Source organism: Aotus nancymaae, unplaced genomic scaffold (assembly GCF_030222135.1).
Source record: "Aotus nancymaae isolate 86718 unplaced genomic scaffold, 86718_ANA_hifiasm-v0.15.2.pri h1tg000038l, whole genome shotgun sequence".
NCBI lineage: Eukaryota > Metazoa > Chordata > Mammalia > Primates > Aotidae > Aotus > Aotus nancymaae.
In genome coordinates, this window is record NW_026988452.1 from 4,878,378 (window position 1) to 5,011,080 (window position 132,703).

General features: G+C 45.0%; 2 protein-coding genes, 1 long non-coding RNA gene and 1 other non-coding gene across 6 annotated transcripts; all 4 read right to left on the reverse strand.

Moving 5' to 3' along the window:
* Positions 1-590: 590 nt before the first annotated feature.
* LOC135268170 (uncharacterized) lies at positions 591-13,090 on the reverse strand. Of its 2 annotated transcripts, XR_010336452.1 has the most exons (5): positions 12,997-13,090; positions 5,285-5,355; positions 3,980-4,148; positions 2,681-2,948; positions 591-840 (listed from the first exon to the last, which is right to left on the reverse strand). It is a non-coding gene; the product is annotated as an uncharacterized LOC135268170 (long non-coding RNA). The 2 variants fall into 2 exon arrangements; XR_010336451.1 differs by having other exon boundaries at positions 3,980-5,355.
* A 2,462-nt stretch (positions 13,091-15,552) lies between these two features.
* On the reverse strand, positions 15,553-46,938 carry EXOG (exo/endonuclease G). Of its 2 annotated transcripts, XM_012455652.3 has the most exons (6): positions 46,748-46,938; positions 45,524-45,673; positions 42,326-42,465; positions 40,200-40,276; positions 37,250-37,364; positions 15,553-20,183 (listed from the first exon to the last, which is right to left on the reverse strand). In XM_012455652.3, the coding sequence occupies exons 1-6, from the start codon at positions 46,908-46,910 to the stop codon at positions 19,722-19,724; spliced, it is 1,107 nt and encodes a 368-aa protein (XP_012311075.2). In that variant the 5' UTR covers positions 46,911-46,938; the 3' UTR covers positions 15,553-19,721. The 2 variants fall into 2 exon arrangements, with proteins under 2 accessions (XP_012311075.2, XP_012311076.2); XM_012455653.2 differs by lacking the exon at positions 45,524-45,673.
* Positions 46,939-50,107: 3,169 nt separating this feature from the next.
* Positions 50,108-88,637, reverse strand: ACVR2B (activin A receptor type 2B). Its single transcript, XM_064360129.1, has 11 exons — positions 88,586-88,637; positions 65,646-65,853; positions 65,168-65,277; positions 64,847-64,998; positions 64,621-64,764; positions 63,897-64,040; positions 63,361-63,509; positions 61,731-61,845; positions 60,842-60,980; positions 60,618-60,748; positions 50,108-60,039 (listed from the first exon to the last, which is right to left on the reverse strand). The coding sequence occupies exons 1-11, from the start codon at positions 88,635-88,637 to the stop codon at positions 59,902-59,904; spliced, it is 1,482 nt and encodes a 493-aa protein (XP_064216199.1). The 3' UTR covers positions 50,108-59,901.
* A 35,229-nt stretch (positions 88,638-123,866) lies between these two features.
* On the reverse strand, positions 123,867-123,943 carry LOC135268191 (small nucleolar RNA SNORD45). The gene has a single exon (XR_010336472.1). It is a non-coding gene; the product is annotated as a small nucleolar RNA SNORD45 (small nucleolar RNA).
* Positions 123,944-132,703: the final 8,760 nt, after the last annotated feature.

The window sequence follows — 132,703 nt, forward strand, 5'->3', positions numbered from 1 at the left end:
TTTTTTACATCCTTGATGTGACTAGGGGTCCAAGTGGGTGGCGCCATTTATTCCCCTGGTAAACCAACTTCATGTGAGAGGCATGTGGTTTGGTGGCCTGAAACCTCCGATATTGGTTCTTTGGTCAAAACGGGGGCAGGGATAGTCCATTCACCACTGTGTTAATCATCTTTCCCCAGCCAGACAAGAGCTTTTCAAACAGCAGACTACGTCCAATTTTTTTTTTTTAAAGAATATCAGAATTTAAAATAGCGGTGTATCCCATGTGGTAAGGGTGAGTGTTTTGCAAAACTGTCGTTTCAGCTCTATATAAAACTTGGGTGAGTGCCCATGTGCATATCCTGGTGAGTGATAGAAAACAAACTTCTTACTAGAAACCTCAGTGAAAAGGACTTAAGAGCAGCACAAGAACAGAGTCCACATCTGCTTTACTCAGCACTGCATCCCGGGACTAACTTAGCGGCTGGCACATGGTGGTAACTCTGATTATTGCGCGTGTGAGGCTGCGCCCCCACCATGAGGCCGTGAAGGGGGTCAGGTCTCTCTCACAAGCTCCAGGGGTCCTGACTACCGCCTTGGTCTGGGCCAGCGGGCAGCTTCCCGCTTTGTTCTTGAAACCAAGGCTTGGAGCCCAGACTTCCGGTCCCTTGGGTGGGGTCTCCCTGGCTGCCTGAGGTGGGCCCTCACTTGGCCTGGGACATGGGCGGGCTCACCTGGCAGGAGGAGTGAGTGAGGCCGGGACATGGCTGAGGCTGAGAGAGGAGGCCTGTGCTTGCTACAAGGCTGCAGCTGTCACTGGGTCACTCTGGGGTGAGGCTGGGGTCCAGGCAGCGGGTGGCTCTGTGAATGATGGATGTCGGCTCCTGTGTCAGCAGGAAAGCATGCAGCCCAGAGATCTCAGCCCTTGGCAGGGAGAGAGATGCTCCTGGACAGACGTCAGCTCTCACCCTGGGGGCCACGGCAGCGTTGGCAGCTTCCCTATCCCCCATGCCAGCAGCTCCTCCGCCATCAGCCCTGATGGCCACGAGACTCAGAGCCCAGGAGGTTGGGAGGGTCAGGGAGACAGAGGCCCAGGCACTCCTAAAGGCAGAAACAGCAATGGGGACAGCGACTGAGAGTGAGGCAGGGGTGTTGTGGCAACGATGCCAACCAGTGATGGGCTCAGAGAAGCCGCAGGGACTAGTGTCTCCTGACCCTGGCTGCTTCTGAGAGTCTGCGTGTACTGGCACGGTGCCTCTGCACGCCACCATTGCTCTGAGCACACTGTCACTGTGCATGCCACCTGTGGGTCTAAGGCCTGTGCAAGGCCAGGCTAGAGCTGTTTGTTCATAACACAGTCTCCAGCCCCTGCCCCAGCACCTGGCACAGATGAGGAGCTGGGAATGTTTGCAGAAGAAACAAACCGATCAATCAGCCGATTCACTCCCTGCTGAGTTCCCCCGGACCTGCTCCTCCGTTTGAACGCTTCTTGTTCCCTCAAGTCTCCTGCCCCTTTTCTCACCAGCAGTCCCACCTTCCACTCTTTGTTTTTCTGGAAACAGGTCAGATACGGGACCATTTGAAATTCTCACCAAATGGAGAAACAAGTGTGGATTCACCATGCACTCGCGTACATGCAAGGCACAGAGGCTGTAGTCAGAGTCTGCGGCAGGGACGAGGCGAAGGGGCACAGGGAGATGCCTGAAACCCCAGGAAGGAAGGGCAGGCTTCCTGTCCCAAACCCTCTCAGGCCAGGGCCCCCAGAACATTCCCAGGGATAGAGGCAGGCAGACAGGCTGGAGAAGAGTCAAGGAGAGGGGATGGGCGAGGAACTTAGTTCAGAAATGATGCTGAAAGGCTGGCAGCTGCCAAGCTCCATCTGAGGGCATCCCAGGGGGACCCCAGGGTCCCTTCGGGAAGCACCACCTCATGTGGGTATCCCAAGCCAGCCTGAGTGGCAGGGGTCAGGGCCAGGCCAGCCTGAGCCCAGCACGTGTAATGACCATCCTGACAAGCATTTCCTCCCATGCCAACTCACGGAGCTGGCATCCCCGAGCAGCTGCCAGGCACCTGCTGTCGGAGAGAAAAGCCCCATCATCTCAGCCTTTGTGGACAGGCAGGCCGGCTCGGATTCCAGAAAGGCGTGCAAGGTCAGAGTGGAGCCCCCTTCCCCGGATGTGGGCTGACCAGCTGGCAGTATGTCCTGTCCTTCTGCCTGCCCGACTCCGTGCCGGCCTCAGTGTGAGGCAGAGCATCACGGAGTGAGTGCTGGGATCCTAGGTGCGAGCTCGCCTCCAGTATGTGTCCTGGGAACCATCTCTCCTTGGGGCCCATGTCTGCCACTCATCCTCCCAGGCATCACCCCCTCCCTGGCAGGACCAGGCCGCTTCTGTACGGAAGACTGTAGGAGTTGTGGCAAGGAAGGCAGAGGGCAGGGAGGGCTTGCCCAAGAGAAGCCGGTTTAAGAGGCTAATTGGGGCTCCTGTATCCTGCATCAATCTATCACATTTATAGCCTTCACTCCAGACAGGAGACAGGAAATGACAAAAGCCAATAAAGCCAATAAATAAAGGGTAATGGAATCATCAGTGTGTGCAGCCGATTCCCCGAGCGGCAGGGCCGGGAGCAGGGCTCAGCCCCTCCCTCTGGGCTCTGTCTCAGCTTCACCCACAGGCCCCGGGAGACAGTTAAAACCACTTACCAGCCCCCACAGGGGTGCCCAGCTGGATTTCCAGCTGCTCAGGCCAAAACGCTTGACGTCATCCTTGCCTCCTCGCTTTTTCTCACACCCCACATCCGATCCGGCCGGAAATCCTGTTGGCTCTGCCTTGGAAACATATCCCAAGTTCAACCACTTCTCAACCTCTCCGCTGTCACTGCGCTGGTCTGAGCCGCCATCATCTCTCTCTTGGATTCTTGCAGCGGCCCCCTCCCTGGCCCTCGTCCCCCACACAGCAGCCAGTGGGGTCCTGTTAAAATTGAGTCAGATCATGGTCACTGAGAGCCATCCAGTGGCCCCATCTCACCCAGAGGAAAAGCCTTTACCCAGCCCTGGTCCATCCCTCACCCCCTGCCCGTGCAGCCCCTCTATGGCCCGGCCTCTTGCTCCACTTCAGCCACACCAGCTCCTTACTGGTTCCTGAGCGGGCCGAGTATTCCTGGCCTGGCACCGGAGCACTGGTGTTCCCTCCTGCCTGGAATGCTCTTCCCCCAGGGATCAGCCTTAGCTCCCCTCCTTCTTCTTCCAAGTCTTAGAGGTCACTTTTGCAATAAGGCCATCCATGACCATCCTATTTTCTTCCCTTTCCCAGCCCACTGTTTTTATTTTTTAATCAGTTTTAGGAAAGTATAATTTATATACAATAAAAGGCACCCTTCTGAAATGCAGTTTGATGAGTTTTGGCAGATGTGTAAGCAGCACAGCCACCATCATCATTAAGATATGGAACAATTCCATCACATCAAGAAGTTGTCTCACCTCCTTCCTGGTCAATCCCCTGTTTCTGGCAATCACTGATTGATTTTCTGTTCCTATAGATTTGCCTTTTCTGGAGAGTTCATGTAAGTGGAGTAATTTTTGTATGCAGCCTTGTGTGCCTGGCTGCTTGCACTTAGCATAATGCCTGAGAGATCCATCCATGTCATTGTCCTTATCAATTTGTTCCTTTTCATTGTTGAATAGTATTCCAGTATATGGACGTACCACAGTTTGTTTTCTATTCAATAGTTGATGGGCATTTGAGTTGTTTACCATTTTTTGCTATTGTGAATAAGGCTGCCATGAACATACGTATATAGGTGTCTGTGTGGGCTTATATGTTTTGGGTTTTTTGGGGTTTTTTTGGTTGTTTTTTTTTTTGAGATGGAGTCTCACTCTGTCACTCAGACTAGAGCGCATTGGCATGACCTCAGCTCACTGCCACCTCATCCTCCCAGGCTCAAGCAATCCTCCCACCTCAGCCTCCCAAGTAGCTGGGACTACAGACATGCACCAACATACCCAGCTACATTTTTTGTATATCTGGTAGAGACAGGGTTTTACCACATTGCACAGGCTGGTCTCAAACTCCGGAGCTCAAGTGATCTGCCCGCCTCAGCCTCCCAGGCATGCTGGGATTACAGGTGTGAGCCACCACACCTGGCTATGTTTTTATCTCTTGAGTAAATACCTAAGAATTGAATTTTAGAGTTATATGAGTAGTGTACGTTTAACTTTACATGAAATTGTCAAATGTTTTCCAAAGCATTTGTTGGCTTTGCATTCAGCAGTGAGAGTACCGCTGTATGTCCACGCCAGCATTTCGTATTGCCGGCCTTATTTTGCCTTTAACTTCAGCCATTTGAGTGGGTGTAACTTGTAATTTTAATTTGCATTTCCCTGATGACTAATGATGTTGAGCATGTCTTTTTTTTTCTTCAAGGGACAGGGTCTTACTCTGTCACCCAGGCTACAGTGCAGTGGCACAATCATAGCTCATTGGAATTTGAACTCCCAGACTCAAGCGATCCTCCCACCTCAGGCTCTTGAGTAACTGGGACTACAGGCATGAGCTATTTTTTTTTTCTTTAATTTTGTAGACATGGGGTCTCCCTATGTTGCCCAGGCTGGTCTCAAACTCCTGGGCTCAAACAGTCCTCCTGCCTTGGCCTCCCAAAGTCTAGGATTACAGACATGCGCCACCATGCCCATAACGTGAGCATCTTTCCATGTGCTTATCGGCTATTCCTCTACCTTCTTTGGTGAAATGTCTGCCACTGTTTTAAAGAGCTCCCAACAATGCTTCTATGCTTACATCGTCACTGGAAGGAGCAAGCCTCCCTGTGTGTGATAAACTTCCACTGCTCTGACACAGGCTTTCTGTGTGATCTGGGGAAACTGACCTCACTGCTCCAATCTCTGTTCCCTTGTCTATAAAATGGGGAAATAACAACAGCAGCTTCCCAGGGTAGTGCGAGGACTGAGGAAATTAAGATTTGTAAAGAATTTACGATGATCCCCGAAATATAGCAAGTACTTAATAAATGTCTAGTATGATGACGGTGGCGATGATTACTAACCCCTATGTGACTCATTCATGTCAATCCCATTTCCCTCTTCAAGCCCAATGTTTTAATCTTTAAATGGCTGCAGGAGAGGCCGGGGGCTGGACAATCTCTAAGTCCTGTCCACAGTAGCATCCCTGAGGTCTAGAATCGCTCTGTTTATGGACACACACTTACAGTCCTTTCCCCTCCCAGGGCATGCCCAGCAGCCAGCCACCTACGGGACTCTAGAGTTATACACACAAGTCAACAGGAAGCTCACCTCCAACTCCTAACCCCCAGAAATGGCCTAGGCCCAGCTCCTCAATCATCCAGCAGAAGGACCATGAGACACTGAAAGGATAAGGGAGATGGAGAAGTCAGAGGCAGAGCTGGGAAGGGCAGGTGACACCAGGCAAGACCAAGAGACGGCGGAAAGCTGGGGAGAGCAGTGTGGCCATGCAGGGCTGCATGTCCTGCTCCCACAGTGGCTCCACATGCTCTCCCACTACAGCCTCTACCTGCCGCTAGGCAGCTCCACAGGTCTGCAGGCCCAGGCCTCCAGCAGCCCTGCCTTCACCCCTCCCTGACTCGGGGGGAAAGCTGGGCCCCCGAGGGAAGCATCTCAAGTCCCTGAGCCCCTCCCTTGCAGCCCGTGGGGTGGGGAGGAGGACAGAAATGTTGGGAAATCAGTGCACACAGATCTGGGGCTGGTGCCAGGGTGCCACAGGGAACGAGGAGGAGGTGATGAGAGAAGGTATGGCAGCTCAGCAGGGCCCAGGCCGCAGGCAGGGCAGGAGGAGCGGTGGGGGTGAGACTGGGGCAGCGGAGGGGCTGGGAGGCAGGGAGAGCAAGGGGTTCTAGAGGCCAGAGATTTCTGAAAGACCAGATCAGGGAAGAGAGGAGGTCCCGAGCGGCCAGGGTGCAAGAGGGGTGAGGACAATGAGAGCAAGGAGCAGGGGTGGGGTTGGAGGAGACAAACCCCTGGTCCTCCCAGCCTCCCAGCCCTTCACTTCCACTAAGCATGCTCTTCACACTCATTGTCACCTCCTTGACTGTGGGCAGCTCTACCCAGCCTTCCCAGCCACCAGCCCTCGCCAGGACCCACTTGGCACCCTGACCACCCAATGCCCTCCTCCCATCCAGGCCAGCCACCACCTCAGTGCTGCCGCCACCACAGAGCCCCCCAAAGCCAATTTCTCTGCTCCCGCACCCTGGCTGGAACCCACCCACCCCCAAGCATAGATTCACTATAAAGCCACACATCTCCCCCTGCCAGCCCTACCTGCCACCCTCTCTCGTGGACATGCTAACATTTGAAGGATGGATGAATACTGAGCAGTGGGGCCAACTGGAGGCTCCAGAACCTGAGGGTTCCCTTCCTCACTCACTCACTCCCACCAAGTGAAATCAGCCTACATAAGGGACCTGCTGGGGAAACCGAGGCATCTGTCCACTCTTCGTTTAGCAACAACATATGAGCATCTTAGAGATAATGGAGTTACAATAATGAGCAAAACCAGACAGGGTCCCTGTCCTCACGTAGCTCACAGTCAAGTTAGGAAAACAGATATTAGCCTCCAAATCCACAAACAAGGCTGTTTATAGTCACAAAACTACATGGTGGGGTGGGGAGTACAAAGAGCAACGAGGGAGAATCTCCGGGGAGCGGGGGCGGCAAAGCCTCTGTTGAAGATGTGGCATTTGAGTCCACCCATGGTAGGCATTTCCAGGCAGAGGGAAGAGCAGATGCAGAGGCCCTGAGGTGGAAGGGACGTGGCCCACTCCAGAAGGGAAAGAAAAGGCCCACATGGCTGGACCCAGAGAGTGAGAGGAAATCCAGCCCGGTGAGGTCCAGGAAAGGAGTGAGGACGTGACTCCGAGGCACCGTGGAGCTGCTGGAGGGGTCGCTGTTCCACACACTTTGTATTATCTGGGGATGGGGGTGTGGATGCTAATCAGGTTTGTACTTTAGAAGAATCCCTTTCTGCTCTGATGAAGAGAAACTGATCAGGTGACCTATAGAGAGAGATGAGGGTGACTTGGACCAGGATGGGGACAGTAGATAATTAGAAACTTGGGAGCCATTCTAGACGCAGAATCAGTAGGCAGAGCACTCAGAAATGGGAGAGGAGGTGTCTCTGGTCTCTGGCCAGGACAGCTGTGAACACGCCACAGGAGGCTTCCTCAGATCACTTCCTGGGCAGCCCTCAGGCCTCCTACGTCTGCCTCACGAGCCGTTGGCAAACAGAATGGACGACCACTTGGGGACCTGTTCTGCCTAAGAATGAATTCCAGGTCCCATCCACCCAGGTCCTGCCTCTTACAGCCACCACAGGGAGCCAAGCTGTAAAAAGAGCAAGTTCCCAACACCTGTTCAGGCAGCGCCCGTTCGTCGCTGGCGATGGTGACACTGGCTTCTCCGGCATCTGTGGATGCAGCTGTTTGAACTGTCCCTTGGGCACAGAGCACAAAGGTGGCCTCAATCCACTTTTAATTTTTTCTTGTTAACCCATCAAGAATTTACATGGCATGTCCAGCCCTCCCTTAAGGGATTTTCACCTTCCAAATTGTTCACACACAAAAAAAAAGCAAAATAGGGATTGGGGGTCTGACCAGCTCTACCACGTCACTATGGAGGACACACGTAGCATCCTCACAGGACAGTATCACTACTCAAAGTCAACTGGATCCCGGGGGCCCCCCACTGTGACTCATATCTAGGTGGCATTCCTGTCAATAACCACAGTCCCCGGCCAGGAACACAGGCACAATGTCAGCACAGCCGAGTCTCCAGAGCTCCCAGCAGTTAGCCTCACGCCATGCCAAGGACAGCCTTACCCCAGGAAACACAGGTGGGTCCTTGTTGTAAGCCCCAGTCACCTCCCTAGACTCACGCATTCCTCATATCAATCTCATTTCAGAAGCCCCATGGCCCGAGGCCTTTTTTGTGTCCTCACTCCATCCCAACAAATGCCCTTCAATTCACATCCCAGGAGCGGCAGTTGGACAGTGTTTTCTTCCCTTGCAGAGGTTCTGGGCTCCCTGTGTCAACTGATGCACTTCCTTCAGGAACCAGCTTTGCATACCAGAGATCTCAGGGAGCGGAGGCTTTGGATCTACTCTCAAAACAATAAACTAACTCCAAGTAAGGGACAAGGCCATCACCCTACATTTGCATAACTAAGAAAGCTACTTAAGTGGCTTTCACTGAACTCGTTATTTCATTTTAAACTGTCCCTGTGACTTGTGGACACAGAGAGTGGACTTCACCAGGCATTTAAATCCTCCTCGCTGGTCCCCAGAGCCTTGAAGAGGCTTATCTGAGAACAGACCTCCCACAGTACCCTATCCCAGCCTCCACACAGGCTCTGCTCTGAGTGCTTCTCAGGCAGGGAAAAGGAACACGTCCAGGTGGAAATCTTCCAAATGTGTCTTCCCCAATCACCTTGTCACCAGATTGTTCTCAGCAAAAACTTTTTCATAAATTATCTTTGCCTTTGGCTGTTCACACACAAAGGTCACATAGTTGTCTGCCTCTGGTATCACATGTGTCACTGTAGAGATGGTTTCAGAGGTTCCCACAGCTGGAATCTCCAGAGGAATTTTGATGAAGAAAAGGGAAATGAGGTCATGATGAAGAGGGAAAGGGAGGAAAGAGAAGGTGGGAAAGGCCTGGAGAGCTAGAAGGGGAGAGGGGAGTCTCTCCCTAGGTCATCCGGCTCCTTTCCCCTTTCCATCCCTAAGCCACACTTCCTTCAGTGGTGGCCTCACCATCGCACCCAAGTGAACGGATAATAAAAAGGGCCAACTGGAAGCAATAACACAGCAGCATCCATGAGCACACACGGCACCCAAATCTTGGTTTCTAAATATCATTCTCTGTTAAAAGGAAACAGGGCTCCTGGGTGAAATGGCTGATTCTGGGCTAGAGCCAGGAAAACATCAGAAAACCTGGAACATGTTATTGTGCCAGAAAGCAAAAAAGTGCTCAAAGACTGATGAAGATAAATGTCAAAAGACACAGGAGCCAGTATGAATGGGCCAACTACTAAGTTTAGAAGTAATGATGGTGTAAAAAATTATTAGTGGGCAAAAACTAGTGGGTAGAAGTTTGATGAGGAATATAGTCTCAAAGTATCTCCCCACAATTACTTATTAATCAGAAAGAGAAAATGGCAATTCTACAGGAGGGGGAACTTAACAGACACCACTTAAGCTAAGTGGTCAAAAATTATATCTCTAACAAATGGAAAAGCTGACAAAGTGGGCCTCCTGAGGTAAGACTGGGAGAAAGACGCAGCATCACCTTCAGAATAATCACGCCCAAAGCGTGTCACCTGAAAGTAACAGTGAGGACACATCCAACAGAATCTCAGCAACATTACTCTTCAAATAACTGGCCTGCACTCTTCAAAATGGTCAAATTTAAGAAGCAGAAAGAAAGGCTGAGGAACTCTCCCAGATTAAAGGAGGTGAAAGAGACATGAAAACTGAATACGATGAGTGACCCGAGAACAGGAAAAAGAAATAGAAAGAAAGAAGATATGATGAGAGAACTGATGAAATGTACTTATGGTCTGTGGATTCCATAACAGTATTAGATCAATGTTAGATTTTCTGATTTTGATAACTGTACTGTAGTTTTGTAAGAGAATATCCTTGTCCTTACCAGTACACACAAGTAGCTAGGGCTAAAAAAGCATGATGTCTTCAGCTTATTCTCATGTGATTCTGAAAAACTTGTGTGCATGTGCATATGTGTATATATGCTATGTATATTTATGTAATATACAGTACATCATAAACATATATATGAGAAAAGAGAGATGATAAAATAAATGTGTAAAATATAAACAACAATTGCTGAATCTGCATAAAGGGTGTATGGGAATTTCTTGCAACTTTTCTGTATCCAAGTTTGGAATTAAATTTACAAAAATATTACTAATGGCCAACGATTACATTGTACCCAATACGGTTTAAAACACGTTACATATTTTAGCTTATTTGGTACTTACAACAGTTCTACAAAGCATATAGTATGATCTATCATTCACGTCATTGTTTTCATTTTACAGATGGGGAAACCAAGGCACGGGGCAGTTGTACTACTTGCTAGGGCTCCCAGACCTGGTTAACATGGCAGAGCTGATTTGGCCCCAGGTCCATCAACCTGGCTCAAGAATGTGCTCTCAGCATGCTCTGATGCCTCCTAAGCCAGGTAGAGGCTGAGAATGGAACCCATAGACAGGAATCACACAGAGGAGGACAAGCACACCCTCGCCCACAGACCACACACAGTGGGGCTGGCTGGAGCAGCGTGGTTGCAGCCTGCTCATCAAAATAGTCTACAGATCTGAACACAGAAGAGAGCCTTTTACATCAGAGTTCAGGGCCATAGAGCCTGGGGGCCTGATGTGCAGGGGGCAGACACCCAGACCAAGACCCTCCACCCTGAAGGGTTTCCTGTAGCCTCTGGCTTTGTCCTTTTGTTTTCTCATTCCCCTTCCCTAGAGCTCCAAGTTTCTGTCTCTTTCTCCAAGACTTTTCTCCTCCCTCCACTCCATCCCAGTGAACCCAGAAATAAGGAGTTTCTGGCAGGGCCTTCTGGTGAACAGTGGCCTTAGAGGAAAGAGGTGGGCCCAGACAAAGAAGTGGCCCAAAAGCCAGGGAGTTGGAGGGGGAAGACTGGAAGCTGACGGTCACAGGGATAGAGGAGATGGGGTGAGGAGAGGAGACGAGAGGACCAGCCATTGAAGTTTGCCCAGTGATAAGAAGCACTGTGTGCGCCAGGCCCCAGCATCAGCAGTCACCGCAGGAACAGGCCTGGTGGGGGCGGGAGGTGGTCATCCTCCTTGGCACTTTGCCAGAAAGGACTGAGGGAGGTCTCTCTCCTACCATCTCTGAGAAGACTGAGGTCACGTGGAACAGAAACAAATCTCCAGCCAGGGGCTGTCAGGGAGGGTGCCTCTTGCTAGGGCCTGTCTAGTCTGACAGGGCAATGGGGGCTGGGAGGAAGAGATGCTGACGTCTGAATTCAGAAGTGGAGTGGACCCCCACCATCACCCTCCCTGCCGAAGGGCCTGTCACAAGGCGGCCGTGGCTCACACCCGCTTATCAGCGCCGGGGTGTGGAGAGGGTGTCGCAGACGGGAGATAGGGCTGGGACAGGGCTGTCCACACCGGCCCTGCTCTGCCTCCCTCATTCACACCTCCTCAGAGGCCCTCGGTCCACTTTGCCCCTGTGGCCTCCAGCCCGCCCCACTGTGCCTTCTCTACAAACCACCCCAGCAGGCTGCCTTGCTCCAAGGATTGTTGTGCCCTGGACAATTAAGAGACCGAAGTGGGGGGACCCTGGACACCTGTCTAGCCCCAACTCCTCACTTTACAGATAGAGAAACTGGGGAGTGAGGAGCTGCCAGTTACCTAAAATGCTACGGCAAGGACACCGAGGAGCCGGAACTGGAAGGCAGGCTCTCACCCCAGACGAGAACACAAAAGAGTCTGAACCTTAGCTGGGGGACCCCTGAGAGCAGGGTCCCAAGGGCCATAGTGAAGACAGGCCAAGGGGGCACATTATCCTGAGGAGGGCCGGTCTCTTCACACTTGAGCCTCATGCAGGGAAGGGGAGCACAGTCACATCGGAGCATCCCGGGCTCCACCTGCCTCGGGTAGGACACCCCAGGGCAGGGCTCTTTCATCTCTGCCCCCAGATTAGCTCTTCCCCACCTGTGTCTGAATGGTGATGGGTGGCAAGGGGTCAAAGACTCTCTCTGAAGTGGTGGGCAGGGTAGGGGCACAGAGCACATCAATCAAGACGCTAGTGGGGGAAGCCAGGGGCTTTCAGGGTGCGGGGACGGAACCCGAACACCGTCCTTTCTGGTGGTCTAAGAAGGAGCCGGATGGGCCATTTGCACCGAGGCCTCAAAGGTGCTAGGAAGTCTCAGCAAACTTAAGGCCACTGCCTGCCACTGTCCCCACCCCTTCAGCCTTGGAGGACATTTGGGTAGATCTTTCTCTCCGGGCATCACCAGAGCTAGGACATTTCATCCTGTGCCTGTGGAGTAACTGGGGCTGGAGGAGGGAGAGAATGGAAATAATTCTGAGATCCTGTTGAGGGGTTGGTAAGGGGTGGAGCTTCATACCTGCACACAGCTGGAAGACTTAATTTTAGCTCTGCTTCTCCCAGGGTCAAACACACACACTCTGACAGCCACCTCCACGCTTCCATCTTCCCACCAGGGTGACTGCCTCAGACCAGAGACCAGAATGCAGAGCCTAACACAGGGTGCCCGGGAAAAGCATGCCTGAACTCTCAGGGCACTTTGAAGACACAGGCTTGCCCACAGCCTCCGAGCAGCTCCCAGGTCTCCACTTCTGTGTCCCTGCGCCCCCCACCCCGAGTGATTGAGCACACGAGGACTCAAGCAGGATACGCTCAACCTTTCTGACTTGTTGCATAACTGCGAAACATTTCTTGAACACTTACTATTTGCAAAACCCTGCAGGGGCCTCAGAAAAGAGTCAACTCCATTATGTGCCTGCCTCTAAAGAGTTAGCAGGGCACTGTAGGGCTAAAATGAGTAAATGCATGAATGACCGAATTATAAGGCAAATTAAAATAACTGCAACAATCTTGAGGGGGGAGTTGAGGGTAAACATTAGATTGGAAGCTGGAAAATTTTGGTAAATTCCTAGAGTTTGTTTGTTTGTGAAATGAGATGAATCGCACCGATTCAAATGGTGGCGTGCATAAGCTCTGATTGGAAAGTGCTTTGCAAACTGCAAAGCACTGATAGGCTCAAAGGGCTGGTAGTAACACATCAGTCTGAGGATTTGGGAAGAGACTGAACCATTTCCACCTGGTCCAGAGGTCAACACCATACTGAGGTCTGGCTCTGTCCTTCACTCTCTCAGATCAGGATGACCTTCATCAGTCACCAATAATCACTCTCAAGAATCCACAGTAACTGGCTACCATTTAAGAGCTTACCAAACTGAATATATTATCTTATTCAATCCTCAACCAATCCTGCAGGTCCTTCTCAATCTGATTCAGAAGGATGAAGTCAGTTGTCCTCAATCGCCCTGCACTGGTAAATAGAAAGATGATTAAGTGGGACCCCAAGTCCCCAGAGCAGCCTCCCCACCCACTGCTGGTGTCCAAAGCATTGACCCAGCCATGCCAATGTGGACCCAGAGATGCGGCAGGCACTCTCTCTCTCCCAGAGTGACTCACAGGCAAATTGGAGACCCACTTCCGCATAGGGCAATCAGTTCCGTGTTTTTCTTTCTAAAGAAACAGAAATGGGCTGAGCAACTTGGCTCAAGCCCATAATCCCAGCGCTGAGGTAGGCCAAAGTGAGAGGATTGCTTGAGGCCAGGAGTTGAAGACCAGCCTGGGCGACAGAGCAAGAACTCATCTTCAGAAAAAAACAAAATTAGTTAGGCAGGCATGCTGGTACATGCCTGTAGTCCTAGCTACTCAGAAGGCTGAGGCAGGAGGATCATTTGAGCTCAGGAGTTCAAGGTTAGAGTGAACTGTGATCACACCACTGCACTCCAGCTTGGGTGACAAAGTGATACCCTGTCTCTATAAAGAAAGAAAGAAACAGAAATGAAGTTAATAGAAAATATCAGAGCACATGATCACATGAAACTTGCTGGGCATAGGAAGCGGGTTGCCATGTAAAATGAGTTTTTTACCAAAGGGATCTTCCGTGGCTCTGTCTTGTTCAATGTTTTTAACAAACACATTGAAGGCTTGTTTATCCAATCTGCCATCTCAAAGCTGGGATGCATAGCCAACATGTCAGATGGCCAAATCAGGATCATCAAGGATGTGAACTCACTTGAAGATGGGTAGAAACTGTAACAAGATGAAATCTTAACAGTTGGGCATACATAAAATCTCACATTTGTGCTCCAAAAATTGGCTATGTAAGTGCATAATGGGAAAGTGATTTGACAGCAGATCGATCATGTGAAAAAGACCGGAGGCAGTTAGTTGGACCGAGTTTCACAGGAACCAATGGTATACGGTGTGAAAAGTGGAGTGTCCCTGAGAAAAGCGGCCAATCTCCTGGACTCAGTTCAGGACTGCTATCACTGCGTCCTGAAAGCCTTGCTCAGATGCGGCTGCCACATCATGAAGGCATATAAAATCATGATGGTGAAAGGTCTGAAATTCATGAGCACCTGAACGCGAAATGCGATGCCACATGTCCTTATAAGTTGAATATCTCAAAAGGACTATCAGGTGAAAGGAGGTGCCAGCCAGTTTTGTGTGGCCTGGAATGACAGTTTGGGCCTGTCATTGATGGGTAGGAATTACAAGGGAAGGTTTCAACTTCATCTCACGAAGATCTACTATAAAGAAAATTGCATCGTAGGGCCCCAAAGGGATAGGAGAACATACTCCCTTAGAGATACTTGGAAGCTTGAAGACCACTTATCTGACAAAGGACTCCTGTCCAGTGGCTGTATGTACTGGGAGAGGGTGGAGGTACAGTAGAGGCCAGTCTGGCTCCAAACCCTGGTTGATCAGCAGAATCACTAGTGTTGATTGTCTAGAAAATACACATTCCAGGCTGGGTACAGTGGATCATGCCTAATCCCAGCACTTTGGGAGGCCGAGGTGGGCAAATAACTTGAGGCCAGTTCAAGACCAACCTAGCCAACATGGTGAAACCCCATCTCTACTAAAACTATAAAAGTTATCCAGGTGTGGTGGCACACGCCTGTAGTCTCAGCTACTCGGGAGGCTGAGACGAGAGAATTGCTTGAGCCCAGGTGGCACAGGTGGCAGTGAGCCGAGATCACGTCACTGCACTCCAGCCTGGGTGACAGAGCAAGACTCTCAAAAAAAAAAGAAAAGAAAATACTGATTCTAGCCTCACATCAAATCTACAGAATCAAAACCTCAAGAATAGTTGGGAGAATTTATTTTTTGAGGCAGATTATTCTAGATTGAGACTAGTTAGAACAATACGAACCTTGATTGAAACCTGTATTTAGGAGGAAAAAACCGTTTAAATGACATTTTGGAACGCCCAGGCAGATTTTAATAGGAACTGTTTATTAGATGATATTGAATTCTGGTAATTTTCTTAAATGTGATATTTTAGAACTATTGGGGAATGTCCTTATTCGTAGATGATACAAGCTGAAGTATTAAAAAGGTGAAGCGTGTCATGCCTATAATTTACTTTTTTTTAAAAAAACAGCAAATTGGCCGGGCGCGGTGGCTCAAGCCTGTAATCCCAGCACTTTGGGAGGCCGAGGCGGGTGGATCACGAGGTCGAGAGATCGAGACCATCCTGGTCAACATTGTGAAACCCCGTCTCTATTAATACAAAAAAAAAAAAATTAGCTGGGCACGGTGGCGCGTGCCTGTAATCCCAGCTACTCAGGAGGCTGAGGCAGGAGAATTGCCTGAACCCAGGAGGCGGAGGTTGCGGTGAGCCGAGATCGCGCCATTGCACTCCAGCCTGGGTAACAAGAGCGAGACTCTGTCTCAAAAAAAAAAAAAAAAAAAAAAAAAAAAAAAAAAAAAAACAGCAAATTAATTTTAATAATTTTGAAAAAAGAGAAAGCACGAGACAAAATTTGGGGTGGGGGGAATCATTGCACTCTTCTTTCTTTTGTGGGCTTGAAATTTCTCAAAATAAAGTTGGTGGGGACTACGCTCCTAGGCTATTCTAATGTAAGCCAAACATGAGACTCACTGGACAAGATAACCTCTGCTATTCCATCCAGCCCGACAGCCGGGTGCCTGATGTCTGAAGCTGTCTGCGTTCTTTGTGGCTTACAGAGCTGGAAGTTCGATACTGGGGTGGTACCACAGCTGAGGCTAAGCCTTGCAGTGACACAAGGCCACAGTGACCCCCAGAGGGACTTGGCACACTCAGGGGCAGTCCACCTCTTGGCCACAAGTGGCGTGTTGAGGAACAGGAAAGAGAAGCCCATCAGCACCCCCACTGTCATGAACTGCATGGGGCCCATGTCAACGCAGTCCATCTTCCTCGGCCCTCATGACCTGAGGTTTGCGCCTTTCTAGTCTAGTGGGGCTAGACTAGAAAAAGGAACACTGGATCCCTGATAGACAATCGCTAAGAATGACGACACCCAGGACAGCATGCCAGATGGAGGCTAGCCATGGAGACCGGCAGGAGCAGGAGTTTCACGCCTGATGTGAGCCCAGCCCTGACCAAATCCACCAGAATGAACTAGAGTGAGGATACAGGAGGCACATGGAGCTGTGCCAGGAGGCGGAAGGACAGATGGGTGAGGGGCATGAAGGAGTGAGCTGGGAACAAACAGCAGAGCCTCAGGACAGGTTAGGTTCAGGGATGGGCTGCTAATGGGAAGTTCGTGATTCCTGGAGTTGATGTCAATGACACTTATGTACTCACAAGGATGAGGCCAGAGGATACAGGTAGGTGACATGGCAAACTTCAGTCATCCCAAGGATAGAGCCCAGCCTATAGCTCTAATCAAAGGTTTGAAGGAAAGACAAAAGTTTTCCGTTGCTTGAAGGTCAAGGTACGAGGGACAGAAATATTCACAGGTATTTAATTAGGGGGCTGGCACCCGTTCTCCTAACCTTTGCAATTTTTTGTATTGCCACACACAACAATAGTGGTAAAACAGCCTCAATTCAGAGACCACAGTTTGGAATGTCACAATAAAGGTATCACTGAGGGAGAAGAGAAACTTGGGATGTGTGTTTCCAGCAGAAGAGCCTACCCAGACTGGCACTTCCAACACAGCAGCCTTTCCCTCAGCCCAGGGACTGAGGGTAAAGAGAACACAAGGCAGAAACTCAGGCTCAGCCTGTGCTGATTCTGAGTCCAGGAGGATCAACAGCCACACTGCAGGGGCTGAGGTGATATGACAGGAGGAGAATTCTGACCTCTAACCAATCATTTACATTTCAAGTTTGTTTGGGGAACTCTTTTTTTCTTTTTTGGACAGAGTCTTGGTCTGTTGCCCAGGCTGGAGTGCAGTGGCGCAATCTCGGCTCACTGCAACCTCTGCCTCCCAGGTTCAAGCAATTCTCCTGCCTAAGCCTCCCGAGTAGCTGAGACTACAGACATACACCACCACACCCGGGTTTTTTTTTATTTTAGTAGAGATGGGGTGTCACCATGTTGGCCAGGATGGTCTCGATCTCCTAACCTTGTGATCCACCCACCTCGGCCTCCCAAAGTGCTGGGATTACAGGTGTGAGCCACCAAACTCAGCCGGGGGAACTCTTAATGAAAGTGTTGAGACAATTCAAGCACCACTGTTACACACTAACAAATTTTTTCAAAGTCTCCCTGATTTGCAAATCATTTAAATAAATTTTAAAAAGTGAGGACTGGCAGACTGCAACTTTGTATTACAAGCTCTTACCTCCATTTATCACAATGACTGGGTAGCATCTTTCAAAAGAAATAAAAACCTAAGAAACTTCATTAATCTAAAAATAGAGATTCTACCACCTAGGTGAAGAGACAGGAGCAAGAAGAGCAGGAGCAGCAACTCCAAGGCTGCCCGCAATGCAGGTCAGCACAGAGCACAGCCACAGGGGGCGCTGGGAGCCGCCTCTAGAGATGGGCAGCAGGACTGAGCCCACAGAGCTTCCCCCTCACACTCCTGGAGAAACAACCAGACCCCACCATCACCTCTCCATTGAGAAGAGAAATAACAGATTGGTCACAGTGACATTTTGGATCTACATTCCTGGGGAGAGGAGAACTGGCACAACTTAAACAGGAACAGTATGATAAAACAGAATGGCACTAATCAGGCTACTGTGTTCTGACCCCTCAACTTTTCTTTTTCACCCAAACAAAAGAGCAGAACAAAGCCAATCATTATCATCTTATCTTTATCTTAAAGGCTTGGCATTTCTCTTAGAACACACACACCACAAAAATCTTTCTTGTAATACCACTTGGAAAAGACAGCAGTGGGATGACAGATTCAGACAAGTTCTTATGCCCCAAGACTTCTGACTGACAATACTCAGGATGGTCCATGAAAGGACTCCATTTAAACCCAAATAAAGAGATCTGGCTCAGAAAAACAGCCACGATTTCCCCCAGGCATGCAAAATGCCTTTGGACCTTTGGCCCAAAGTACCACCTGCCCTATGCTAGGTAGACAAGCAGGCGCAGAGGCAAGCAAATCATAAGCTGGTGACTTTGTGGGCAGACCTTTTTCTTTTTTTTTTTGAGACAGGGTCTCCCTCTATCACCCAGGCTGGAGTGCAGTGGCACAATCATGGCCCATCGCAGCCTCGACCTGCTGGGCTCAAGTGATCCTCCCATCTCAACTTCCCAAGTAGCTGGGATTACAGGTGTGCACCACCACGCCCAGCTAATTTTTGTATTTTTTGTAGAGACAGGGTTTCGTTATGTTGCCCAGGCTGGTCTCAAACTCCTGAGCTCAAGCGATCCAACCACCTCAATTTCCCAAAGTGCTAAGTATACGCCTGAGCCACAGTGCCTGGCTGTAGACCCTTCTTAGAGCCTACAGCTCACCTGGAAAGCAGGAACACATCAATTTGGCAGTATCCGGTCACTGAAAGAAGTGTATCTCTGGAGGCAAGTACAGGCTCTAATAAATCGCATAAAGTGTTGCCCTCTAATTCCCAAGCACCCACTCTAACTATGCCTTTCCAAAGAGCTAAGGAGGGTTCAATTCAAAGGGCAGTAAAGTCCACTTGGCTTGCATAGCAGACAAGAAACCAGACTCTTCTTACCAAGCACGCCTCAGGCCCACAAATACCCACGGAAATAGATATATATTTCTGCGTCAAAAGCCACCATCCATGTCAGGAAAGATGTGAATCTGCCGCAGCTGTCTTTCTTCTCTTAGATCTGTCTGCCTCACACTTTGTGGATGACTACTTTGGAAAAGTGAAACCTGGGTAAGACATAAGCTCTCCAAGCCTCAATTTCCTCACAGGTAAAATGGGGATAGTGGTATTTATCTCAGAGGGTCACTGTGAGACAACACACGTAAAGCACTGAGCCTAACAGAAACATTTAGTGAGCGGATGAGTGCTTCTACAGAGAAGTAGAGAAACAGCAGGTTCACGAGGAGAAAGAAGAAACATATACAGTGCATGTGGACAGGAACTACGTAGAAGATTTCTAAAAGCCGCCTGCAAGACCAATTCAGGTCCTGGGGGGGAATGTGCAACACCGAGTTCCAAGAAGGCTGAGCAGATACATCAGACAACACATGGTTTGGAAGCAAGAAACCAAACAGTGCCTTCCCAATACTCTACACCCAGAGGGACACAGACGCGTGTCAAACTGACACAAGATCACCCCTCCATCTGCAGGTGTCACAGCTCCCTCAATAATTAGTTCCTGAGTCAAACATTGCAGATCTTTCGTCTTTTGGGGGAATTTTTAGTCGTAAATTTAGGATTCCATCATTTGTTTAAAGCAAAGCCACTCGCAGCTGAGGGTTATGATGTGTGCCTGTAGTCCCAGCTGCTCAGAGGCAGAGGTAGGAGGATTGTTTAAGCCCAGAAGTTCGAGGCTGTAGTGAGCTATGATTGCACCACTGGAATCCAGCCTGGAAGACATAGCAAGATCCCATGTCTGAAAGAAAAAAATTTTTAAAAAGCAAAAAGCAAAGCCACTAAAATATGTTAGCCTAAAGAGGGCACGCCTGCTCCATTACAGACGGTATCACGCATCTTGAGAGTAAAAACTAGGATGGCTTTCTTGTCTGGGTTCCTGACTGCTCCCTAGCTTTGAGTTCTTCTAGCTTCTTCTCATAGCGACTCATGAAGTAATCATCTGGTTCAATCCCTGCATTCTTCAAGTTTTCCAAGATCTTTTCCAGTCTGAGCACTGATCGGGCTCCCTCAATCTTTCTTGTGCTCAAGTACAAGGTGAACTCCTGGAAATCCAGGAGCTTACAGGTGTCCACAGAGCAGATATTCCGGATGTCACTAGTTCTATCCAAATAAGGAAAAAACACCAGTCCTGACAACTTCTCTAGGTCCTGGAGGCTCACTTGGAACTCAGTTAACTGGGGTTGGAAGCCGATGGCTTCATTGGGTACCACAAAGGCCCCTAGTGCCAGTGGTTCGGTAGAGACTGGGCTTCTGCGGGCCAGGATCACCTTATAAAGGTGTGAGGGGACTGCCACGTTGTCTGCACCAATCACCTAAAAACAAAGAAGCCATGTTAGTCATGCCAATTTGTGCTAGCAGTTCACAAATTTTTTCCAAAAAAACTTATTTAATGCATTGCTGAAATGTACTTATAAACCATCCCACTCTGGTCTAATGAATCTAAATTCCACTGCCAAAGACAATAAACTGACACAGAAATTCACAGAGAAGACGAGTAGCTAACAGGTCAATTCTGATCACATTCTTTAAAATAACACAACCCCAGGCCAGGCATGGTGGCTCACGCCTATAATCCCAGCACTGTGGGAGGCCAAGGTGGTTGGACCACTTGAGGTCAGGACTTCAAGACCAGCCTGGCCAACATGGTGAAACCCCATCTCTACTAAAAAAAAAATACAAAAATTAGCTGGGCATGGTGGTGGGTGCCTGTAATCCCAGCTACTTGGGAAGCTGAGGCAGAGAATCGCTTAAACCCAGGAGGCAGAGGTTGCAGAGAGCCAAGATTGCACCACCGCACTCCAGCCTGGCCAATGGAGCAAGACTCCATCTCAAAAAATAAAAATAAAACAATGTCACGCCAAAGATCAGGGGTCACAGTCTCTGCTCTGTTTGTAGGACAAAGGACAAAGGAATGCCATGAGTGAGTACTGGTTTTTTAATGGACAAGAAAAGCTGCCATTTTCTCTTCATCTCATAATCAGAACTTCTGGTGCTCTACACATTCAAAGGTCACAGCTGCTAGCTTGGTACTCCCAGCTCTAGAGATAAAAACACGGCCTTAGCTGATGAAATTCATCAGGGAAGTAAACGGCCTTTAGAGAAGCAGCCAGGTGCCGCACCAACATTACCATCTCCAGGATCACTTCAATTAGGGCTAATTTCTAAAATTAAATTACATAAGTGTAAATGCTGTTTGCTCAAAGTTTTGCATTCTTGGGCTTGTAACCAAAGAACTTCTAAACATGTTGTCCAGTCAAACACTTTGGAAAGGTATCCCCACAATGAAGAAGCCAGAGCCAGGGTGAGGCCTAGAAAACGTAACTGAGCTGTGTGGGTTGGGTGAAATTAATGAAATAACATTATTACAAAATCTTTTCAAATTTCCTCCCAATTGGCTTAAAAGCCTTATCTGTTTTCTGAAAAAGAAAAATCTCAACATCTATTTACTTAATGGTCCCCAATAAAATGACATAATCCAACTAAAATATGCTCATGCCCCTCCCGGGCCCTTCCCGGGTAAGAGTTAGTTTTCTTTCCTGATCACGCAGGTCTGCCTGCAGCAAGATTCCTTGCTGGGAGCCCAAATCAGGCAGAGACAAGATAGCTACAAAGGAGGTTTCTTTTCTGCTGTTTTCCAAGCTCCTACCTACATGGCACACAGCCTGGGAACGCCATGGCCATCTGCTGTCTGTCACACAGGAAGGTCCCACTGCCAAGACCAACTGCAGAGCAGCAGGGAAGACCTATGCACAGGAATGAGCTCCATAACCAAGTGTCTTTGAAGTTACCGAAAGCGGTTGGTCAAAGTGTGCTGTAGAGTTAGGTCTATGAAACTACAAACTACAGACACGAAATCCCAGTCCTTGTCCCAAAAATTCATTTATGCAGCTGGAAAGATAAACATACTCTTCAAAGCAGAAAATATTCTGAGAAACCTATGAAGTCTACAATTAACCCACAAATCACCAAAAGATGTTAATTCAACAATGCAACTCAGAGGTCCTGTGCCTGGCACTGCTGGAAATACAGAAAAGAACATGCTTTAAAGTATATGCAGCTCAAGAAGCTTACCACCTACAGTGGGAACCTACAGCTTTCACTACAGGTAGAATGCGGTTAGGTGCAATACAAAGCACAAATAACAGCACTACGGGGATTGGGGGGAAGCTGGGGGCCAGAACTGAGGGCACAGATGCAGCTGAGCCATAGTTTGCAAAGGGAGAAGGTGAAAGGGGCTTCAAGTATTCTAGGCACTAGCTACGGATCTAACAGTTAAACAAAGTCTTGGTGCCACCTCGTGGATATTCCCTATCACTGCAGCACAGCTCATCTCAGATTCTAACCGTAAGAAGCCTTCAAGAAGACTGAGTTGATTTTCTCTCCTCACGGAATACTCCTTGTCTACAAACAAATGGCAATTTTCAAAAATAATTAGCATGCCCATTGCTGCGAACTAGAGCTTCTAATCAGGCTCATTAAATTCCAGCCAAAAGTAAAGACGTTTGACATTTTAAGTTCTGCAGCTTTACTTTATGGAAATGTATCATTTCTACAGGTGTTTAAAAACTCTTACAATTGCTAGGGGACCTCGATTCTACTTTTGAGAAACCTCACGGACGCAGAAATTCCTATTAGGAACCACAGGTATGATCCTTCTACCCATGACCACCTCACAATATTTCAAAGGGGTAAAATACTATCCCTAGAACTAAGGAGAAAAATAAAAACTTAGCTCTTTTCTTTTCTGATTCGGTCCGCTTTATTCTTAGGAAGCAAACATCTTTAATATGTCTAATACAGACACAGGTCCTAGTTGGATATTCAGAAAAAAACCACTGTTTCTTCCTTGAATTTAAGATGCTTAAAAAAAAAAGCAATCTTAAAATATTTTAGAGCTGTTCTCTTTAAAGACAACTCAATCTACATAATAATTTTTTTCTACTTTTGGAAAAATTGGGAGACTTCCAGAAATGTTTCTAAAAACTAGTAGAGGTTCGGCAGACTGGAAGTCCAGAGAGCTGGTCAGACCTGGCTTTGCCACTAAGCTGCAAGTCACATCCACCCATTTCCTGTTTCTTCATTTATAAAATACATAATGGCCATCTCCATGGGTGGACTGCGATTTTCTGTTTTATAAATGCCTCTCTCATGGAATTATTATGAAGATACAATGACATGTTAGTTAAAAAAATTTTCAAAATCTACAAGACCTATGTAAAAAGCTATTTTTGTAATGAACATCATTCAAAAGATACAACTGCGTTTGGTACAAAAGACGGTTTTACAGGGGAATAGTGGGGAAACGTATAATGAAGCAAGATTAGACTAGTTACAAGTCAACAATTAGGTTTCAGGGGAGAAAGCAACTTGGGCACAAATGATGTCCGAAACAGGACTCAAAGGCTTCATGTAAACCAAGTCTAGTTAATCAGAGAGTCAGCAAACAACCCTTTTCATGTAAGATTTAGGTATGAAAATATAATGCAAAGGAAATCCTTGCTGCTGTTGAATTACCAAGACTCCCTGAACTCTACTCAAGACTGTAGCAAAAACTGGAAGTCAACTGGGAGTTAACCAGAAAATATAATGCATAAGCTGGCACTCATTCGCAGCGTGAAGCTAATTTTCTTATACGCTGGCCTGAGCTTGTTCCCTTCCATCCAAGAGACAGAAATGACAATTTGCCACCACCACCCGTGCCACCCAGCCCCAGAAGAGACCCACAACAAACAATACCACATTAAGCCTGCCATCTGTAAGGTCCTACATACAGTCACTGTGCCTCCAATAAACTATTAAGTAGCATCAAGAGGAAAAAATATGTACCTGCTAGAATCAGACAGATATATTTGGTTACATTCCCCTGGTAAGACAAAAAAAGAAACTCCAAAAATAAAACTAGAGGGACAGACCAAGAGACCAAGCCCTTAAAAAGTCATGCCAATCAAGTGAAAGAAAGGAACCATGGGAGTCTGATAAACAGCAAATCCAAACCGGAGGGGGACAAGGAACTAGAAAAGTGAGGGAGTCACAAGGTGTGGTAAAGTCAACAAGAACGTGGCGCCCCCTGTGTTTTCTGTAAATCCTCAGGAGATGCTTGCGTGGCAGCAGAAACCCTGGAAGACAGCACGTCTCACGCTGGGGTACCTGCTCCGGGCTAAAGGGTAGGAGCCTGCTACGACACGGCAGAACAAGCACCCTCTTTCTAGGCTGTCAGTGGTGCTTGAAGATTTCGGGTAAGCGTAGGGAGACAAGCAGTAAAATAATTTAACTTTCATTAAAACAAATAGACATGGAAATGAACAAAAGCGTTCCCTAAATATAAAGCAAGAGACTTAAAAATATATATATTACTCCTGTATCTCTTCAGGTGATGTCTCAAGACTCCTGAGGGGACTTTAATTTCCTCCCCTCAGGGTTAGTACAGTGGAAGTTTGCAAAGTGCTGCTATACAACAACACAGATTGTTAAATATTTCTAACATTACCACCACCACCAAGTTCTAAAATCCGAAGCTCACTTTCTTGTCAGGCCATTTATAATGTCCACGCCAGAATCTTCAGGTATGTCTCACTTGTCTGGAATCAATCTCTTCTTGAAACAGGAACATCAGAGAAAGCACGTGGATGACCTCAGCTATAATAAAGGGGGTGATTCTGATTAGAGCTGTCAGATGACTCACTTCTGATAAAATCACTGCTACGAATCTTCCCTCAGGCTCACATTCACTCAAGTTCTATGATGATGTGATCCTTTCCTACATATTCTAACAGACATTTCCGCCTGGCTATAAGGAATCCTCCTCTTGGCCCATTTTCTGTTATTTTTGCATGCCAGCAAATATCACTTGTAACTGCTCTCTATCCACACCATCTTTTATGATCTGCTACCCTTAAGCTTTTGTATATGAACAGCACAGCAATTCGTTCACTATAAACTTGAGAGCTTCAAAGAACAGCACTATGAATAACTGGCAATTGTCACAGATTCATGTTTGGATGTCCTCTTTGACAATTACAAGCTATACGCCTCAGACTCGATCCTTAAAGCCTTGATTTCCTCATCTATTCAAGAGAATAACCACTATTTTTTTGTAAGAACTGTAGTGAAGACTGAAGGAGACGCATACATAAAGCTACTTACATACAGCTGGGTATACCTGGCCCTCAATAAATGCCAGTCCATTTGCTTTACTTCCTCCAAAGTAAAAGCACATATAGGCTTCATTGCCTGGATAGAAAACTAAATAAACCCTTTTATTGGGTACAACCTCCTAAAATAAGGTTCAGAGTATAGTTGTAAGCAAGCAGTATATGTTAAATGGCTAGATCTGAAAAAACAAAACACTTTCCAAGCATTCTGAATTGCCATACATAACTGCAAGACATTCCCTTGGAAGCAGGAATTCACGATTCAAATTATTCATTGCTTGACAGAAACAGACCAGTCTCTAACATTGGGCAAGGCTGTGTCCCCATTCCCATAATCATTAAAGGACATCATTCTATCCACATCATTTGTTATATAATAAATTGCCTATTTTTTCTTTCTTTTTTTTTTTTCTGAGACGGAATCTTGCTCTGTTGTCAGGCTGGAGTGCAGTGGTGTGATCTCGGCTCACTGAAACCTCCGCCTCCTGAGTTCAAGCAATTCTCCTGCCTCCGCCTTCTGAGTAGCTAGGAATACAGGCATGCACCACTATGCCTGGCTAATTTTTCTATTTTTAGTAGAGACAGGGTTTCACCATGTTCGCTAGGATGGTCTTGATCTCTTGACTTCGTGATCCGCCCTCCTCGGCCTCCCAACGTGTGGGATTGCAGGCATGAGCCACCACGCCCAGCCAACTGCCTACTTTTCGAAGGCCCTGCCTGCTAGAAAATTATCTTGAAATTCTTGCCTGAACTTTTTACCTGGTCATTTGAAGTTTCTGCCACCAGGCCCCAGCCTTTCCTTTTATTTTTGTCTCCTTTCCTAACTCAGCTGTTTTCTCAGCATGTATCCTATCTCTTCTCATCTCTTCACCTTACCTAGGTAGATCTCACATGTCTGTATTTCTTAACCAAATTCTTTCAAGTTTATAGATATATGTGTGTGTGCACACATATAAAAATTTGGCCCAACTAAATTCTTAAACTGGCAAGAATTTCAAGTTAATTTTTCCAATTTATTTTACTAACAAACTATATTTTGCTTTCATCTAATAGATACACCAAAGGTTTTTAGGTTTAAAATTCTACCTGAAATAAAGTTTGATTTGAAATATAATGCCAAATCTAATAAAAACAGTATTATTACGAAGATATTTGTTAGTAAAAAGCATAAATATATAAAAGTAGATGTCAGTTTGATATGCTTCTGAGAAAACTGAAAAACCATGCTTCTCCAGAAATATGGATTCCTGGAGTCAATATTCAACTTTACGTACACATACATAACACACAAACACAGTGACCGCTTTCCTCCAGTGTCTGTCAATCTTTGTTTTGAAATACAAAAACATGGGTTGTGTGCGGTGACTCACTTCTGTAATCCCAGCATTTTGGGAGACCGAGGCAGATGGATCACAAGGTCAGGAGATCGAGATCATCCTGGCCAACATGGTGAAACCCCATCTCTACTAAAATACAAAAACTTAGCCAGGCGTGGTGGCATGTGTCAGCAGTCCCAGCTATTTGGGAGGCTGAGGCAGGGGAATCACTTGAACCCAGGAGGCAGAGGTTGCAGGGAACTGAGATCACACCACTCACTCTAGCCTGGCGACAGAGCGAGACTCCACCTAAAAAAAAAAAAAAAAAAAAAAGAAAGAAGGAAATACAAGAACACAGAAAGCAGAGAAGAAAGGCCTTCTCAACAGTGAGCCACTAAAGGCAATAGAATTCATGTACTATGAGCTGTGCAGCTCTCTCCATCCACTATAAAAGGCTAAAAGTAAATGTGGTTAACACACCTGACAAACCAAACAGCAGAGCGAGCACTCAAAAATCAATCTGAATTGCTGTACAGGTCTTGGTTTCTAAACATCAGTCCCCACTAAAAGGATCCAGTGCTCCTTGGAGAAATGGCCGATGGCCAAGATGAGCCTGGAACATAGCCTTACGCCAGAAAGTAGGAAATGCTAAAAAATGATGAGACTGCACCAAAAGGACACAGGAGACATCTGAAGGAGCTCCCCACTGGCTAAATCTGGGGCAATGTGAGCATCCAAATGAACAATCACAATAAACGTCAAAACTCATTGAATAAGAATAAATCTATGAGTTTACACTGATAACAAGGAAAAGCTCTAACAGTAGAATGTCAACTAATAAATGAAGGAGCAAGAATTAGAAAGTCATCCTTTAGCAACTATCATAGTAATAACTAATTCAGGCAAGAAATATCACTGGATGATAAAACTACTGAGTGAAAGTTTGAAGAGGAAAAAGATGCTTAAGTATTTCCACAGATTACTTACAAATTCCAAAAGGAGAAATGGTAAAGAAACCTGGTAGACGCCACCTTAACCAAGTAAAGTTAAAATCATCAGTAATCAGACAAACTGACATTATGCACCCCTTGATGTCAGGCACTGAGGACACAAGATCACTGCGGCTACATTCTGTCAAAACATAACTAATCATGAGCAAACAACAGACAAACCCAAAGGAGGGACATACTGTGAAACAACCAGCCCATACTCTTCAAAAACACCCAAGTCATTAAAGACAAAAGGCTGAGTCAGAAGCTACTTCAGATTAAAGGAGACTATCAAGACATGATAACTAAATGCAATGCTCAATCCTGGTTGGATACCAAATCAGAAAAAAATATAAAGGATATGATTGGGGTAAGTGGTAAAATATGAATATGGACTAAATATTAGATAATATTTCTACATGTTGCTTCATGAATTTGATAATTATTCTGTGGTTACATGACAGAACACTTAGGAGGAAAGTGACAAGATATCTGCAACTAACTCAAATGGGTCAGAAAATAAAACCAGTGTATGCGTAATGTGGGGGAGTACAAATGTGGCAAAATGTTAACAATCAGTAAACCTAGGTGAAAAATACAGAGAAGTTCTTTTTATTGTTCTTATAACCTTTCTAGAAATTTGAAATTATTTCCAAATAAAACATTAAGAAATATTAACCTGCTAAAAGCAAAAGACAAAAAAAAAAATTAACCTGCTTTGCAAAAACTAATAAATAGAGATTAAAGCAGGGTTTCCAGTTAAAAAAAGCAAACTGAACACGTTTTTGGTCCACTCCTCTGCAAATGAAAAGGAAAATATATATATATATATATATGGATTTTATCTTATATATAAAATATATATCTATTTATGGATATATATAAAATAGTTTCACTGATAAACTAATATATCTTTTAGTATTTTATTTAAATATCTACATAATATATATTTATGGATCTCCATATATATGTGTATATATATATATGGAATGGCAGTAAAAAGGTGTAAAACAGAACACATTCAAAGCAGTGCTGAAAAACGACAGACTAGTGCATTAGTGGACTAAGAATTGCCATGAACCTCTGGAAGATGAAAGATGGATGTGATGACATTGTTAAGATAAAACAAAGAGGAAAAAGCCAAAGCTGATATTAATATTTTTGCCACTCCTTCAGTAATGCTCCAGCAAATAAAGGGTCTCAAAATCAAAGTGTGTGACTGAAAAAAATTCATCTGCAGAATTACTGTGCAACTCACAAAAGTACCAGGCCTTTGTTCTGCCTTCAGATGAGGCTAGAAAAATACTCTCTAAAAGAATGGTTCTCACTTTCTGCAGCCCATGTCTTTCCTAGAGCTAGACACGAACTTACCCAACAACCAAGGGCCTGTGGGTCTGGAGAAATGGCTCTGCGCCACTGCCACCATCCTGGGCAAACCCAAGGATGTGAGCATGGGCGGTGGAGCACTGGATGAAGGAAGCACGTGAACACAACGGGGGCAGCGGGTCTGTCCATGGTGCTGAGCAGGTCCACTGAGCCCTGTGTGCGGCTGTGCATCTCCTCCACAGGCGTAATGGACACCACTGAGGAGAACCACGGCCACGACACCCACTTCTTCAAGTTCCTCACTGAGGAGGTGGCCCTGGGCCAAGACCAAACAATTTTCCACTTTTCTCCCCTGGAGCTCTGGCAGATTGGCAAGAAAGCGATGGTCATGACTTTTTTATGACTGGTATGGAGGGATCCAGGGTATCTGTGAGCTGGCTGCTCCTTCCAGAGAGTCCTCCTGGCAGAGGGCCTGGTGATACCAGCTTTGGGTAATCCCTCATGAGACATTCCTGTGACCTCATAATCCTCTTCTCCATCTTCACGTCAAATAAAGACAGCATCCTCATCAAAATAAAAGAATGATTGTGTACATAAAACTACCCTAGAGAGCTTGTCATACATAAAGATTCCTGAGCCCATCTTCAGAGTTTTAGGACATTTTCAGACAAGCAAGGACTCAGAAAGTTTACTATCCACTGACTCTTCCAGAAAAAAATTGAGGATATACTCCAACAATGCAAAAAAATTTATCTATAAAAAAGGGGAGCCAGCAGCAGTGGCTCATGCCTGTAATCCCAGCACTTTGAGAGGCTGAGGCAGGTGGATCACTTGAAGTCAGGAGTTTGAGACCAGCCTGGTCAACATGGTGAAACTCCATCTCTACTGAAAATACAAAAAATTAGCCAGACGTGGTGGCATGTGCCTGTAACCCCAGCTACTCGGGAGGCTGAGGCAGGAGAATCGCTTGAACCTGGGAGTTGGAGGTTGTAGTGGACCGACATCACACCACTGCACTCCAGCCTGGGTGACAGAGTGACTCCATCTCAAAAAAAAAAAAAATGATGGGGGAGATGAAAAAGAGGGATTTAAGATAATATTAAGGGGGAAGAGGAATTTAAGGACCCAAGTTAGGAGTATAATGAAAAGAAACAAAAGGACAGATGTATAGATGATTTAAAATTTTAAAAAGCTTACTGGGATTGCAAATGGTCATTTCTCAAAGGCTTTCTTCATTTGGCTTCTGGAACATCACTCCACACTAGTTTTTCTCCTACCTTAAAGGCTGCTCCTCTGACTATTTGTTGGATCTTCCTCTTCCTGACCTCTAAATGACTGAGTGCTCCAGGGTTCAGAACTCGATTGTTCTCTCCTGTCTATACTCACTTACACAATCTCATTACAGCTTTTGGCATCGTCGGTGTGCTGACCACTTTCAAGCACATCCTAAATCCGAATACTTCTCGACATTTCCACCACCACCCCACCCTACTGACATTATTATTTCTCATGTAGACAATTCCATCAGTCTCTTAACTGGCCTTCCAGTTTCCACACTTTCTTCTATTCTTCACCAGAAGCTGGTGTGTACTTTAAAAATGCAAACCAGACTATGCTACCATCCTGATCAAAACACTAACGCATCCCATCTCACTTAATACAATCCACACTTCGTGCCATTGCCTCCCTCTACAATCTACCTTCTCCTCCTCCTGCTTACGCTGCTCTAGTCACACTGAGCAGAACACTGTTCCTTGAATGTGAAAACCTCAGTTTCACCTGTGTCTCTGCACTTGCTCTAGCGGAAAAACTCTTCATATGGCTTACTCCCTCACTTCACTTAGGTTTCTGCTCTATCCCCTTGTCTTTATTTCCCATCCCAATAGGATCCTTTACCGTGCTTTATTTTTCTATGTGGCATTTTATTTACTGTGTATCTCCTCCACCATAACGCATGCTCCATGAGGGTACTCTTTTCTGCCTTGTTCACTGCTATATCAGAAGCACCCAGAATAGCAACAGGGACCTAGTAGAAGCTTAGTTAAGTCTCTGTTGAATAAAAGGAAGGAAAGAAGAAAGGGAATAAAGGAGAAAGGAATGGAGGGAGGAGACAAGTAATCCAAATTAGAACAGAAAGTCAGAGGGTTCCAAGAATATATCTTCAAGAAAAAACTAATTTACCTTTTTAAAAAAAAATCATATGATGATATGGTTAAACGACCTAAACTGTCTGAATTAGAAAGTGAAAACAGATTCCATTTTAAAAAATAGCGATTATAATACACTGCCACCCTTATCTTCTGCTTCTCAGCTTTCCTGTTGTTTGTGGTAACACTTCTCTCTCAAGTGGCACTGATTCAATGATACAGAATTATCTCTACTTCTTTACAGGTGCAAACATATTACTTACACACTTATGATACTACGAATGCTGGTTAAGTATTTTCCAGTAGATCTTGGATTACAAACTCAAATACCAACAAGGACTAGACAGGAAATGTAAATGAGTACAACGGGCCAGGTAAAGACTATGGTGAACTGAAGATGTGTGTTCAATCTAAGGAGAAGGCTGATACTCCTGTCTAGTAAACTGGTTGCCTATGGGAGAATATGCCAATTGTTATGGAGTCATCTGATTTAAGAGAAGCTAAAATCTGAATTTATGTAAAATCTCCCAATGATTAAACACTATCAACTAATTAAAAAATAACATACAGTCAGCTGTGGTGGTTCACACCTTTAATTCCAGCCCTTTGAGGGGTGGAGGTGGGAGGACTGCTTGAGGCCAGGAGTTCAAGGCCAGCTGGGGCAACATAGTGAGACCCCCATCTCTACAAAAAAAAAAACTTAAAAATTAGCTGGGCGTGGTGTTGCACACCTGTAGTCGTAGCTGCTTGGTAGGCTGAGGTGGAAGGATCTCTTAAGTCCAGGAGATAAAGGTTACAGTGAGCTATGATCACGTCACCACACTCCAGCCTAGGAGACAGAGCAAGACCCTAGCTCTATGAAAAAATGTAAAAAAAAAAAAAAATGTTATGTGAGCCCAATAAAACACCTCTATGGGCTGGACTTGCTGTAAGAGGCCTCGGTTTATAACCTCTGCTATAGGCAAAGCTCAGACTACATTATAGACAGCAAACATAAATGCAAATGCTACAAACCTTGACAAGTATAAATAACAGATCAAGAATAAAGGTTTGAGTATGTTATGTAAAGCATATGTTGCAAAGTTTACCAACAGAAGAACTAAAACTAAGTATATTACTAGCAGAGAATGGTGCAGTACAAGAAGTAAACAATACATTTCATAATTTTATAGATAAATTAACTGTTAATAAGTGACAAGTCACAATTTAAAAATACATTTTAGCACTCATTCTGAGATAGAGAAATAAGCACCAGAACAAATAAAAACTGGATAGTGGGATAAGGAGTATAAGTAAGACTTTACCTTTGCATCCTACTTTTACTGTTTGAATTTCATTACAATGTCATATACTTCCACAATCACATTTTAAGATTTAACATTTTTATCATTATGCACTTATAACTGCATAATTTAAAATTTTTTTAAGTTTAAATTCAAGGCTAACTAAAAGAAAGTTTGGCAATTATGACTTTAATGCCAGGAGGGAAAAAAAAGCATCAAGACTAAATCATGCTTAATATAAGTATCTAATTTCACAACTCCTAACATAACATGAACTCATGAACTCAAAAGCATTATCTCTGCTTAGAAGACTACAAAAATTGTGCTTTAAAATTAATAAAGAGGCCCCTGACCTTTGAGCTTCTGTAGACAAGAAAGGAGAAAAAAAAATCTTAGAAATCATAGGTTTATGAGTACATGCAGCAAAGAATACAAAAAACACTGGTCTTCATTCTTAGGTTAGCCTCCCAAGGAATAATAGTAGCTAACATTTACTGAACATTTCCTATGTGCTAATTACCAAGTAGCAACGATCCTAGCAATTCAATGAGGTAAACGCTGCTACTATCTAAACATCACAGATAAAACTGAACTTTAAAGAAGTTAGGTCATTTTCCCAGGACCACATGCAAGCAAGTATCAAAGCAAAGATACAAGGTTGGATCTGACACGAAATACGTTCTTTTAACAACTATAACCACCCTGCCTTTCCTACTATTGCAAGGTAATGGGATAAACTCCAAGTTAAACACCAGAAATTTCTCCTGTGGTCAGCTACCGGTAGGTCTGAACTTCCTTACCCCGTCCCATGCTTTGATAAGAGGAGACACGTCAAATTAACATCCTTTATAATTTGGTCCAAATTTCACTTTATCTTGCACATATTGTTTGAAAAATTCCTTGACACAGAACTGTGAACATTCCCTAATCTCAGTATAAGTAAAGTTTCCTTTTCTGTCCTTTTAATGTTATTCCTTTTTTATAGTTCTAAGAATTAGGTAAGTAACAACATATTCTTTCTCTGTCATGATTTCTGGACGCCAGACAGACTGGTAGCCAACACAGTTGGAGGCAGAGGAACTCATTAGAGGCCTCTGCAATACTGCAGGTGTTCAGAGCTTCAGCATGTCTAAGTAAAAGTTATTTAAAAAGTCGTTGGTTCAAAGTAACTAAGAGTGAGAGATGACTGCCAGGATGTGAAATACAGAAGAGGAAGAAAGTAATCAAGAATACAGTTTGGGGCATGCCATTTATAATTCTGTATACCTTCCTCCCACATGATAGGTATTTGAAGATTTGCTGAATTGATGATCTACTGAATTAAAGATTTGCTAGTGTGAGCATGGATAGGTTCTATAAATTAAGAGACATGGAAAACTAATGATATGAGCTTAGAAGCCCAGAATCTGAAAGAAAATACCTAAGACTAGCAAGTCTTTAAAACAAAAATAAAAAACAAGACTATTACTCAAAGTGTACTCTTCAGGAAGCTGATCTTGACTGACCTCACGCGATCGAGCATATGACACTAAATAAGGTGAGGAGAGTTGATAGGTCTCCTTTGAAACTCTTCACAGCTAGCTTCAACATGCTTGAGTATCATTTCACTGAAAACTTTTTAAATGTATGTTTTAATATTTTATTTAAACATCTATATAATATTTAGTATGTAATTTTTAAATTCTGAATTAAAAGCTTAGAATTTAGAAGAACAGCACAAAGAACTCCTTCCTTTACATCCTTCACCCAGATTTACCAATTGTTAACATTTTGCTCCATTTGCTTTATCACTCTCTTTTTCTATTTTCCCTAAACTTTTTAAAAGTCACAGACACACTCTTTCACTCCTAAACACTTCAGGATATACTTCCTAAGAGCAAAGATATTTACTTACACAATCACAGAGCAAATTACAAAAATTAGGAAACTTAATACTGAAAAAAATACAATTATCTAATTTACAGACCTGACTGTTGCCAATTCTCCCAATAACATCCTTTTTAGCAACTTTTTTCTGGTCTAGGATCTAATCTAAGATCATACTATGCATTTTGTTTTCATGACTCTCTAATCCATTAATCTAGAACACATAGTTTCTCAGCCTTTGTCTTTCATGACACGAACACATTTGTAAATTACAAGTCAGCTGTTTCACAGCACAACCCTCCACTGGGGTATGCCTGCTATTTATCCTCCTCAGTGCATCACCCTGGGAAGTATGGCGTATCAATAAGTCCCATTACTAGCAATACTAAACTTGATCACTTGGGTAAGGGAGTGTTTCTTCACTGTGATTAATAAATAATTTATGAGGAGATACTTTTAGACTATAAATATCCTATTCTCATAAAACATTCACTCCCTAGTTTTAGCTAGTGATGATTCTTGCCTGAATCAATTATGGTGATAAGTGCAAAATGATTTTTATAACTCTTCCATTCTTGCACATTTATTAATTGACATTCTATGGTAAGCAGAAGCTTTTCTTTAAACCCTATATATTTACCTATTGAGTATGGATTCTTATTTAATTCAATAGGTTTATAATCCATGTTATTTTGATATGTAGTAGCACCAGATACGGTTAAGTGGGAGCTCCTTCAAGCTGACTCACATGTCCTTCTTACATATCCCCACCATTTGTCTGAGCACTTCTTGGCTTTCTGGCATAAGATGTTCCATTTTGTAATTTTCCCCGTACCACCCCCGGAATCAATCATTTTTCTAAGTGCTGAGCCTTTTCAGAAGGAGATGGTTTTTAGAAACCAATATCTGGGTCTCAATATATGCTCATTGCTAATGACATACAACTGCTTCTAGGCCTTTTCAGCAAAAAGAACTAGAAGATATATTTTTATCAGTTCTATTTTTAAAAATTAGATCCAACTTAAGAAAAACAATATATTTTCCACTACAGCATTTGGGCAGCACATGTCTTACAGAAACATCCAAACAAAAAACTGTACGGTGAAATGCTCGTAATTATTGGCTAATTTTTCCTTTTAAAATTGGTACAAATTTTTGTTCTGCTACACAGTAGGTTAGTCATGTAAATTTTTCAATTTTATGAAAACAAAGCACAAATAAAACTGTAATTTAACCACTTCTGACATATAACTCAAAGCTAGAAGAAACTCTTTTCTGGTATAAAGAGGATTTAACAAAGACCAAGAATAATTAATATTTGAAAAATAATACGGAGGGCTTTAAGCCATTTTTTCCCAAGATTATAAAATCTACTAAAATTAGCAAGTTGATCAGAGGAGAGAAGTTAAATGAATTAATTTTAAAACACTAATTCCTTTGACTTCCTTCACCCCCATATGTGCTGGAATTTTCCAAGGGTGTGAGAATCCTTGAAAAGAACTACTCTACCATTTCCACTTAACAGAAGTAGTTGGATCAATAATTTTGTGTGGAAAAGGAAAAGTGGGCTATTGATACGGACCTATACAAATGTCTGGATGGTTGCACGTGACTGCACATCTAATCTAGACAGGCTGATAACAAGCAAGTCAGTGGACAGAGCACACTCTCAAAGCGTTGTTGTTGTTTGGTTTCCTAGATCTGTTCCTCAGGTTATTAAATTTTATCACAGACTCGCTAAAGTCATCATTTAACTAACCAGCATTTATTAACTATCTACTTCATTTCCAGAGCTCATCTAGGTGTTCCCTCTAAATATACCTCCTCTTTGGCCTTACCAGCAAGTCCTTCAATGCTGCTTTTTACTCACTCTGCCACCTCCTCTGCTTCACTCCACCTGTTCTCAACCCTCTGCAGACTTCACAGTACAGTACAACACTTCAGCCACCCTCCTGGCAGAATCCTCAGGATATTTCTGCATGATGAGACTCAATGTTATGCTTTTTTATAAGAAACACTTATTACACCACTTTGTAAACTGCCAATATGGAAGGTTAGCTAAGAATTTCCAGGCAACATTAGATGTCTGAAGCTCTCACACCACTAATTATACTCTCCTATCTTTAATCTCTTTCTTTCAGTCTATGAAAGTGCTCACGTATCTTGCATATATAAAAAAAGAAGCTTCTAGAAGAAAAGCTTTTCTTCCCATTTAGTCAACCCACTGCAATCTGGATGTTATCCTGGAACTTCTCCCTCTTCCTCACTCAAACAAGTTATTAATTGATGGTTACTCTTCCCTCACTATTATTCCTCACTCCCGCTGCTTTTATGTCCTAACTCATCTCCTTGCCCCATTCTCCCCTTCGAATCCTACCTGTTCCCACCTATCTCTCTACACACTGCTGCCAGAATACTCTTTATAAAACCCAAAAGATATCACATTTCTCCCATGCTTAAATGACTTCTTTTTTTTTTTTGAGGCGGAGTTTCGCTGTTGTTACCCAGACTGGAGTGCAATGGTGCGATCTCAGCTTACCGCAACCTCCGCCTCCTGGGTTCAGGCAATTCTTCTGCCTCAGCCTCCTGAGTAGCTGGGATTACAGGCACGCGCCAACATGCCCAGATAATTTTTTGTATTTTTAATAGAGACGGGGTTTCACCATGTTGTTAAATGACTTCTTAGTGTCTAAAAATTAAAACCCAAGTCTTCATCATAAAATAGTCGTGTATTATCTATCTCACCCCTGTCCACCTGCTGTTACAGAAATCTTCATCCCCCTTGAGCCACCCACACTGTTTTGTAACATAAGCTCCAATCCTTACGAATGATACATAAATCCCAGAACCCTGATGTTGACTGTAAATGTCCTGTGCTTATACTGCTCCATCCTCTGGAGTCCTGAGGCTCCACTCCTGACTCTTATCTGGCAAGGTATAGCGAAACATCACTTCCTCTTTTATGTGTTCCTGACCCATATGAGTAGAGCCCACCAGTCCTTCTACAAGAGCACACCACGTGTGTCTATTTCTATTACAGCATGTCACACTTTAATGTAATTAACTGTTAACATCTGTCTTCCACTCTAAACTGTGAGGTCCTTGAAGTCAATAGTTGCTTTAATCCATCACTATATTCTCTATGCCTATCACTCCTAATAGGTGTTCGATGAATATTGTTAAGTTAAATTAAAAAGCAGAATGCAAAAAAAATTTCTTTAATAAAAATAAAAAGCAAAATGCAAAGTGAGATGATAATCTCATACAGATAACATAAACCTGACTATTAAACATCCTTACCTGGTAACTAACTATTTTCTTTCCATCGCTTCCAGTCTGAGGTAAGGTCAAAGGCCCAGATACCACCCAAACATCTTCAAACCTTTCTGTCAGCTCTCGACAGTACATTTCTATTCTGAAAAACAAATTTTAAAAAGTATGATATTCTCACATATATACATGTAAGATAGCAGCAAATCATATCAATCCCTATGAAAGATGCCAAGAAAAACTGCACTTGAGAAATTAAGTTAAACAAGAATATGGCACAAAACATTATAAGCAGATACACAATGATGTTCCCAGTTTGCTTACTGCACAGAAAAAACTTTAAAATCACATACACTAACAAAACTACATTTTTCTTTACATGCACTCAGAGTACATTCTGGAATTCAAATTTCATGAACTTAAAACTTTTTTTTATGCCATAGTTCCCAACCAGCTTTCAAGAAGTATGTATCAATCTAACAAGATGATACGCTTTATTCAACCATTCCTCTTGCAGGACAACTGGGCTTATGTTAACATTTCTTATATAATGCAACATTGTATTAATTCCTAAGGATAAATTTCAAGGACCAGAATTACCGAATGAATTTATTTTAAAGACTTGTCATTGTATGTAAAACTAACATTTTTAATAGGGTTATATCAATTTACTCAAAAATCCAAATTACACCACAGCAGTTTCACAACAATCTTTATAACGCTGGGATTTATCATTTAAAAACTGTTTTTGTCAATGTACCAGATAAAAATGGCAAGTAATATTTTGGTTTTTTCCCTTTTTTTCTTTTTTTGAGACAGAGTCTCGCTCTGTTCCCAGGCTGGAGTGCAATGGTGCAATCTCAGCTCACTGCAACCTCTGCCTCCCAGGTTCAAGTGATTCTCCTGCCTCAACCTCCCGAGTAGCTGGGATTACAGACACACGCCACCATGCCCAGCTAATGTTTTTGGAATTTTTAGTAGAGACACGGTTTCGCCATGTTGCCCAGACTGGTCTCCAACTCCTGATCTCAAGCAATCTGCCCACCTCGGCCTCCCAAAGTGCTGGGATTACAGGCATGAGCCATTGCACCTAGCCCAGTTGGAAGAGATTTCTAAATGATAGCAATGCATGTCCTCATTCCTCACTTTCTTATCTAAAAAGTAAAATCTAATTATTTTTATAGGCTGGTATAAGTGCAATGGTGTTTACAACTAATTCTTCACAACCAGGTACATACTTCTTTGTTCCTTCTCTACTCCCACTGCTTCACTTGACTGGCCTTAAAAATATAGTTTTTTAAACTATTTTTATAGCATATATACATATGTCCAATTACAAGGTAAAGCTTTCCTCCCAGAAATTTATCTCTTGGGAAAAGAAAATGTTAAATGCTTCCACGGGTATGTGATCAGCAAATCCAGAATACGGAAAGGAAACTCTAGGATGAAGGTCCTAGATCCTCAACAAATAATTTGAATGGAAAAAAAAAAAAAAAACAAGAAAGGAAGACCTACAGATTAACACCAATTGAACAGACATATCAACCAAATTTATGTGTCTATCTTGTTTTAATCCTGCTTCAAACCAACCAGCAACAACAAAAAATTAAAGACAACCAGGAAAATGTGAGCCCCGACTATGAAATTGGTAATGAAGAATTACTGTTAAATTCTTTAGGGGCATTAATAGTACTGTGGTCATATTTTAGTAGGTGAAACAAATGTGGCCATGACTGACAACTGCTGAAGTCTCTCTCTGGTGCAGGGTGCTCTCTTAATCATTTTAAATCACAAAGTACTATATGGGGAAAATCAATCGCCTCAAAGAACCTCAAACTGTTCGTTTTAGATGCATAAAGAGACCACCTGACTGTCAGAAAAATGTAGAAGGCTCAGATTTATAGTTAGGTTCTATCAAAAACTGGTGAATAGTTATATTAAACTGTGCCCCAACTTTTTTTAAGTTCAGGAACTTTTTCTTTTTTCAGACAGGGTCTTGCTCTGCTGTCTAGGCTGGAGTGCAGTGGCACAATCACCACTCATTATTGCCTCAAGCTCCTGGGCTCAAGTGACCCTCCCCACCTCAGCCTCCTGAGTAGCTGAGATTACAGGCATAGACCACCACATTTGGTTAATTTTTTTAATTTTTAGTAGAGACAAGGTCTCACTATGTTCCAAACTAGTCTCAAACTCCTGGCCTCAAGCGATCCTCCTGCCTTGGCCTCTCAAAGTGTTGAGATTATAGATATGAATCACTGACCCTGTCCTAAAGTTCAGGAGCTCCTGAAATACAAAACTTTGTTGTTGTTGTTGTTGTTTTGTTTTGAGACAGAGTCTTGCCCTGTCGCCCAGGCTGGAGTGCAGTGGCGCAATCTTGGCTCATTGCAACTTCCGCCTCCCAGGTTCAAGTGATTCTCCTGCCTCAGCCTCCTGAGTAGTTGAGATTACAGACATACGCCACCAAGCCTGGCTAATTTTTATATTTTTAGTAGAGACAGGTTTCACCATGTTGGCCAGGATGGTCTTGAACTCTTGATCTCAGGTGATCCACCCACCCCAGCCTCCCAAAGTGCTGGGATTACAGGTGTGAGCCACCGCACCTAGTCAGCCAAAACTGTTTTTTTAAAAAAGCTAAAAAATATTGGAATCAAGAAAAAATAATAGCGTTCACTGAACACACTCAAAAAAGGTGATGCCTCAATTATTAAGATTATTATTTTGAGTAATTTATTTCAAAACTTGGACTTTTGAACAGGGGCAACTATGATAAAAAAAAGATAGGTTATGTTTTGAAGTCTAATCTTCCATAGAAGATTGTACTCCCAAAATACAATTAAAAAAAAGTGGCCCAAAGTACTCACCTTCAGAGGCTTAGCTTTTGAAAAACAAAGACAGAAATAGCTATTAGGCAATCAGTACATTCTCCTGTCACTTCATTTATCTTCCATAGAATCACGTTTTTAAAACTCTCATCCCTCACCTGTTCCAATATCCAGAATTATTATCAAAATCCTGAGGTACAACGTTAGAAAGGTAAAAGGTTTCAGCCATGGCTTTCTGTAAAGAAAGAAACATAGTAACTGGCACTGAAATGCTTTCTCCTTTACAAGATATTTTATTAAAAACACACAGATATATAGTTTCTTATTTATACATTAGTGCTAGGCAATTATTGACTACTTGTTTCAATAAATGAAAGCCGTAATTATTCTAGGACAGAAAGCTCTTATAATAATTATTCAAAATGAGGACTATAAAGTAAGTAGTTAGGTAGGCTTAACTTTATCAATTATAAAATCCAAACCTATAATGTGAATTCTAAGAATTAAGTATTTCCAACACAAAGCTTACAGGTAAATTCTGGTTTTAAGCCTCTGGCAAAGAGTTTCTCAATAAAGATCAATTTTCACAAATGTTATTTGAGTACAATACAAATACACTAGTTCAAAAGTGGCAAAGAAAATGTTCTTCTGAATATTTGGCCACTATGTATTCATTCACTTCACATTTGTGACTCAAGTATACAAGGCTCTTCCTCACTGTGCTTTCTTTACTGATCTATACTAACTGCCAATGCCACAAGTACCTTCTCTGCAAGCAGTCGCTCTCAATCTTGGGTGTGCGCTGGGATACTGAAAATACTGATATTGACGCCTGGGTCTCATCCCTGAGACTTTCCGATTTTATAAGTATGAGGTTCAGGTTTGGGCATCAGATTTGTGAAAACTTCTGCAGGTGATTATAATGAGTGTCCAAGGTTGAGAATTACTATCTTACTGACATAATCACCAATAGTTCACGTAACAAATGTCAATGTCATAAAAGATACTCCTTCTCCTTTTTGGCAAGGAAATCATTCTAGATTAAAGAAGACTAAAGAAATATGACAACTAAACGTGTGATTCACGATTGGATCAAAAAAGCTATAAAGGACATAATTAGGACAATGTGGGAAAGCTGACTATAAATTGTATTTTAGATAATATTACTGCACAAATATATAAAAATGTATTAGTGTACACTTCTCAGTATGATACTTGTATTTATATATATTATACTCATATATACAAATATACCCATTCTTAGATGATGCATACTCCTGAGCAAACTATTTAGAAATATAACATAGGCCAGGCGCGGTGGCTCACGTCTGTAATCCAAGCACTTTGGAGGCCAAGGCGGGCGGATCATCTGAGGTCGAGAGTTCAAGACCAGCCTGACCAACATGGTGAAACCCCGTCTTTAAAAAAAAAAAAAATTATGTCTGCAACTGTCAATGGCTGCAGAATTTACATATGTATCTGTAAAGTAAATCCATCAGTGTATTTGTTGTACTTTTTTTTTACCTTTTCTATAAATTTCTACAAATTTAAAAATTTTTCAAAATAAATTAGCCAGGCATGGTGGCATATGCCTGTGGTCCTAGTTACTCAGGAAGCTGAGGCAAGAGGATCATATAAGCCTAAAAGTTAAAACATAAGCAAGCTATAATTTCACCACTGTACTCCAGCCTAGGCATCAAAGCGAGACCATCTCTAATTACTAATTAAAAATAAGTAAGTGGCTGGGCAGAGCAGCTCATGCTTGTAATCCCATCACTTTGGGAAGCCAAGGTGGGCGGATCACTTGAGGTCAGGGAGTTTGAGAGCAGCCTGGCCAAAATGGTGAAATCCTGTCTTCACTAAAAATACAAAAATTAGCTGAGCATGGTGAGGCACACCTGTAATCCCAGCTTCTCAGGAGGCTAAGGCATGAGAATTGCTTGAACGTGGGAGGTGGAGGTTGCAGTGAGCCAAGATTGTGCCACTGCATTCTGGCCTGGTCAACAAAGTGAGTGAGACTTCGTCTCAAAAAAAAAAAAAGGGAGTAGCTTCAGCTCCCAGTGGCTTTCCAGTTCCCCTCATATAGCACTTAGTTTTCCTCATTCAACCTGTTTAAAAATGTCTCCGCATGTGACTGAAAGATGAGAAATAAAGTCAGGAAGAAAAATAAGAGTATGGAAATTCTCCAGTTTTAAGGTTTGGCTCCTAGGTTTTTCATCTCTAATTCCTGCTGTATGCACATCATCAGCCCCATATTCCCATCCCTCCCCCAAAGCATGCCTACACTTGAAAATTTGTTATTTCCTGCTGGAGCCATGTGTCCGCGTGACCACCCACTTCCAATATAATCCTCGTTGAAGGCACTGAAGGTTGGAGGGATACTGGGATCAGGCTTAAATTTACAATGCCTTCTGTCTGCATCACCTGAAGAAAAACACACAAAATGGGTACATTATCAGTAAACGAATATCCCTCAAGATTCTCTAAGCAAGGCAAGCTGGTTGCTACTGGCTGGTATCTCTCCAAGCAGCTAGCATTAGGGACTGCATGCATGTCTCAAGTTCCTGGGATAGTTCAGATACTTCATCTGAATTTAGAAAGTACTAGTCTAGGAAAGAATGCTTTTCATATAGTGTAGCTATCGCATATAATTTTGACTCTGGCCTTTCCAGTTTTAAGTAAAACAAATCACCAGTCAAAATGCTAAACTATATAAAAAGCTTGGCTACTAAATAAATTCTTATTTTTTTTAACAAGACACCCATGTATTGTATTTTGTAGAATTGCATTTGACAAGTTTGTGTGTTCTGAAATAATGGATATATATAGACACAAAACAATTTGTTCCAGGCAGGCACAGCCTTGGGAAGAGGAGTGTCTCTGCTATCTTGCTTACTGCCTCTTAAGCCATGACAAAATAAACATTTAAGTTTTGAGCTCCACCCAGAAATTGCTAAAACAGAATATTTGAGTACCACATAGGAGAAAAGAAATCTCAGATTTTGTTTACTTTCTGACACCACCAGAATGGTTCGCCACAGAAAACATTAGCAAATCCTAACACTAACTATTGCTCTATCATGAGGTAAGATCTTAAACTACAAAAATTATGAGAACAAATGAAACATACTCAGACTGCTACTCGAAGAAGTGTAAAATGGAGAGCAATAAAGTCACTGATTCCAAGGTGATTTCATTCAGCCAAGAAAAATTTACTATCAGATCCCAAAGTTCACAGTAAAGCATCAAATATGTAGCTTTTTAGAATCACTTCGTAAAGAATAATATAGAAAAATTATCATTAGTAAATTTCTTAGTGTCATTACCATTGGAATTATTTCCTTCTATACCTAATTATCTTTGCCTGGTGCTCAATATCCTTGAAAAACTCTTTGTAAGAATTTCCAAAGGCCTAAGAAGATACCTTCCTTGAGAAAACATGTAAATTTACTGCTGTAAGGTGTCTAGCAACATTACCAGTGAAGAACCATACTAAACCAAGCTCAGGGATTAAGGTTCCCTGATCTCCCCTCGATGCACAGATTTGGGCTGTACGTCTGCATGACAGCCAGTTTTTGACCTAACCTTCTCTGGCACGCTTTTTATCTTCCTTTTGACCTTTCCCTGCTCAGTGCCAAGACAACCTTCCACGTAGTGCACGGGCAGGGAAGTTAGTTCTAGTTCCCTCTTCCCTGAGGGTGTCGCCCTTGGGAGTTCCAGGGTAACATGGGGAGGGGCTCCTATACTGCAGGACCTACAGAACAGCCTTCCTTGGATGAGAGCCTTAGGTCTTTCCTTCAATCCTCCTCACCCCACAATGTTGTGAATTCAAAGGCAAACGTGGTTTTGGTCTGCCAGGACTGCGTACACGTCTTTGGAGTCTGGCTTTCTCCCATAAACGCTGGCCTGACAATTCACCACTATGCTGCTGGCTCTTCATTTTTCTTAAGTGATTTTTTTAAAAGATACACTTTTAGTTGGGCACAGTGGCACATGCCTGTAATCCCAGCTACTTAGGAGGCTAAATTCAGGAGAGTGACTTGAACCCAGAAATTCAAGAGTAGCCTGGGCAACATATGCAAAACCCCATCACTAAAAAAAACAGTTAAAATATATATATATACTTTTTATGTACTAACATTCTCAGTTTTCAGCAGGAAGAGTCTGTCTGAATAACTCAGTCCATCGTTACTGAAAATAGAAGATCTTTTACATTAAAATCAAGTGAAACACAGGTATATTGCTTCCTATTTTCAAATAATATTAACTGGCTCTATTTTATCGCCTCAGAGGTACACAGCTCACAAGATTTATCATACAATATAAAATGCACAGCTTTTTTAATACACTTGATAAAGTTTTCACTTACATCCGCTTCTCTGTAGCAGCAAGTACATTCCAAGCCTCCTGTCATTCTGCTGGTTGCTGTGCACTCTAGGATGGCACACACTTACTTTAACACCAGTATTTTAAGATGCACAGCCATAGCATACATTTTAAAGCAAAGGAGAGTATGTGCAACACACAGCAAATTAAAAAGCAAGTAACGAAAGGGAACAAAACAACTGACAAAAGGTAATATCCTTAACCTAAAAGAGCTCCTACAAATAAATTCAACCCTCTGCCTAAGTAATTTCCATTCACTCTTCAGTCCACTTTTTCAGAGAAGCCTTACTAATCAAAATCAGGTTCTCCTGTTATAATGTCTCATCACACTTTTTTTTTGAGACACAGTCTCTCTCTGTTGCCTAGGCTGGAGTGTGATGCTATGATCTTGACTCATTGCAACCCCCACCTCCTGGGATCAAGAGATCCTCCCATCTCAGTCCCCCAAGTAGCTGGGACTATAGGAGTGCACCACCATGGCCAGCTAATTATTGTATTTTTTGTAGAAACAGGGTTTCGCCATGTTGACCAGGCTGGTCTCAAACTCCAGAGCTGAAACGCCTCAAAGTACTGGGATTACAGGTGTGAGCCACCACTCCCAGCCACTTATCAAACTTTTTACTGTTCCTTAATTATACTATACTAACTTGCAATCACTTCCTTTGAAAAAAATTATTATAATTATACATCCATAATTATCTGTTTAATAGGTCAACCCACTCTCCCAACTCAAGTGTCATGGGAGTAGAGATCCTCTGGTCACACATATGTCCCCAAGGGTTGTCACAGTGACAGACACATAGCAGGCACGTAAATATTTGTTAAGGTAAAACTGAATGGTGCTCATTGCTACAATATTTATGACCTCCCAACGAGTGTGTCAAGATAATGGATATTTTCAGCCCTGAGACAGCTGGAAAGGGTCTGGCTTTCTGGCTGCTAGGCAGGGTTGATTTAACCAGTAAGCCATACAAATACAATTTTCTACATGTGCTATGATATGAAAAAGGTTGTGAATATTAATAATCACCCGTTTCAAATTTGGAGACATCTTTTGTAAATACTATTACTTCAATTTTTTTATCCAACCACCTACCCATTATCTTGCTTTTGGAAATATGTTCAAGAACCCATCGAGGCACCCGCTTTGCCTGGTCATAAGACAGAGCGTGATTAGTGTAACACCTTGTCTCTGTTCCAGTTAAAGGGAATCCAAATTGTTCCAAGACGGCCTTTTCCACAGATCCTAAGTATGAAAAAAAAAAAAAGGCGGAGACAAAGAAAAAAACAGTAACAATTAGTGGCTCTTAAGAATGAAAGATTATAAGGAAAAGGAGAACGGTGTGATTACAAAGGACTGGCTCAGGGGTCTAACCAAACAGAGCACCTCATTTTTGCAATGACTTATGAGACAAAGAAAACAGACAGTTGGCAAAGTACTGATTTGCCTATAATCAGTGGATAAACTGCAGCTACTGCATTAACTTCTGAATAAGAACTTGATCGTACGGGGCTTTCACATCAAATTTCCAAATCATCTCTAAAGCACTGATATGCGTCCCGTTGCAAGATAACAGTAAAACTGGTACTGTTTTTCCTAGTGGGAGACACCAAGCACACACTCAATAGTGAGTCAGTTATGAGACAATCCTCCTCTGATGCCTCCTCAAATCCTCAACCCACCAGAGTAGTTCTCTTGCTAGATGCCAAGTATCCAAAGGAGCAAGTTAAATTAGTACGTCGGCAAAGTGCAAGAAATTAGCACGTGTTAATTTTTTTTGGTCAAATATAAGGTATCCATTGTAACATGAGGATCTATACACTTTGAAGGGGTAACAGGTATGCTTCAACTGAACAATCACTAAAGAAAAGCAGTTAACTAATCTGCTAAAACGATGTGTTAATTTATTCCTTCAACCACACTTACTGAACGCCCATTATGTACCAGGAACAGTGCTGGTTAGATGATGGAGGCCAAAACAACACAGACTCCAGTCTTCCGAAGCTAACAATCTTAGTGGAGGCCACAGACATTAAAACATAGTTACCGCGATGCATAATTTGGGGGAAGAAGGTGGGGGAGGAGGGTCCTGTGCAGACAACGAAGATGCCTGGGGGAAGGAAGGACCTGAGGGAGGCAGGGGAGACGCGAGGTGGGGAGGGGAGGCCGAGCCGGGAGAAAAAAAAGGTCGAAACCAAGGGCCGGGCTCGGGGTCCAGCCAACGGGGAAGGCTGCGCGTTAAGGTTGCCATTCATACCCCAGGTAAGAGTCGGGCCCGAAACCTCGGCCAGGGCAGGGAGGGCGGGCCCACAGACTTACCATCCGGCTCCTTCCCTGCCAACGCTGCCTCAGCGCCCTGACTCCGGAAGAACTGCAGGGCCGCGAGCCCAGCTCCCGCAGCGCCCACTACAGCCCCGGCCACAAAGCCACTCAGAAAACGTCGGGAGCCCCGGAGGCGGGAAGCGATACTCTTAGTAGCCATCTTGCTCGAGGTAGCTGCCTTTCACCACTGCGCATGCGCGCGCGGGCACGCCCCTCAGCCCCTGCCACGCTGAGGGCCTCGCGCGCCCCCTGGTGACACACCTGGGCGCCCTGGCGCACCCCCGGCTTCATCCCCGGTCCACTGGACCAGACGATGGATGGGAGTATGATGTTTTGAGGGCTTAGTGGTGTGCTGTATATAGTCTTGAGACGAAAATGCCTTTAGTCCCATTTAATAGGTGAGTAAACACTTGCACAGGGTTGTACTAAGGTCTCCAGAGCCTATATTCCAACTCAGGTTTATTTATTTATTATTTATTTATTTAGAGACAGGGTCTTTATGTACAGACAGGGTCTCTGTTACCCAGGCTGCAGATCAGTGGAATGATCATAGCTCACTGCGATCTCGAACTCCTGGGCTTAAGCGATCCTCCTGCCTCAGCCTCCTGAGTAGCTGGGACTACAGGCTCGTGCCACATTGCACGGCTAATTTTTTTTTTTTGGTGGGGGTCAGCAAGTAGTAGAGAAGGGGGTCTCCTTATGTTGCCCAGGCTGGTATCCAACTTCTGGCCTCAAGCAATCCTCCTGCCTCAGCCTCCCAAAGTGCTGTAATTTCAGGTGTGAGCCACTATGCCCAGCCTTCTCTTTTAATTGGGAATAATACTTAGACCACAGCGTTCTTGTGAGGATTAAAGGAGATGACACATGCAAAACGTTTAGGGCAGTACCGGGGCATGTCATTAAGTGCTCTATAAATGTTAGAAATTTTTGAGTCATCTCTACTGTTTGTCTTAGTAGAATATAAAATCCAGATTGCTGAATGCCTCCTGGCAAAGAAAGGATAGATGCATTTCATGGACTACCACTCACAAATAAGTGAGTCTTCATTTTGCAGCACAATCTCCAGTATTCTGTGTGGATTTACTTCTTAGCAGAACCTTCAAGTTTCCTATTTCTCAGGTAACTGGTAGGAATATGTTTCATCTGATCCCACTGATGATTCACTGAGCAGGAGGCCACTTCTAGCAACCTACTCTAGAGTACACATTATTTTGACAGCCTCAAATGGGAGGCTACCCCCTTGCCAGGAATACCTCTTGTGAAGGACTCTGACTGGTTGTTACATCAACCAGAGCTCTTCCTAGGGATTCTGGATCTAGTACTCTCTCCGGGTAGCAAAGCTGTGACGTGAAACTCTGGCACTGGGCCAGGCACAGTGGCTCACGCCTGTAATCCTAGCACTTTGGGAGGCTGAGACCAGCAGATCACTTGAGGTCAGGAGTTTGAGACCAGCCTGGCCAACATGATGAAACCCCGTCTTTACTAAAAATACAAAAGTTAGCTGGTGTGGTGGTGGGCACCTGTAATCCCAGTTACTTGGGAGGCTGAGGCAGAATTGCTTGAACGCAGGAGGTTGCAGTGAGCTGAGATCACACCACTGCACTCCAGTCTGGGCGATAGAGTGAGACACTGTCGAAAGAAAAAGAGAAAGGGAGGGAAGGAGGGAGGAGAAAAAGCAAGCAACTCTGGCACTGTCTACAGCTTTGTTTCCTGCTAAGTAGTCACAGGAGCAGATACATCTGGTCTTGCCCTGAGCAACAATGGAAGAAATACTGGACGCAGGTGAAGGCCTGTAATACTGTGACCCCAGCTCCCAAGGCTCCTGAAGACCACATGCATCCTGCCTTTCTGAAGGCTTAGCTAGCCATTTCCCTCAAGATCCTTTCAGTGAAAACCCCTTATCTGTCACCTGCAACTGAGTCCTGACAAATACAACCAGACAACATATCTGTAGGCTTCAAGGCTGCTTCAGCAGCTTTCCCCCGAATTTACTAAATACACAATCACTGAAGTACCATATTTCTCAGAGCCCTTGTGCCAGACACTGTGTTAAATACTAGAGAGATAAATGGTAGATGGCTTTTCCTAATTTAGATCCACTACTTCTAAACAACAGTGTAACCCCACGTTTGGTCCCGCTGGAAGGGCTGCTTGCCTCTGGGTAGGAAAACTCCCTCTGGGCCTGTTTGCCCACCTGTAAAATTGGAATTGGGCCAGTGATTTGTAAACTTTAATCAGGGTTCCCAGGTGTTCCTTAGGAAGGGATGAGAGGGCAAGTGAAATGGCCCTTTAGCCCTCTTCTACTTGCTCATTCAGACAAGCCTGGTTTTATAAACCAACTCCTGTGCCAAATTTTTCTCGGTGAAAAAATTCCTTTGCTAAAGGCAAAGTTTGACCAGATGACTCCTAAGGTCCAACCTTTCAGCTTTTCCAGCTCCAAGATCCTGTGTCAAAAATGTCAGCCCTCTGCCCTCCTTCCTTGGGGGCACTCACTAATAAAAGGTGAACTTTCTAAATGCGAAAAAGCAAAAACAGCCAAATGTTGGGCAGCTGGTCCTTGAATAAACCTTTCTCCAAAAGCTTCAAGCAGTTGCTTAATTCTCATAATAAAAGGTGAATTAAAAGGGTGTTTCACCACTTAGGTGAATATGAGTTACGGACCAAAAAAACTGGTTAAGCACGGAAAGCAGTGAGGTGATTTCTGGAGACTTCCTGTTTTGTCAGGTATTAAAGCCTATCATTATTTTATTATTGGGGAACCATGAATTCATTCAGTGAGATTAAGTCTGGATCTCTGAAACCTGGGACCTGGTTTGCTGATTCCAGGTTGGGGATAAGGACCCATAATTGTATTTTTTTAATAGCTTAGCAAATGACTCCAGTATTCAGCAACATTTGGGAATGGCAGAGCTTGTCATCTGCAATAGTCCTGAATACAACTTATTTTCAAGGTTTCTCTATTCCACTTAAAACAATATTGCTCACGGTGGTCTGTATAGGTCTGGTTGCAAAGGACAGCGGAACAGAGGAGTGTCTTGGACATTTGGAAAATATGCTACCCTGAAGAAACTTACCCAAAATCCTGGAACAGGTCCTTCAGGAGAATGGTCCCCATTCATAATATCCCCAACTAGACCCTGGACTTCTGAATGACAGAAATGGAGACCCGTGGTGCTTAGCTCCAGCCCCACAGGACCATGGCAGGCTAGGCATTCGGCCATTAGCATCTGTTAATGTTACACACACCAAACAGGAACTGACTTGAGTCAGCCCTACAAGCAGGGGAACACCATTTTATTTCCAATTCCCATGAAAGGAAACTCCAGTCCCCTGCCACATAATTAAGAGAGACAAGGATTGTTTTATTATTTTATTTTCATATACAAAAAGATAAAACTTGAAATAGTTCTAGATTTTTCCTCCTATTGTTGGGGTGTGACTGCTTCTTCACACAGGGGGAAAAAACTACATTCACATCGGTTTATTTGAGGACCCAGTGCAGAGTTCAAGCAGCAAAACCCCAACTTGGCAGATCTAATTTCAAACTTGACACTCATTTCTAAAATTACCACAGTAAAAAGGAACAAAGATCCACTGCAAATGAATGAACTATGATACAGTGTTCTTTCCAAAATGTTTTCATTTTGCAACTGTAATTACATGGATGTCTGCTTTAGGCCATTTTAGAGTGTGTGCGTCTGTGTGTGTGTTTGTGTGTGTGTGTGTGTGTGTGTAATATATATATATATATATAAATCAGCACACTTTTCAAATCCAGACAGGGTAACAGCAACAAGCTTAACTCTGTATATATATATTTTTTAAAACATGAACTTTAGTATAACTTTTGTTAATTCAGTAGTACAAGCTATTTCTGTTCTACAAAATTTTTATTTTATAGCTACAAGGGTGAAAAGTGACCTACTACATTTACATCTCACATATCCTGGTATGCAAACAGTACTTATTGAATTTGAGCCAAAAACTAGAAGTCTTTACTTTTAGCACTTGAAAGAGCTTCCTTGCTTCTACAGCCTTAAATCATATACTAGTCACATTTCCAGAGTCTGCAATTACTCATCATTTTAAACTGTGAGAAACAGGTGAACCCAAACTTTTAATTACAATTTTTATATACAAGTTAGGTAACACAGCTCAATAAGACTTAGCTATCCATCCTAAGCCCGACACACACATTCTCCACTAAGTTAGACAAGTCTTAGGGTTTTCCTTCTTTCCCTTACAAATAATGTACAAATTTAGAAGTAGCTGGTAAAACTGATACACATAAGATGGCAAATAAAAGGTGACGTTTTCTGTTGGTTCCAAAACTGTTCCTGCAAATTTTGTACTCTGCTGTGTTCTTTAACTGTATGTGTGTTACATGCAGAAAGCTCTTTTCTTAAGAATTGACATCAAACTCGATGTAAGTTAAATTTACAGTACCGTATATTCAGATTCAAGGACAAATGTGGAAAAATATTAACAGGTGAACAATTTGGCCTTTGACACTACCATTAAGATTATGTCAAGTTCATAAGCAGATTCTTTTGTACAGTTGAAAAATGGCATTGTTGTGGATTTGTGTGTGGAACTGAAATCTAGAAATATGTTTCTACTCTGCGGTAACCCTCTCCCTCAACTCTGAAGTACCACTCAACTTTCTCTGCATTTTTACAGAATTAGAGAAAAAAAGAGGAAAAAAGCCGCTGGCATTTTAACAATTCCTTCCCTCACTGGCAGTCTGAACATTTTCAGATGAGGTCTCCCAAAGAACCTCTAATAATCACTTGCTTCCAGACGGCCTTTCATGATGACTTGGACACTTTTCAAATTAAAACTCAGATGTTGCCTAATCTTTCCTACTCTCATCTCTGTCATTGTTGGTAAAATTTGGGTGACTGCATTTTTCCCTTATGGAGAAATTATTTGGCTAAACACACACTTAACTTGCGGCAGTGCTCTGAGAAAACCCCACTCGGGCTAAAGCACTTGCAGGGACTGAGGTCAACAGTCCACAGAATGGGGCAGAGATCAACACGTAAGAGCACTGACTTGGCCCCTCACTGGGAACACACCGACCCCGTGTCCCGTGGTCTGTGAACGGCAGGTCTGCAGGACAGCAGGACAGTCCAGGAAGGTAGCCCATGCTCGTATGGCTGAGTTACCACCTTTAATCTTGGTCTGCCATCTATGCCCCAGAGACAAAAATTCAGATGTGGTGACTGCTGGTTAATTAAACTTTTTGAACTGGTAAAAAAGGCTCTTTAAAAAATATATATATTTATTTAAAATACATCAAAATGACAAACAGCCATATCCCGCAAGGCCTAATTTCACAGCAACATATGCTACAGACATCTTCCCAAAATGCACTATGGTGGATGGTGGGTTTTTTATCCTGCCATTTAAAGGAATGTTCTACATTTGAGCATTAGCGACTGGAAATGTGTTACAAAGAGCTTATCTTTGGAACTAATTTGCGTGCAAGACCAGCCAATTAAATCGCTTTGCCTATTCAGACACACGAGAATACTGAAAATGGCAGAATTCAAAGAGGAACAGAGGAAGCACCATTCAGACGGCACTCTAGACCCATCCCACCACAGTGCCATGACGAGCTTGCCAGAAGCCCTTTCCTCATTCCTTGGGAAGAGTTTTGCTTTAATACAAGTAAGTGCCCACGCTCAGCAGGGTTCCTGCATATGTACGTTAAAAGTCTGCAGTATCAAGAGGACCCAGATAGCGACACTGTTCAACATGAGGTCTGAGGTAACTGGTTCTTAAAATACCTGGATCACAGAAGTGCATCCAGAAATCAGAGCTGGGAAAAAGGAAGAAGGTAGAGGCTGGGGACTAGAAAAGACAAGTAGAAAAAAGCTTACAGCAGTTGCTTTTGGGGGAAAGAGTGACAAAAACAAAGGCACAGCAGAATTACATCCCAAGACACGTGGCTGGAGAGCAGAGACACGTTCTTTTTACGGGGAACAGATGGGGTTGGTTTCTGGGGTGCTACTAGGTCTGCTGGAACTAAATTTATTCCAAGTATAAAAAGGGTAAAGTGTAAACCTATACGCTTAACTAGAATGAATAAAAAACACAGCTGGTTTAAAATGACACATTAGGGATTCTCTTGATAAAACCATCCCTCCCGTCCAGTGCACCTCTGTCTGGAAGCAGCAGCCTGAAGCCAGCAGGCAGGGTCTGGGGGACAGCTCTTCAGCTGGGCCTCAGGACGGGCCATTATGAATACGAGAAATTAACTTAATTATTCATAATATATCACCACCGAAAGTCCCACACAAATAACCATCCACTCTCTGCCGAACAATAAATAGGCTCAAATGAAGACCACTTTCCACACTGTGGCAGTGATGCTGAACTTCCTAAGAAAAGCAGGAAAACTCTGGTGCTATTTGAAAGATGTCCTGCTGTTACTGGGGTTCTGAGCTTCCTCTCTGGGCTCCTGGCTGATTGCATGGATGGAAGCAGCAAGCCAACCCAACCATTCTCACCTCCAAAAGAGCCCTGACCAGAGAGGACAAAAGGTGCCTGGCAGCTGTCCACTGAACTGGATCACTGCATTCACATACCGCCCTTTCCCGCTTTCTGAACAATTACTCAACTGGATAATTCTGTCCCCCACCCTAGATAATGTGACCCTAGATAATCCAGTTTGGTGGATTACTCAAACCACAGATTCCCATTTCAAAGTTTTTGTAGCTGAATCTTATTCGCGTCCCATCCCACCCCAATCTGCACCCCTATACAATTTCTGTTCCCCCAAACACTCTCATATGACTATGTCCTACGGCAGAGGCTTAAAAACTAATTTTTGACCTCGGAACCCTTTGTTCAACAGAAATATCAGGAGGAAGCACCAGTGTAAAACACTGCTGGCCCTCTCTCCTCCCAGTGCACAAGCTGAGCTGAAGTATCACTGTCCTACACAACCACAAGTGAAGTTTTGGCCAAAAAAGACCCGCAAATTGACTCCAGTCTGCCAGTGTATCACAGGAATCTGTATGAGCGCTAAGTGAAAGTTCCACACCACTCATGCTCCAGTGTACGTTTCTCTTGAAAGGTAAAGCTCATCAGCTCTGATTACAAAATCATTCAAATTCACTAACTTTATAAAAATAATCTGTGGTATAAAACAATCTCCACATTGTGTAGAAGAAATCTGTCAGGTGATATAACTAAATATATATGTAGAACTATCGATTTTTTTAAAGTAAAGTTCAAGTGTTGTGTATCTATTATACAACCTATTCTTTTATTTACAATGCTAACATTCTGTTGCGAACGTGACTAGGAGAGTCAGGGAATGAGCCCACATCCAACCAACAGAGAAGTTCCCAGGACTCAAGATAGAACTCATGCATCTGCAAGAAGACCCATCCTCACCTGCCTGAAAAACTAACTCATGGGTCGTATTTTTCATAACTGTGAGCTCAAAAATGTAAACTTTGCAAGCGAATGTAATACTTTTCTATAGATGTCCAGCACAGCCCAGGTTTATATAGCCCACTGCATACACACAAAGAGCTGTGTGTACATTGCCTTAGTGTCCTGTGGTTGGTTTACAGTAGTTATCAGAATTGCCTAGGCCCTAGACAATCCAGACACTGCCCTGGAGAAATGGAGGGCAGTGCAGGGCCCATCACCACACACTGGCATTTAGAGAATACGTGTTTCAACTACTGAGGAAAAATCACTTCGGTTATCTCTATGAGCTGCCATAGGAGCAAATACAGTATCACTGCTTTTGGCACTACAGGGATGGGAGAAGTACCACAGTCAGCAAGTCTCTTGCTTCATTCACACCTGGAAGATACCATCATGGAAACGTAAAAACTTGGTAAAGATTGAAATCATGGTAAATTCTTTAAATTCAAATTCTTGTTCAAACCAAAGTTTACAGTGGACCCAAAATAAACATAAAACATTCAAAATGTCCCACTAGGTAATTTGGACTTTTATTTGCTGACAGGCCTTTTGGACCCACCAATCGTTTAAAAAAAATGTTACTGGGTCAACTGAATTAATTTCCAAGGGGGTGTTTTCCCTACAAAACTAAATCCTTATTTCAAAAAACTTTTCCAAACTTCTAAAGGTTTGGAATACATTCATAGGTAGGCTGCTGGTTACAAATCAACTACCCGGAATCTTACTTAAAGAACTATGCATATAACCCTGAATTCACTCAACATTTACAAATCTAACTAAGAAGATATACAGTTCACCAACTGAATCACTGGGCCTGTTTATCTAAAATATTACTGTCAACTGAGATTTAAACTTATCACTACTAGGTTGAACATGTTAGCTGTTGAATATCTCATTAGTTTAGAATTTTCAAACAGCCACTAACTAAAAAGAATTCAGGTCACCCCAGTGAGAAGTAGAAAAAGACACCTTGTCCCCTTCTCTTTCTGGCTGTTCGCCCAGGATGGAGGGTAGATGAACAGATCTACAGAGCTTCTTAAAAAGGTACAGTGTGATGCCCCTGAAATGGGAATCAGGTCTGGCCATCTCTCCAAAGGTGTGCCATCAAAAACTCAACAGGCTGAAATAACTGAGACTGAAAATCAAACTCCTGGAAACTGCTTTCCAATTAGTGTATTTTTCTAGTGAAATCAAGTTCTCGAGAATAATAACTAGCCGTCCAACTTCTGGTACCAATTCTAAAACCTTACATATTTCTGCTTACTATATTATTTTAAAAACCAGCAAACCCTTGTATTACCAATAGGTGCTGGGAACTTTATACTGCACACTAAAAAAGGCAAAATTCTATTTTCAAGAGGGCCATCCAATACTCGTACTTCAATGCAACAGCCACCTCCCCGCCCTCAAGGCTCAGAGCACAGGGGGCATGTGACAGGCTTTCTGAGCCACACACAGCACATGAAGAACATTCAATACACAGTTGGGCTTCCTTCCACCAGGGAAAGACCCACACACACAGCCCGAGCACACAGGGCACAGTAGCAGGATAGAGGAAACAAGAATGTGGCCAACTGAAAAGTGACAGAGCCCAACTGCAGGAAGAAGTGCTTTGCTGTCTAAGTTCTTTCGAGAGGGTCAGCCTAGCCTCTTAGGGCAATGGAAGAACTATCAATGTGGCCTGGAGATGAGAGACCCTTCCTTTTGCTAAGAATACATGAGCAGAAGTCTCTATCCTCCTGAAGATGTTCAAGGCTGGACGACAACCTCCTTGTTCTGCAGAAACCCCCCCAAGTCCAGACAGGATGAATTGAGTCAGAATCAGCTGGCACGTGTGGGTATGCCCTCCCCAGGCAGGACTGGTCCCACAGGCTCCTCTCCAGAGCAGACAGGACAAGAGGGCCATGCTGGACAGGGCTAATGATGCTCAGCATCTTCCCTTACGGCCAGGTGTGACTTTCTCCCCAGGACAGCCCATTTGCAGCCCTTGTCCCCCGAGCAACTCATGCAAACAGCTCCTGCTGAGGACCAATGGTCCCAGGAGAAAACCCAGCGTATGCCAAGCCAGGATGCTGTGATGACTATGTCTATGGCCTTCCCTAATGCCCCATCACTGAGAGCCCTCTGCAGGACACTGTAACACAACGGCCTCTGTCCTCACTCTCTTCCTCCTTCTGCTCATTGCTGGATTTCTCTAGCTAGGGATGACTTCTCAGTTATCATAGACACTTTCAAAGAAGATTCTTCTCCAAGGCCCATCCCTACAGCCAGGAGACTGCTTGGATGACAGCACACTAAAAAGGAAGCAGCAAGGATCCTCGGCTACTCTCTGCTAACGTGGTCTCCTCCCACCCTGCATGGAACAGCCTCTTCCACTGACAGGGAAAATGATACCAGGCCCCATTTCCCCAGTCTTTCACAGAGCCTGAGGTCAAAAACAGAAAGAAAGCAATTTTCTGAGCTCCTCAAAAGTGCATGTCACATGAAGTCTTTATGGAAAAGAGCAGAGGCAGAGGCTCTATGACCCAGTAAACTCAAAAGTAGAGCTCCAGATGGCTCACTCCTCAAAGAACACATGACAGCGAACATTTTACCTGGAGCAAAAGGCCCACCTGTGCTCCAAGAGCCATGCCCTGTAAGGAGATCCCCCACCTTCTTCTTGCCATCAGCAGCCAGATACACCGCCTGATGGGTGCACCCGACACCACGAATGAGGGGAAGAGCAGCCTGAAGCCCAAAGGACTGGCATGGACTGCCCCCTCCCCAGCCACACCAAAGAGGCACCATCTCCTGACACACCATCTGATGGCAAGGCCCCACAGGGACACCACAGTGGCCGAGTGTGGGGTGGGCCTAGAGGGAGGCCACCCAGGGAAAAGGCATGCAGGCCTGACCTGTCTGTACCGTGCCCTGACCACAAAGTCCCACACCAGAACCATGGCTCAACCCCCGCTTGGCCAGGTCAAAACTTCTCACAAGAATCAAGCTGGCGCACAAAAGAAAAACCCCCCCAGAGGAACCAAAACCGAGCCAAGAGGCTGGGGTTAGTGTTCAGGTAGTATCATGATCTGACTATTCCTGCAGTAAATTTGCTACATTTGTTAGTGGTTTGTTTCTTCTGAGGATGAAAAGTAAAGATGCCCGCAGTGCCTGAGGAGAAAGCTAAAGAAATTAGATATGGCACTTTTCAATCAATATTTAAAGCTTCTTAACAAAATAAATGGAAAAGAAAAGCAACTGCTGTAAGGCCTGTTTTGCCATTAAAAATTATTCCAAGGGAAGAAAAATACCACAGCACAAAATCAAACCATTTAAAAAAAAAAAAAAAAAGACAACATAGCTTACCAAAACCCTGTTCTTAGAACTACTTGGCCAGCCCACATTTTGACCCATGAAGCAGAAACTGAGCTCTGAGAGGGAAGCAAATGGGCCTCACACAGCCCCCAGTGCCCCAACACCCAGAGGAAAGGACCCGGGGCAGCAAGCCCCAGACATCGCACAGAGCATGGCAGGTAGATGACCAGGTGTGTGCAGTGCCCCCAACACTATGGACTCCAAGACCGGCCAGGGCAAAACCCTTCACTCCCAGACACGCTGCACTAGACGACTGACCCGAGTCATGGTGAGCTTCGCAGAGGAACCACACATCTCTTCCAACGTTGCTGCTAATTTGCTGAAGAAGTCAAATCTCAAGTAAAATCACCCCATGCAGGTCTAAGGGCCATCCTTCTACCAAGTTTAAGTGGAGTTACCTGTCATTCTGAATACTGACCGATCACATATATTACATGTGAATTACATGTGAAGCTCCCAACAACCCAAGACGGGGAGGCCTTTTCAGTTCTCACCAGGTCAACCTCTCCCCATGGCCCCCACCTTGCCTACCCTCATGATGAAGAGATGCACTATTTTTAAATACAATGATCTAAAGAAACCATTGGAGAAGCCTTCACAAACAAGACTGATGAATGCCCAGGCTTGGCGCAGACAGCCAACCTACAGTTGATGGGCCACTATTTACAAGAGGGCGTTATCAAACAAAAATGGTAGCACTTCCTAAAAGATGCAAACTTGCTTCTTTTTCTCTATTTCTTTTAAACTTGTCATAAAAGCCAACTTACATTAAAGTATACTTACTACAAGACAACACAACTAACAAAATATATAATAAACCTTACACAAGTAGAAAATTCTGAGGTATTTCTGGTTTGAGGTGATCTGTGGTCGTGAAGTTTTAATTCTTTTACTTTTCAAAATTTAAACCTTGGAAGCCACATAGCAAAGCATGTGTATACGTGGATGTGTGTTTCGTTTGAAAAAAAAAATTAGCATGTTTCATAAATTTAAAAAAAAATGAAATGTTGAAACAGCAGCATTAGGAACATTCACTGACTAGAGCAAGGTATGGCATAATAGAAAAACCGCTTTTTTAGAATATGTACCACTTTAAGGGGTCTGGAGAAAGTCTTGTCCACAAGCCACAGAAAGGGGACAGTAATGTCACCACCTGGGGCGGAACCAGAGCTGCAGGACTCTGGGGTCCCCAGAGAGACAGGCCTTGGCAGACTCCACCCAGGAATCCTCTTGCCCTGTCTGTGCAGGATGACCCCCTGTGGGCATTTCCCTGAACTGCTCCAAGAGGAAACAAAAGTATTTCAACTTTTCCTTCATCAAGGGTATTTACAGCATCGTGTCTCATGAAGAACGTATTCACTAAATTGTGATGATTCTACCCTCACCTAATTTTAAAATTAGGGCAGAAAAAAAAATGTTTCATCCTATGCCCAAGGCCAAGTTAGTGAAAAGAAACTGGTCAGAGCCAGCAGGTAAGTCAGGGCTGCCCCAAGTCTCGGGCTTTCTCCAAACCCCTCTCTGACAGCTAACGCTCGGCCTCCACAAGGTCCTTCCCCTCAATTCCTGGTTACCTGAGAAGTAGCCTCCATAGCAAAGGATGCTGCTCCGAATGTGCCCGAGTCCAGTGTAGCTCTGTCCCAAACCCTACTCCCAGCACCATCCTCCCCTTCCAACTCCAGTCCAAACCATTCTCATCCCAGTTTTTTTCTCGGTCAGGACAACACCCGTTAGATCCGTGAAAGACGCATCTGCTGTTTCTTAAGCTCACTAAAACAAAATAAAAGGAGGGTAGGGAAGAGGGAGGGGAGGAGGGCAGAGGGCAGAGGAAACTCCTCTTCTGAGGAAGGTGTGTTCTTATATAACAGTCTTCAAAGGTTCCTCTAGGTAGAGTTTGCAGCATTAGGTTTCCTAAGACAGGAGATGGGTTTCTTTGTGTCACAGATTCTGAGACGACGAACAAAGAGAAAGCGGGAAAAATGAATCCCAAAGGACACGAGGTGGCTGAGGCTCTTCAGCATGGCGCTGGTTCTGCATTCACAGCTCAGCACCTCAACGCCTGCTGACGTGTCCGCTGTTTGTGATACAGTAGAGCAATATGCTGGTAAAAACTGATCCAATCCAAAAATAATATTAATAATAATAATTATAATAATTATAATAATAATAATAAAAAGTCAAGGTAAAATAGCAGCTGCATTTTATGTGTTTGTTGGTTTTATGGGATTTCCAAAACAAAACACAACTTTTTTTTCCTTTTTTCTTCAGATCCACTGAGTCTGGACAGACACTCACGTCCTGGGCTTAGATGCTTGATTCTTTAGGGGGTAGGTCCACCTTGGTGACAGAGGTCACCAGGGAAACGAGCTAGTGCCGTTGACCGACCTCCGAATCAGGGACACCCGCTCCTCCACACAGCCCGCGGACAAGCGCGCCTCTGCATCATGGTCCCAGCACTCCTCGATGGTCACACAGAGCTGGGCCAGGCCCTGAGCAGCAGAGGGAAGACGGGAAAGACACCTTTGTTAGGCCCCTTCAATGAGGAAAAGCTTGGGGAACAGTAAACATGACACTCCCAAGGATCAGGCAGAGCCCACCAGCCCCAACCACGGCAGCAGGTCCACCAGCAGGGGCCTGGGGGAAACTTCAGGAATCAGCATGCCTGCCTTCATGGCAGTCATCTTCTTGGCCTACTGGCCACCCTCCACAGCCCTAGGAAAGGTTCATTGAACCTCAACAATACATAGGAGGGAGAAGGAGACGTCCAGGCCCCTATTGGGGCAGACATGGCTACTTGCCTGGAAGCACTGATATTCAAACAGAATCTTATTCAAAGCCCAAACCATACAAGGGCCCAAAAGGTAGCAGTTCAGTCAAAGTAGGGATCTGGAGAAGGAGATCACCCCCCTACCTTACTCCCCACAGCCCCTGGAACACATCCCTAGAGTCCAGGGAATGTAGCAGACTTTCTCTTTGCCCATTCCTACTTGATTTCAGCTTCCTGTTGCATGTGAAGGGTTTTCCCTTCTCCACCCTGCTGCAGAATCACCTGCACTGGGCCCCTCACCGGATGTTTCAACCAGTGATCCTTAATGGTGGGCCTCATCTTCTTGTGCACCACCACCTCCTGCAGCTCCTCCAATGAAGGGTGCTGGCCAATTTCTTCCTCAAAGGGCAGCATGTACTCATCCACAGGTCCTAGGAGTCAGAAAGAGCCTGGCAGGATCACTCCAAGGTCCCACTGCTCTCTATCCCCTAACCTAGGATGCCCAGGGCTGCCATCCTACTTACCATCTGCAGCCTTGCAGCGAGACACAAGCTCCCACAGCACCAGCCCCATGGCATACATGTCAATGCGCAGGAAGGCATCTCTCTGGAAGTTGATGGCTCCCTCAAGCACCTCAGGAGCCATGTACCGTCTCGTACCGACCTATGTGGGGACAGAGGAGGGCAGGGTTTACAGTGACGGGCCATACACACACAGCTGGGACATGGGAGTTACATTCTCTGTGCACCAGATGGAAGCAAAACAGAGTAATTTGGACAGGTTATCAATGATGGCAAACCTCGATTCACCACATTCACAGCAGTTACGAGAGGTCACAGGATCAATTACACTTGGGTGATGATAATTTTTAAATACCATATCCTGGAGATAATAATCTAAAATGGAATTGTTACCAAATTAATACAAGGAACTACAGACGATGTGTATTTTATTGAGGTTAAGACAAAAAAAAAAAAAAAAAAAAAAAAAAAAACAGGGAAGGAGAATACTTAAAAATAAATAACAGTGATTGTTTTAGGAATGATTTCCTAAATTGAATTTTTAGTTACTTTTTCCAGGTTCTTTGTTTGGATCCTTAGTACATTTCTTTCTGTTTTATCTCAAGAATTAAAACTAAAAAAGTGAGAGAAACATTAAGACTATGAGGACTAGTGGTCAAAACCCCAAGGGGAAATCTCTACGTCTCCCAGCTGACTGTCCTGGGGGAGTGACGCTGCCCGCCCTCCTGGGCTTGGTTTCTCCACTGGTCAAACAAGAGCATTGTTCTGAGTTCTCAGACAGCTCTGAACACATGAAGTGACCCTCCTCCCTGCACCTCACCAGCTGAGCACAGAAGGGCAAAGCACCTTCCCGGGGCCTGCCCCTCTCTTCCTGCCCCGTGAGGCTTGTTACCTGTCCGTGGGTATCCCCTGGAGGTTTCCCTGGCTCAAATCGAACAGCCAGGCCAAAGTCAGCCAGCACGGCTGTGAGGTCGCTCTTCAGCAAGACATTCTTGCTTTTAAAGTCCCTGTGGAGACAAGAGGACAGAGATAAAGCTGAACTTCATGATACAACTCCCACCTTGGTTCCCAAGATACTAGAGTCTATGCCCTAGAGTCAGCCCCTGGACCAGGTCATCCCACCCTACCTGGAGTGCAGAGGTGAAGTAGCATAGGCAGGCCGCTGCAGGAGCCCGCATGGATGTGAGAATCCCTCCGTGCACCTCAGATGGAAGGCTTCCACCAGGGTTGGCAAAGCAATACCTACCCTAATGGCTGGGCACACCCTGGCCCAGTCCCCACACTATCAAAGGCCAGCCCATGTATTCTCAGAGCGGTTGTGGACAGGGACACTGGCCTAGAATGCGAGTTTTCTGAGAAGAATTTACAGTGTTTGGCATGTGAATGAGAACAGCAATTTAGCATTAGCTTTCCTAGGATCCTGGAGAGGCCCCTTAGGGCCTTGAGCTCACCACCAAGGTCGGGGTGGAACAGGGTGCTGCTGCGTGTACCAGCTCCACCTCTAATCAGCAAAGCTACTTGTGCTGCTCAGTTTCCCCAGTGGCTGCCTCAGCCTCGTGAGGATTCAACTGAGTAGTAAGTGCAAATTCTTAGGGCCACACCTGGCATACTTACTAGGTACTCCTGTTGAGCCACACAGTGGAGACAACATCCAACCTTTTGACCTACAAAAACCGCACTTTCATACAGTCGACATTCTATGTCATCACTGTTATTACCATTAGGGATCCTTCAGCTTTGAATGCTGGAATCTGAGGTTCATTCCCCTCTCTCACAGTCACAAACCAGACTCAACTAGCTACAGGACGTTGGCTAAGTCATTCAACTTCTCTGTACTACTGTTCCTTCATCTGCAAGTCACAGCTGAGAAATACAGTACCTGTCTCAATGGCTGGTAATGAAGGTTAAATGAATTGATATTTCTCAACTATTTAGAGCGCTGCCTGCCACTTAGTAAGCATGACAGTGATAAGTTCATCCAGAGTTTCTTAAAGTATGGTTGAGGACCCCAGAAGAGCTCTGACACTGTTCAAAGGAATCTATAAAGTCAAAATTATTTTCATTTATTTGCTTTTTTAAGGCTCATTCTCTTAGGAGTATAAAGAGTTTTCCAGAGGCTACATGAGATGTGACGTCATCACTCTGACAGCTAATAGGATGTGTGGGTGTGCTCGAATACAGAAAGTATCAATAGACACAACCCACTTATACAAAAGTCCTTTTAAGAGTATACAGGGGTACTAAACTAGAAAATTTGAGAACTACTGAGCCAACTCTCCAACCAAAGTAATGGAATCGGCACTTCATGTGGCCGTTAGAGGGCACCAAAAACCAGCTTGAGAGGCCATGCCATCCCCAGGACACAGGGGGAAGGCCAGGTTTGTGTCCAGCTGCCTTGGACAACGGCAAGCAGAATAAGTATGTGTAGGAAGACAGACATCCCCAGACACTGCTCTCGTTCCCACCAACCCTCCCTACAGCTCTGGGCCACGTGCAGGAAAGGCACCTGCCAACTCAGGTACCTGTGGGCAATAGACGGCTTGTGGCCCTCGCCACGGCACCAGGGCACGTCCTCATGCAGGTATGACAGGCCTCGTGACATTGTCTCTGCTACGTGACACAGTTCATTCCATGTGATGATGTTCCCCTTGAGGTAATCTGTGAGGGAGCCCTGAGAGAAGATAGCACAGGACTTGAGCAAGGACTCTGGGTACAGGACAGGACCCAGACCAGCCCTGGCAGAGAAGTCTCAGTGGGCCAATGGCTAGGCTGCCTTCCTGGGAGGCTACTACAATTGACATGGAAGACAGATGAGGCCAGGAGGCGGGGAGGGTTAGGGGCTGGGAATCATGCAGTCACTACTCTTATCAATAAGAACTTATCCCAGGGTGAGAGGTTCCTATCACAGAGGCACCTATGTCCACACCTATGGCAGGGGTAACCTCATCACAGACAGTGCTAATGGGGTCGTGGACACCTCCACAGGAGGGGTCTATGGAGAGCCACCAAGGGGACATTGCGTCTCCTCTCAGAGTCCATTCTCATGCATGTGGCTCACCTTGTCATGGAAGGCCGTGATGAGCCACAGCTCTACTTCAAGGTTGGAGCCTCGCTTCTCGGCAGCAATGAACTGTAGCAGGTTCTCGTGCTTCATGCCAGGTGTGCTGAAGATCTCCCGTTCACTCTGCCACGACTTCTTGTCCTGAGGCCGGGGGCGAGGGGTTGGGGGGACAGGTAGCTGACTTAGCCCTGCTATAGCCACACTGCCCTGCAGCAGAAAAGCCATTCCCTATTCCCCATTCCCCAACCCCTAGCCTACCAGCTTCAGCATTTGTAAGTGGACCAGGAGAAGAGCGGTATTAAGTTAGGCCCCAAAGCATTAGGCCAACAGTGACCCCAAGATCACTTAAGGTAAGGCTAGCACTTTGATTTACAAATCAAAGGTCCACAGATGAGGAGTGACACAATATCACCCAACAAATGACAGGCAGAGCCAGACCTGGTGTCCAGGGCCTCTGGAAAGAACTTGATATCAAAAACAAAACCCTAGAAACCGGGGTAAATCAAGGTTTTGCAAAGCCCTACCCTAGTCCTATGATAAAATCCCACAGTTGCATGAAACCTACAGACCAGCCAAGTGTAACATGAGTAACTATGCACAGTAAGGCTCACTTTTCTCTCAAACCACGTGTTCGGGGTTTGGATTGCCCCAGGGCAGGAGAGGCTCCAGTTCAAGCTACCTCGGAGGTAGAGGTCCTGGATGGAGCCCCTCACTCACTCACCTGGAGCGGAAAGATCTTGACAGCTACAAAGTCGTTCATGAGCTGGGCCTTCCAGACACAGCCAAAGCGCCCCCGAGCCTTGATCTCCAGCAGCTGCAGTGGCTTCAGACCCACCAGAGGGGATGGGGGTGGAGGCCCAGGGTCCTGGGGGAGAGCAAGGCTTAATAAGGTCTGGCCTGTCCTCCCCACCTCTACCCTGCCCTGCCCCAAGCCAGCACTGTCTCACCTCATGGATGTCCACGTGGCCATAGGGGGGTTTGCGATGCCGGTACATCCAGAAGGCCAGCAGGACGATGAGTGAAAGGCCCCCGACGGGCAGCAGTGAGTAGGCCAGCACCGTTAGCAAGGTGGGGGCTGTCGAGGGTGGCTCGTACGTGACTAGGGGACACACGGAGCCCTGTGTCAAACAGCCCGCCCACCCTTACACCTCCAGAGCCAGACTACAGGGCCCTTTGGCCACTCCCCACCCACCTGAGGAGCCAAGAACTCCAAGCCAAAGAGGCCCAGGTCAGCCGACTCAGGGCCCCACTTCCCACTGCCCCCTCACCTTCCGGGCCCCCAGCCTCTGGCAAATGAGTGAAGCGCTCGTTGCAGAAGTTGCCTTCACAGCAGCAGAAGTACACCTGGGGGTTCTCCTCAGTGGCCACACACTCCTGCCTGGAGGCACAGAATTTTCCATACACCCCTCACCTGGGGATGCAAGACTCCCCCAGGTCTGCCCGCCAACCCCTCCTCACAGACAGAGCACCTCGTGGGCAACATCAGATGGATAGTGTGAACTCACCTCCCCTATAGGAGACCCAAAGCCAAGGAGAACAGCCAGGGGTTGACACTCACTGAGACCCCTCCTCAAGGCTGAAGCAGGACAAATACAGTATGGAAGGGCGTGGGGCCCTGGCTACCATCTCAAGAGCCCATTTCTGGTCCTTCGTCTCCCGCTCAGCGCATCCTGAGACCCAAATGGCCCAGCGGGCAGCGTTAAGTGCAGGTGGGCCCAAGAGGAAAGGAGGGGAAGCGCAGGGTACCTATCGTAGCAGTTGAAGTCGTCCAGCCAGCAGCCCTTCTTCACGAGCTCGATGGTGCCGGAGCTGTTGCGCCAGGAGGCGTAGCAGTGCAGCCGCTTGTCCTGCTCGCCCTCACAGTGCTCCAGGCCACTCTGGTTGGTGCGCTCCAGCTCCCAGTTGGCGTTGTAGTAGATGCACTCCCGTGTCTCAGCCTCCCCACGCCCAGAGCCTGTGCCCCAGAGAAAAGAGAACCACTGAGCATGCCCCTGGGACCACCACCCAAACCCCTGGGTGCCAGGCTACCCTGAGGGAGGGAGACTAGGTGGTGGGTTGGGGTCACCAACACCCCTACGCTGGCCCCTGGACATGGACCACCCATCCATCCACCACCTCTTAATTTATGTGTGCCAGCCAGCACGAGCCCCCATCTCATTCTGCAGCCCATCACAGCTACCCCTAGGCCTAAGCAAAAGGGAGGAGGCAGGAAACCAAATGCCACAGAAGGATGGATAATCAGTTAGACAGACAGAGGCCAGATGCACAGAAAGGGCACCAACACCTGAGGTTCCTGGGACGGAGTGAGCGTTACTTTCCGGCTGCAGCAGAAACTGATGAAGGGGTCCTTAAAACGCCAGTGCACATCAGAATCACTGTACATTGGAGGTGTGGGGGAGGGGAGTAGTGTTTATTCAAATACATATTGCCAGGCCCAATCCAGAACTATCTCAATGGGAATCAGGGCAGAATATGTGCTTTTAACCACCCCTGTCTGTCTCAGGTGATTGTGATACAGATCTCAGGGACCACTTGGGAAAATGCAAAGAGGAGCTGCTTCCTGCTGCTCCTGTCTCTGTCCGCTTCTCACCACAGTCTTCCAGGGAAACCATGCCAGTAGGTCCTCCACAACTCCCCACCCATACTGTATGGGAAGCAAGGACCCTCTACGCGTCCTTTCCAAACCCAACAACCACACCTGATACGTGGCAGGCTGGAGAACATAAGGAATGAGGCCTGCATGTGCAGGGTAAGCCTCCCAGAGTCACCAAGGGGAGCATGTACCTCAGGCAGAGAAGGGCTAGCTGGTGGCCTAACCTACAATCACAGATCATTCTCCTGCTGGGCTACTGGTGATCCCAGGGCACTGCCCATCACTGCTGAACCCCTTCCATCTGCTGCAGGAAGTGCCATCCAAGTGGACAGCCACTTCAACCCCCACCTGCCCATTCAAACACTTTCCTTCAAACTTGGTTTCGAACATTCCCCAAATCTATCTTCCTCACCATCCCCTACAAAACAACCTCCAGTCCCCGCCCCAACCTACCCCTACGACCCCCAGGAACCACACAGCCCTTATGGAGATGCCAAAGGAGGTTCGGTTCTGTCTGAAAGCTCTGCCATCACCCCTTTACAGGCCGCCCACAATAGAGGGAGGTGATAGTGTTTACAACCTCACTGCCAGAACCCCACGCAGATGCCCGATAGGGAACTCGCACTGAGCATGCAGCCACCCTGTCCACACTTCTTGGTAAGCCAGTGACCTGGCACCACTCCTGGTTGGTCTTCTCCTACCACTATTTCCGTCCCAGGAAGGACGGAGGGGTCAGGGCCAATCCAACCAGCCAGCCAGCCCACCGGCAGCTAAGAGCCCTACTTCACCATCAGCCTGAAAGGCTGACCGTAGTGGCAAGAATACGGATCCTGCTCTGACCCTGGGGGAGGACAAAGTACCTGAACACGAGCGTAGCCCAAGGACATCCTCACTGTCCTCTCCACCCGCACTGGTGGCCTTCATGAGGAAAGAGCGTGATTTCCGAGGGTATACCCCAGGGAGAAGGACACTGACTGGCTGTCAGGTGAAAGAAGCCCCCCACTGGAGCAGCCATTCCCCTGTCAAACCCAGCCCCTTTCGGCATCTCCCTGCAGTGATAGGATGCTTCTTCCAGACGCAGGAGCAAGCAACGAATCTCAAGGATCCAGGTAGCACCCAAGATCCGAAATATCACCCAATCAGAATGGCAGTGCCCAGCCACAGCTCTGGTCATCCTTCACCGTTCGGCCTAGGCTCTGACACTTGTGAAAGGAAAACACAGGGCCTCCTGACCAGCCAGTCAGCTGGGACTCAGCCTCTTCCAAAGAAAGGGCCTCAGGGTCCACAGAGAGGCTAACAAAGATACACACTGGCTTCCCCAGCCAGGCCCTTCAGCAAGCATGTGGCTTTAAGGTTTAGGGGGAGAACCCGAGAGGGTAGGGTGGAGGTAGCAGACCAAAGGCGGAGCAAGCACACCAGGGCCAGGTCTGAGGCTTGCACCTACGACACCCCTGTCTGCCTGTACCAGCATCCAATGGCGGGGGTTTTCGAAGCACCCTGTCCAGAGGCCACAGGGACTCCCCTCCCCAGGCTGGGCCCCACTGCATCCTCGGCAGCCTGAGACTTGTGGGGCCAGCCATGAAGCTGCACTGCAGACAGGGGAGCTGGGCACTCCCTTACCTTCCCCCTCACTGCAGCCACACTACAGTGTCACACCCTCGAATGAGCTGGGCACTGCCCCACCTTCCCCCTCACTGCAGCCACACCACAATGTCACACCCTCGAATGAGGTGAGCATTGCCCTACCATCCCCCTCACTGCAGCCATACCACAATGTCACACCCTCGAATGAGGTGAGCATTGCCCTACCATCCCCCTCACTGCAGCCACACCACAATGTCACACCCTCGAATGAGCTGGGCACTGCCCTACCATCCCCCTCACTGCAGCCACACCACAATGTCACACCCTCGAATGAGCTGGGCACTGCCCTACCTTCCTCCGCTCACTGCAGCCACACCACAATGTCACACCCTCGAAGGAGCTGGGCACTACCCTACCTTCCTCCACTCACTGCAGCCACACCATAATGTCACGCCCTCGAATGAGCTGGGCACTGCCCTACCTTCCCCCTCACTGCAGCCACACCACAATGTCACACCCTCGAATGAACTGGGCACTGCCCTACCTTCCCCCTCACTGAAGCCACACCACAATGTCACACCCTCGAATGAGCTGGGCACTCCCCTACAATCCCCCTCACTGCAGCCACACCATAATGTCACACCCTCGAATGAGCTGGGCACCCCCCTACCTTCCTCCCCTCACTGCAGCCATACTACAATGTCACACCCTCGAATGAGCTGGGCACTGCCCTACCTTCCCCCTCACTGCAGCCACACCACAATGTCACACCCTCGAATGAGCTGGGCACTGCCCTACCTTCCTCCCCTCACTGCAGCCACACCACAATGTCACACCCTCGAATGAGCTGGGCTTCTATGCCTAGCATAAGTCATAAGTTACCAGCTCCTGCTGTAAGGTTCCCCGCCTTCCTCTGGATTTCAGCTCTTCCCTCCCCTGAGACCAGGCAAGCTCTCTGCCTCCAATGGCCCTTGTGCTTCCCTGTCACCTAACTTAACCACCCTTGACTAATGGCCTGTTGTTGCTTAAAGAAACATTTTAGACATCCAAAAAGTGTACCATAACCAAAAAGTATAACAACCAAAAATTATCTCCAAGAGGAAATAACACAATGAACACTTGTACGAGAAATAAAACATTATACATGTACTCGACAACTGCTTTCTAAATGTCAGGCTTTCTCCACAAGACTGGAAAGCTGACCAAGGCAGGACCTTTGCTGTCCTGAGTGGCAGAATCATTCCAAACAGATCACGAATGGATGGACAGACAGATGGGACAGAAGGGTGTAGGTATCATGGCTAGAGCTAGATTTTGAAAGAAGGGACAAGGAGGGATGGCCTCAGCCTGCAACCCAAGCCCTAGGTCCTCAAAGAGTTTCCATCTCCATTCAGACAAGCAACAAGTCCCTGTGCTGAGCTAGGAGTCCAAACAAGGGAGGCCAACAGAGTAACCTCCTCTCTCCAAGCCGATAAGTCAGAGACCACCCCCTTGCCACTACCATGGGCAGGACCCAAGAGAAGAGGCTGGGAGTTCCAAATCTCAAAGGACCCAAGGGTTCAAGATGTCACCTGGGCCAGGCACAGTGGCTCATGCCTGTAATCTCAGCACTTTGGGAGGCCAAGGTGGGCAGATCGCCCGAGGTCAGGAGTTCAAGACCAGTCTCACCAATGTAGTGAAACCTGGTCTCTACTAAAAATATAAAAATGAGCCAGGTGTGGTGGCGGGTGCCTGTAATCCCAGCTACTCAGGAGGCTGAGACAGGAGAACTGTTTGAACCTAGGAGGCAGAGGTTGCAGTGAGCCGAGATCATGCCATTGCACTCCAGCCTGGGCGACAAAAGCGAGACTCCATCTCAAAAAAAAAAAAGATGTCACCTGACCACCTACAGGCAACCCAGGGAAAAATGGCAGCCGTGAGCCAGCCAGACTTCAAGTCCTACTCCAATACTGCACAGCTCTGTGTGAGCCTACGCAAGCTACCTAAGCAATCTATGAAAGGGGTAATGACAGTGCCTACCTCCTAGGGTACTGCAGGAACTAAATGAGTTAATATACTTTAAGAGTGGTTAGAACAATGCCTGGCACACTTGGCTATTATATTAGAGCCACACCTGCCCCCTACTGCCTATGACAATTCATCTAACACAAGTCCCCAGTATGACCCCCAGCCCATCAAGTTACACCATGCCTACAAGAGTTTTGTGTTCAGAGATGTGACATTCCATGCCCTCCCTCACCACATCGCTCTGCTGCCAGCTGGAGACCCAGGGGCCTCCCCCATTCCTCTTTTTCCCAGACTCTGCTTCTTTACACACTCAGCTATTAATAGCTCCTGGCAGTACTCCAACCACAGGCCACCTCCACCTTTTAACAGATACAGATTCCCGCCCACACCAAGGAAGCCAGGGCATCCACGCACAGAAGGCTCCCCCTGACCCCCAGCCCACTCGCCTAACTGGCAGGAGGGGAACCCATGCTCCCAAGATGGGGGTGCTTGCGGTACCCCCGTAGGCCTGCTGCCTCATAGCCCTGAGGTGAGTGAGCATGCCCCCCAAACACCAGGACAAGGAGCTTGCTGCATCCCTGAGTCACAGCCATACCAACTGCTGGCCTCCAAAGGAAGCTGGTATACAAGTGGCAGTGTCCCAGAGGGGCAGTCCCTATGCTCCAAGGGGCCTAATCCCAGTGGAAAGAAAGCACCCAGTGCTCCCCAAACCTTCCCTCCTGGCAGGACGCCACTCCCAGATACACATACACACACACACACACAGTGCATGCACACACACAGTACGTGTAGACTGCACTCAGAACCAACATTCCGGGTAGCAGAACCTAAACTGGCTAGTTGTGACGCTCGAAGACAGGCACCAGGAGGTCAAACACTGGGAAGTTCACTTTCCTGTGAGGAAGCTCAGTCCAGCTGGCCTTGGTCATACCAACTGTGTCCTGGAGAGAAAAGGGGAAAATCTCACCAGGGTCCTGTCTGTGAGGGGCTCAAAGCGCAATGAGGAGAGAAAGGAGAGGAGACGCTTCAGAGGTGCAGTGTCCATGCCCACCTCCCCTGGAGTCCCTGAGCTCTACAATTGGGTGTCCCCAGTCCAGCCAGTATCTCCTAGAGGAACTGTGACCCCAGCAGCCAGCAGAACCACTGCACAGTTGGCTCCTGGAAGCCCCTTGGCAGCTGCCTACCCCAGGGAGCAGGTGCCCAGCCCTACCCTTGTGGGCACTGTAGTGGTGAGAAGGAGTGCCACTCACCTCTACATCTACTTAGGTCTGCTTCTGCCAGCACTGAGGCAAACTCTCCCAGAAGCCTCCATGCCCAAGAGAAGGACAAGTAAGAATGTCTCAGGAGGGCCAGTGTTCTCCCTCTGGTGTCCAGCCTTCACATCTGCCCAGAGAGGAGAGGCAGCTCTTCCTGTAGACAGCACCCCTCGAAAGGCAGCCCTGAGTCTGCTCAGCCGCCTTTGTTGCCCTAGCAGGTCCCTCCATAAGACCCAAGGAGGGCCAAGAGCAATGACTCATCCATGTTATGATTCCACACCCCCCAGTTTCACACAGCAGCATCTGCACCACCTCCCCAGGACCAGAGTAAGGCCAGGCAGGGGACAGAGATGGAGGGAATCTGAAGAGACTGAAGGGGCCAGGGAGGAAGGCTAGAGTGTATGACAGACACAGACACTGACACACACACACGTGTATGCATGTTGTGGAATGGCACATACAGCAGGGGAAGGAAAAACCCAAAACATTCCAACATTGTGTCTTTGCATTTGCCTGAGAGAATAAATGACTGCTTGTTTCTAGCAGCTGAATACAATCTCTAATACATTTGCTTTTTCTCCTTCATCCATATATTTGGAAGCCATCCAGGTTGGTCCACAGTTATTTAACACTTACACAGCTCACACTACATCCCCGGCCCTATACTAAGCATTCTGCAAATAATAAGTTATTTAATAAGAACTCCTGATAACCCTGAGGAGGCCCTCATTTTATAAAAACTGAGGCACTAAGAGACTTACCCAAGTCGTTATTAAGAGTTAAAATCGGCCGGGCGCGGTGGCTCAAGCCTGTAATCCCAGCACTTTGGGAGGCCGAGGCGGGTGGATCACAAGGTCAAGAGATCGAGACCATCCTGGTCAACACGGTGAAACCCCGTCTCTACTAAAAATACAAAAAATTAGCTGGGCATGGTGGCGTGTGCCTGTAATCCCAGCTACTCAGGAGGCTGAGGCAGGAGAATTGCCTGAACCCAGGAGGCGGAGGTTGCAGTGAGCCGAGATCGCGCCATTGCACTCCAGCCTGGGTAACGAGAGCGAAACTCCGTCTCAAAAAAAAAAGAGTTAAAATCAGGTTTCAAACCCAGGCAGCCTATCTCCGGAGTGTATGTTCTTTACACACTACTGCCTCTCCTGCAGCTCTAAAGTGCACTGATTTCAGAAGCAGTCCATTATACAACCTCGCATAACTTTAAGTATCCACTCACCTACTAGACTCTTAGGTTATTTACGTTTGTTGATCTAATCAAAGCCCTCATGAATTCTTTTTTTTTACATTTTTGTGTGTGCGCTCATGTGTGAGCATTTCTTCGCTAGGTCATAGGGTCTAAACATCATCAACTGACTAAATACTGTTAAACTGTTCTCCAAAATGGATGTGCCAATCTAAGTTTCCAACAGAAGGCAGCCCCCACCTGGGGTTCACCTGGTGAGTGTGAAATGGTACACAACTTTGATCTGTATTTCTCTGATTACTTGTGAGCCTGATCATCTTCTCGTGATTATTAACATTTTCTTCTAAGAACTGCCTGTGTGTACCTTTTCCCATTTTTCTACTGGACTGCTTTTCCTTTGAGTTGCAGGAATTATTTTATATATTCTTGGTAATAAAACTTATTTTACTGTATAGTAACGCTCTTTATTTGTAATGCTCTTTGTCAAAAAGTCCATTTTATCTAATGCTAACATAGCTTTATGACTGTGTGGTTAATATTTGGGAAAACTCTGTTTTCCAACTTAAATCTTTCTCTCTTCCCTCTCCCTTTTCAATCTGACACTGTCTTTTAATTAGAGTTCAGTCCCATTACATTTATGATTACTGAGTATGTTTAAATTTGATTTTTCTCTACTGCTACTTCTGTTTAGATTATATTTTAAAATTTCCTATTTTAGTCATTTTTGAAGTTATAAATCTCATTCCTATTCCATTGTAAGCTAGGCCTATAAACTTTAATGGGTACATTTACACTAAAAGCCTAAATCAGTATCTCTACCATCCCTCATTGGAACTTAAATATTTTAAACTCTAATGACTCTTCCAACGTACATCTAATTTAACATATTGCTTGTGTTCAGTATTTAATGTCGTTGTTCTTACCACCCAGCTCCCAAATCAGACGTTATTTGTGTCTATATTTTCTAAGTGTCCATACAGTCATCAGCTTGTCTGCTCATTCATCTCTCCCTGTATCTCTGTCCTTTCTGAGATCACTGTGCTTACTGGAAAAAAAATATTTCAGTAGCAATCTCTTGGCAGAGGAGCCTTTGTTGCCTTTCTCAAAATGTCTTGTCTTTCTTCCTGAATGGCAATTTAGATGAACATTAAATTTTAGACTGACGAGTTATTTTATCTCAGCTCTCTGAAAATATTATTCCATTATTTTCTAGCTTCCACTACTGTTGCTGAAAAGTCTGCTATTAATTTGACTTTGTAGATAGTCTGTTTTTCTCTGGCTGCTTTCTCTCTTTGCAGTTTCACTATAAAATATGTGTCTAAGTATATATTTAAATGTATACCACTTGGAGTTCACTACGCCTTTAGTCTTCTCTTTACAGTTTCACTACAAGGTATGCATCTAAGTATATATTTAAATTTATACTGCTTAGGGTTCACTATGCCTTTAGAGTTTAATGATTTGTGTCTTTTGTCAATTCTGACAAATTCTTGGCTATTATCAGCTTCAATATTACATCTTCATATTCTATGATTCTGAAATTCCTATTATAAGCATATTAGACCTTCTCATTCTGTCCAGTCTCTTAACCCTCCTTTCTGTGTATTTTCCAATTCTGTGTCTAAACACCATTACAGATAATTCCTGAAGGTCAACTTGCAATTCACTAATCCTCTCTTTAGCTATGTCTAATCTGTTATTTAGTTCTTCTACTCAATTTATAAATTCAATTATTCTGTTTTTTCATTTCCAGAAGTTCTATTTTTTTTTAAAAGCCTTCCTGGTCAATTTTGGTACTTCTGTACTTTGGCATACTTCCAAATCCCGCTCGGATTTCTGTAATTTAACTTCTTGAAAGTCTGCTTCTGTCATTTGTTATTTCTGACTTTACTCATGGTACTGTTTCCTCATGCGGCTTTAGAATTTCGAATACTGAGCTTATTTTCAGTGGAGCCTTTTCTGTTGGAATACTTTGAGGCCAAGTTTAAAGGAGCAACCTTTCAAAGGTAACATATTTTTGGCTTATGCCAAACTCCCTAGCACATCAACTATTTGGAACCACTTTAATTTCTCAACTTAGTTTACCAGAGAACAGGATGGTATAAACTCCAAACTCATGTGAGCACAGGCCTATGGTTATAAATCCTCAGGGGAAACTACTCCCACCCCGCCCCCACCTAGTCCCAGACAATTTCATTATTTAGTCTCTTTTTCAACAAAGAATGTTTCTTCTAGCCCACATTTTCACTAAAGGTGTAACGCAACAGATATCTGAGGCCATGCAAAGGCCTGAGTCTCAATTCCACATCTTGTCTCCTACTGTCCATACTGCTACTAAACCTGTATCTCTAAATTATAAAGACAGGCAAAGTCCCCAGAGAATAGCAGTTTCAGCTAGTGAAGGCATACAGCTCTAGTTTCCAGTCCCTTCAGGCTTTTCCCTTACTTCTATACATGCAGCTATATACATGCATTTTAAAAGGGTGTTTCTTATAATTTTTCTGTTTATTATACTTTTTCCAACATTTCTGTATACTTTGCAGGAGGATTTTCCATTGTTTTGTTCACTACAAATGCCAGAAATGTAAGTCCAGGCGCACCTTCCAAGGTGACAGGAGGAGCTCCATCTGCCTTCAGAAGTCCCACCTAGAAACGAGGAACCAAGCCAGGTCACCTCAAGTCACTTCCAACTTGGACTTTGTAAACAAGGCCCTGGCACCATCCTCCCACGGCTCTGAAATACATGCCTTTTCCAGGACCCATCATTCCTGGAGAACACTGGAAGGAGAGTATCCAGGTAAAGGTCAAGGATTATACACAAACATTTTCTTTTGCTGCCTCCTGTAGTCCCACTAAACCCACAGTAAAGTATTTTACAGCATAAACCTATAAGAACAAAGAGAACAGAAGAGAACTACGGAAATGACATTTCAAAGCTGGAAAGCATTATTAACACAAATGGTAACTGATCACACAGACTCCTAAGCTTTTTCTGGATAAAGCAGAAAAGCAATGTAACTTCCCCACAGAACCCTTCAAAACTCAGGAATTTGTGGCACCAGATGCCTCTGAAGGAATGGGGTAAAGGTGAGTCTAAAGACAGAAGAGTTAGTTGGTAAGGTGCAGTCAGATCCTCAGATCCCACCACCACTCATCATGGTTGCCCCTCCCCAACCCAGCAGAGATTATGTTTATTTTCTAAAGAAAATTAAACAGAGAGTCTCTTCGACAAAGAGAAGCAGGCAAATCTGCGGACATAGGTATCACACTGAAACAAGAGGAATACAGAACAATACACCAAATACAGCAACCCTAGTTCTCATCCCCCATGACTTCCAGGATGTTGGCATCCAGGCCTGCCCCCTCCAGACAGAAAACAGAAGATATTTCTCAGGGGAATCCAACTAATTTCCCCAAACAGCCCAATCACATCACCCTAGATTAAGCCAACTCCACCCACGGATTCAGAGTTTTAATCAGTATTCAGGTCCATCTTTAAATATTTATTAAGAATTTTTACATCAGGCCGGGCATGGTGGCTCATGCCCATAATCTTAGTACTTTGGGAGGCTAAGGAGGGCAGATTGCTTGAGTTCAGGAGTTCGAGACCAGCCTGGGCAACATGGTGAGACCTCATCTCTACCAAAAATACAAAAAATTATCCAGGTGTGGTGGTTTGCACCTGTGGTCCCAGCTACTTCAAAGGCTGAGATGGGAAGATCACTTAAGCCAGGGTGGGTGGGGGGCAGAGGTTGCAGTGAGCTGAGATCTTGCCACTGCACTCCAGCCTGGGTGACAGAGCAAGACCCTGCCTTTAAAATAATAATTTTTACATCGTATGTTTATTAGGAATATTAGCTGCATTTATCTCTTCTGGTCTGTTTTCCCTTTATTGTTTTCTTCTCAACTGAAGAATTCTCTATTATTCCATGTCTCCTTTTTTTTGGACATCAGGGTCTTACTGTCACCTACGCTGGAATGCAGTGACTCAATCACAGCTCACTGTAGCCTCAAACTCTTGAGCTCAAACAATCCTCCCACCTCAGCCTCCCAAGTAGCTGGGGCTTACAGGTGCATGCCACCACATCTGGCTAATTTTTTTTTTATTTTTTTGTAGAGATGGGGGTCTCACTATTGTCTCAAACTCTGGGCTCCAGTAATCCTCCCCACTTGGCCTCCCAAAATGCTGGGATTACAGGCATGAGCCACTACACTCGGCCTGTCTGTCTCCTTTGTTAGCTTGAAAGTTATAATCTACCCTTTGGTTACCCTAGAGATGATAGCATGCCTTATCAAAATTTAGTATTACTTGGTAGTTCCACTCTCTTCCTGGACATTGTAAGAACCTTTACAACAATGTAAATTCATTGCCACCCCACTCTCATGTATAGCATTGTTGCCATGCATTTTGTTTTTGTGGTATTTCAAATTCAGTAACACATTTTCACAATAAATGCCTGAAAATTTATTATTTTCATTGCTCTTCATTCCTCACTTCATCTCTGACATTCCATCTGGATTTATCTTCCTTTCGTCTGAAGAACAACACATTCCTTGACATGTTCATTCTTTCTTAAGAAGTTTTGTTTTAAAATTGACACAAAATAACTGTACGTATTTATGGCATACAATATGTTTTGATACATGTATACACTAGGTAATGATCAAATCAGGGTGATTAGCAAATCTATCACCATTTATCATTTCTTTGTGGTAAGAACATTCAAAATCCTCTCTTCTGACTATTTTGAAATATACCATACATTCTTGCTAACTACAGTCACCCTAAAGTGCAACAGACCAGAACTTATTCCTAAATTTTAAGTGTAACTTTGTACCTTTCGACCACCACCTGCCTCTGGTAACCACTATTCTACCCTCTATTTCTATGAGAGCTACCTTTATAGATTCCACATATGAGTGAGATCATGTGGTATTTGTCTTTCTGTGTCTGGCTTATTTCACTTAACATGATGACAGCTTCATTCTGGAAAGATAGTTTCACTTGATACAGAATTTCAGGTTGACAACTATGTCTTTCGGCACTTAAGCTATCATTCTATCATCTTCTGAATTCCACTGTTTCTACTGAGAAGTCAGCTCTCAGTAAAACCATAGATAGTAATGCCTTTTTTTCTCTATCTGCTTTCAACATTCTCTGTCTTTGGTTTCCAGAATTTTTACTGTGATGGAAATAGATGTGGATTTTTAAGTTTTATTATCTTACCTGAGATTTACAGCATTTCTTGAATCTGTGGTTTTATGTCTTTCATTCATTTTAGAAAGTTCTCAGCTATTATCTTTTCTGCCTCATTCTCTCTCCTTTACTTCTGTGGCTGTGATTTCATGAATCTTAGACCTTTTCACTTCATCCTCTATGTTTTCTCTTTATTCTGTATTATCTATCTTTCTGCTTGTCCATGGTTCAATTTATATTTTCTTCTGATCTATCATCCAATTCACTAATTCTCTATCCAGTTTCACCTAATCCCCTGATAAAATTATTCACTGATTTATTAATTTCTGTCATTATGCAGAACAATTCTTTAACAGATTTTTTGGTTTATAGTTTTCAGCTATCTGCTGAAATTCCCACTCTCATTTGCTTGACCACAGTGAACACTATTTTTAAATATGTATATGGCAACTCCAATGTGGAGGTCACCCAGGTCGGCTTCAACTGTGATGTTTCTGCTGGCTGTTTACTTAAAATTACCAGCCAGTCATTGTATTTGCAAAATTGTAAAGCTATTTGAGGCCTAGGATGATATAAATCCTCCAGAAAGAATTAACATTTCTAAAGGTACCATTAAGCCCAGAATATATATTTTTTAATTTTTTTGTTTTTGAGATAAGTTCTTACCATATTGTCCAGGCTAGTCTTGAACTCCTGAGTTCAACTGATCCGCCCAGCCTCAGTCTCCCAAGTAGCTGGGATTATAGGTGAGCACCACCACACCCAGTGTCCCAGAATATTTCAATCTAAGGGTCTGTCACATATGGGTCCCCCTCATTCCTATATCTTTGGGATATCAAGCCCATTCCTATATCTTTGGGATATCAAGCCCAAAGAAGTGATTGACTCTGCCCACTCTTTGCTTAGAACTCCAATTCCTGTCTTCCTAGCCCCACAAAGCTATCAAATGCAATGATCAATGTCTCAGTTGCCCCTCTGACTAAAAACAGACCCAGTTACCAAAATCATCACCCGAGGCCTCTGTTCTCATGCATACTGGCCTGGTATGTCTTCAATATCTTCTTAACTATATAATGCCTTCAACCAGAAAAGTTTTATTTTTTCCAGTTTCTCCAGTTACCCTCAGAAAGGGATTTGATCCTGATTATCAGAAAAGGGCATCTCCATAACTATTGTTTACCCAGCTTTTAGACGTATTTTCAGGATCATAGCATGCCCAAAGGCAAGAGAACCTGCACACATACACAGAAATTAAGCCCACCAGTGCAGATAAGATTGCCCATTGAAAGTGTTGGGCAAGAACAACAGAAACACCACGGCAAAGCCCTGAAAAAAGTAACTTCCATTCCAAAATGTCACTCAAGAGGAAAAGAGAATTCACTTTCAACCAAACTTTACTGTTTCAGACAGTAATAGACTGAACTGAGTCCCACCAAAATTCATAGATTGAGGCCCTAACCCCCAATGTGACTACTGGGTTGGTGCAAATGTAACTGCAGGTTTTGCCATTAATATATTTACAGATAGGGCCTTTAGGGAGGTAATTAAGGCTAAATGAGGTTATAAGGGTGGGCCTTCAGTCCAACAGGACCGGTATCTTTGTAAAAAGAGACACCTGGAGTGGATACACACAGCAAAAGGGACATAGCAAGAAGGCTACCATATGCCAGCCAAGGACAGAGCAATCACTGGAAACCAATCCTGCCAGCACGTTCGTCTTTAACTTCCAGCCTCCAGAATTGTAAGAAAAGAAACTTCTGTTGTTTAAGCCACCCAGTCTATGGTATTCCATTATGGCAACCTGAGCAGACTAAGACACAAACAATGCACATCATACATAAAATGTGGGAAAGCTGACTGGAGTATCATTTGTACTAGAAACAGTTCCATAAACTTGAGTGTCATCTAAATCCATTAGCAGGGCCTGACAAGCGGACTTACATAAAGAATCCCAATATAACAGTAAAGAGTAGCCAGCAAGCTGAAGAACAAGACTGGAGCAAGGGCTTTGGAGAACAAGTCATCCCAAACTGTCATCCCTACATCTTCTGCCAATTGTGGCAGCGGGTTATATAGGGAACACGGCATACACTCAGCCAGGAACAAAAACTCACCAGAGCTCCTTCTGTCATGAAAAGCTTCTCACCAGACTCTACAATAGTTTTGCTACAGGTTTCTCCAATATCCCCACTATCATTATCACCACATATGAAATCAGTTTTGTCACACTCAGATTTTCAAAATGCACTGGGCTCACCAGTAGTGCCCTGTTACCAAGAGCTCTTCAGCAATCTTCAGCAAATGCCTTAGTCTCTTCGGAGTCTGCAGGCAGCATGGAGCATCGTAAGTGAACACACATAAACACACATATGCACTTCCATCCCAAACCCAGACCAGCACATCCTGGCCAGTCCACTGATACCTCCCTCATCAGCACACTACCCAGGAGACTCAGGCACAAGGTAGGAGACGCAGGCCCAAGAAGCTGTCTCCAGCTCTCCTCATAATTAAGCCAGTGGAAGTGAGCCCTTTCCCTGTCCGGGCATCCTTCACGAAGCCAGGCTATTTCCAATCTCTGTAATCTAGCATTTCACAGAACCAATTGCCATATCACCCAGCTTCTACCCCCACTGCCATCACTTGGGTAGCCTCAATCAATAAATAAATCAAACCATTTTTCAGCATCTACTAAAACTAATACACATGTCTTATGACGCAGAAATTATTTTTTCATTTATCCTGGAGAAACAGTCCACATACATTCTATACAATCACAAAGTCCATCAATAAGAACTAGATAAAATGTAGTCTATATTTTTAAACTTTAGAATATTATATAGTTATTTAAAAGATCCATATCTATCAGAAAGTTTGCCAAAACAAATCTCCGAGTTAAAAAAGTCATGACATGCAACATAGATTAAAGTCACAAACATGATGAGGAAAAGATGGACACAAGGCAGTTTATTCTATAAGGTTCTATTCATATGAACCACAGAAACAGACAAAACTATTTTATGCTATTAGCAGTCAGAATAGTAGTTAACCTGAGCAATGTGAGTAGAGACTGACATGGAACCAAACAGGGCTTGCTGGGGATGCGGGGCTGGAAAGTTTCAGATTCTTGACTTGGATGCTGACTACATTGGTGGATTCAGTTTGTGAAAATGCTTCTCCGCTGTCACTTATGCTAATTACTTGTACATTTTTCTGTATATATTTTATACTTCAATTAAATGCTTGATACCATTTTAGGTGGAAAAAAGCCTCTATTTCTATAAGTACTTCTATAGATGCACACACAAGTGAAAATGTCTGGAATATACCTCAACCTTAAAATGATTACCTTTGGAGGGGGCCTCAGGTGGGGAACAGAGGTGATAAAGGAGACCCTGTTTTTATCTGTAACATCTAAATTTCTGCAATATAATGTAGGTATATTACTTGTTTAAAAATTAAGAAAATTTTTAAAAATGAGAAAATTAGGGCTAAAGTGACCTCTACCCCCCCAAGTATACCAGGGTGGCTGACCTCTCAGTGATGGGAGGTTTGGACGCAGCTTTTCAGGGTAGGGGAGACAGGACTGCATGGCCTGCGCTCTCCTTCTCCTTCTCCTCCCACACTGACTTGCAGGTCTCACCCTCAGGCAAGGAACTAGCCAGGTGGGAAGAGAAACCAGACTTCATCTCTCTAACGCTTCTGCTCCTCTAGCTTCTAAGCCCCAGAGCTCCTTGGCTGTCAGAGTGGAACTGAAATAGTCAGCAGAGGAACACATGCAAAGAGCATGAGTTTGCCTCACGAAACACCTCAGCTCCGGGCCAGACGGAGCCTTGATTCACTATATCCCCAGCACACAGAGAAGCTGGACCTCTTATATGAGCCCTGGGCCACAGGGCTCCCCTCTAACCCAATATCAAACTTCAGTGAGAAGGAAATCCCCAAAAAGTACATGAAATAAGAGTTCTTAAACCATGGTTGCCAGCCTAGGCTGGGAAAACTCATGCGTGCTTTCTCAAACAACGGACACATCATAACCCAGTTGGAGGTGGAGAGGGAAGAGGGCTGTCAATGACACTGGACATTCATTATAAGGCATTGTCCTCATACCTGAAAACACTGTGCACCATTGCCCAAGCCAGAAGGAAAAAACATCCTGGCATCAACACTCCAGAGAGTCAGCTTCCAAGTTAGTCTCCTGTTTTAATTGGTTCCGGTCTGGGAGGCCACAGGGACCCCTCCCTCTCCTCAGATGGACAGATAACAGCTGGTCTGGTCCCATCCTCCGAAATGTTCAGGCACAAACCTGGGAAGCAGCCTCCTCCATTCTCCAGCCAAGGGCTTGGGTTTCCAACCAGCCTTCCTTTTCCTTCTCCAGAACTAATTTTAGCCTCCTTGGTTGTCAGAGTGGAACTGAAATAGTCGGCAGAGGAACACATGCAAAGAGCATGAGCTTGCCTCACGAAACACCTCAGCTCCAGCCCAGAAACTGGTTAGGGAGAAGCCCCATTGTCCAGCAGGTCAGACCCCTCCAGAAAACATTCCCCTGGGAAGAGGGCCTCACATTTGCCCAGTGGAGCAGGCTTCCTTTCCACACCCGCTTCCAGAGGTCATGTGTCCATGAATGAAAACACCCAGTTGGAGCTGCCAGTCCCGAAAAGAATCTGAAAAAGGCACATGCATGTGTACAGCAAGCCTAGAATAACCAGGGGAAAGCATGGGGCTCTGAAGGCGGGAAGCCATTACTGGTCCTGGGCCGGAAGGAGGCATGGCTGACGCCTAACAATCCCAGCCTGCTTTACCCATTGATTTCCAGTAGCTACCATTGTCTTAGTCAGAGACATCACCGACCAACGTAATAAACAAAGAGTCAGAAGAAGGCAGCAGCATTTCCACCACCAGAAAACCTGGGCATCCAGGAACGGTATCCCCAGGACCACAAGGAAGAGGCACCTCTAGGGCTAGGATGGACCCGTAAGTCTGGTGGAGAATGAGAGACCAAAGAAGGAAGCCCAGAACAAGGGGTTGGGTGTCTGTTTTGGAACACAAAGTTGGTGACAGAATAGGAGGGAAGGAAGAGAAAGAATTCTGAGAAGGAAATAAAGTCCTCTTTGTAAAGACCCCAAAAACAGATGGAAGCAGGAAGTCTGAACCCCAGCAAGCACTTCACATACCAGTGATGTGGAGCACTTGAAAACCGGGGCTTTGAAAAATGCCTCCTCCACCCTAACAGCCCAGTTTGTAATCACTTCCCAGTACAGCAAACTGTGTCTCACTGAGTTCAAGATGAGAGAAACACAGTCCCACAGAAAGCGTTCCCTAGCCAAGCTCAGACCAGGCCAGGGGAAAAGTAGAAAATAAACGTGGGGGCAGCCACAGGGGGCTGCCAGCCTGCCAAGCCCAACAGATAGGCCTCCACAGATACCAACCGCTCCACCGGCACCTCCAGTGCTGGCCACCGGTCTAAGCAGCACTGCCCACACCTCCCCAGGTCCACAGGAGGAAGGCTGGCCCTGCCCTCAGATTCCCATCTGGCCACCACACCCTGAGGAGAGGGGAAGAGACTTGCACCCATACCTTTGGGGAGAGGCTGCCCACCTGCCCTGGTGTCCCCAGCCTGAGGACTCCAGGCCCACAGCCGCTGCGGCTCCCCGGAACGCCACACGGCAGGCCCGCTCAGGGGAAAAGGCATGCCCACGGCCTGCTACAACCCCTGTGCTCCGCTAGGCAGACAGGGCTAGCCTCAGCTCCTGAGGCTCCCAGGTGAGCAGAGAGGGGGTCTGGGCAGGCAGAGAGTCGCCAGCAACAGGCACTTCCTGACATTCTGCATGTACAGGAGGAAGAAGCTGAATGCCAGCCTTAAGGCAATGGTCAGAGGCAAGTGGGCGGGTGCGGGCAGGCAGGCTGCCCAGCCACCCACAACCTCCGCCTCCCTGAAACCCGAACCACTTCTGGGAAAACTCAAGGACGCCAGGATTCTCCTCAGTAGCAAGCTGTACACCAGAACCACTAATTTTGAACCGAACTGTCACGTGCTGAGTAGATTTCAACTAAGCAGGAATCTCCTAGGCTTTCAGGAGACCTAACCTCCAACCCTGAATCCAGAGACAGGGGATGGATATGCACGCATAAGCCATTACCCCTACTTCTTACAACTGTGTGCCTCTTTGAAAGCATGAGAACATTCTAGATCAGTGGTTCCTAATCTGAGATGATTTTGCCCTCACCTCTGCTACGGACATTTAGAAAGATCTGGAAACATTTTTCGTTGACATGATTAAAGAGGATCTACTGGACTTTGTAGGTAGAGGTTGCTAAATATCCTACATATGCACAGAACAGCTCAACCCACCACTACCTGCAACCCTCATACACAAGAGGATCATTAGGCCCAAAATGTAAATAGTGTCAAGGTTGAGAAATCCCATTCTGGAATGAGGCCCATGCAGCCAGGACCCTGCCTCAGGACTACCTAGAGTCTGTCTGGAGTCACCCTCAAAAGCATTATCCAGACCCAGTCCTCACCCGATCCCATTCCATGGTGACAGGTCAGTATCTATGAGTGGGTCTAAACTCCTGACCCAATACTCCTTGGTTCTCATTTGCATAACCCTGAGCTCCCAAGCAGAGGGGCTGAGTGCATAGCAGGCACTCAGGGGGCAGCTTTCTGGAAAAACTGACCAGGGCTAGAATCTGAACATCCGGCGGGATCACAAAAGGCAGAGTAAGTGAGGTACCAAGGTGGAACAAGCACCCCTCACCCCCAGGACAAGCTGCCCTGTAGGACTGCTCCCGTGGATATGTGCAGGGCAGCCAGGACTTCAAGGAGTCTAATCAGGGGGCAGCAGGTTCCCTGTATCTGTGCAAAACAGAGTGGGGGCATGCAATATACACACACATGCACATATATACTGATTTACATCTTCCTGGGCAAAGGCTCCACAGCTTTCATCAGATTCTCAGAAGGGGCTATGACATCAAGGATCACTGCATAGAATGTGGGCTCTTCAATGGCTCCCTGTAACGGGAGTTCCTTAGGTGAAGTGCCAGCAGAGGTCCAGGTGCTTTTGGAGATTCTTGATGCCCAGAAAGACCCACAGAGTAGTATACCACAGAGGCCCACCCAAGCAATGGGAGGCCATGGGGTTCAGATCTTATGTTTTTACCCAGCTGTAGGGCCTGGGAAGATGGGCAGGTTTCTCACTTCATCTGTCTTGGAAGGGTCCCTAAGAGCTAGGGAGGGTACCCATTCCTCGAGTGCCCAGCAGGTACAAGGACAGATAGCAGAAAACACTCTTCCCTGGGAGGGCCACCCACAGCCCATGGCTCTGTAGCCCATGTCCTTGGCAGCTACCACTACACTAGGCCTGAGGGATAAGGGTCACGGTCACGTCACTTGCTCACTCTGCCTGCCCTTCCCCAAGGAAGTGGCCAAGTAACACCTTTGGGTCAAAGAATGGTCAGCCTATGAGGACAATCAGGGCCTGTACTTCCTGATGGGACAGGAGGGAGGCAGGTTCCTCTCCAAGAGCTCTGGACACATCACTTAGAACACTGTTCATCCCACCCCCACAGGCCCTGTGATCTGAACTCCAAGTACAGAGACAGGTGTCGGGAGTTCTTGCAGGATACAAGGTGAGTGTCTGGGATGTCCCCTGAAATGCAAGAGCCAAATGGCTTGTTTCCCAAGGACGCTGAGCCAAGCACAGGCCCCAAAAGACTTAAAGAATTATTAAAGAACTAATAACTGACCACTGACTGATCTTGTGACAAGCACCATATGCCATGCTTACAGCATAAAGTCTGCATTCCCTTCTGAGACGGCACTGTCCAATATGGTAGCCACTAGCGTAGCAGTCAAATGTTCTGCAGAGCACTAGAAATGTTGGAGTTGAAATTTCTGTAAGATATATACTGGATTTTTTTGAAGACAGTACAAAAATGGAATGTGTCTCATTTTAATACTGAGTACAGGCTGAAATGATTACTTTGTATATATCAAATTAAGTAAAATATACTTTTTTTTTTTTTTTGAGATAGAATCTTGCTCTGTCACCAGGCTGGAGGGCAGTGGCATGATCTTAGCTCACTGAAACCTCCGCCTCCCGGGTTCGAGTGATTCTCCTGCTTCAGCTTCCCGAGTAGCTGGGACTACACGCAGGCGCCACCAGCAGCCCAGCTAATTTTTGTATTTTTAGTAGAGACGGAGTTTCACCATGTTGGCCAGGATGGTCCCAATCTCTTGACCTCATGACCTGCCCACCTCTGCCTACAAAAGTACTAGGATTACAGGGGTGAGCCACCACACGCGGCCAGTGAAATAGACTATTAAAGTTCATTCCATGTCATGGAAAGAATGAATCCCCCCAAAATTCATACGATGAAGCTCTGACCCCCAGTGTAATGGCATTTGGAGATGGGACCTTTGGGAGGTAGTGAGTGTTAGATTAAGTCATGAGGGTGGGGCCATCAGGTCATGAGGACACGATTCATGGTCTTATAAAAAGAGGAAAGCACCCCCCTCCCCTACCCCACCCCTGTCATGTGAGAATGCAGTAAGAAGGCAGATGTCTGCAAGCCAAGAAGAGGGTCCTCACCAGAACCCAACCATGCCGGCACCCTGCACCCTGGGCTCAGCCTTACAGAACTTTAAGAAAATTAATTTCTGCTGTTTAAGCCACCAGTCTACAGTATTTTGTTATGGCAGCCCAAGCTAAGACTGTTTCTTCTTCCTTTTATTAACGTGACTACTAGGAAATGTTAAGTTTTATGTCTACATAGAGTTCACGTAATATTTCTGTCAGCACTCTTCTAGATGTTCCTTCTACCAGGGCACTGTGTGCTGCACAGCGTGAGGGTTATTCCAAAAGGCAAGCCAGGAGCTTGAAAAAAAACGGCATTCCTGAAGCCAAAGCAACAGGAGGGTCAGGTCTGCTCCAAACTAGGCCTGGGGCAGCTCTTTTCACAGTTCCTCACAGGTCAGGGACTGGCTGGTGTGACCACAAGAAATACCTAGTGACCCCCGCCTTCCTCCCTGGGCAGGAACATAGGTCCTTATAGTGTGACTCTGACTGCCCTGGCAGGGTACACTGCTCAGCACTGTCCAAGCTAGGAGGCTGAAGCAAAGGAAAAAGAAAGGAAATACAGTCCTTCCAGGGCCCTGATGCCACCCTGCCCTGCCAAGTGGAGGGAAGTGTGAGACCAGTCCCCTCCAGAGCCCAGGTTTGAAGCTGTCTTGCCTCAGGAGGAAGCGCTCCTAAAGGCGTGGACTTGGAAAAGCCCCGGACTTGGAAAAGCCCCAGTACTTGCAGGGATCAGGCACCCAGCAGGTCTGGAGGCAGCCAGGTGGGCTGCTGTGTGCCTATCAAGTCAGTCTGCTGCCGCCCTCCCTCTGGCAGACCAATGCCTCCCCTTTCACCTCAGAGCTCTCCTTCTTGGGGAAAGGGCATCCAAAAGGGAGCGGGGCAAAAAAGAGGAACAGAAAGTCCAACACGACCACCACTTTGCCTCCAGCACACAGGAAGCAGCTCCAGGAGAGCTGCAATGCCCCCTTCCGTAGGTGCACAGGTGCCAACTGGTCTTCTGGTCTCCGCACTTAGGCTGCGCGAGCGCTACTACCCTACAGAACTCACTCGTTTTCGGTGTAAACTAAGACTCACCACGACGCAAATGAGGTAGAACTGCAGTGGGAATGGGACGGAGATCCCAGATCCCCACCCCCGCAGCAGCGTGGGGACTCCGGCCCCGCCCCTGCACGCCCAGCCCCGCCCCTCACGGGTTTCCCAGACTCCAGGCTGCTGCCACCGTGGGCGGCGGGGGACCCGCGCTGCATGTGTAATGGGGGCTGGGAACAAAGACGCGCAGGACCTGGCGGCCGGGTACCAGCAGCCCCGACCTTCTCGCCAGCGCCTCAATACCCAGCTCCCCACGCTTCCCAGGACTGGCCAAAAGGCCGTCCCGGCGCGCCCGCCGGGGTTAGGGGTACCCTAGCACCACTGGAAGAGGGAAATCGGTGCTTGGGCCTTACGGGAAAAAAAGCTTTCCAAGCGGAACTCCGCTTGTTTACGCCAGCACCCACACACCCCCAAGCACACAAGCGCTGGCCGAACACCTCCTACCCCACGCCCGTGGTCGCCAGCGAGCTAAGTGCGCGGGTCACCCACCCGGCCACGTGCCTCCCGAAGGCCCGAGCGAACAGGGACCTGTTGGTTTTCCATCTTACCCCCTCTCCCCTCCCAAGTACGCAAACAAAGCGGTCCCGCGAAGCGACCACACTCCGCAACCGGGGCCAAAGGCAGGGAAAGAGGGAGCAGGTGGGAGCCAGCACCGAGAGCCCGCCGGGCCGGGAACGCGACGCAGACTGGTGGTCTGGGATGCAGGGGACTCCCTGGGCTGCGCGAAGCCGCCCCCTTCGCTTCACTACACTTAGTGACTCTGAGGGACGTGCAACCCTCCCCGCAAGCCGCTGCTGCTGCACCTACAATCCTGCCGGCCCCATGAGATGTGCCCACCAGCTTGGACGCCTTCCCCACACTCAGGTTTTCTTCACGCTGTCCCTGGGTTCCACGCGCCCGCGTAGCCTGAACTCCGACCCTGAGGCTCCGGGTCCCGGCCCCCAAAGCAGGGGCGCGTCTAGGAACCAGAACCCCGCAGAATGACTGAACAGACAAGATCGTGCCCCCAAGACCTGCGAGCGGGGCACCCGGGGCGCCCCCAGCCCCGGCCCCGGGAGCTGCGAGCTGAATGCAGGTGGCGCGGCGACGAGGCCGCGGGCCCGCCCTTTGTTGGTAAACACCGCGCGGCGCCAGAGGCCAGCCCCGCGCGCCCTCTCAGCGTCCCCGCGCCGCGCCCCGTTCTTACCCGCGCACAGCGATCCCCAGAGGAGGGCGAGGGCCGCCCAGGGCGCCGTCATGTTCCGCGGCGCCGCCCCGCGCACACCCGGAGCCCGCGGGCAGGGCCGCACGGCGCTCCCGGGGCGCGCAGGGCCGGGGCGGCGGCTGCGCTTTCCTTCCCGCTCCTTCCTTCGGTCTCGTTCCCCGCGCGCTTCCTGCGCCTTCGTCCCCGAGCAGCGTTCGGTCTCCAAGGGCCGGTCGGCGGGGCCGGGCTCAGGGCAGCTGCGGGCGGTGCAGGCTGCGGCCCGGGCTCCGGAGCGACGCGGGGGCCGGGGGGCGGCGGCGGGGCACGGGCCGGGGCGCGCCCGACTCAGGCATAGCGCGGCGGGGCTGGGCCCGGGCCCCCGGCGCAGGGGCCGAGTCCGGAGGGGCCATGAACGGGGGGAGGGGTGGGGGGAGGGGAGCTGAACCGAGTCCAAAATGGCTCCGGAGCGGCGGTCACGGAGCCGAGCCAGCGGGGAAACCCGGATGTTGGATACAAAGAGGCGGGCGGGCTGGGCGGGGAGGGGGAGGGGAGGCGGGCCCTCCGGCCGCGTGGTCCGCGCCCCCCTCAGGGGCGGGGCCCCAGAGAAACAACAACACAGAGGCCCCGCCCCCAACCCGTGCGGTGCGGGAGGACGCGCGCACCACCCTCCCGGAGGGCGAGGCGGGGCGCGCGGAAAGGGGTGCTGGGAGTGGGCCCCTGACCACTTTGGCTGGGAGCCTGTGGCCATTGCACTCGCAGTTAGTGCCCGGCACGCTCGAGCCCACGCTCCTCACACATGCTACCCTATGTAAGGTCTGACCGCGCAGAGAACGGCATGGTAATCTCTGTGACCTGCACGTACACCCCAGAGGAGTTCCTGGAAGAAACGATCAACCCCTGCAGCGGGCGCCTAACTAACCTGAGACATTCTTCTATTGTTTCTTATTCGGCCCTCAACTGACAAGGCCACTGGACTTTGTAACCGAGCTTGGCCAAACTCATGACTCCAGACTCTACGACCCCCTCCCAGCTTTGCCAGCCTCCTGACTCCACACCCTAGGACCCCCTCCCAGCTTGCAGAACACCACTAACTGTATCTTCTGTAGCTTTCCGCTGCCCAGCCCAGACGTGTAAAACCAACTCCTATCCCACCGCCCTTCGCTGAGGCCCTTTTCAGCCTCAGCCCTCGCACCCAGGTGAATCAACAACCGTATTGCTCACACAAAGCCAGTTTGGGAGTCTCTTTATTCAGAGTGCGCGTTTTAACACCCTACAACCCCGGAATGAGTGGATAGCCCAGGACTCTGGCCCAGACCCCTCCGCACCTTGGATTCCCCACCTGTGCAGTGAGGGTCAAACCATGGGAAAGTCGAATCTCTATTGATGGGCGAATTCAGTGGCAGAAAGAGGCTGACTTCCCTGAATTGACAAGCTGTCCCCCGTCTGCAATCCCTTGCCACACACTCAAAGGCACAGCTAGGAATCCTTGGGAGTGGTGATTTAAACCCAATCAAGGGACGGAGGGGGTGGAGTCCCGCCCCCTCCATGCCCAGCGGGTGGAAAAGGGCGTTGGGCAACCTGCGTGCCCTCCCTAACCCCATCTTGTCCTCAGCAGTTCGGAACGGGAGCCCTCAGTGTTCCCGAGTTTCAATCTGCGCCTTCAAAACTTCTTAACTGCCTCCAGAACCCTACAGTTGGAGATCTTGTCTAGCACATGGTTTTGCTGTTTTCCTCACCTCCAGCTCCGTCCTTGAGAAGCCATCGTTCTTAGTCTCAGATTCCACCCTCTTTATCAAACCAGAGCTTTGGAAGGTCGTGATGGGGCTCCCAGCTAAAGAGGGAATGACTATCATAGCTCAGGGATGAGGCTCCGAGATCCTCAGATAACTTTAATAATCCTCTGTCTTCTCTTGACTTGCCACATCCTTGCTTGGAGCAGGGCAAGAGCACTGAAAGGGAGGTGGCATCTGGAGGTCTGGGTCATTTCACTTCTCTGAGCCTCAGTTTTCCCATATGCAAAGTGAAGAGGTTAGACTCCTGTAGGGCTAAGGGCCCCACAGGGTCGTGGGGTGAGCCTTATGCTGTGCTGAGGCGCAGGATCCGAGAAATAAAGAGACAGGACACAGAAGTACAAGGAAAACGCAGCTGGGCTGGGGGGGCCACACCACCTATAAGCAGAGTCAGGCGAGGCCCCAAATGTCCAGAAGCATGAGTATTTATTGTGTATAGGTTAGGGGGCAGGGCAGTGAGTGAAATCATCTTTAAGGATAGTGATAGGGTTGTGAGCAATAAAACATGGGGTCCACCCCATTAGGTCACCTAGGCTGGGAGGTGGACAGTACGCAGCAAGGGGCCCATTCCCATGAAGGCAAGGGCTGTGTGCAGTAAGGGGTCCACCCCCATTAGGTCACCGAGGCTTGAAGGTGGACCGTGCGCAGTGAAGAGGGTGCAGTGTGCAATACTTCTATCTATGGGCAAGCTACTAAGAAGATTTTTTTTTTAAATAGAGCCGGGGTTTCGCCTCGTTGGCCAGGGTGGTTTCGAACTCCTGACCTTAGGTGATCCACCCACATCCCAAAAGTGCTTCTTAGTAGCCCCCCAAAGTGCTACTAAGATTTATAGGAGGATGCTTTAAGTCACATAGCAGTGACAGAGCTGTCAAGGTTACTGCCACCTTCTGGCAGCTTCCAATGGGTTCTATGGGAAGATGCTTTTCAAGCAGCACAGTAGCAAGAGCTGATAAAGTTCACAGTCACCAAGGTGGATTGCCGTTCTGAGGGCAGCCTTCCACAAGAACTGGAGCAAAGTCCTACAACTCCTTTATCAGGAGGAGTGGCTCTTGCCCCAAGCCTGCCATACAACGGGTATCTTTACAATACTGAACGCTGCCACCTAGGCCATGGATTCTTGTCCTGGTATAACTGTTTTTCCTTTAAATCATGCTCTGCACTGTGTCTGCTCTAGGCATTCCTCCGATTATAAGCTGCTTATTCCTTAATTCATGCTCTGTACTGTGTCCACTCTAGGCATTCCTCCGATTATGAACTAAGATATAATTATAGGTATATATGTAGGGAAATATCCTTTAGGCACTCATACTATCAACTACTATATGATTATATAGAGAGGATTATATAAAGGGATTCTTCAAGCCCTAATTCTATAAACTAATATATGATTATGTAAAGGATTATATAAAAGGAAATAGCTGAGTAGTAACACTATAAAGTGAGATATTCTTCAAGCCCTAACTGTGCCAGGGTTCTGCTTAGCTCTCATTCCTCGGTGCCTACATGGGAGGTTATCCACAGACTCCCTCAGGGCTTTGCAGCTTCTTAATGGCAGAAAACTATTCAAACAAAATCTTTTGTAAATGTTCACTATAGGCAAGGCGAGCTGGCTCACACCTGTAATTCCAGCACTTTTAGAGGCCCAAAGGCACTTGAGGTCAGGAGTTCAACACCTGCCTGACCAACATGGCGAAAACGTGTCTCTACTAAGCAATACAAAAATTAGCTGGGCATGGTGACACACACCTGTAATTCCAAATACTTGGTAGGAGGCTGAGGCAGGAGAATCCCTGGAACCTGGGAGGGAGGTGGAGGTTGCAGTGAGCCATGATCGGGCCACTGCACTCCATCCTGGGTGACAGAGTGAAACTCTCTCCCAAAACACAAAAGTTTACTATGGAATGTATATTGTTTTGATCGACACTGAAATAGGGTCAACTACCCCTGCTCACCAGGCACCAGGAACACCTCAGGGACCACACTTTGAAGGCACTTCCCAGAAAGATTTCTGAGTCTTTAAAAGTCCCTTCCAGTTCTGGGAAATCCTACGTGAAAAATGATGGCCCCTGCTTGCTACAATCCCTACAGGTGACCTATTATCTAAGTCCTTTAATGCAGGATTGAATACTATGCGACTGTGTGCCAAGCAAGAAGCAATGTTTTATGGGACACCCTAGCTGTGTACAAGGTATCTTGTAATACCACAGGAGGCCACAGTGATAGACTGTGATGAGGGAAGTAAGTCCATATCCAGTTTAAGTGTCTTTTCTAGGGAGCATAAATCATTATCTCCATTCCAATATGGACTGGAAGTATCGACTTTTGTCCATGTGCCCAAAATTAGATTGGCTGGTTCCACCCTTCTACTCCATGCCAGGTCCGGTATCACAATAAGGGCTGAGTCCAAGCTGCCCAAATACCTGTTTTCCACTGTGACCTGTCTGGGAAATCCAGATTTATATCCAGCTGCTTACTTGACAACTCTATTTGGTACCCTATCAGGCATCTCAAATGTGACCTAGCCAAAGCAGAATTCCTCATTTTCCCTATAAATCTACTCCCCAGTTTTCCCTGTCTGAGTCAATGGCATAAGCAACTACCCCACTGCTCAAATCAGAACATTATGAGTCCTACTGAAACCAGCCAAAGAGTCCCACAGATGGTTGCTTTTGTTTTTGCTTTTGAGACAGAGTTTCGCTCTTGTTGCCCTGGCTGGAGGGCAGTGCCATGATCTCAACTCGCTGCAATCTCCACCTCCTGGGTTCAAGCAATTCTCCTGCCTCAGCCTCCAGAATAGCTGAAATTACAGGCATGCCACTACGCCCAGCTAATTTTTGTATTTTTAGTAGAGATGGGGTTTCATCCTGTTGGCCAGGCTGGTCTCGAACTCCTGACCTCAGGTGATCCACCTGCCTCAGCCTCCCAAAATTCTGGACTATAGATGTTGACCCTTCTGAAGTTAAAGCTTGAAACATATTTGTTTTATCTGAGTTCCTTCCTTGGGAAAGGACCTTCAGGCCTCTCGCAAAAAGTATTTATCAAAGAACTGAAACCAGATCACCCTCACTAGACGCTGGGCCCCTCAGTCACCGTGATTGCTTTCTTGCCCCTCCCATGCACCTGCTTTCTTGTATATTGTTACATTTCTTTCCTGCTATATAAACCCCTGGTTTTGGTCGTCAGGGAAATGGATTTGAGACTGAGCTTCCATCTCCTTGGCTGCAGCACCTGATTAAAGCCTTCTTCCTTGGCAATCCTTGTCATCTCACTGACTGGCTTTCTGTGCGCCCAGCGGCAGGACGTAGACCAAACCCCTGGTGTTTCAGTAACAATACTCAATCCCTCCTATATCCAATCCATCAGCAGAATGGCCTCAAAAGGGTATCCACCACCAGCTACTTTTTCCCATGAACATTACTACGACATTGTCGTATCTGGACTGCTGCAATAGCAGTGAACTAGAAAGGATCTTAACTGGTTCTCTGAATTCATTTTTGCCTTAAATAAGTCTTCCATATACAAGTGAAGTGAATTCCCTGCTGCCATTTTGATCACGAGCTCATCAAGCAAATACTAGGCTGGTTGAAAAAGGTGATAATGGATATCTGAAAAACAAGTTCGATTTGGGTTTTCCGTTCTTTTGAACAACTACAAAATTGCTGAATACCACATTTGATATCAGACATGTTGTGACCAGAAACTGAAAGGCAAAAAAAAAAAGCCTAAAATTCCAAATGTCTTCTGTAGAATATATGTCAGTGAGCTCTGCATTAAGGCATTCGATATGTGAGGACCACTCTTCCCTGGCTTCCCCACTCTTCACCAATCAAGACCAGAAACCAGGGAATTGAGAAGAATCAGTTGAACATTACATTCTTTAGTATCAAGCTCATGGACGAAGATGGAAAACTATAGCATTATAATAAGACTTGGTATCTATTTAATTATAACGGATTCTATTCAAGGGTTAAATACATTAGTTTAGCAAGATAAACTTTTAAAGTAACCACAATTTTTACAATGTTATTTGGGGGTTTCTTCATTTCAGAAAATATAAGTGACCTCAGCCTCTCTCAGCTTCTGAGAGGCCCTGGTTAGACATACACTGTAAAGGGTAATTTAGGTGTAGCAATATTGCATTAAACAATTACATGATAGTACCATTCACAGTGTATAATTGTGGTGGAGGGGTGGGCAGTGCATGCTTTCGTTGGTGATACAATTCCCCCGAGACTTAATAAGCTGTCTGCAATTTCCTGGACGTAGTTCTCAAAGTGCTTTATTTCTTTGCCTTATTTATTTTCTTCCTGGACCTCATACTTCTCCCTGTACCCTTCTCTTAATGGTGATTACTTGAGGTCAACTAAATGAATTGGCTTGGGTAGGAAGCTAACACTCTCTATCTCTCAAGAGAGATTAGATTGTGCTATACTAATGGAAAAATCCCAAAACCTTAATGGCTTAAAACAACAAAACTTATTTCTTTCTCGAGATACATGTCCATGGGAGGTCAACAAACAAGCTCTACTCGTTGTAATAACTCAGGGACTCAGACTAAGAGGGCTACCTTTTGATGCATGCTTCTACTATTGCAGAGACGTGGGAAAGAGACCAGGGTAAATTCCATTCTGGCTCTCAAAACTTCTACCAGATTCTGGGAAGATGATGGTTCGATTGTTGGCTGCATTGTTTTTGAATCTTTCAAAATCTTCATATCAAAACACAGAGTAAGCTAGGCATGGTGGCTTATGCCTGTAGTCCCAGCACATTGGGAGGCTGAGGCAGGAGCATCACTTGAGCCCAGGAGTTCAAGACTAGCCTAGGCAACATAGTAAGACCCCTGTTTGTTAAAAATAAATAAAAATAAGGCTGGGCACGGTGGTTCACACCTGTAATCCCAGCATTTTGGGAGGCCGAGGCAGGCAGATCACGAAGTCAAGAGATCAAGACCATCCTGGCCAACATGGTGAAACCCCATCTCTACTAAAAATACAAAAATTAGCTAGGCATGGTGGCACATGCCTGTAGTCCCAGCTACTCAGGAGGCTGAGGTGGGAGAATCGCTTAAACCCAGGAGGTGGAGGTTGCAGTGAGCCAAGATTGTACCACGGCACTCCAGCCTGGGTGACAGAGACTCCATCTCAAAATAAACAAATACTAAAAATTTAAAAATAAATAAATAAAAATTTAAAACACAAATATTTGTCTTTTGTGCCTGGCTTATTTCACTCAAGATATATCCAGATCCATCCACGATGCTGCCAGTGATAGGATTTCATTTTTTAATTAAAATTTATGAGACAGGATCTCACTATGTTGCCCAGGCTGGGCTCAAACTTGTGGGCTCAAGCAATCCTCCTTCCTCAGCCTCTCAAAGTGCTAGGATTACAGTCGTGAGCCACTGTGCCTGGCCAATTTCATTCTTTTTAATAGCCAAATAGTATTTCATTGTGTATGTATACTACATTTCCTTCATCTATTCATCCAGTGATGAATACTTAGGTTGATTCTATATCCTTCCTATTGAGAATAGTGCAGCCATACACATGAATGGAGGTATTCCTTTGATATATTGATTCCTTTTCCTTTGGGTAGCTATCTGGAACTGGGACTGCAGTATCAAATGGTAATTCTATTTTTAGTTTTTTGAGAAATCCTATACTGTTTTCCATAATGACTGTGCTAGTTTACATTCTCACCAACAGTGTATAAGAGTTCCCTTTACGGTCACATATGGTGGCATATGCCTATAATCCTGGCACTTTGGGAGGCCGAGGAGGGAGAATTTCTGGAGTTCAGGAGTTCAAGAAAGATTTCAAGACCATCCTGGACCAACATAGGAGACTCTGCCCATATCTACAGAGAAAAAAATCAAAAAATTAGCCAGCTGTGGTGGCTCATGCCTGTGGTCTCAGCTCTTCAGGAGGCTGAAGTGGAAGGATCACTTGAGCCCAGGAGATGAAGTCTCCACTGAGCCATGACCATGACACTGCACTCCTACCTGGGCAACAGAGTGAGACCCTGTCTCAAAAAAAAGTTTCCTTTTCTCTGCATCCTGGTCAACATTGTTATTTTTTGTCTTTGTAATAGTAGCCATTCTGGCTGGGTAATTATCTCATTGTGGCTTTGATTTGTACTTCTCTGACCAGAAGTGACATTGAGCATTTTTTCGTATGCTGTTATCCACTGTATGTCCTCTTTTGATAAATGTCTATTCATGTCCTTTGTCTACTTTTAATGGGATTATTTGGGATTTTGTTCCTGTTCAGTTGTTTGAGTTCCGTGTATATTGTGGATATTAGTCCCCTGTTGGATGAATAGTTTGCAAACATTTTCTCCCATTAAACAGATTGTTTCTTTACTCTGTTGATTGTTTCTTTTGCTGTACAGAAGCCTTTTCGTTCAATAGAGTCCATTTGTCTATTTTTGTTTTTATGGACTGTGCTTTTGAGATCTTAGTCATAACTTCTTTGCCTAGACCAATGTCCAGGAGAGTTTTCCCTAGGTTTTCTTCTAGTGTTTTCATAGTTTCAGATCTTGAATTTAACTCTTTAATCTATTTTGTGTTTTGTTTTGTTTTTGTTTTTGAGACAGAGTCTCACTCTGTCATCCAGGCTAGAATGCAGTGGCGTGATCTGGGCTCACTGCAACCTCTGCCTCCCAGGTTCAACTGATTCTCCTGCTTCAGCCTCCCGAGTAGTTGGGACTATAGGCATGTGCCACCACACCCGGCTAACTTTTTGTATTTTTAGTAGAGATGGGGTTTCACCAAGTTAGCCCAGATGGTCTCAATCTCCTGACCTCATGATTCACCCGCCTCAGCCTCCCAAAGTGCTGGGATTACAGGTGTGAGCCACCACGCCTGGCCTGGTTTGTGGGTAACCCCACATCTGGGCACTGAGGAAGGAGAGCTAAGCAGATCCCCGGCACAATTAGTGCCTGAAGCATATCTTAGTTTATAGTGTTATTACTCAGTTATTTCCTTTATATAATCCTTTATATATAATCATATATTAGTTTATAGAATTGATGCCTTCATTTCAGACTTGGGAGCCAGATAAAAAATAATAATAATAAATAAAAGAAAAAAATAATTAATGCTTGAAGAATATCCTACTATGCAGTTATTTCCATATATATGTGTGTGTGTGTATATATATATATACACACACACACATATATATACAATTATATCTTATATATATACAATTATATCTTAGTTCATAGTCAGAGGAATGCCTAGAGCAGACACGGTACAGAGCATGAATTAAGGGATAAACAGTTATACATATATAAGCATATCTTGCTTATAGTTGGAGGAATGTCCAGAGCAGACACGGTGCAGAGCATGATTTAAGGGAAAAAGAGTTACACCAGGACGAGAACACAGCCCAGGCGGCAGCGTTCAGTATTGTAAAGATACCCTCTGGGTGGCAGACTTGGAGCGAGAGCCTCTCCTCCTGATAAGGAGTTGTAGTACCTTGCGTCCAGTTCTTGTGGAAGGCTGCCCTCAGACCAGCAATCCCACGAGCATCCAAGGGCTTAAAACCCCTCCGGTATAATCACGCTTTGGTGACTGTGTAACTTGTCAGCTCTCTAGCTACTGTGCTGCTCAGAGCATCCTCCTATAGAAATCACTGGAAGCTGCCAGCAGGTGGCTGTAGACCTGGTCAGCTCTGCTGCTATGCTGACTCAAGAGCGTCCTCCTATAGAATTCCTTAGAAGTAGCCTGCCCCAGACAAGAGATATTGTGCACTGCACTGTTCACTGCGCACGACCCACCTCCTAGCCTCGGTGACCTAACGGGGGGGTGGACCCCTTGCTGTGCACGACCCACCTCCTAGCCTCAGTGACCTAACGAGGGGGTGGACCCCGTGCTGCGCACTGCCCACCTCCTAGCCTCGGTGACCTAATGGGAGTGGACCCCTTGTTTATTGCTCACGTGATTGTCTTGACCCTATCACTGTCCTTAAGATGACCTCACTCACTACCCTTCCCCCTGTCTTGTACCTAATACATTCAGGGCCTCACCTGTCTCCGCTCATAGGTGGCATGGCCCCCCCGAGCCCAGCTATCTTTTCCAGTCCTTCTGTGTCCTGTCTCTTTACTTCTTGGATCCTGCACCTCAGCACAGCGATAGGGGACACCCCACGACCCTGTAGGGCTGCGACCCTACATGGTTTTTGTATACGGTAAGAGATAGGGGTCTGGTTACATTCTTCTGCATGTGAATACCCAATTTTCCAACTATTTATTGAACAGAGTTTCCATTTCCCAATATAAATGCATGTCAGCTTTGTCAAAGACTAGTTGGCTATAAATATGTGGCTTTATTTCTGGGTTCTCTATTCTGTTCCATTGGTCCATGTGTCTATTTTTATACCAGTATGATGCTATTTTCGTTACTATACCCTTGTAATGTATTTCGAAGTAAGGTAATGTGATGCCTCCAGCTTTGTTCTTTTAGCTCAGGGTTGCTATGGCTATTTGGGCTCTTTTTGGTTCCTTGTGAATTTTAAGATTGTTTTTTCCTAATTCTATGAAGAATAATGTTAGTATTTTGATAGCTATTGTGTTGAACCTGTAGATTGCTTTGGGCAATATGGTCAGTTCAATGATATTAATTCTTCTGTTCCAAGACCATGGGATATTTTTCCTTTGTTTGTGTCTTCAGTTTCTTTCATCAGCGTTTTGGAGTTTTCCATGTAGAGGTCTTTCGCCTCCTTGGTTAAATGGGTCCCTAGGTATTTTATTTTATTTTTTGTAGCTCTTGTAGATGGGATTGCCTTAAAAAAAGAGACAAGGTCTTGCTCTGTCACCTAGGCCAAAGCGCAATGGTGCAGTCAGCTCCCTATAGCCTTGAACTCCTGGCTCAAGCAATTGTCCTGCCTCAGCCTCTGAGTAGCTGGGACTACAGGTGCATGCCACCACACTTGGCTTTTTTTTTTTTTTAGGAGTCTCGCTGGAGTGGAGTGGTGCTATCTCAGCTCACTGCAACCTCCGCCTCCTGGGTTCAAGTGATTCTCCTGTCTCAACCTCCTAAGTAGCTAGGACTACAGGCACGTGCCACCACACCTGGCTAATTTTTGCATTTTTAGTAGAGGTTTCACCATGTTGGCCAGGATGGTGTCAATCTCCTGACTTCGTGATCTGCCTGCCTCGGCCTCCCAAAGTGCTGGGATTACAGGCGTGAGCCACCGCGCCCAGCCTATTTTTATGTTTATACAGGGTCTCACTGTGTTGCCCAGGCTGGTCTTGAACTCCTGGCCTCCAGTGATCCTACTGCCATAGCCTCCTAAAGTGCTGGGATTACAGGCATGAGCCACTACACCTTGCTGGGATTGCCTTCTTGATTTCTTTCTCAGCTAGATCATTATTGGTGTACAGCAACACGACTGGTTTTTGTACATTGATTTTTATATCTGGCAACTTTACTGAATTCATTCATCAAATCTAAGAGTTTTTTGATGTAGTCATCAGTTTTTATTGGATCTAGGATTGTATATCATATTATCAAGAAACAGGGATAATTTGGCTTTTTCTTTTACAATATGGATGCCTTTTCTTTCTTTCTCTTGCCTGAATGCTCTGGCTAGGAATTCCAGTACTATGTTGAGTAGGAGTGGTGACAGTGACTTGTCTTGTTCCAGTTCTTGGAAGAAAGGCTTTCCACTTTTCTCCATGCAGTATGATGTTAGCTGTGGGTTTGTTGTATACGCCTTTTTTTGATTTGAGGTATGTTCCTTCATCGCCCAGTTTCTTGAAAGAATCATGAAGGAATGTTGAATTTTACCAAATGCATTTTCTACTTCTATTGAGTTGATCATACAGTTTTTGTCCTTCATTCTGTTGATATGATGTATCATGTTTACTGATTTGCATATGTGGAACCGTTCATCCTTGCACCCCTTGTGTAAATCCCACTTGATTGTGGTGTGTTATCTTTTTGATGTGCTGTTGGATTTAGTTTGCTAGTATTTTGTTGAGCAATTTCGTGTCAGTGTTCATCAGATATATTACCCTGTAGTGTTCTTTTTTGTTGTGGCCTTTTCTGGTTTTGGTATCAGGATGATGATGGCCTCACAGAATGAGTTAGGGAGAATTCTCTCTTCTTTGATGTTTTGGAATAGTTTTTAGGAGGATTGGTATTAGTTCTTTTACATTTGGTAGAATTCAGCTGTAACTCTATCCAGTACAGGGTTAAGAAACTTTTTATTACTGTTTTAATCTTGTTACCCGTTATTGGTCTGTTTGAGTTTTCTGTTTCTTCCTGGTTCAAACTTGGTAGTTTGTATGTGTCCAGAAATGTATCCCTTTCATCTAGCTTTTCCAGTTTGTCTGTGTAGAATTGTTCATAATTGTTGCTGATGATCTCTTGCATTTCTGTGTTACCAGTTATAATAGCTCCTTTTTCATTTCTGATTTTGTTTATTTGGGTCTTCTCTTTTTTTCTTGGTCAGTCTAGCTAGTGGTTTATCAATGTTGTTTACCTGTTTGAAGAGCAAACTTTTAGTTTTGTTTATCCTTTGTATTTTTTAGTCTGTTTTTCAATTAGTTCTGCTCTGATCTTTATTCCTTGTCTTCTGCTAATTTTGGGTTTGGTTTGTTCTTGCTTTTTTAGTTCTTTGAGATACATTGTTAGATTGTTAACTTGTGATCTATTTTTTTTTTTTGACATAGGCAGTTACTGGTGTAACTTCCCTCTTTGCACTACCTTTGCTATATCCCACAGATTTTGATATGTTTCATTTCCATTTTCATTTGCTTGAAGAATTTTTTAAATTTCCATTTCAGTTTCTTCATTGACCTAATTATCATTCAGGAACATGTTGTTTAATTACATACATTTGTATAGTTCCCAAAGTTCCTCTTGGTATTGATTTCTAGTTTTATTACATTGTGGTCTGAGGAAATACTTGACATAAATTTAATATCTAAAAAATTGTTGAGGCTTGTTTTGTGGCCTAACATATGGTCTATCCTGGAGAATGTTCTGTGTGCCGATGAAAAGAATCTATATTCTGCAGTTGTTGGATAGAATGTTCTGTAAATGTTCATAAGGTTTGTTTGGTCTGAAGTTCAGCTTAAGTCCAATGTTTATTTGTTAATTTTCTGTCTAGATGATGTAATGCTGAAAGCAGGTGTGAAGTCCCCCACTATGATTGTATTGCAGGCTATCTCTCTATTTCAATCTAGTAAGATTTGCTTTATGAATGTGGGTGCTCCAGTGTTGGGTGCATATACGTTTAAAACTGTTATATCCTCTTGCTGGATTGATTCCTTTATCGTTATAAAATGACTGTGTGTGTTTGTGCATGTGTACATGCACGTGTGTGTGTTTGTGTGTGTTTTACTGGTCTTGACTTAAAGCCTGTTTTATTTAATGTAATAAGCATAGATACTCCTGCTCACATATGGTTTCTGTGTTCATGGAATATATTTTTCCATTTATTTACTTTCAGTCTATATGTATCTTTACTGGTAAGGTGAATTTCCTGTAAGCAACATACAGTTTGATCACCTTTTTAAAAAAGTGTATTCGATCAGTCTGTCTCATTCTGTCACCCAGGCTGAAGTGCAGTGGTGTGATCTCGGCTCACTACAATCTCTGCCTCCTAGGTTCAAGTGATTCTTAGCCTTAGCCACCTGAGTAGCTGGGATTACAGGCACATACCACCACACCCATTGTATTTTAGTAGAGATGGGGTTTCGATATGTTAGCCAGGCTGGTCTTGAATCCTGGCCTCAAGCAATCCACCTGCCTCTGCCTCCCAAAGTGTTGGGATTATAGGCATGAGCCACCACACCTAACCCCAATCAGTCTATATCTTTTTAGTGAAGAATTTAAACCGTTTTCATTCAAGGTTATTATTGATATGTGAAGCTTTGTTCCTATCACATTGTTAATTGTTTCCTGGTTGTTATACATATTCTGTTTCTTTTTCACTTACTGTCATTGCAGCTTGGTGGATTTCTGTAGTGGCACTATTTGAGTTCTTTCTCTTCCTTCTTTGTGTGATTGTTTTACCAATGAAGTTTATTGTTTTATGTGTTTTCATGACATGAATACCCATATTGCTTATTGCTTCTAAGTTAGGGCTCCCTTGGGCATTTCTTGTAGGACCAGTCTAGTGGTAACAAATTCCCTCAGTATTTGCTTATTTGAGAAAGACATTTCTCCTTCATTTATGAGGGGAAATTTTGCTGAATAAAGTATTCTTGGCTGCCAATTGTTTTCTTTCAGCACTTTGAATATATCATCCAATTCTCTTCTGGCCGATAAGGTTTCTGCTGAGAAATCCACTGTTAGTCTCATGGGCTTTCCTGTACAGGTAATAGATGCTTTTCTCCTGCTGTTTTTAGGACTCACTCTTAATCTTGGACTTTAGACAATCTGACTATAATGTACCATGAAAGAGATCTGATATGGTTTCGCTGTGTCCCCACCCAAATCTCATCTTGAATTGTAATAATCCCCACATGTCAAGGGCAGAATGAGGTGGAGATAATTGAAACATGCGGCTGGTTTTCCCCTTGCTGTTCTCGTGATAGTGAGTGACTTCTCACAAGATCTGACGGTTTTATAAGGGGCTTCCCCCTTCACTCAACGCTCATACTCTCTCCTGCTGCCCTGTAAAGAGGTGCCTTCTACCATGATTGTAAGTGTCCTGGGGCCTCTCCAGCCATGTGGAACTGTGAGTCAATTAAACTTCTTTTCTTTATAAATTACCTAGTCTCAGGTATTTCTTCATAGGAGCAGGAGAACAGATTAATACAGTAAATTGGTACCAGAAATGGGGTGTTGTTATAAGGATACTCACAAATGAGGCAGCAACTTTGGAACTGGATAAGAGGCAGAGGTCAGAATGGTTTGGAGACAGGAAAATGTGGGCCAGTTTGGAACTTCCTAGAGACTTGTTGAATGGCTTTGACCAAAGTGCTGATAGTGATATGGACAATGGTATCCAAGCTGAGGTGGTTTTGGATGGAGATGAGGAACTTTTTGGGAACTGGAATAAAGTTGATTCTTGCTGTGCTTTAGCAAAGACTTTAACAAAGAGACTGGCAGCATTTTGCCCCTGCTGTAGAAATCTGTGGAACTTTGAGCTTGAGAGAGATAATTTAAGGTATCTGGTGGAAGAAATTTCTAATTGCTAAAGCGTTCAAGAGGAAGCAGAGCACAAACGTTTGGAAAATTTGCAGCCTGATGATGCAATAGAAAAGAAAAATCCATTTTTCTGGGGAGAAATTCAAGTCTACTGCAGAAATTTACCTAAGTAATGAGAAGCCAAATGTTAATCACCAAGACAATGGGGAAACTGTTTCCAGGGCATGTCAGAGAACTTCACAGCAGCCCCTCCCATCATGGATCTGGAGGCCTAAAAGGAAAAATGGTTCTGTGGGTCAGGCCCAGGGCCCCTCTGCTGTGTGCAGCCTAGGGACTTGGTGCCTCACATCCCAGCTGCTCCAGCCATAGTACAGCTTAGGCTGTGGCTTCAGAGGGTGCAAGCCCCAAGCCTTGGTAGCTTCCATGTGGTGTTGAGCCTGAAGGTACAGAGATGTCAAGAACTGAGGTTTCAGAACCTCTGCCTAGATTTCAAAGGATGTATAGAAATGCCTGGATGTTCAGGCATAAGTTTGTTGTAGGGACAGAGTCCTCATGGAGAACCTCTGCTAAGGCAGCACAGAAGGGAAATGTGGAGTTGGAACCCCCACACAGAGTCCCCACTGGGGCACTGCCTAGTGGAACTGTGAGAAAAGGGCCATCATCCTCCAGAACCCAGAGTGGTAGATCCACTGACAGCTTGCACCGTGCACCTGGAAAAGCCGCAGACACTCAACGCCAGCCCATGAAAGCCAGGAGGGCAGCTGTACCCTGCAAAGTCACAGGGGCAGAGCTCCCCAATGCCATGGGAGCCCACCTCTTGCATCAGCATGACTTGAATATTAGAAATAGATTCAAAGGAGATTATTTCAGAGCTTTAAATTTAATTACTGCCTTGGACTTTGGACTTGCATGGGGCCTGTAACCTTTTTGTTTTGGCCAGTTTTTCCCCTTTGGAACAGGTATACTTACCCAATGCCTGTACCTTCATTGTATCTAGGAAGTAACTATCTTGCTTTTGATTTTACAGGCTCCTAGGTGGAAGAGACTTGACTTGTCTCAGATGACTTTGGACTTAGACTTCTGGGTTAATGCTGGAATAAGTTAAGATTTTGGGGGAACCGCTGGAAGGGGATAATTGTGCTTCGAAATATGAGGACATGAAATTTTAGAGGTGCCAGGGGTGGAATGATGTGGCTTGGTTGGCTGTGTCGTCACCCAAATCTCATCTTGAATTGTAAAAATCCTCATGTGTCAAGGGCGAGACCAGGTGGAGATAATTAAATCCTGGGGGCAGTTTCCCCCATGCTGTTCTCATGAGTTCTCATGAGATCTGATGGTATTATAAAAGCCTTCCCCGCTTTGGGAGGCCGAGGCGGGTGGATCACGAGGTCAAGAGATCGAGACCATCCTGGTCAACATGGTGAAACCCCGTCTCTACTAAAAATACAAAAAATTAGCTGGGCATGGTGGCGCGTGCCTGTAATCCCAGCAACTCAGGAGGCTGAGGCAGGAGAACTGTCTGAACCCAGAAGGCGGAAGTTGCGGTGAGCTGAGAGATCTGCGCCATTGAACGCCAGCCTGGTAAGAAGAGCGAAACTCCGTTTCAAAAAAAAGCCTTCCCCCTTACTCAGTGCTGATTCTTCTGCTTCCCTGTGAAGAGGGGCCATCTGTCATGATTATAGGTTTCTTAAGTCCTCCCCAGCCTTAGGGGAACTGTGAGTCAATTAAATCTATTTTCTTTATAAATTACCCAGTCTTGGGTATTTTTCATAGCAGGGTGAGGATGGACTAATACAAGACCTTTTTACATTGTATCTCCCTGGGGATCACTGAGCCTCCTGTATCTGAATGTTTAATTATCTTACTACACTTAGAAAGTGTAATGGTTAATACTGAGTGTCAACGTGATTGAATGGAAAGATACAACGTATTATTCCTGGGTGCATCTGTGAGGGTGTTGCTAAAGGAGATTTACATTTGAGTCAGTGGACTAGGAGAGGCAGACCCATTCTCAACCTGGGTAGGCACCAATTAATCAGCTGACAGCACAGCTAGAATAAAGCAGACAGAAGTTGGAAGGACTTGACTTGTTGAGTCTTCCAGCCTTCATCTTTCTCCCATGCTGGATGCTTCCTGCCCTTGAACATGAGACTCTGAGTTCTTTAGATTTTGGACTCTTGGACCTACACCAGTGGTTTGCCAAGGGCTCTCAGGCCTTTGGCCACAGACTGAAGGCTGCACTGTTGGCCTCCCTGCTTGTGAGGTTTTGGGACTCAAACTAGCTTCCTTACTCCTCAGCTTGCAGATGGCCTATTGTGGAACTTCATCTTGTAATTGTGTGAGTCAATACTCCTTCATAAACTCCCCTTCACATATACATCTATCCTATTGGTTCTGTCCCTCTAGAGAACCCTAATACAGGAAGTTTTCATTTATTTTTTCATTAAATAGGTTTTCTGATTCTTTATTTGTCTCTTCATCCTTGGAGACACCCTAATTCTTTCTTTGTCTCTTCATCCTTGGAGACACCTGTAATTCAAATATTTGATCATTTTATGTTGTCTCAAATGTCATGAATGCTTTACTCATTTTTAAAAATTCTTCTTTATTTTTGTCTGACTAGATTATTTCAAAAGACCTCCTTTAAAGTTCTGATATTCTTCTGCCTGATCTAGGCTATTGTTGAAGCTTTCAAATGTATTTTGTATTTCCTTCAATTAATTTTTCATTTCTAGAATTTCTATTTGATTCTTTTTCAAAATATCCATCTCTTTGGTAAATTTATCATTGTCCTGAATTGTTCTTCTGATTTCTTTGTATTATTCTTCAGAATTCTCTTGTATCTCATTGGGCTTTATAATAAATATTTAGGTCGGGTACGGTGGCTCATGCCTATAATCCTAGCACTTTGGGAGGCCAAGGCGGGTGGATCATGAGGTCAACAGATCAAGACTATCCTGGACAACTTGGTGAAACCATGTCTCTACTAAAAATACAAAAATTAGCCGGGCGTGGTGGCAAGTGCCTGTAATTCCAGCTACTCAGAAGGCTGAGGCAGAAGAATCGCTTGAACCCGGGAGGCAGAGGTTGCAGTGAGCCAAGACTGTGCCACTGTGCTCCAGCCTGGTGACAGAGCCAGACTCTGTCTCAAAAAATAATAATAAATAAATATTTTAAATTCTTTACCTGAGATTTCAAAAATTCCCTTTTGATTAAGGTCTATTACTGGAGAATTATTGTGTTCCTTTGAAAGCGTCATATGTCCTTGCTTTGTTATGTTCCCAGTCTCCTTATATTGACATCTGTGCATCTGTTCTAATAGTCACTTCTTCCAATTTTTGCATTTACTTTCAGATGGGAAGACATTTTCCTGAATATCTATCTACGGTTTTGCTGAGTCGGGTACTTTGGCTTTGATTCTGAGTGCATGCAGTAGTGTAATCCTTGTCTGATTTCTTAGGCTATAAACAGTGCCACTGGTATCTGTGACTTCTCCAGTAGCATAAGGTGTGGTTATTAGTGAAAGCTGTAGTAAAGTTGTGATGGGGAGTGGGATGCCAGTTGGGCCAGTCTTCAGGCCCCCATGGTGGCAGTGGTGAGCCATGCCTGTCTTTTTTTAGAAGCAGGTTCTTTGTCTGTTACCCAGGCTGGAGTGCAATGGTGCAATCATAGCTCACTGAAGCCACAAAATCCTGGACTCAAGCAATTTTTCCAGTTCAGCTTCTCAAGTAGCTAAGACTATAGGTGTGCACCACCATGCCTGGCTAATTTTAAAAAGAAAATTTTGTATAGCTGGGGTCTCACTCTGTTGCCCAGGCTGGTCTCAAACTCCTGGCTGCAAGCTTTCCTCACACCTCGACCTCCCAAAGCACTAGGATTACAGTCATGAGCCACCAAACCTGGTTAGCATGCCTATCTTTGTGCCCCAGAGCAGTATATACTGGCACCTGTTTTTAGCAGTTACCAGGGCAATTCTTGAGCCTCCAATTGGCTTGCTCAAATGCAAGTAATGGAAGTAGAAGACTAGATGGGTGGGTGGGTTCTTGAGTCCCTGGGCAGCTGGCACGGCATGGGCGATGGCAGTAGCAGTGGCAAGATGCTTCTCTGCACCCTGAGCAGTGTGCAGTGATGTTGCAGTGACTGCAGTGGGCTGGGTGGGCCATTCTTCAGGCCCACAGGTGACTCTTGCAGGTAGTTGTTAGCTGAAGTGGTAGTGGCTGGGAGTTTAGGCCCAACCTCAGGCCCCCAAGAGGAGTGATCCAGTGTCCAAGTGGGTGGATTGGGTTAGGCAATCCATAGGTCTCTGGGCCATGTGCTCTGTCTTGAGGGGGAAGGCTAATCCAGGATAAATGGACTTGTGCTCAGACCCTGAAATGGTGAGGGCAGGCACCAGCTGTGGTGGATGGGGGCAGGGCTATTCTCAGACTTAAGGCTTGGGTAAGGGACAGTAGCATCCATGCAGAGGCCCTACCACTAGAAAGAGTGTGGCATCCTTTGAACACTGAATGGACCAGAGACAGACATAAACAGAGCTCACTTAGCAAGGGGCATGGCACACGACAGAGACGAGGTAAATGTGTATTTCATTCATTTCATAAGTCCCTGTAATCCTGAGAAAAGCCTTTGCTTCTTTGAACCTCAAGGAGAAACAGAAAACAGAATGGTCCCAGCACAAAAGACACTTGCTCACCAAAATAGGATGGAGGACCAAGGTTTTAACTGCTAATTTCATTACAACATATTGAGATATATTGGAGGGCATCACAGAGTTACTTGCTCTCACTACAAGATGATTTGATGGGTAAAATGCCCCAAAATCCACATGTAACTCCCAGAAGTCCAAAAAGTCAAATGAGTGAGAAGAAATGAAAATTGGATTTTTTCTCCACACACCCTGTGAAGCTGCTGCCCCATGGGGCATCCACTGGACAACCAGAGTATAGTGAAGAGCATTGTTCAGGAAATGCAACTAGCAACATACTTTCATAAAAGAAAGATGTCTTATCATAAAAATGTCTTCAGCTACAATGCTAAGCAAAAAGAACAAAGCTGGAATCATCATGCTACCTGACTTCAAACTATACTACAAGGTTATATAGTAGCCAAAACAGCATGATACTGGTACCAAAACAGACATATAGACCAATGGAACAGAACAGAGACCTCAGAAATAATACCACACATCCACAACCATCTGGTCTTCGACAAACCTAACAAAAACAGACAATGGGGAAAGGATCTCCTATTCAACAAATGGTGCTGGGAAAACTGGCTAGCCATCTGCAGAAAACTGAAACTGGACCCCTTCCTTACACCTTATAAAAATTAACTCAAGATGGATTAAAAAATTAAATGTAAAACCTAAAACCATAAATACCCTAGAAGAAAACCTAGGCAATACCATTCAGGACATAGGCATGGGCAAGGACTTCATGATGAATACACCAAAAGCAATTGCAACAAAAGCCAAAATTGACAAATGGAATCTAATTAAAGAGCTCTGTGCAGCAAAAGGAACCATCATCAGAGTGAACAGACAAGCTACAGAATGGGAGAAAATATTTGCAATCTACTCATCTGACAAAGGTCTAATATCCAGAATTTATAAGGAACTTAAAGTTACAAGAAAAAAACAAACAACCCTATCAAAAAGTGAGCAAAAGATAAGAACAGACACTTCTCAAAAGAGACATTTATGCAGCCAACAAACATATGAAAAAAAAGCTCATCATCACTGATCATTAGAGTAATGCAATCAAAACCATAATGAAATACCATCTCACACCAGTCAGAATGGCAATTATTAAAAAGTCAAGAAATGATAGATGCTGGCAAGGCTGTGGAGAAATAAAAACGCTTTTACACTGTTGGTGGGAATGCAAATTAGTTCAATTATTGTGGAAGACAGTATGGTAATTCCTCAAGGATCTAGAATGAGAAATACCATTTGACTCACCAATCCGATTACTGGATATATACCCAAAGGATTATAAACCATCCTACTATAAAGACACAAGCACACCTATGTTTATTGCAACACTATTTACAATAGAAAAGTCATGGAATCAACCCAAATGCCCATCAATGATACTGGATAAAGAAAATGTGGCACATATACACCATGGAATACTATCTAGCCATAAAAGGAATGAGATCATGTCCTTTACAGGGACATGGATGAAGCTGGAAGCCATCATCCTCAGCAAACTAACACAGGAACAGAAAACCAAATACCACATGTTCTCACTCATAAGTGGGAGTTGAACGATGAGAACACATGGACACAGGGAGGGGAACATCACACATCGGCCTGTTGAGGGGTGGTGGGGGAGGAGAGGGAACATAGAGGGCCGATCAATAAGTGCAGCAAACCACCACGGCTCACCTGTCCCTGTGTGACAAACCTGCACGTTCTGCACATGTATCCTGGAACTTAAAGTAAAGTACTTTTTTGTTTTTTGAGACGGAGTCTTGCTCTGTCGCCAGGCTGGAGCACAGTGGCGTAATCTTGGTTCACTGCAAGCTCCACCTCCCGGGTTCAAGAGATTCTTCCGCTTCAGCCTCCCAAGTAGCTGGGATCACAGGCGCATGCCAAACGCCCGGCTAATTTTTGTATTTTTAGTAGAGACGAGGTTTCACCATGTTGGCCAGGATGGTCTCAATCTCTTCACCTCGTGATCCACCCTCCTCGGCCTCCCAAAGTGCTGGGATTACAGGCGTGAGCCACTGCACCTGGCCATAAAATACATTTTTAAAAATTGAAAATTTTTTTTCCCTTTTTATTTTTATTTATTTATTTATTTATTTTTATTATTTATTTATTTATTTATTTATTTTTTATTGCATTTTAGGTTTTGGGGTACATGTGAAAAACATGCAAGGTTGTTGCATAGGTGCATACGTGGCAGTGTGATTTGCTGCCTTCCTCCCCTTCACCTATATCTGGCATTTCTCCCCATGCTATCTCTCCCCAACTCCCACCCCTCGCTGTCCCCCCCTCCCCCGCAACAGACCTCAGTGTATAGTGCTCCCCTCCTTGTGTCCATGTGTTCCCATTGTTCGCGTCCTTTGTAGGGACATGGATGAACCTGGAAACCATCATTCTCAGCAAACTGACACAAGAACACAAAATCAAACATCGCATGTTCTTACTTATAGACGGGTATTGAACAATTGAAAAATTGAAAATTTTTTTAAGTCTTCAGCTGAGCTACTGGTAGCCAAGCATTTACAATTGTCCCTCACCATTCCCCAACTCTGACCATCTTGATGCCCTCAACCCACTCTTGTGCGAAGGGGCTGGGTGACAGAAGAGTCACCTAGGACAAGAGAAGAGGAAAGTCCCACAGATTGGATGACTGTGTTTAAAACTAGATCTAAGAGCCAGACTCAAAAGAATCTAAGTGCCGGGATGTCATGTCTCAGCCTGCACAAATTACAGAAACAAAAAAATATAGAGGTTGCCTGGGAGGGAGACCAGTCGAGCTTTATGACCTTCAGGATGGAGTACTCACAGGCTGCATCCAGAGCAGAGCAGGTTGGTGGCAGCCAGACAGGTCCTGTTCAGTCAGAGGAGTCAAATAACCTTCATCCAGTGAGTCCTCTGAGCCATTGAGCTCTTCCACCTCCGGCAGCTGCCTGCTGAGCCTGGGGGGTGGAGAAGACTGAAGATAAACACTAGAGAGAACCAAAACCACAGAGCCCAGCTGGCTCTAAAGGGAGGGCTCCAGGAAAGGACAGAGAAAGGAAAGGGCAGGCCCCTCAGAGGGATAGAACCATCCTTCTCCGTATGGGGTAGAAGAGAGGGAGCGGCAGATGCTCGGTGCACTGGGCAGACAATGAGCTGAGGATGAAGGAGATGGAACAATCCCTTTATGAAATGGCCATGATACACAGTGCACACGGAGAGACATCATGGTGCATTCAGCACTGTTGCATAAATTGTGTTGAAAGCACCATGCAGTGGCCATATGAACACGGGCTCTTGAGTCTTCCTAGAATCTTAGAGATATAATATCCTCAACAACTCTTTTTCTCAAATTTGTAGCATGATATTAACTTTTTCATTCACTTTCATGCTATCATTTGCTTGCACACATGGTAATGCCAAGACACAGACATCAGATATGCATCTCCAATTCACATTAAGCAGTAAGAATAGAAAAGGGGACTGCAGAAAATATCTGTGATAGATCATCAGTTCAACTGAGTCAACTGGAGACATATTAGTACAATTGAGATGAATCAATAAGAGGGGATAATACAAATACAGCTATACAATGAAAACAGGCAATGCTATTAATATAAATCTTTCATGATTGACTGAATAGATGGAACAAACATTCAGCACATTCTGTTTTTCCCGCATCTGGAGTCTCCAGATGTCCACACTGAATTAACTGTCCGCAATTCCTCAGAGTTACCAGGGGCATGATGGTCTTTCACCTTCTCTTGGTCATTTTTAAGTTCCATATAAATAATTTCAGACAAGGAGAGACATATTAAGCAGATCATACTACATGCACCATCCACCGTTCAATCCTAACATAAAGACATCAGTCTCCTCAGTGTGAGAACGGGACACTGAGAGAAATATTTTGGGAGGCCTGAGGTCCTGTCATGATAGAAATGCCTTGGATTTCCCTGAGCTTAGGGGTAAAATCTCCCTATTCTCGTAGATCATTATATCAATATGATCTTTCCTGAGACTTTGCAAAAAGTTAAGCCATATTTTTCATACCAATTCAAAGCCAATACCCTGGGATGTTTTCCAGAAAGGAAACTGCAATACGTAGCCTTCTCTCATCAAATACCCAGGTTGTTCTCAGTTTAGAGCATTTTAGACACTGAAATTGGAAGGATGGAGGGAATCTACAGACCCTCGAATCAAAATGAATCTCTGTGCTGCACAGTAACATTGGCTATTTGTGGCATCTAGGAGTGACAGTGGTCAGTCTTGCTTCCAGAAACATACCAGCAAGGCAATGACCTGCTTAGCTAAAACAAGCCAACATCGAAGACACAGAGAATGGAAACCTTGGTACCATCTTCCACAGATGCCACTGGCCCTGGGTAGTCATAGAGCATCAAGGGACACGGTCAGGGAAAGAAATTCACAATGAACACAATAACAGCTGGCAAGACAAATTTTATTCAAATTAAGATATCTCACACAGACACCTCTTGGAAATACGCTGCATAGGTTGGTGTGAATTTGTCCCATCCGTCTTGGATCCAATATCCTGACAGTGGGCCCAGGATGACACAGACCTGGCCTGAGGCAAGGAAGAGAGCAAAGCTCACTGACCCAACCCATGTCGGTGTTTCAAATTCCACTCTAGAATCTGATTCAAAACAACACGTGTCTATGATTCCTGGGTACATTGATGACATCTCTTAGCCCACTCTGAGGCTCAGAGTGCAAGGATTACGAGGTCTACCTGAGGCATCATCTGGATGTTTACCACATTCACTGTGGAGCAGTTCTCCCTCATCAGGAGCCAAGCAGACTTGCTGTTCCTCAAATGAATACAAGGTGCTTCTTTTTTTTTTTTTTTTTTTTTTTTTGAGACGGAGTTTCGCTCGTTACCTAGGCTGGAGCGCAATGGCGTGATCTCGGCTCACCGCAACCTCCGCCTCCTGGGTTCAGGCAATTCTCCTGCCTCAGCCTCCTGAGTAGCTGGGATTACAGGCACGCGCCACCGTGCCCAGCTAATTTTTTCTATTTTTAGTAGAGACGGGGTTTCACCATGTTGACCAGGATGGTCTCGATCTCTTGACCTCGTGATCCACCCGCCTTGGCCTCCCAAAGTGCAGGGATTACAGGCGTGAGCCACCGCGCCCGGCCCACAAGGTGCTTCTTTAAGACAGATGGGAGCCAGACAGGTCAGCAGGATTTGAAGGAGTCAAACAACATCCATCCCATGACTTTCAGGGGACTTCCTGCTCTGCCACCTGTGGCACCTCCCTGCTGAGACTGGCGAGGTAGGTTAGACTGAAGGTCTAAGGTTGATCCAAGGGGGTCAGGGACCACAGACTCCTAGATGGATTTGACGGAAGGCATAAGGCAGTGGTTGCAGAAAACAAAGGGGCTGACCAAATAAAAGGTACAAATTCATGTGATCCCAGCACTTTGGGAGGCTGAGGTGGGTGGATCATGAGATCGGCACATTGAGACCATCCTGGCTAATGTGATGAAACCCCGTCTCTACTAAAAATACAAAAAGTTAGCCGGGCGTGGTGGTGCGCACCTGTAGTCCCAGCTAATTAGGAGGCTGAGGCAGGAAAATCACTTGAACCCAGGAGGTGGAGGTCACAGTGAGCCGAGATTGCACCACTGCACTCCAGCCTGGGCAACAGAGCGAGACTCCATCTCAAAAAAAAAAAAAAAAAAAAAAAAGGTACACATTATTCTCTTCTTGGTGGGACGACAGAGTGTGGCTGCCATCAGATGTTGGGAGAGACAGAAAGATTGAGAGAGACAGAGATAGCTCATGTTCGGTGAATTGCCCAGATTAGAAACTCATGGGAAAAGAGAAACAAAACTCTCATATCTTGACATAATGTGGAGTCGGGTTTTTGTTTTTTTTAAGTTTCTTCTCTTGTGATCAAATACTTGCCAACATGCAAACACCAAACCGGTATCTCACCCTGGATTTAAACATGGAAGAAGACAGGTGATATAAGGAAATCCATGAGTTTGGTGAGTTCATGTGGGTCAACTGATCATAGGTTACTATGCTTGAGAGAGATTAAGCAACTGAAACCAGACCGAGGCAGGAGGATGACTGGAGCCAGGGAGGTCAAAGCTGCAGTGAGCCATGATTGGACGATTGTACCACTGTACTCCATCTGCATGACTGAGTGAGACCCTGTCTCAAAAAAAAAAAAAAAAAAGAAAAGAAAAGAAATTGAAATCTGTATGAGTACCACAGTAAAAAAGAAAGCAGTGTTCAAAAGAATAATTTGTAGATGACTGAATGGATAAAATACTCCTATTCATAATTTCCTATTTTTCACTGGATCTTTAGTCTCCAGAAGTCACTACTAAACTAACACTCCACAAATCAGAGTTACATGGGAGACACTGGCATTTCCCTTTCTCTTCTTCATTATCATTTGATTTTCTGCAAATAAATTCAGAAGAGCAGGTCACATTAAGCAAATCATACTCCACACATGACCAAATCAGTGTCCAATCATAGCACAAGGACATAAACATTCTCAGCATAAGAATATGGTATTCTCACAGGAAGAGTCTAGGATGCCCTAGGTTAAATCTTCGGAGAAGCAGATGGGCCGACTTTCCAGATCCATGGGGCCGAATCTTCCTCTTCTGGTACACCATAATTCCATATCCTCTCACCTGAGTCTGTTAAACAAAACTTTCCCCCCAAGATCTTAGACATTGGACTAACTAATTTCTGGCAAGTGTTGCTGTGATACTGACTTGTCTCATCAGATGTCATGGTTGTTGAATATTTAGAGGAATTTACACACAAGACTGAACTAATGCATATATTCTAAAAACCCTTGCATAAAAAAGATTCTGCAGTGTTACACAGAAATACTGCGCAAGAGTGGGGTGGAGAACTCAGGGCCCAGCCTGAAGTGCTTATGTCCTGGTTTTGAGATGACTGCTAAGCTAACATAAGCCAACTTAAAGGAGATAGAGACTGGGGCTGAAAGCAGTGAAACCAGGATAATGACATCTCCAAATCTATAGGCAAGGCTGCCAGTGGCTTTGGTCAGGCATAGATACTCCAAGGACATTGTTCAGATACATAAATTACATCCCTGCAGGGGACAATAGGCATTGGATCCAAAACAAGAGGTCTGACAGCTACCTTCTGTATACCTCCTGTACATAGGTGGGTGTGAGTTTATCACACCTGCCTGGAGTCCAATAACCTGATACTGGGGCCAGGGAGACTAAGGCAAGGCATGGGTTGAGGATGAGAGGGAAACCCCCTGACTCACCTGATATCTGTGTTTAATATTTAATCCTACTTCCTGATTCAAACCAATATGTATCCATAGGGCCTGTCTTCAGAGTTGACCTTTCTCAGCCCAGGCAAAAGTACAAAGGACAAAGAATATAGAGGCTACCTGGCAGAATGTTTAGTGCTTCTTCCTCCTCTTCATAATGTGAGGATTCACTGCCTACATCCAGAGCAGAGTTGACTTCCTCTTCATCAGATGTGATTTTGGCACTCCTCCGAGGCTGGTCGGAGTCAGAAGGATCATGGCAAATTGAACAAGTGGTAGAATATTCCTCCAGTGAGTTCTGAGGGACTTCCTTTTCTTCAGCCTCCTGTATCTTCCCTGATGAGCCAGACAGAGATGACAGAGGTGACAGAGGATTAAACCAAGATGGATTGGACCCCAGGGAGTTTTAGAGGATTTTGACAGGAGGCATAAGAGAGTGGTCCCAAAAAAGCAAGGGACAGCTCCCTTTCAGAGGGAACAGGCAATCCTCCTCTCTCTGCAACAGAGTGTGACTGCCATGGGGGCCAGAGAAGAAGAGAGCAGCTGGTGTTCATTGCACTGGACAAATAGGATCTGTGGAGGGAGGAGACTCAGCTAGAGCAGCTGGAGCTCACCACACTGGGCAGGAGGATCTGTTGGGGAGGAGACTCAGCTAGCCCTTTATGGTGCAGATGTGACACACAGCACACACAGAGAACCCTGACAGCTGCTACACCATGTGGCTAAATTGGGTTGAATTTAACATACTGTGACCAAGGGAATACAGGCTGAGCCACTGTAGACTCCAAAGATGGTCTGCCTTCTAGGCCTTCTTCTAATACTGTGAAATGAAAAGTGAACACTTTTGGTCTAGGTACTTTTCTTGGTGTGTAACTTTGCTAGTTACTTCCTAAATCCTCTCCTTGTTAACTCTTTGTTATTTATCTTACTTAACAAGAACCTAAATGACAACTGTGTAGGAAGGAGATAAACATCTTCTTCTAGTTTTCATTGCAGAAGAGAACAGTCCTAGTCAGTGTGTGCAGGAAATCCCTAAGGCTAGTAAGTTCGCCTTAAGGTCATGCTTACACATGCCGCAAAGAAAACAGGCAACCATGTTAACAGGGCTATTTCATTGTTGAATGAGTGCATCAGATCACTGCAATCTACAGTTTTGTTCATCCTCATATCTGGAATCCATGACTACCTTCACTTCCCTTGTGTTCTTTCTGAAATCATTTCCATATTTTACCTACCCATTACTGGCTTCTGATTATTCATTGTTCCCTGGGAGCAAGTGGTTCTTCAACTTTTTCAACTCCTCATCTTTAGCATCTTCATCCTTAACTTCATCATTTTCTGCAAACAAAGGCAGTAGTGTCCATTCAGGTGTTTCCCACTTCACCCACTGCAAACACAGTGAGCTATACGAGCACAGAGACATGAACATCTATGTACAAGTGAGTGTTGCACTGAAAGCTCTCATGTTTTGTCTTTACCTCCCATATTTTCTGCCCTGCTGTGGTTTCCTGATCCATCACACAATGGGTTTCTGATCTGGAGAGTCACCATCATGACATGGCCAAAAATTAAAATGACCTTTTTCTCCCCTTATCACTGGAGGCTTGTCCAGCTTCTCTCTGGACTTTGGCAGCTGTCTCCACCATTTGGACACAGATATGATTCCCAGGAACAGTCTCTTTGTCCCCTCACAGCTCTCACTAAAACCGATTTCTTTCTCTTAGGAGAGGACAAACCACCCTGTCCCCAACCTCCAAGTGGCTATCCTGGGAAATTCTCTCCACAGAGTGTTCCAGTCTTAACAACTTTCCCAAAACCACATGCTACCACATCAACTACCTTATCTAACATCACACAGTGAGGGGCTTTGTCTTATTTTGAAATATGCTCATGCATGTTCCCACATTTGAATGCTAGATCTACCATGCATGAGATACTTTGTCCCCATTTCCAGTTAGACATAGACATCCAGGAAGGATAAATGGCTGACCCACAGTTACTGAGACATTGCTGAGGACAGAACCTGGGAACTTCCATTCTTAGTCCAGGGCTCTCTTCACACTAACAAGCTGCCTCCTGTCACATCCTCCTTTCTGTCCTTTAAAACTGGATGGATGCTGCCTCTTGCTCGAAAGGCTAGTTCCATCAAGGAGGAGGGAGGCTTTTGCCATACTGTGACCTCCAACCCATGGGTTTCTCCTCTCTCTTCCTACACAGGAAGTCCCGGTCATGTCATGGCACTAATTTTTAGTGGAAAGAAAGACCACCAATAAAGTTATCATTTGTGCAGGTGTGGAGGTCTGGAGTCTTCTCATAAGCTTAGGATGTTGCATCATCAGGGCCTGTGACCACCTTACCTGGGCTGAGCTTATGGACAAGACACTCTGCCAGCCTGTACCCCTCAGCTAGCTGTTCTTGGAGGTCCTGCCCCTCTTGGTTGTCAGGGTCATCATCAGTGAGTAAGAGGGAGGCATCTCTCCCTTCCTATAACTCGTTCCTTACCTGGGACAGCTCTCGTGCCTGAGAGTGAACTAGGGCTTTGTATCGCCTAAGGTGGGATAGTAGAGAAAATATGAGTGGAGCAGGATGAGTGATCAGTACTAAGAATTGCAACAGATTTCTGTGAGAATATCCTCAAGAAGCCCTCCAAGCAGAATTTTAGCACCTGTTTGGTGAAATGCCCCTGGCAAAGGAAAAAAATTTTTAATAAAAGGCTTTCTCTGTATTAGAGTGCTCCTATAAGATTCTTCAGCATTCCATTCCTCATTTTCCTCTGTAAAGAAATCCAGATGCCTTACCAAATTTGTTTCAGAAAGATGTCCCTTTAGTTTCTCACTTTGGTCATGGACATTTCCATGTAAAAATACACAGCCGGGCACCTGTAATCCCAGCACTTTCAGAGGCTGAGGTGGGCAGCTCATGAGGTCAAGAGATCGAGATCATCCTGGCCAACATGGTGAAACTCCGTCTCTACTAAAAATACAAAAATTAGCCAGGGGTGGTGGCGCGCACCTGTAGTCCCAGCTACTTGGGAGGCTGAGGCAGGGGAATCACTTAAGAACCTGGGAGGTGGAGGATGCAGTGAGCCGAGATTGCACCACTGCACCACTCCAGCTTGGCAACAGAGCAAGATTCCGATTCAAAAAATAAAAAACAAAATACACACAGTATATTATGCAGTGACCGGACACAAAGCCACACACAGAAATGTGGCCAGGTACAGTTGAGGCTATTCAGAGAAATAAAAGAATGAAAGAATGACAGGGTCAAGAAGATAACATTCTTTGAATGAAAGAATGAGAAGCCAGTAAGTCAGAAGGATAAAGAAAATGTCGTATTTACAATGGAGTACTATGCAGCTGTAAAAAAGAATGGTATGTTTTCATTTGCTGCAGCATAGATGGCACTGGAGGTCATTATGTGAAGTACAATCAGCCAGGCACAGAAAGACAAACATCACATGTTCTCACTTATTGGTAGGATCTCAAAATCAAAACAATTGAACTCATGGTGACAGTAGAAGGATAGTTACCAGAGGTGGGGAAGGGTGGTGGGTTGAGAGTATGGGGATGGTTAATGGGTACAAAAAAGTAGAATGAGTAAGACCTAGTATTTGATAGCACAATGCTATAGCTATAGCTAATAATTTAATTGTACATTTAAAAATAAAAATATAATTGGATTCTTTGTAACATAAACAACAAATGTTTGAGGGGATAGACACCCCATTTTACATGATGTCATCATTACCCATTGCATGTCTATACCAAAATATCTCATGCACCCCACAAATATATACACCTACTGTGTGCACACAAACATTAAAAGGAAACATTCAAAAAGAGAAATTGTGGTGGTGATTACACATTTTGCGTGTACTAAATGCTGCTGAGTGCTCACTTTCCTTTGGTTAAGTTTGTTATGCAAGTTTTGCCTTGATAATGGCTTGTTTTGAATAACAAGTATAATCCATAATTTACTAGTGTTGTTGTTCTCTAAATGTTGTATAAATGTTTGTGTGACTTGTGCCTGCTATGTAAATTCTTGCCCTTCTCCTGGCCCATGTAAGCCAGGAGAATTCAATTCAGCTAGATCTCCAGCTGAATTGCCCCCCTTCAGAGACTCACACACCTTCCCACCTCCCTGCCCTGCCACACAGAGCCTCACGCATCTGAGCTCCTCAGCTGGTGTCGACTTTTCTGCCAGCTTCTCCACCTTGAACTGCATCTTCTCCCTGTGATGTCTTTGTGCTCCTCACACTCTGAGAAAAGACACACACACCTGTCTCGGTGGGAAGCTGGACATGCTGCTGTGGCCACTGCCTACAGGGGAGGAGGCAGGGTCCACCCGAAGGACACAAGGATCCCAGTACCGGGCTCTCGGTGGCACGTGATGCTGTCACTTATGGGTACCAGAGTTTCTGTCAGGAGCAGCCTCCTCTTTGGGCTCCTTTAAAGCAGGTGCTCTGTGCAACCATCGCTTCTCCCAGTGCAGCCAGCACAGAGCTCTGCCTATTGGGTCTCCACATCTTTACCAACCTCCCAAATACAAGGCAGCTGATACTCCCCAATTTACGGATGAGGAAAGAGAAACTCAAAGGCACCCAAAGTAACTAGAAAACATGACGCAACTGGAATGAGGCAGAGTCAGAATTCGCATCCACTAAGGTGTGACTCTGAATCATGGGCCACTTTACCAAGCCTTGCAGCCTCTCCTGTAAAACACTGGGCTGAGACATAAAGCAGTGATTGACTGTACCATCGAGAAGGCCTCTAATATGGGACTGATGGTTCTCTTGTACTGGGAATTCTAAGCACAAATATCACCAAGATTTTAAAAAATCAGGCTGGGTGCGGTGGCTCACGCCTGTAATCCCAGCACTTTGGGAGGCTGAGGTGGGCAGATCACGAGGTCAGGAGTTTGAGACTAGCCTGACCAACGTGGTAAAACCGCGTCTCTACTAAAAATAACAAGAATTAGCTGGGAATGGTGGCGCGCACCTGTAATCCCAGCTACTCAGGAGCCTGAGGCAGGAGAATCACTTGAACCTGGGAGGCGTAGGTTGCAAGGAGCCGAGATCATGCCACTGCACTCCAGCCTGGGCAACAAGAGTGAAACTCCATCTCAGGAAAAAAAAAAAATTATATCTGGATACAGTTAAGCAAAATATGAGGCCTAGGACCATAAGGCCCTGAAGGAAATATGCCCAAATGCTAATAAAATTTCTGTTAAATTAGAAATAGTAGAATGAAGAACTAACAAATAGGTTTTGCTCTGTGCCAAGAACTGTTCTAGGGGATTTAAAAGAACAAGGTCCTGTACTTTACTGCAGCAATTTGCAAAGGTAGGAATTATAGTACCCTATTAACAGATGAGGAGACTGAGGCAAAGAGAAGACAAACAACTTGGACTGAAGCCCAGGAGATGAGCCCGGGGTCCCTGCTCTCCACACTGCACTGTTACCTCAGCAAAGTCTCGGGCGCTCTCTTTCTTCCTCCAGGAAGCAGGACTTCCCTCTTAGCAGGGTCATCCCTGCTCCTGAAGCTGTCACTTACGGATACCACAGGTTCTACTCAGAGCAGACGCCTCATTAAGCTCCTGGAAAGCAGAGACTGTGAATTACCACCATCTGTCCCCCAGTGTAGCCAGAACAGGGCTTCGCCTATTGGGCCTCAACAGACGCTTAAATTCTGCAGGATTTTATATGGTACAGAGATGATCCTGGTAAAAATGGTTTAGCCTGTTACTGAGAAAAACAGGAAGTTTGTGCCTGTACCAGGCATCAATAACTGGGGTTTTAACTCTAACCCACCCTACGCCTCACTGCAAATGTGGATAAACTGCTAACACACTTTGTGTCCAGTTTTTCAGTCCTCAGCAAAATGAGATTAAAATATCTACTTCTACCTTCCTGGGAGTATGGGAAGGATGAAGTGTATTTTGATGAAGAGAAGGAACCGGGTCTAAAGAATGTTTACTTTCCCAGAGAGAAGACCGTGATCATTCATCACTTCGGGGATAGTGAACCTATAGAACTTACTGTATGTCTGTAGCTGGTTGGCCAGAGAGTAGGCAGCAGCTTCAGAGACAAGAAATCTCTCTTTGAGGTCTCAGAACTGCTGTGGGCTCTTCTTCAGCTGTGAGCGCAATTCCTGGCTGATTGCTAGGATATTCATTGCACTCAGCTGTGAGCGCGATTCCTGGCTGATTGCTAGGATGTTCCAGGGACTGGGGAGAAGAAACCCAAATGCAAGATGGGTTAAAATCTAGTGAAATCAAACAGGTTTAATCAAGATTGAGGGATGACAAAAACCGGTATCCTTACCTTACTGTTCAGAAAAATTTGATCAACACCTGAAAGTCCTTAATCACAAAAACAAAATTGAAGTTGCCAGAGCTTGGAGCAGAAGGCACTGCCTGTGGCTCAGACTGACAGGAGTGAGGGAGGTAGTAGCTGGTGGGTCAGGTAACCACCGCTGTCACTATAACAGAACTAGAACGTGGGGATGTCAAGGAATCTTGGAGCCCCTGCCTTCCACTTGCCTAGGCCATGCTGAAACACAGGGCCTCCTGTTCTCCCCTGAGGGTCACCAGTGATGGGGACCACTCCCTCAGCTGTCATTCTGGGTATTTGTTACCCATGTGACAATACCTCAGATCTCTCTCTCTCCCAGTAAATCTAAGCACATTTCTCATTGTTCATCCCTTATGTATACAAAATCAAGGCAGAAATGATTTCCCGACAAGTTTTATTTTCAATGTTATGACGAAGTCACCCACCTTCTCTTTATTTAAAAACAGATTTGAAGGCTTTTCTACAATTGGAAGATGTCGAATTTTTATACTGTCATGACATTCTGTTCTGCGTCTTCTGCAGTTTTTTCTGTATCCTCTAAAAAGTGTAGGACCAGTAGCAGAATATAATACTACGTGAGCGAATAATTCATTTTCAAAATGTTTTCTGTCTCAGTACTCTTCCGTGGCATCCCATTGTTACATTGATTTCTACTACTGGGGTAGCTTGTTGGCTTTTCACTACACTTAAGACCCGTTTGACATCCCTACCTCCGAAGCTCTTCCGCTCTGCATGGGTTGGCTTGTTTTTAATGTCTCTAAACACTCCATTTCATACTAGTCAGTTACGGATGTCGTTCTAGCACCACAGAGCTCTTTTCAAGTGAGCAAATCATTTCCGTATAGCTCCTGAAAACATGAAGTGACCGCCTATCTTGGGCAGTCTTGGAAATCTGAGGCTGTTTTGTCGTTTTCATTTCATTCCCCCATCTATTAAACAGAACAGGGCCCGTGTGCAGTTTTTACGGAATATTGCTTGCTAGGTGTTTTTATAGGTTGGCCTGACCCATTGACCTGTGGTTGTCTTCCACTAAAAGAACATGGTGAGACCAAGGTCGTGGTCAGGGGTGACTGGTGATCTGCAGGACAGTAGAAGGTGAGGTTGAGGTAAGAGGGACAAGCAGGAGAGAGTGATCCCCTGAACCACCCCCTCACCTTCCCAGCTTCAGTCCCCACCCAGGTTTTGTGAGCCTGAGACTTGGAAGATGGCCATCCTCAGGGGCCCGCAGCCTGGGCCAGCAGGTGAGGAACAAGCATCCGTCTCATACCCTTGTCCTGGTAGGGCTTGCCCCCAACCTTGGCAGTGGCAGTCCACACTTAGATTATGCACCACCCTCACCACAGCTGCAAGAACCCTCACCCAGCTGGCAACCAAGTCCCAGTGGCAACTCACGCCTAGTTCATGTCCCAGTCTCCATTCCAGTGGTATGTCCTCCCTGGCACCAGCAGCCTCGCTTCTTAGCCCTGGCTGTAGGAGCATTCTCAGCTCACTCTGCAGGCCCAACAGTGACAGCCCAAATTTCCAAAATGCTTCTGTCCTGGTGCACTGGGTCCCCGGATAGCATGCAGTCTCCCAAAGGCTAGGTTTGAAAATGGCACCTTGCTGTAGCTGCTTAGTTTTCAGAAAGGGTATGGAACCCAGCTCAAGCTTCCTCCCTGGGGCAGCTCTGTCCCACGGTCTCACACTAGCTGCCGATGTTAGTCTCAGGGGTTGGCAGGCTTGAGGGTTCTCCTGTGGCTAGGACTGCAAGATTCCACAGAGGAGATGTGGGCTGCTCCGTCTCTCACTCACCTACGCTGGGAAGTCACTCCTGTCTCACAGCTGATCCTGACCAGCGGTGTACGTCTCTCCCTTCTCCTTCTCCACTGACGGTGTTCCCTGTCCCTTCTCTGTTGAATTCCAGCATTCTCTCTTGGGTAATGTATTAGAAGTGTGATTGTTTCTTCACTATCTTGTTCTTCTAAGTGGGGGAGGCAGGAATAAAATGCTTCTAGTCAGTCATCTTGAAGCCTTTAGTCAAGGATTTTTAAATTTATTTTTTTCTAGGTATCAGTAATTTTAGAGCTACAGTAGTAATAATAAACTTAAGATTCAGAATACATGCCAGGTCATCATCAACTCTGTAGCTGAGGATTTTAAAAAGCCATTGGCCAGGCGCGGTGGCTCATGCCTATAATCCCAGCACTTTGGGAGGCAGAGGCAGACAGATCATGAGGTCAGGAGTTTGAAACCAGCCTGACCAACATGGTGAAACCCTGTCTCTACTAAAAATACAAAAATTAGCTGGGCGTGGTGGTGCATGCCTGTAATCCCAGCTACTTGGGAGGCTGAAGCAGGAGGATTGTTTGAACCCAGGAGGTGGAGGTTACACTGAGCTGAAATCACACTACTGCACGCCAGCCTGGGCTACAGAGTGAGATTTTGTCTCAAAAAAAGAAAAGAAAAGCTATGAAAAGCAGAGCAAATTAAACTTAAAGTAAATAATAAAGAATGGAAATCAATAAAAAAGTATAATCAATAAAATTGATAAACCTCCTGCTAGACTGATTCAGAAAAAAGAGAAAAGTTGCAAGTGACTAGTTTCAGAAATGAAAGAGAATTCTTTCACTACAAGTACTACAGACATGCAAAGATAATAAAGGAATATTAAAACAATTTTATGATAATAAATTTGACAAGTTAAAAAGGAAGATTCTGGCCAGGTGCAGTGGCTCACACCTGGCTCACCCAGCAGTTTGTGGGAGGATTGCAGGAGTTTAAGACTAGCCTGAGCAACATGGCAAAACCCCATCTATAAAAAAAAAAAAAGATTCTTTGAAAGAGACATATTACTAACATTTACACAAAAAGAAGTACAAAATCTGAAGGGCCCTATATTTTTATGTAAATTGAATTTTAACTTAAAAGTTCCACAAGGGAAACATCTAACTAAGATGGTTTCACTGGTGAATTTGATCAAATATTTAAGGAACATATAATACCAAAACCATAACATGCATGTAAAACATTTGCCAAAATTCAAGACAAATCACATTCTTTTAAAATATTTCTCCCCACCTCCAGCAAGAAATGAAAGGGAAATTTCTTAGCCTGATGGAGGGCATATTCACACACACAGTCTTAGTGATAAAAAGCTGTCTCTAAGATCAGGAGCAAGGCAAGGATTATTGCTCTCCTCACTTCTATTCAACAGTATACTAGACATTCTAGCCATTGCAGTAAGGCAAGAAAATGAAATAAGATGCTTACAGATTGAAAAGTAGGAAAAACTGTCTTTGTTTTTATAGCTGATATGACATGATGGATAGAAACCCTATATATCCTGCTAATACAAATTACTACCATACCTAGTAAGTGAATTTAATAAAGTTGCAAGACACAAAATTCAAACAAAAATTTATTTTTATGGCTGGGTGTGGTGGCTCACGCCTGTAATCCCAGCACTTTGGGAGGCCGAGGCAGGCAGATCACAATTTCAGGAGATTGAGACCATCCTGGCCAACACAGTGAAACCCCACCTCTACTAAAAATACAAAAATTAGCCAGGCGTGGTGGCAGATTCCTGTAGTTCCAGCTACTTGGGAGGCTGAGGCAGGAGAATCACTTGAACCCGGGAGGTGGAGATTGCAGCAAGCCAAGATTGTGCCATTGAATTCCAGCCTGGTGACAGAGCAAGACGCAAATCAAGTATAATAAAATAGAAAACATAAATCAAAACCACAATGAAATTTCACTTCACATCATAAAAAAAGAAAGGAAAAGAAAAGAAGAGAAGAGAAAATAAAAATAACAAGTGTTGACAAGGATGTAGAGAAACTAGAGCCCTTGTGCATTACTGCCAGGAATGTAAAATAGTGCAGCTACTGTGGAAAACAGTGTAGTGCATCCTCAAAATGTTAAACAGACTTGCCATATGATTCAGCAATTTTACTTCTAGGTACATACCCAAAAAATTGAAAGGATGGACTCAAACAGATATTTGTACATCAATGTTCATAGCAGCATTATTTACAATCACCAAAAGATGAAAACTCAAATGTCCATTGATGGATGAATGGATAAACAAGATGTGGTATATAAACACAGTGGAACATTATTCAGCTTTGCTACAATGTGAATGAACCTTTAAATTAAAAGCATTAAAACATTAACTATTAAAATATTATACTAAGTGGAATAAGCCAGACACAAGAGGACACACGTATGATAGCACTTATATGGAAAACCTAGAATAGGTAAATTCATAGAGACAGAAATGATAGTGGTTTTCAGGGGCTGGGGAGAGGAGAGGAGAATAGGAGTTATTGTTTAGTGAGTAGAGTTTCAGGCTACGATGACAAAAAGGTTTTGGAAATGTGTGGTGGTGATGGTAGCATAATATTGTGAATATACCTAATGCTACTGAATTTGATCTTTGTATGTTAGCAACAAATAATTCTACATACCAAGAAATATTCCTATATGCTAGTAAAAACAATTGAAAAAATGAACATTTTTCCACTTAAAAAATGGTTAAAATGATAAATGTCATACATTTTATCACAAAAATTTTTTTACAGAGTCTCACTCTGTCACCAGGCTCCAGGCTGGAGTGCAGTGGCGCGATCTCGGCTCACTGCAACCTCCGCCTCCTGAGTAGCTGGAACTACAGGCACGCGCCACAATGCCCAGCTAATTTTTTGTATTTTTTAGTAGAGACGGGGTTTCACCACGTTGGCCTGGATGGTCTTGATCTCTTGACCTCGTGATCCGCCTGCCTCAGCTTCCCAAAGTGCTGGGATTACAAGCGTGAGCCACTGTGCCCAGCCCACAAAACTTTTTTTTTTAAATCAAATAATTTAACAAAATATGTGTAAGACATAAACTAAAAACTGTAAAACTTTGCTAAGGGGAATAAAACGAACTAAGTAGGGAACTGTCCTATGTTTATGGAGTTTACCCCTCATTGGTACATAGAGATCTTCCTCATTCTTTTTTATCATGTAGATGCATCATAATCTATTAAATCTGTCCTGTATTAATGGATATTTGCTTTTCCCCAAGTACTTTGCTATTACCAATAACTTCATACATATGTTGTCTTACATGTTGGAACTGTGTCTTTCGTGCAGATTCCTGTTGGAATGGTTAAGTCATACTCACATTTAGTTTTGTTAGATGTTGCCTAATTTCCCTCCCTAGGAGTTTCACAAAATTGCACTCCTACCAGAAATATATATGAATGCCTATTGCTCCACAGCCATGGTAACGCAGAGTTTTATCAAACTTTTGTCAGTAAGCATTTTTAAATATGCCTAAAGTGTATTTGCATTTTTTCTGATACATATACTTCTTTCTTTTCTTTTTGAGACGAAGTCTCACTCTGTCACCCAGGCTAGACTGCAGTGGTGCCATCTCAGCTCACTGCAAGCTGCGCTTCCCCCGAAGCTGGTATTGCAGGCATCTGCTACCACACCTACCTGATACATATACTTTTTATATACCTTTTTTTTTTTTTTTTTTTTTTTACAGACAGGGTCTCACACGTTGCACAGCCTGGAGTACAAGTAAGGCTCACTGCACCCTTAAACTTGTGGGCTTAAGCAATCCTCCTGCCTTGGCCTCCTAAGCAGCTGGGACTGCAGGTGTGCACTACCACACCTGGCTAATTTTTTACATTTCTTGTAGAGATGGGGTTTTGCTATGTTGCCCAAGCTAGTCTTGAACTCCTGGGCTCAAGCAATCGTCTCGCTGAGGCTGGGACTACAGGTGCCAGTCACTGCACCCTGCTCATTTCCACTTTTTTTGTTGTTTCTGACCATTTTTCTTTTGAGTTTCTGGTCTTTTTCTTTTTACCTTTTTGAGAGTCTTTTATAAGTTAGAAAGATTAGTCTTTTGTCTTTGAGGTAAATTGCAACTTTTTCTCCCAGTTTGCCATTTGTCCTTTGATTTCTCTTAAACTTTTTTTTTTTTTTTTTTTACCATGACGAAAATAGAATTTGACTTTTTTGTAGCCAAATAAATGAATCTTTATATTTTTGGCTTCTGGATTTTAAGCCACGAGAGGCTTTCCCCACTCCCAGACTATAAATGAATTTTCCATGTTTTCTCCTGGGACTCGTATGGTCTCTTTTATATTTAGCTCTCTGATCCTTTTGGAATTTACTGTGTATGGGACATGACTCTAAGTCTGTATTTTTCCAGATTGCTATCCAGTTTTCCTAATATTATATATTAAAAAGTCCACATTTTTCCTGTTTCAAAACAGCATATTTCTCAAATACTACATGTCCACATATAATTTTTTATGTTTGGATTTACTATTCTATTGATTTGTCTATTCTTGAACCAATACCACATTTTTTTTTGAGACAGGGTCTTGCTCCGTCACCCAGGCTAGAGTGCAGTGGCACCAACATAGCTCTCTGTAGCCTCAACCTCCTGGGGTCAAGTGATCCTCCACCCTCAGCATCCCACGTACCTGAGACCAGAGACATGTGCCACCACACTCAGCTAATTTTTAATATTTTGTAGAGCCGGGGTCTCACCATGTTGCCCAGGCTAGTCTCAAACTCCTGGGATCCAGCTATCTGCCTGTCTCAGCCTTCCAAAGTGCTGAGATTACAGGTGTGAGCCACTGCACCCAATGTTGCAAGTTATTTTCAAGGCTCAGCTTGCATCACATTTGCAGACAGCTCATTGGCCAAAGAGTCACACAGTCAACCATGAGTCAGAATGGGAGGGCATGGCAAAGATATGCATCCAAGTGTGTGGATAGGGTTAGGTTGGAAACATTTGGGGTCATTTTTGGAGACTATCTCAGTTTAACCTCATGGCCAAAATTATTCACATCATTTTCACATGTGAAATATGCACACTCCCATCCCAGAGTCCTTCAAGAATCTCAAAACATAACATCAGGCTCAAAATTCAAGATCTCATGATCCATATAAAGTCTGGATATTGCTACTCATGATCCAAAGACATAAGAACTAAAAGTCAAATTATCTGTACCCCATATATCTAACATAAGTGGGTGAAACAAGGACAAGCTAACTACAAAAGCACTATCATTTGCAAAGTATAAAAATGGGAAAAACATAGCAGTCACTTGCCTGTAGCAATCCCCAAATCCCACTAGTGACAAATGCCCCCGCTCTGTAGATGGGGAATGTTCTGTTACTAGGCTCCAGTTCTGTTCCCTTGGTGTATTAAATGTCTATTGCTGCATAACAATATCACTACAATTATAGTGACTTAAAACACCACCCTTTTATTATTTGTTTCTGTGGGTCAATAATCCAGGCACAGCTTAGCTGGGTTCTCTACTTTAGACTCTTACAATATTGCAGTCAAAGTGTTGGCCAGGACTAGGGTCTCATCTAAGACTCAACTGAGCAGATATTGACTTCCAAGCTCGTATCGTTGATGGCAAGCTTCAGTCCCTTGTGCATATTGGACCGAGGGCCTCAGTTATTTGATGGATATTGGCCAGAAGCTGCCCTCCATTCCTTGCAATGTGGGTCCTTCCATAGGGCAGCCTACTTCATCAAAGCCAGCAAGGGGAGAGCCATTAGAGTCTACTAGGAATATGGAAGTTACAATCCCATGTCATGTAATTACAGAAGTCATATCCCATCACCTTTGTCATATCCTATTGGTTAGAAAAGTCACAGGTCCCACTCACTCGAGAAGGGGATTGCACGAGGGTGTGAATACCAGGAGGCAGGGATCACTGGAGGCAACACTGGAGTTTGTCTGCCACGCTGGAAGCGGCATGCCAATCTATTATTCTCTTTGGCTTTTGGCTTCACCCTCTATGGCATCTTTCCCTTTCCACTGGCTTTCTTGACGACTTCTGAAGAGGGCACTAGAAACTGCCTTTTGAGCAACTATGCCTGCTTGTTGCCCATACAAAGTTGGGAGTCCAGAGTCTTTTAACATTTAGTCCCTTTTAATCCAGGTTAATGCCATTAGTACAGCTTCCTAAAGTGTACTGCGGGTTTTATGTGTCTAACTGGAGTCTGCTCTACGTACCAAAAGCCTCACTCACAATTATTTTTGAGATTGCTCCCTATGGGTTTAATCACTGACATGCCAGGTGTGTCAGGCTGCGTGAGACAACAATCTTATGATTCCTAGAAGAAACATAAGTTCCTAGGGACTACAGGCTTCTGCCGCCATGCCTGGCTAATTTTTCTATTTTTTTTTGTTGTTGTTGTTGTTGTAGAGATGGGGTTTCACCATGCTGCCCAAGCTGGTCTCGAACTCCTGAGCGTAAGCGATCCACCTACCTCAACCTCCCAAAGTGCAGGGATTACAGGTGTGAGCCATCATGCTTGGCCTAGAGTAATATTCTCTATTATCAAGGTAGAAGGTTCAACATACATTCATTAGGTCTACTTTACAGATACTGTTATTTAGATCACTTATATCCTTATATATATTTGTCTCCTTCACTTCAGTCTTGGATGAGAGAGTGGTGTGTTAAAAGTTTTCTGTTATTTCTAGGTTTCATTTTTCCTCACATAATTTGTTATGCAAATGTTACATGCTTTGACAAGGCAGAGGTAACAACGGAAACAATGAACAAGGAGGGAAAGAGGAAAGTACAAAGAGCTCTTCATTGTACAGGAAGTAGGTGGGAGCCAAAGAACACCATTTAAAGTTGACAAACCAGGTAACTGCAGCTGTAACACTCGTAAGTACATCTTCACTGAATTGTGGCTTTTTGCATTTTAATGTATCCTTCATTGTCTTGCCTACTTTTTCCTGAATTCTACCTTGTCAGATATGGATACTGTAATCTTTGCCCTTTGTGGTCCTACTTGCCTGGTCTATTTTTGCCCATCTCTTTTTATTTTTAGCCTCTCTGAATCACTTATTTTAAATGTGTCTCTTATAAATAACAGACAGTAAGACGTTGGTTTGTAAGCCAATCTGAAGTTCCTTTTCTTTTAATAGGTAAGTCCTTTCACATGCACTGATTTAACTTACATGCTTGGACTTAATATATTTACTGTATGATGGTACATTCACTGCATGTTTTTCACTGTGATGTATTGCCTTTATTATTGTTTCTTTGAGCACTGATAGAGATGTACACTTTTTATTCTAGTGATTATACCATGTATTCTATACTAGTACTTTTAATAGTATAGTACACCTTTAATGCTCTAAATCTCCCTTTTTCCTTATTTACACTTCATATATTTGGTTTGTCAACTTTAATATTCTTTGACTTCCGCCTGTAGCCTAAGCAACAAGTAGCTCCCTGTACTTTCCTCCTCTTCTTCTCTCCCTTCTTTTTTGTTCCGCTACTTCTGCCTTGTCAAAGCATATACCATCTGATACGATTTGGTATGACTAGGCCTTGTGTCCCCACCAAAACCTCATCTTGAATTGTAATCCCCAGGTGTTGAGGGTGAGACCTGGTGGGAGGTGACTGGATCATGGGGGTGGTTTCCGCCATCTGTTTTCATGATAGTGAGTTCTCACGAGATCTGATGGTTTTATAACAGTTTTCCCTGCTTGCTCTCTTGTGCGCACATGCTCTCTCTTTCTTGCTACCGTGTGAAGGTCTTTGCTTCCCCTTCACCTTCTACCATGATTATAAGTTTCCTGAGGCCTCCCCAGCCATGTGGAACTGTGAGTCAAACCTCTTTTCTTTATAAATTACCCAGTGTCAGGTACTATCTTTTTTTTTTTTTTTAAGACACAGTTGCCCAGGCTGGAGTGAAGTGGCATGATCTTGGCTCACTGCAACCTCTGCTCCCTGGGTTCAAGCAATTCTAGTGCCTCAGTCTCCCGAGTAACTGGGGTTACAGGCACGCACCACCGCATCCTGGTAATTTTTGTATTTTCAGTAAAGACAGGGATTCACCATGTTGGCCAGACTGGTCTCAAACTCCTGACCTCAGGTGATCTTCCCGCCTTGGCCTCCCAAAGTGCTGGGATTATAGGAGTGAGTCACTATGCCTGGCCAGTTTCTATCTTTATAACGGTGTGAGAATGGACTAATACTGTTCTTCCACCCTTATCCCCACTCCCATTTGGCCTCAGATCTACAACTAAAGATATTCAAGGCCAGGTGTGGCGGCTCACACTTGTAATCCCAGCACTTTGGGAGGCCAAGGCGGGTGGATCACCAGAGGTCAGGAGTTCGAGACCAGCCTGACCAACATGTTCAAACTCTGTCTCTACTAAAAATACACAAAATAAGCTGGGCATGGTGGCAGGCACCTGTAATCCCAGATACTCAGGGGGCTGGGGCAGGAGAATTGCTTGAACCTGGGAAGTGCAGGTTGCAGTGAGCCGAGATCACGCCATTGCACTCCAGCCTGGGCAACAAGAGGGAGACTCCATCTCAAAAAAAAAAAAAAGATATTCAACAGTCATCTCCAGTCCTTTTGCTCAAGTTTCCCTAATCATCTCCTAGTTGGATGAAGCTTGTCTTTTAGTAGAATCCTAAGGAAGAAGTTGTGAGTATAATATTCCCAGGGCTCTTGCATAATTATGACTTCTTCCTATACCCTTAATTGTTAAAGGACAGCTTGGCTGGATACGAAATCCTTAGTTCATACTTTGAGTTTCGTGAAAAGGTTGCCCCATTGCTATCTTGCTTTGTTGAGAAGTCTGATGCCAACCAGATCTTTCCTTTGTAAGAGACTAGGTCTTTTGGCCTAGAAGCTTAGTTTTTTTTCTTTGCCTTCAAAGTATAGTTGGTAGGATATGTCTCAGAGCTGATCATTCTGCATGAATATTCTACGTAACAAGATAGACCCTTTCAAGATACAGTTTCAGGTTTTCTTTTGTTTTCAGAAAGTTCTTTTGGGTTTATTTGAATTTCAGTATTTGAATTTTAAATATTAACTCCATTCTACCGTCTTATCTTTTGTCTT

What these genes read in the sequence shown, in the direction of transcription:
- EXOG (XM_012455652.3), bottom strand. Translation starts at nt 46,910, where the DNA reads ATGGCTACTAAGAGTATCGCTTCCCGCCTCCGGGGCTCCCGACGTTTT. An exon ending in GAAATAACAAATTTTCAAGT is followed by an intron (nt 40,277 to 42,325) that starts GTAGGCATGCTT and finishes CTTTCTTTACAG; the next exon opens with AAAGCCATGGCTGAAACCTT. An exon ending in AATTCTGGATATTGGAACAG is followed by an intron (nt 37,365 to 40,199) that starts GTGAGGGATGAG and finishes TTTGTTTTTCAG; the next exon opens with AATAGAAATGTACTGTCGAG.
- ACVR2B (XM_064360129.1), bottom strand. Translation starts at nt 88,637, where the DNA reads ATGACGGCGCCCTGGGCGGCCCTCGCCCTCCTCTGGGGATCGCTGTGC. An exon ending in TCACGGCCTTCCATGACAAG is followed by an intron (nt 63,510 to 63,896) that starts GTGAGCCACATG and finishes ATCTTCTCTCAG; the next exon opens with GGCTCCCTCACAGATTACCT. An exon ending in CAGGGGATACCCACGGACAG is followed by an intron (nt 60,981 to 61,730) that starts GTAACAAGCCTC and finishes GTCCCCACATAG; the next exon opens with GTCGGTACGAGACGGTACAT.